This window comes from Rhinopithecus roxellana, chromosome 3, assembly GCF_007565055.1.
Source record: "Rhinopithecus roxellana isolate Shanxi Qingling chromosome 3, ASM756505v1, whole genome shotgun sequence".
Lineage (NCBI taxonomy): Eukaryota > Metazoa > Chordata > Mammalia > Primates > Cercopithecidae > Rhinopithecus > Rhinopithecus roxellana.
Window position 1 is genome coordinate 132,324,256 of NC_044551.1, and position 144,179 is coordinate 132,468,434.

The window sequence follows — 144,179 nt, forward strand, 5'->3', positions numbered from 1 at the left end:
ATTACTAGATTTAGCAATGTCAGTCTATCCTTGAATTCCTGGGATAAATCTTACTTGATTATGACACAGTTAAGTAGATATATGTATATAGACATAGACATTTAGATGATATAGATGGACACACTTTGCTTAACTAAATTGATTAAATTCATTAATTTATGTTGGACATTTTCATCTCTGTTAGTAAATGAGCCTGCCTATAGTCTTTTCTTATCCATTTTTGCCATTTTGGGCATTGAGATTATACTAGTTGATACGGTTTAGCTGTGTCCCCACCCAAATCTCAACATGAATTGTATTTCCCAGAATCCCTATGTGTTGTGGGAGGGACCCAGGGGGAGCTAATTGAAACATGGGGGTCGGTCCTTCCCATGCTATTATCATGATAGTGACTAAGTCTCATGAAATATGATGGGTTTATCAGGGTTTTCCATTTTTGCTTCCTCCTCATTTTGTCTTGCTACTGCCATGTAAGAAATGCCTTTCACCACCTGCTATGATTCTGAGAACTCCCCAGTCATGTGGAACTGTAAGTCCAATTAAACCTCTTTTTCTTCGTAGTCTCGGGTATGTGTTTATCAGCAGCATGAAAACAGACTAGTACAGTCAATTTGTACCAGTAGAGTGGGTGTTGCTGAAAAGATACCTGAAAATATGGAAGCAACTTTGGAAATGGGTAACAGGCAGAGATTGGAACAGTTTGGAGGGCTCAGAAGAAGACAGGTTTAAAATGTGGGAAAGTTTGGAACCTCCTAGAAATTTGTTGAATGGCTTTGACAAAAATGCTGATAGTGATATGAACAATAAGGTCCAAGCTGAGATGATCTCAGATGGAGATGAGGAACTTGTTGGGAACTGGAGCAAAGGTGACTCTTGTTATGTTTTAGCAAAGAGACTGGCAGCATTTCGCCCTTGCCCTAGAGAAATGTGGAACTCTGAACTTGAGAGAGATGATTTGTGGTGTCTGGAAGAAGAAACTTATAAGCAGCAAAGCATTTAAAAGGTGACTTGGGTGCTGTTGAAAGGGAAACAGAGCATAAACGTTCAGAAAATTTGTAGCCTGATGATGCAGTAGAAAAGAAAAACCCATTTTTCTGAGGAGAAATTCAAGCCAGCTGCAGAAACATGCAAATTTAGCAAGGAGCCTAATGTTACTCCCCAAGACTGTGGGGAAAATGTTTCTAGACCATGTCTCCAGGCCATGTCAGAGACCTTCACAGCAGGCCCTCCCATCACAAACCGGGAGGCCTGAAAGAAAAATGTGGTTTTGGGGCCAGGCCCAGGGTCTCCATGCTATGTGCATCCTAGGGACTTGGTGCCTTGTGTCCCAGCCACTCCAGTCATGGCTGAAAGGGGCTGATGTAAAGCTTGGGTTGTGGCTTCAGAGGATGGAAGCCCCAACCTTGGCAGATTCCTAGTGGTAATGAGCCCGCAAGGGCACAGAAGAATTGAGGTTTGGAAACCTCTGCCTAGATTTCAGAAGATGTATGGAAACGCCAGGATATACAGACAAAAGTTTGCTGCAGGGGCGGGGTCCTCATGGAGAACCTCTGCTAGGGCAGAGTGGAAGGGAAATGTGGGGTTGGAGTCTCCACAGAGAGTTCATACTGGGGCATTTCCTAGTGGAGCTGTGAGAAGAGGGGCACCGTCTTCCAGACCCCAGAATGGTAGACCAGTGACAGCTTGCACCATGCATCTGGAAAAGCTGCAGACATGCAATGTTAGCCTGTGAAAGCAGCTGGGAGGGAGGCTGTACCCTGCAAAGCCACAGGGGTGGAGCTGCCCAAGACCATGGGAACACATCTCTTGCATCAGCATGACCTGAATGTGAGACCTGGAGTCAAAGGAGATCATTTAATTTGACTGCCCTGCTGGATTTCAGACTTGCATGGACCCTGTAACTGCTTTGTTTTGGCCAATTTCTTTCATTTGGAACAGCTGTATTTACCCAATACCTGTACCCCCATTGTATTTAGGAAGTAACTAGATTGCTCTTAATTTTACAGGCTCATAGGCAGAAGGGACTTGCCTTGTCTCAGATGAGAATTTGGACTGTGGACTTTTAGGTTAATGCTGAAATGAGTTAAGACTTTGGGGGACTGTTGGGAAGGCATGATTGGTTTTGAGATATAAGAACATGAGATTTGGAGGAGCCAGGGGCAGAATGATATAGTTTGGCTGTGTCCCTACCGAAATATCAACTTGAATTGTATCTCCCAGAATTCCCGTGTGTTGTGGGAGGGACCTGGGGGAGGTAATTGAATCATGGGGGCTGGTCTTTCCTGTGCTATTCTCATGACAATGACTAAGTTTCACGAGATCTGATGGGTTTATCAGGAGTTTCCGCTTTTGCTTCTTCCTCATTTTCTCTTGCTGCTTCCATGTAAGAAGTGCCTTTTGCCTCCCACCATGATTCTGAGGCCTCCCTAGCCATTTGGAACTGTAAGTTCAATTAATCCTCTTCTTCTTCTCAGTCTTGGGTATGCTTTTATCAGCAGCATGAAAATGGACTAATACGCTAGTCCTATAAGATAAGCTGGATAGCTTTCCCTATTTTTTATTCTTGGAATATCTTGCTTAAAATAGGGGTTACCTGTTTCTTTAAGATTTGGTGATACTTGTCTATAAACAACTTTTGACTGATGTTTTCTTGTGGACATATTTTTGACTGCTGAATTAATTTCTTTGATATCATGAATATGTTCAGGTTTTCTATATTCTTCTTTAGTCAAATTTAGTTTGTTTATACAGAATATTCCAAAAGTCTTAGTGCAGTTTTAAGCTTAAATGACTTCAAGAGTATAAATGACATGGACTTATACAAAAATGATCTGCAATCAATTTAACTTTTTTTGAGTTTTATGACTTCTGAATAACAAATTTTAATTTTTTGTTCCAATCAGTATTTGCCATAGGGGAACTGAAACAAAAAATTAAAATTAAAAATTTATTATTAAATTTCTTTATAAGATTTTTTTCCTCCTTTTTGTCTTGTGCGATTTATTTGTTGAGGAAACCAGCTTATTAGTCTGTAAAGTTTCCCACTGTCTTAGGAATTCCTAGACAACACCCAGATTCAGTGACTCACTAGGAGGACTCACAGGACTCAGCATATAGTCATGCTCATGGCTGTGATTTATTATAGCGAAGGATACAAAGCAGTACCAGTAAAGGGAAAAGGCAAATGGAGCAAAGTCTGGAGGAAACCAGCCACAAGCCTTGAAAAGTCCTCTGCTCATGGAGTCACACAGGATGAACCTAATTCCCTCAGGAACAAGTTGTGACAACACATGTGAAATGTCTACCAGGGAAGCTCACTAGAGACTTTGTGCCCAGGGTGTTTATTAGAGGCTGCTTATCTAGGCATTCTCTGCATGGCATATACAAAATTCCAGACTCTCAAAAAGAGAGGAGGTGTTTAACTTAAACCACATTGTACAAACTGTTTAGGCACAGTGACCTGTCTTAGTAGTTCTGGGACTGGTGGCAACACTTCGAAATCCAAGTTCACAGGGTCAACCTTGCAAACAGTTTGTTCTAAAAAACTTTTCTATTTCAAATTTGGGATTATAGGAATTTTACTTAACATTTTTGGTTTTATGTTTGTGTTTTTTTCCCTCTTATGCTAAAACTGTTGGTTTCTAGTATAATAACATTAATAAAATTAATCTCTTTTAATATCAGTATAACAATACCAATGCTATTGCTAACAATATGGTTACTGGGAAAAAGTTTACAATTTTTTTTATAGTTCTTTTGGTTCTTGCCGTATATCTCACTTAGAATTTATAATCTAATTACTCTGTTTAATGTCACTTGAAATAATTGTTCTTTGTGTTTAAGCTAGCAAGTTGATACATAAGTTAGTTTATTTCATTTTACTTTCAAATTTTGGGAATAGTTTTTAACATTCTTGATTCAGCTTTGCTTTATAATTATGTTAGAAATTTATATAGTTTCAGAGTCAAAACTAGAAAATAAGGTAAATTTGACGAAGTCTAGTTTCTATCCTTCTCTCTTTGCCCTTTTCTTTGCTTTCCCATAGGTAAACAATGTAATTAGCTTTGATTTATCTTTCTTTTGTGTCTGCTTTTAAAATGGAATTAAATTTGTATTGTTTTCCTAGATAAACGCAGGCTTACTATTGACGCTGTCCAGCCCCTAGTTTTGTTCATTTAATAATATTTCTTATAATACACTATAATTTCTTATAATTACACTATAACATTATATATAATTCCTTACTAGCAGCTATTTCTTATCTGGCATGGGATTACCATCATACCATGGGCCCCAAACCTATCTTTAGGTTTTGATTGGTTATAGAAAACTTTTTCCTAACCAGAGCTTTTGGCAGAGAACTGGAAAAACAAAACAAAACAAAAAAAAAAAAAAACAAAACAAAACAAAACAAAAAAACTGCTCTCCTGAGCTAGTGAGTAAATATTTTGTTTTTGCTTTTAATATCCCTTTTAAATTGAATAAGCCATCTTTTGAATATCTGAACTTTTTATTCAGGTACCTCAGTTATTTCATTCTAACTTCACTACTTACATGGGCCCCAAACCACATATCCTGTCCTGACAGATGGACCTTAAAACCTTAGCTACTGACCCCTAGGTTCAGTTTCTACTTTGTATGTTCTTAAGTTGTTATGCTGTCTGCATATACTCTTGTAACTTTGGCTTTGGGTTACCTCTTTGTTTTTGAACTCTGGGTATTTCTAAGCTATATACCTTTTTTGGGGTTTATATGTTTTCTAGCATTTCTATGTGTTTGGAGAAAGATCAGTTCACTGTCATGTTGCAAGTAGATCAAATGTATTCACAGGTATACTTCAGAGATATTGCAAGTTCAGCTCCAGACCACTGTAATATTAAATAAAGTGAATATTGTAATAAAGTGAGTCTCACACATTTTTTGGTTTCCCAGTGCATATAAAAGTTTTGTTTACACTGTACTGCAGCCTATTTATATATGTGCAGTAGAATAACATTATGTCTAAAAAAAGCAGTATACATACTTTAATTTAAAAATACATTATTCCTAAAAAATGCTAACGATCATCTGAGCCTTCAGTGAGTTGTAGTCTTTTTGCTGGTAGAGAGTCTTGCCTCAATGTTGATGGCTGCTGACTGATGAAGGTTGTGATTGCTGAAGGTTGGGGTTACTGTGGCAATTTTGAAAAAATAAGACAACAATGAAGTTTACCCCATTGACTGACTCTCCCTTTCAAGAAAAATTTCTCTGTGGCATATGACGCTGTTTGAGAGCATTTTACCCACAAGAGAACTTCTTTCAAAATTGGAGTCAGTTCTCCCAAACCTTGCTGCTGCTTTATCAACTAAGTTTATGAAATATTTCAAATCCGTTGTTGCTCACAACAATGATGCAATGTATATATAATAGCATCTTCACCAGAAGTAGATTCTATTTCAGAAAACCACTTTTGGCAGGGTGGGTGGCTCATGCCTGTAATCTCAGCACTTTGGGAGGCAGAGTTAGGTGGATCACTTGAGGTCGGGAGTTTGAGACCAACCTGGACAACATGGTGAAACCCAGTCTCTACTAAAAATGCAAAAATTAGCTGGTCGTGGTGGTGGACACCTGTAATCCCAGCTACTCAGGCGGCTGAAGCAGGAGAATCACTTGAACCCAGGACACGGAGGTTGCAGTGAGCCCAGATTGCGCCACTGCACTCCAGCCTGGGTGACAGATTAGGACCCTGTCTAAAAACAAAAACCAAACAACAACAACAAAAAACCTTATTTTAAAAAAACTCAGTTTCTTTGCTCATTCATGAGAAGCAGCTCCTCATTTTTTAAAGTTTTATCATAAGATTGCAGCAATTCAGTCACATCTTTTAGACTCTACTTCTAATTATAATTCTTTTGCTATTTCTGTCATACATGCAGTTATTTCTTCCAATGACGTCTTGAACCCCTCAAAGTCATACACGAGGCTTGGAATCAACTTCTTCCAAACTCCTGCTCCTGTTGATATTTTGATCTCCTTTTATGAAACATGGATGTTCTTAATAGCATCTAGAATGGGAAATCCTTTCCAGAAGGCTTTCAATTGACTTTGCCCAGATCCATCAGAGGAATTGGTATCTATGACAGGTATGGCTTTACAAAATGTATTTTTTAATTAATAAGACTTGAGGTAGGGTGTGGGTGGCTCACACCTGTAATCCTAGCACTTTGGGAGGCTGAGGCAGGCAGATTGCCTGAGCTTAGGAGTTCAGGACCAGCCTGACCAACATGGTGAAACCCTGTCTCTACAAACAATACAAAAATTTTCTGGGCATGGTGGCACACACCTGTAGTCCCCGCTATTCAGGAGGCTTTGAGGTCCTCCAATCTCTTGAACCTGGGAGGCAGAGGTTGCAGTGAGCCAAGATTGTGCCAGTGTACTGCAGCCTGGGCAACAGAGCAAGACTCTGTTTACAGAAAAAAAAAATTAATAAGACTTGAAAGTCAAAATTACTCCTTGATCTATGGGCTGCAGAATGGATGTTGTATTAGCAGTCAAGAAAACAATGTGAATCTTTTTGTCATCTCCATCAGAGCTCTTGGATGATCAGGTGCATTGTTAATGAGCAGTACTATTTTGAGAGGAATCTTTTTTTTTTTTCTGAGCAATAAGTCTAATTGAAAGGCTTAAAATATTCAGTAAAACATGCAGTAAACAGATGTACTGTCATCTAAGTGTTGTTGTTCCATTTATAGAGCACAAGCACAAAAGATTTAGCATAATTCTTAAGGGCCCTAGGATTTTGGAATAGCAAATGAGCATTGGCTCCAACATAAAATCACCAGCTGCATTAGCCCCTAACAAGAGTCAGTCTGTCCTTTGAAGCTTTAAAGTCAGACATTGACGTCTCCTCTCTAGCTGTGAAAGACCCAGGTGTTATCTTCTTCCAATAGAAGACTGTTTCATCTACACTGAAAATAGGTTGTTTGGTGTAGCCATCTTTGTCAGTGATCTTAGCTAGATCTTCTGGATAACGTGCTGCAGCTTCTACATCAGCACTTGCTGCTTCACCTTGTGCTTTCCTGAAACCTCATGAACCAACCTCTGCTAGCTTCCAATCTTTCTTTCACAGCTTCTTCACCTCTCTTAACCTTCATAGAATTGAAGAAGATTGGGTTCTTGCTATAGATTAGATTTTGGCTTAATGGAATGCTGTAGCTGGTTTGATCTTCTATCCAGGCATCTAAAGCTTTCTCTGAATCAGCAATAAGGCTGTTTTGCTTTCTTATCATTCATGCGTTCACAGAAGTAGCACTTTTAATTTCCTTCAAAAACTTTTACTTTACATTTGTAACTTGGCTGTTTGGCACAAGAGGCCTAGCTTTTGGCCTGTCTCAGCTTTCGACGTATTTTCCTCACTAAGCTTAATCATTTCTTGCTTTTGATTGTAAGTGAGAGATGTGAGATTCTTCCTTTCATTGCAATATTTAGAGGCCGTTGTAGGGTTATTCATTGGCCCAATTTCAATATGTTGTGTCTGGGAATAGGGAGGCCCAAGGAGAGAAACAAAGGAACTGCTGGTTGTTGGAGCAGTCAGAATGTGTACATTTATTAAGTTTGCCTATGGGCATGGTTCATGATGCCTCAAAACAATGACAATAGTAACACCATAGATCACTGATCACAGATCACCATACCAGATACAATAACAGTGAAAAAGTTGGAAATATTGTGAGAATTACTAAATTGTGACCCAGAGACACAAAGTGAGCACATGCTATTGGAAAAATGGTGCTGATAGACTTGTTCGATGCAGGGTTGCCACAAATCTTCAGTTTGTAAAAGCGATATCTACGAAGCTCAGTAAAGTGAAGCACGGTAAAATGAGATATATCTATACTTCTATCACCCATGTGTCATCTGTTTTCTGTAATTGATTGGCTGAAGGAACACACACACATTCATATATTTGAAACAATTTTAAAGGATGTATCTTAAAATTATAACATTTCTTAACAAATCTTTTCCCTTTCTTTCACTTCAAGAGATGACTGATTTTCTGTAATAGTTATTTTAAGGTATATTTCAGCATATTCTCATCCTTTTTTTCTCCTCTCCGCCTTGCTTTTCCTTTTTATTTTTTCTCTAAATCAAAGAAAAATTTACGTAGAGGAACCTAGGTCAACTGATCTTAGTGCTTCTTTCATAAGGGTAATACATATAATCACAAGGCTTTTAGACAACATTATAGTGAATATAAATTCTTTTAAATAAAATAGAAAAAATTACCTAAGTACAATTTGTGGGTACTGGTACAGATTCGTGGGTCAGGGTAGTTTTTCAGCCCGTGAAGAGCCTTTTCCCAATTACATTTATTCCTATTTGATTTTGTGTGTTTCTTTTACTTGTGCTCTCTTCTAACTTGTCTCTTCCCTGTTGCTTTCCTTTATGCGCCTCCTCTATTTGCAGTGGAGATGTTTCATTGAAACTGCATCTAGTATTGGGATGCCATAGAGGAACCTTGGTATTTTGTAAATTTCAACTAGATTTTTTTCTTTGTGCTCTTCTGCGAGTTTGAATATAGAAGCAATATTGATATGAAGTAAATAGCTTGGAAGTGTATAAGTCGTAGTTTAATCTTCAGGTCTCTTGAAGAGATCTGTAGTTTTCACAAAAATTCTTCTTTGAGGAGGACACATTTACTTGCAACTTTGCGCCAGAATTAAGAATTTTGTAAAAGTGTAAGAAAAATTGGCCACTTTTAAGTTTCCTTAGGTAAAACTGATAGTAATTTTATTCCTATTTGTTTTTGCTAGCTTTATCATATAAGATGTTTTAGTTAGAGGAAAAAACAAGGCAAGAAAGACTATTAAATCTTTAGACTAAGTAGTTACAAGGAAAGTTAATTTTCAGAATCTCCCAAAATATATTATTGTTATTATTATCTTTTGGTTATAAGAGTTATTCTGTTTTAAAATTTATTTATTTATTTATTTATTTATTTATTTATTTATTTTCCTTTCTTTTTATTTTATTTTTTATTATACTTTAAGTTCTAGGGTACATGTACACAACATGCAGGTCTGTTACATATGTATACATGTGCCATGTTGGTGTGCTGCACCCATTAACTCATCATTTACATTAGATATATCTCCTGATGCTATCCCTCCCCCCTCCCCACACCACACAGCAGGTCCCAGTGTGTGATGTTCCCTACCCTACGTCCAGGTGTTCTCATTGTTCAGTTCCCACCTATGAGTGAGAACATGTGGTGTTTGGTTTTCTGTCCTTGCAATAGTTTGCTTGGAATGATGGTTTCTAGCTTCATCCATGTCCCTACAAAGGACATGAACGCATCCTTTTTTATGGCTGCATAATATTCCATGGTGTATATGTGCCACATTTTTTTAATCCAGTCTATCATTGATGGACATTTGGATTGGTTCCAAGTCTTTGCTATTGTGAATATTGCTGCAGTAAACATACGTGTGCGTGTGTCTTTATAGCAGCATGATTTATAATCCTTTGGGTATATACCCAGTAATGGGATGACTGGGTCAAATGGTATTTCTAGTTCTAGATCCTTGAGGAATCGCCACACTGTCTTCCACAATGGTTGAACTAGTTTACACCCCCACCAGCAGTGTGGGACTTATGAGACTTATTCTGTTTTAAAATTAATTAATTAATTGATTAATTTATTATTTCTTTTGTAGGGACTGAGTCTCACTGTGTTGCCCAGGCTGGTCTCAAATTCCTGGCTTCAAGTAATCCTCTTTCCTTGGCCTCTTAAAATGCTGGGATTACAGGCATGAGTCATTGTGCCTGGCCATAAGACTTATTCTCTAAGAAGCTTTGAGGCATAATACTTCTTCACTTATTTTATAAAAGAGCCTGGAGAAAACCCAGTGCCAAAACGGTATATGTGCTATTTAAAGGTGTGCATTGATTGGCAAACTTGAAAATGAGATGTTTTATAATTGACCTTCGATTCAGATGATGAGTTCATGCAGTTCTAGGCATTTGTGGACGTGTTTAATGAAAACATGAGGAATGCATGAAAGCTAGTGAGAATCTCAACTTTGACTTCTCCTGATATTTCAGACTATGGCATTTGCCATCATTTTTCTTTATGCCTTTATTATGTCATTTGTGTCAAAAGTTACATCAACCTGGATTTATGCATATTTATTACATTAAGTATACTTTGAGTATAGTATATAAACTTAAACATGAATTTATAGGTAGCAACAATAAAATATACATCAACTAATAAGAAAAAACAGGGTTTAACAAGATAATTCCAGGTCCTATAGTTGTCACTGTTCCATGATGGGTTGAAATTAAGAGAGAAAGCTCAATTTTCCATCTAATTGAATTTACCAAAGCAGGACCTTTCATCCACATGTTGAAAACAGGAGCATGTCTTTTCTCACAACCTGTAAACCAACCAATGGAAAGATTGACAGCTGGGTGAAGAGAATACAACCTTATATTTGGTTTCAGCCAGCCAGAGTTTTAATCACAGCTGTGGTGATGAGGGGAGTGGGAAGATTTGCCTTTCACACAGCAACTTAAACAAACACAGCATAATATCTCCATTGCTCTCCAAGTCATTTCCTGCTTCCGCATTCTTCATGCACGTCCTTCACGTTGCATTTATGGAAACTCAATCAGAAAGCTAGCTTTTGGGTTATTTTGTTTCTATCATAGTCTATGGGAATGACAAGATAAAGTTACTACTAATCACTGAAGCATGTGGGGAATTAACCGAAAAAAAGGCCTCTACTGAATATATTACAAAAATTTGAGAAAGGGTTATATTTTAGAAGTCCACTCATTTGGACAGTATTTGAGCCTTTGGGTTTCTTCTCATTCAGCTTTCTCTGTATGCAAGCTGCCTTATTGAAAATCGGAACCATTGAATGCAGATGTTTTCTGTATTCACAGTAAAAAGGAGGCTAAAGCTAATAAATAGAAAGTGACCTGTGTAGCTGCATGTATTCTTTCTTTTGCTGGCAAAGATGTGACTGTCTCTTTATTATACATCCAAGAATGCTGAATCCTATAAAATGATTAGATTCAGGAGAAAAGTTGTTAGGCTTTGAGATACCAAATATGAATATCAATTAACAAGAGCAACAAGAGAAAAAAAAATCACAAAAATCGTGGTATGTAAATTAAGAATGGCTGGGAGCAATTACTTTATATGGCAAAGCCAGGAAGACATTAGAAACACCTATATTTCTTTGTTTTCAACTCATGAACAAATGTAGAAAACATGTTATAATGCATAAATTAAAAAGGATACCTATTTCATAATATCCAAGGTAAGGAGACATGGTAGAGGGAGAAGGAAATGATGACGGAAGTCCTTGAATAAAAGCAATTCTGACAAAAAGAGGGTGTGTCCTTCTACAAGGGCCAAGCTATGCCATGTCTCACATGCTGATTTTTTGAGTAGACTTCTTGCAATATATATTTTCCCTGTACTCTAGAGTTTATAGGATGTGGTTCGCTAACATTAACAAAACAGCAGTTTCTTTCCCTCACAGAGAAGCCTGCTTAAGCAAAGCAAGACATAAGCAGCTAGAATACTTTGCTAATTATTTACATGCAGACAAAGATAGATGAAATGTGGGTTTTGTGTTTATTTTATATTACTGTCTGATCTATGAATGAATAAAGGAATAGAAAGTTTCTTACACATTTCACTTTGATTTTATTTACTTGTAGGACATCTAACAATGATACTTGAAAAACAGACACTAAGTCTTAGTTAATTCATTTTTTCCTTCTAATATTACATATAGTGGTATTGAGTTTTCTCTTTATGTTCAAATCATAGGTATGTATGGTAATAATGCCATCTATCTTCTATAACCCGGTCAAGGCTAAAACCTGGTTGTTTGTCTTTTGATGAAAAATCTGTAAACATTTAAGTTTCATTATGGAAACTGCACCCTTTTATGGCTTGCAGCTTAATTAGAATTTTGGAGAGGTTCTCTCTCTATTTGCATTTTCTCCATGCGCTTGGTCTTATTTTCTCAGTAAAAGAATTGTAATTTAATGCTAGATTTGGACATATAGTTCGACTTTCTTTTTCTTAATGAGAAAAGACAAAAATCAAGCATCAGACAAGAGACTAAAATATAACAGAATAAAGTACTGAAAAGAACAGCCACATGTATGTAAACCCTATGGAGATTTTAGCTTAAGTCCATGTAAGTATAATATCATTATTTGCAAAATGCATGATGTTTGAAAGAATCAAAGAAAACCACACCAAATTGTTTAAGTAGTTATTTATGTAATAAATGCTGATTCTATCTTGGATTTTTTGCCATGTAGAAGGAATTTTTCTTGTTTGTTATCTACTAATCTGCTGTCTATTGCTATGGATTTGCTTATTCTGGATATATCACGTAAATGGAACCATACAATATGTGACCTTTGTGTCTACCTTCTTTCACTGAGCATATTTTTGACACACACACACACACACACACACACACACACACACCCCATTACCACAATTTGTTTATCTGATTATCCACTGATGGGCGTTTGAGCTATTTTCACTTTTTTTGCTGTTATCAATAATATTGCTATAAACATTCATGTGCAAGTTTTTGTGTGGACATCTTTTCATTTCTGTTAGTCAGATGGTAATTCTGTGTTTAACTTTTTGAGGAACAGCCCAACTGTTTTCCACAGCAGCTGCACCATTTTACTTGCCTACCAGGAAGGTACCAGGGTTCTTATTTCTATACATCCTTGCCAACTTTTTCTTTTTTTGAGATGGAGTCTCGCTCTGGTGCCCAGGCTGAAGTGCAGTGGCATAATCTTGGCTCACTGCAGCCTTCACCTCCTGGGTTCAAGTGATTCTTGGGCCTCACATTACAGGCACACACCACCATTCCTGTCTAATTTTTGTATTTTTAGTAGATACAGTTTCCCATGTTGACCAGGCTGGTGGTCTTGAACTCCTGGGCTCAAGCGATCATCCACCTTGCCCTCCCAAAGTGCTCGGATTACAGGTATGAGCCACTATGCCTGGCTCTTGCCAACATTTTTAATTTGTTTGATTAAAGGTATCCTAATGGGTATGAAATTGCATTTCCTTAATGACCAGTGATGTTGAACATCTTTTCATGTGCTTATTGGAGATCTGTATATCTCTTTTGGAGAAATGCCTATTTTGCTCGTTTGCCCATTTAAAAATTTGGATTGCTTATCTATTTGTTGTTGAGTTGTAATGATTCTTTATGTATTCTGGATATTAATCCTTTATCAGATATAATTTAAGGGATACTAATTTCATATCAGAATAACTGCAAAATTTTTTTCCCATTCTGTAATATCCTTTGATACACAAATATTTTAATTTTTTATGAAGTCCAACCTATCTATTTTTACTTTTATTGTTCATGCTTTTGTGAAAGTTTAGGAATCCATTTCCAAATCTAAAGTCATGAAGATTTAAGTGTATGGTTTCTTTAGTAGTTCTATAATTGTAGCTTTCATATTTAGGTCATTGATCCATTTGGAGTTTTTTTTTTTTTTAATAAGGAGTGAGGTAGGAGTCCAACTTTATTGTTTGTGGTTATACATTTGTTCCTGCATCATTTATTGAAGAGACTCTTCTTTCTCTGTTGAATGGCCTTGGCACCCTTGTCAAAAATCAATTCATCATAGATGTTTGGGTTTATTTCTGGACTCTCAAGTTTTATTATGTTGTTCAGTATATCTATTATTATGCCAGTACTATACTGTTTGGGTTATTTTAGCTATGTAGTAAGTTTTGAAATTGGGAATTGTGAGTCTTGCAACCATATGTTACTTTTGAAGTATTGTTTTGGCTATTTGGGGGGTTCTGTGCAGTTCCATGTGAATTTGAGGAACTGTAGATTGATTTGGGTAATATTGTTAGATAACAATATTAAGTCTTACAATTCATGAACATGGGAAATAGTTTCACTTATTTAGGTCTTTTAAAGTTTCTTTCAGCAATGTTTTATAGTTTTCAGTTTATGTCCTTCACCTCCTTCATTAAATGTATTCCTGAGTATTTTGTTCTTTTGGGTGCTATTGTAAATGAAATTGTTTTAAATTTCCTTTTCAGTTTGTTAATTGCTGCTGTATAAAACACAACTGATTTTTGTATGTTGATCTTATACCCTGTAAGTTTGCTGAATTTGCTTATTAGCACTGGTAGGTTTTTTTTGTGGATTCTATGCGATTTTGTCATTTGCAAATAGAAGTAGTTTTACTTATTTGTACTTCTAAAGGTGTCGTAAATTTGGATGCCTTTTATTTCTTTTTCTTGAATCATTCCTTTGATTAGAACTTCCAGTACAGTGTCAAATAGCAGTGGTCAAAGCAGGCATCATGTTTTCTTCCTGATCTTAGGGGAAAGCTTTCATTCTTTCACCATTAGTGTGATGTTAGCTATGGGTTTTTCATAAATGCCCTTTATCATATTAAATAAATTCTTTTCTCTCCTAGTTTGTGAGTGCTTTTTTTTTTAATCATGAAAGGATATAGAATTTGGTCAAATACTCTTTCTGCATGTATTGAGATAATCATGTAATATATTACTCCATCCCTTTAATGTGGTGCATTATATTAATTGATTTTCATATCTTCAATCACACTTGGATTCCTGAGTTACACTTCATTTGGTTGTGGTGAATATGTTTTTAAAATGTGCTGTTGGATTTGGTTTGCCAGTATTTTGTTGCAGAATTTTACATCTGTATTAATAAGGGATATTAAGTTATAGTTTTCTTTTGATGTCTTTGTTTGGCTTTAGTATCAGAGTAATGCTGACCTCACAAAATGTGTTAGGAAGTGTTCCCTCTCCTGCTTTATTGGAAAAGTTTGAGAAGGAATGGTGTTAATTCTTATTTTAGTGTTTGGTAGAATTAACCAGTGAAGCCATGTAGCACAGACTTTTCTTTGTTGGGAGGTTTTTGAATACCGAGTCTGTTAAGGTTTTTTCTTTAGATCTGTTAAGATTTTTTACTTCTTAAATCAGTTTTGATAATTTATGTGTTTCTAGGAATTTGTCCATACATCTAGATTACCTAATTTGTTGCTGTACATAGTTCCAAGTAATCTCTTATAATTCTTTTAGTTTCTATAAAGGTCAATACTAATGTCTCTGCATTCTTGTCAGACTTTAGTTATTTTCATCTTTCTTTTTTTATAGTCAGTGTGGCTAAAAGTTTGTTGGTTTAGTTGATGTATTAGTCAGGGTTCTCCAGAGAAACAGAACCAATAGGATATATAGAGATGGATAAGAGGAGATTTATTATGGGAATTGGCTTATGTGATTATGGAAGCCAAGAGGTCCCATGATATACTGTCTGCATGCTGGATAACCAAGAAAGCCAATTGTATAATTCAGTCAAGAGTCTGAAGGCTGGAGAACCAGGGAACTGATGGTATAATTCCAAGTCTGAAACTGAAGTCCTAAGAACCGGGGAGGCTACTAGTGTAAGTCTCAGAGTTTGAAGGCCCCAAAACCAGGAGACTTGATGTCCAAGGGTAGGAGAAGATGAATGTCCTAGCTTGAGAAGAGAGAGGACATTTGCTCTCCCACCTTTTTCTTCAATTTGGGTCTTTAGTAGAATGGAAGATACCTGCCCACATTGAGTAGGGCAGATCTTCTTTACTTTGTTACCTGATTAAAATGCTAATGTCTTCTGGATACACAAAAGTTGACATAAAAAAATTAATCATTACAGTTCATTTAAAAAAAATATTTTGGTCTCTAGAACTTCGTTCTGTTATCACTTTAGCTAGGACCGTGGCTATCACCACCACCACCACCACCACCACCACCATCACTACTAACCCCATAACCACAACCTCCATCAACACCACCATTACCAGGACAACCACCACCACTGCCACTACCACCACCAACACCACCACTCTTATCACCACCATGACCACCACCAACACCACCACTACCACCCTAATCAAACCTCCATCAATACCACCATTACCAGGAACAACTACCACCACTGCCACCACCACTACCACTACCATAACCACAACCACCATAAACACCACCATTACTGGGACTATCACCACCACCACTGTCATCACCAGCATGACTACAACCACCATCAACGCCACCATTACCAGGAACTGCCACCACCACCACCACCACCACTGCTATCACTACCACCACCACCATTCCCATCACCACCATGACTACAACCACTGTCAATACCACCATTACCAGGAACCACCACCACCACCCCCACCACCACTCACCACCACCACCACCACTACCACCATAACCACAACCACCACCAACACCACCATTACCAAGACAACCACCACCACTGCCACCACCACCATCCCTATCACCGCTACTATCACCACCACTCCCATCACCACCATGACCACCACCACTACCATCATCACCACCTCCCTTTTCTTCTCATCCATATGGATTTCTGGCTTGTTTCTAAATGTTTTTGTGACAGTTTACACATAGTAGATAGCCCAAATATTTTTATACTGAACTTCTTGATGAAAACTATGAGTCTGTCTAATTAGGAAAAGCTCAAAAAACAAGAGAAGGAGAGATGGGGCATTTGACATTTAAAGGGAAGTAACTTATTTATACATGTACAGTTTACATTGTCTAGTTTTCTATAACCATTTGGTTCATTTTTTTTAGCAAACAAGAGTCATCTTTATGACAACAATTGCACAAAGTAACACATATGCTCAAATTGGATCTGAAGGGAGTGGTGGCAGGGCCAGTTCTGGGAAATCCAGTTTTCTCCATTTCATAGGTCCTCATCCAGAAGTCACATGGATTGACTGAGAGTCACCCATGGCCATCCTCTTTCATTTTCCTTTTTCAGAAAAGTACAGATTATATTTGCAGGAACATGAAATCATCAGCAACTGGGAAGATCTAGACCAAACATCTGACTGTCCCACCATTTTAAGAATTGTATGTTATTCTAACTGGTGTGAGATGGTATCCCATTGTGGTTTTGATTTGCATTTCTGTGATGTCAAGTGATGATGAGCATTTTTTCATGTGTCTGTTGGCTGTGTAAATGTCTTCTTTTGAGAATGTAACAAACCTGCGCGTTGTGCACATGTACCCTAGAACTTAAAGTATAATAATAATAAAAAAAAGAATTGTATGTTAATGAATACAAATTGGAATGCAAGAGGTAATCTCTTACTGTGGTTAAACTGCCCTTAGAGAACTTCAACACAAGCTCCAAACTTGTACTTGAGACAGGATTTGGTCTTTGTCAGAACTCACGCTAGCAAACAGATAGCTTTTCTGAGCAAAGGCATAATGCTTTTTAGAGTTTTTTTTCCTTTTTCTTTTAATTTTATTAAATTAGGCTGTCTCACTTCTAGTGTGGCTTTGTGTTTCTACGAAACTTTTCTCTAGTCAGCTCTTCAAATACAGGCTTTCCTCAGAGATACTGCAGATTCAGTACCGAACCTCCACGATAAAGGAAGTCACTTAAATCTTTAGACTTCCCAGTGCATATAAAAGTTATGTTTTCACTATATTGTAGTCTATTTTGTGCAATAGCGTTATGCCAAAAAAACAGTATATATATATACCTTAACTAAAAATACGTTACTCCTAAAAAATGCTAATGATCATCTGAGCCTTCAGCAAATTGTAATCTTTTTGCTGGTGGAGGGTCTTTCCTAGATTTTGATGGCTGCTGACTGATCAGGGTGATGGTGGTTGTAGGTTAAGTGTGGCTGTGGTAATTTCTTTTATTTTATTTTTTATTATATTTTAAGTTCTGGGATACATGTGCAGAGCGTGCAGGTTTGTTACATACACTTGCCATGGTGGTTTGGTGCACTCATTAACCCATCATATACATTAGGTATTTCTCCTAAAGCTATCCCTTCCCTAGTCCTCCAACCTCCGACAGGCCCCAGTGTGTGATGTTCCCCTCCCTGTGTCCATGTGTTGTCATTGTTCAACTCCCACTTATGAGTGAGAATATGTGGTGTTTGGTTTTCTGTTCCTGTGTTAGTTTGCTGAGGATGGTGGTTTCCGGCTTCATCCATGTCACTGCAAAGGACATGAACTCATTCTTTTTTATGGCTGCAGAGTATTCCATGGTGTATATGTACCACATTTTCTTTATGCAGTCTATCATTGATGGACATTTATGTTGGTTCTAAGTCTGCTATTGTGAACAATGCTGCAGTAAACATACGTATGCATGTGTCTTTGTAGTAGAATGATTTATAATCCTTTGGGTATATACCCAGTAATGGAATTGCTGGGTCAAATGATATTTCTGGTTCTAGATCCTTGAGGAACTGCCACACTGTCTTCCACAATGGTTGAACTAATTTACACTCCCACCAGCAGTGTAAAAGTGTTCCTATTTCTCCACATTCTCTCCAGCATGTTGTTTCCTGACTTTTCAATGATTGTCATTCTAACTGGCATGAGATGGTATCTCATTGTGGTTTTGATTTGCATTTCTCTGATGATCAGTGATAATGAGCTTTTCTTCACGTGTTTGTTGGCTGCATAAATGTCTTCTTTTGAGAAGTGTCTGTTCATATCCTTTGCCCACTTTTTGATGGGGTTGTTTTTTTCTTGTAAAATTGTTTAAGTTCCTTGTAGATTCTGGATATTAGCCCTTTATCAGATGGATAGATTGCAAAAATTTTCTCCCATTCTATAGGTTGTCTGTTCACTCTGATGATAGTTTCTTTTGCTATGCAGAAGCTCTTTAGTTTAATTAGACTCCATTTGTCAAATTTGGCTTTTGTTGTCATTGCTTTTGGTTTTAGTAATGAAGTCTTTGCCCATGCCTATGTCCTGAATGGTATTGCCTAGGTTTTCTTCTAGGGTTTTTATGGTTTTAGGTCTTAGTTTAAGTCTTTAATCCATGTTGAGTTAATTTTTGCATAAAGTGTAAGGAAGGGGTCCAGTTTCAGTTTTCTGCATTTGGCTAGCCAGTTTTCCCAACACCATTTATTCAATAGGGAATCCTTTCCCCATTGCTTATTTTTGTCAGGCTTGTCAAAGATCAGATGGTTATAGATGTGTGGTGTTATTTCTGAGGCCTCTGTTCTGTTCCATTGGTCTGTATATCTCTTTTGGCACCAGTACCATGCTGTTTTAGTTACTGTAGCCTTGTAGTATAGTTTGAAGTCAGGTAGCATGATGCTTCCAGCTTTTTTCTTTGTGCTTAGCATTGTTTTGGCTATACAGGCTCCTTTTTGGTTCCATATGAAGTTTGAAGTAGTTTTTTCTAGTTCTGTGAAGAAACTAGAACCTCCGCGATAAAATAAGTCACTTAAATCTTTAGACTTCCCAGTGCATATAAAAGTTATGTTTTCACTATATTGTAGTCTATTTTGTGCAATAGCGTTATGCATAAAAAACAATATATATATATACCTTAACTAAAAATACGTTACTCCTAAAAAATGCTAATGATCATCTGAGCCTTCAGCAAATTGTAATCTTTTTGCTGGTGGAGGGTCTTTCCTAGATTTTGATGGCTGCTGACTGATCAGCGTGGTGGTTGTTGAAGGTTTAGTGTGGCTGTGGTAATTTCTTTTTACCCCATCAATGGTAGCTTGATGGGGATAGCGTTGAATCTATAAATTACTTTGGGCATTATGACCATTTTCATGATATTGATTCTTCCTATCCATGAGCATGGAATGTTTTCCAATTTGTTTCTGTCCTCTCTTACTTCACTGAGCAGTGGTTTGTAGTTCTCCTTGAAGAGTTCTTTCACATCCCTTGTCAGTTGTATTCCTAGGTACTTTATTCTCTTAGTAGCAATTGTGAATAGGAGTTCACTCATGATTTGGCTGTTTGTCTATTGTTGGTGTATAGGAATGCTTGTGATTTTTGCACATTGATTTTGTATCCTGAGACTTTGCTGAAATTACTTGTCAGCTTAAGAAGATTTTGGGCTGAGACGATGGGGTTTTCTAAATATACAATCATCTGCAAACAGAGACAATTTGACTTCCTCTCTTCCTATTTCAATACGCTTTATTTCTTTCTCTTGCCAGATTGCCCTGGCCAGAACTTCTAATACTATGTTGAATAGGAGTGGTGAGAGAGGGCATCCTTGTCTTGCGCCGATTTTCCAAGGGAATATGATATTGGCTGTGGGTTTGTCATAAATAGCTCTTATTATTTTGAGATATGTTCCATCAGTACCTAGTTTATTGAGAGTTTTTAGTGTGAAGGGCTGTTGAATTTTTTTTTAATTTTTGTTATTATTATTATACTTTAAGTTCTAGGGTACATGTGCATAATGTGCAGGTTTGTTACATATGTATACTTGTGCCATATTGGTGTGCTGCACCCATCAACTCGTCAGCACCCATCAACTCGTCATTTACATCAGGTATAACTCCCAATGCAATCCCTCCCCCCTACCCCCTCCCCATGATAGGCCCCGGTGTGTGATGTTCCCCTTCCCGAGTCCAAGTGATGTCATTGTTCAGTTCCCACCTATGAGTGAGAACATGCGGTGTTTGGTTTTCTGTTCTTGCAATAGTTTGCTGAGAATGATGGTTTCCAGCTGCCTCCATGTCCCTACAAAGGGGGTGTTGAATTTTATCGAAGGCCTTTTTGGCATTTGTTGAGATAATCATGTGGTTTTTGCCATTGGTTCTGTTTATGTGGTGGATTACATTTACTGATTTGCATATGTTGAATGAGCCTTGCATCCCAGGGATGAAGCTGACTTGATTATGGTGGATAAGCTTTTTGATGTGCTGCTGGATTCGGTTTGCCAGCATTTTATTGAGGATTTTTACATGGATGTTCATCAGGGATATTGGCCTGAAAGTTTCTTTTATGTGTTGTGTCTCTGCCAGGTTTTGGTATCAGGATGATGCTGGCCTCATAAAATGAGTTAGGGCGGATACTCTCTTTTTCTATTGATTGGAATAGTTTCAGAAGGAATAGTACCAGCTCCTCTTCGTACCTCTGGTAGAATTCGGTTGTGAATCTGTTTTTGGTCCTGGGCTTATTTTTTTGGTTGGTAGGCTATTAATTATTGCTGTAATTTCAGAACTTGTTATTTGTCTGTTCGGGGATTCAACATCTTCTTGGTTTAGTCTTAGGAGGATGTATGTGTCCAGGAATTTATCCGTTTCTTCTAGATTTTCTAGTTTATTTGTGTAGAGGTGTTTATAGTATTCTCTGATGGTGGTTTGTATTTCTGTGGGACCAGTGGTGGTATCACCTTTATCATTTATTTATTGTGTTTATTTGATTCTTCTCTTTTCTTCTTTTATTAATCTGGCTAGCAGTCTATCTGTTTTGTTGATATTAAAAAAAAAACAGCTCCTGGATTCATTGATTTTTTGAAGGGTGTGTGTCTTATCTCCTTCACTTCTGCTCTGATCTTAGTTATTTATTGTCTTCTGCTAGCTTTTGAATGTGTTTGCTCTTGCTTCTCTAGTTCTTTGAACTGTGATGGTAAAGTGTCGATTTTAGATCTTTCCTGCTTTCTCCTGAGGGCATTAGTGCTATAAATTTCCCTCTAAACAGTGCTTTAGCTGTGTCCCAGAGATTTCGGTACATTGTATCTTTGTTCTCATTGGTTTCAAAGAATTTAATTATTTCTGCCTTAATTTCACTATTTACCCAATAGTCATTCAGGAGCAGGTTGTTCAGTTTTCATGTAGTTGAGCGGTTTTGAGTGAGTTTCTTAATCCTGAGTTCTAATTGATTGCACTGTGGTCTGGGGGACTGTTATGATTTCTGTTTTTTTGCATTTTGCTGTGGAGTGTTTTACTTCCAATTACGTGGTCAATTTTAGAATAAGTACAATGTGGTGTTGAGATGAATGTATATTCTGTTGATTTGGGATGGAGAGTTCTGTAGGTATCTGTTAGCTCTGCCTGGTCCAGAGCTGAGTTCAAGTCCTGAATATCCTTGTTAATTTTCTGTCTTGTTGATCTGTCTAATATTGACAGTGGGGTGTTAAAGTCTCCCAGTATTATTGTGTGGGATTCTAAGTCTCTTTGTAGCTCTCTAAGAACTTGCTTTATGAATCTGGGTGCCTATATGTTTAAGATCGTTAGCTCTTCTTGTTGCATTGATTCCTTTACCAATATGTAATGCCCTTCTTTGTCTCTTTTGATCTTTGTTGGTTTAACGTCTGTTTTATCAGCGACTAGGATTGCAACCCCTGCTTTTTTTTTTGCTTTCTGTTTGCTTGGTAAATGTTCCTCCATCCCTTTATTTTGAACCTATGTGTGTCTTTGCTTATGAGATGGGTCTCCTGAATACAGCACACTGATGGGTCTTGACTCTTTATTCAATTTGCCAGTCTGTGTCATTTAGCCTGCTTACATTTAAAATTAATATTGTTGTGTGTAAATTTGATCCTGTCATTATGATGCTAGTTGGTTATTTTGCTCGTTAGTTGATGCAGTTTCTTCGTAGTGTCAATGGTCTTTACCATTTGGTAAGTTTTTATAGTGGTTGGTACCAGTTTTTCCTTTCCATGTTTAGTGCTTCCTTCAGGAGCTCTTGTAAGGCAGGCCTGCTGATAACAGAATCTCTCAGCATTTGCTTGTCTGTAAAGGAGTTTATTTCTCCTTCACTTATGAAGCTTAGTTTGACTGGATGTGAAATTCTGAGTTGAAAATTCTTTTCTTTAAGAATGTTGAATCTTGGCCCCCACTCTCTTCTGGCTTGCAGGGTTTCTGCAGAGAGATCTGCTGTTAGTCTGATGGGTTTCCCTTTGTGGGTTACCTGACCTTTCTCTCTGGCTGCCCTTAACATTGTTTCCTTCATTTCAACCTTGGTGAATCTGAGGATTATGTGTCTTGGGGTTGCTCTTCTCGAGGAGTATCTTTGTGATATTCTCTGTATTTCTTGAATTTGAATGTTGGCCTGTCTTGCTAGGTTAGGGAAGTTCTCCTGGGTAATATCCTGAAGTGTGTTTTCTAACTTGGTTCCATTTTCCTCATCACTTTCAGGTAAACCAATCAAACATAGGTTTGGTCTTTTCACATAGTCCCATATTTCTGGGGGTTTTGTTCATTTCTTTTTATGCTTTTTTCTCGAATCATGTCTTCACACTTTATTTCAATGAGTTAATCTTCAATCTCTGATATCCTTTCTTCTGCTTAATTGACTCAGCTATTGATAATTGTGTAAGCATCATGAAGTTCTTACGCTGTGTTTTTTAGCTCCATCAGGTCATTTATTTTCTTCTCTAAACTGGTTATTCTAGTTAGCAATTTGTCTAACCTGAGATGCCCTGCCCAGAGATGGGGAATCTAGAGAGGCAGTCTGGCTACAGCAGCTTTGCCAAGCTGCAGTGGGCTCTGCCCAGCTGGAACTTCCCAGAGGCTTTGTTTACACTGTGAGGGGAAAAGTACCTACTTAAGCCTCAGTAATGGTGGACGCCTCTCCCTTTACCAAGCTAGAGCATCCCAGGTTGACTTCAGACTGCTGTGCTTGCAGTGAGAATTTCAAGCCAGTTGATCTTAGATTGCTTGGCTCTGTGGGGGTGGGATCTGCTGAGCTAGACCACTTGGTTTTCTGGCTTTAGCCCCCTTTACAAGGGAGCAAATGGTTCTGTCTTGCTGTGAAATTCCAGGCTCCTCTGGGGTATGAAAAAAAAACGCTTGCAGTTAGCTCAATGTCTGCCCAAATGGCCATCCAGTTTTGTGCTTGAAATCCAGGGCGCTGGTGATGTAGGCACTGGAGGGAATCTCCTGGTCTGTGGGTTGCAAAGACCATGGGAAAAGCGTAGTATCTGGGTTGGAGTGCACTGTTCCTCATGCCACAGTCCCTCATGGCTTCCCTTGGCTAGGTGAGGGAGTTCACTGACCCCTTGTGCTTCCTGGGTGAGGTGATGCCCCACCCTGCTTCGGCTCATCCTCTGTGGGCTGCACCCACCGTCTAACCTGTCCCAATGAGATGAGCCAGGTACCTCAGTTGAAAATGCAGAAATCACCTGCCTCCTGTGTTGATCTCGCTGGAAGCTGCAGACCAGAGCTGTTCCTATTTGGCCATCTTGACAGCCACCCCGGTAATTTCTACAGTTGATTTTTATCAACAAACCATTTTTTGTTCCTGTTGATTTTTCTCTATTGTTTTTCTGCTTTCTATTTTGTTTATCTTTTCTCTAATCTTTATTATTTCTTTGGCTTGCTTTGGGTTTAATTTGCACTTATTTTTCTAGTTTCTTAAGGTGTAAAGTTAGGTTGTTAATTTGAGATTTTTAAAAAAATGTAGATGTTTACAGCTATAAAAATTTCCCCTGAATACTACTTTTGCTGCCTCGTATACATTTTGGTATGTTGTGTTTTGATTTGCATTTTATCTGAAAATATTTTCCTGTTTTTCTAGTGATTTCTTTCTTAACCTGTTGTTTATGTTATTTAATTTCTGTGAACTTGAAAATTTTCTAGTTTTCCTTCTTTTATTGATTTCTAGCCTCATTTCATTGTTGTTTTAGAAGATACTTGGTGTGATTTATATATTTTAAAGTTGATTGAAAATTGTGTTATGACCTAAATTATGGTTTATTCTGGAGAATGTTTCATGTGAACTTGAGAAGAATACATATTCTTCCATTTTTGGTAGAGTGTTCTATATATGTCTGTTAGGCCTTGTTGCTTTATAGTGTTGTTCAAGTCATCTGTTTCTTTATTTATTTTCTACGTGTTCTATCCATTACTAAAAGTGGGCTATTGAAGTTTCCAACTATTATTCTAGAGTTTCCAATTATTATCCTAATTATATAATTGTCCTGTATTCTAACCTATTTTCTCTCTTCAGTTTTGTCACTGTTTGCTTTATACATTCTCAGGTTCTCTAGCTTGATGTGTATACATTTATAATTGTTATATCATATTGATGAATGGATCCTTTTATCCTTATAAAATGTATTTCTTTGTCTTTTGCAATAGTTTTTGATGTAAAATCCTTTTTTTTTCTGATATTAGTATAGCCAGCCTGGCTCTCTTTTGGTTGTTGTTTGCATGGAATATTTTTTTCTATCCTTTCATTGTTAACCTATTATATCTTTGGGTCTAAAATTGGTCTCTTATAAGCAGCAACTAACTGGATCATGTTTTTAAAAAATTTGTTCTACCATCTCTGTTTTTTAATTGGTTTAATTTGTTTACAGTTATAGTGCCAACTGATAATGAAGAACTTATTTTTGCCATTGTGCTATTTATTTTCTATATATCATGTCTTTTTTGTTTCTCAATTTCTCCAATATTGCCTCCCCTGTGTTTGATTGGATTTTTTAATATAATATTTTGATATCCTCTTCATTTCCTTTTCAATATATTTTAAATTATTTTCTTAGTGGTTACCATGGGGGATTACAGTTAATATTCTAAATTTATAACAATCTAGTTCTTAACTTCAGCAGCATACATTAATTCTGCTCCTACTCAGCTCCATTCTTCCCTTTATGTTGTTACTGTCACAAATTGTATCTTTATGCATATGTGCCCGTTAACATAGATTTATAATTATTGTTTTATGCATTTGTGTTTTAAATCATACAGGAAATAAAAAGAGAAATTACATGCCCAACATACATTAATACTAGGTTTTACATTTACCTATGTAGTTACCTTATCAGTGACTTTTATTTTGTTGTGTGGCTTTAAGTTACTGTTTAGTATCATTTGATTTCAGCCTGAAGAATTCCTTTAATATTTCTTGTAGGGCAAGTCTGTCAGTGAACTTTTATCTGTCAATGTCTTAATTTCTTCTTCATTTTTGAAGTATTTTGCTGTATATAAATTCCTGGTTGGCGTTTTTTTTCCCTTTCTGTATTTTAAATATTTTATTCCACTCCCTTTTGACCTCCATAGTTTCTCATAAAAATAGGTTGTCAATCTTACTGAGGATGCCTTGTATGTGATAAATCCCTTCTCTCTTGCTGATTTCAATATTTTTTTCTTTGTCTTTGTCTATCGGCAGTTTGATTATAATGTGTCTTTGTGTGGATCTCGTTGAGTTTGTCTTGCTTGGAGTTTGTTGAGATTCCTGGATGTGTAGCATCACATCTTTCATCAAATTTTGGAAGTTTTTGGATAATGTTTCTTCCTTTCTTTCTTTTCTGTTTCTGTAACCCATAACGTGTATGTTGGTGTACTTGATGATGTCCCATAGGTCCTGTAGACTCTGTTTATTTTGCTTCATTCATTTTTTTTTGTCTGTTCATAAGCCTGGATAAGTATAATTGTCCTGTCTTCAAGTTTGATAAATATTTCTTTTGCCTGAGCAAATTGGCTGTTGAACCCCTCTTGTGAATTTTTAATTTAATCTCTCATATTTTTCATCTCTTATTATTTCTATTGGGTTCTTTTTAAAAAATAATCTTTTTTTATTGATATTTCTTACTCTTTTATAAATAGTTTGCCTAATATCATTTAGTTATTTACTCATGGTTTCCTTTAATTCTTTGAGCACCTTTAAGCCAGTTAATTTTAAAGTCTTTGCTTAGTAAATTCAACATCTGGGCTTCCTCAGGAATGGTCTCTCTCATTTTTTTTCCCCACGAATGGGTCATACTTTTCTGTTTTTTGTGTGCTTCATAATTTTTTTGTTGAGAACTGGACATTTTGAATACTGTAATGTGGCAATTTTGGAAATCAAATTTTGCCTTCTACATGAATGGTTATTGTTGTTGCTTGATGAAGGCAGCAGTTGTTCATTTGTTTAGGGACTTTTCCAAATTTTTTTGAAAAAACTATATTCCTTGTTATGTGTGGTTTCTGAAGCCTATGTTTTGTTATCTTCATGGTCAGCCAACACACTGACAGAGATTTTCTTAAATGCCTGGATTTTGTAAGAGAAGAAAAGTAAAGTATATTCTTTTTAACTTCCTTCAGCTGATGCCTGGGAAGTTGCTTCAGCCCATCATGGTTGAACCACCTGTGTACTGGTCCCTCAGTGAACTTCCAAACAGATCAAAATACAGAAACCCAATTTTTTTCAAGAGAAGGTTCCTGTTGTTCACTCTGGCACCAGCAAATTGCACCAGACATACAGGCCATTCTCCCCATGCTGCTTTCCACAGGGCTTAAGGATAGTGGTTGCTATACATAACACTGACATTCACCAAAATTTACTAGTTTCTTTCTTCATCAAGCACTCCTCTAGACACTGCAAATGTTCAGCTAGACTTGAGTTCTGAAGTAGTTAGTTACGACAGTTTGTGTCAACTCAATCGTTTTGGTAAAGGGATTGATCCTACTCCACTGTCTTCCATGACATCACTTTCCTCCATGTTTATTCTTAAAAGCTTTCCAGTTTGAATGAGTTATATAGTCACTCATTGGTAATTGAATGGGAGGAGTAAGAGAAAGGAATGAAAATAAGTTTCTGTAAGAAAATATAAACCATGAAGATCATCAATAAATATTTATAAACTGTTCAAATAGTATAAATCCTCAGATGAATGCTACAGGGTTTTCCTATTTTCAGTTCAGTATATAAAACTGCCCTTTGGCTGGGCGCGGTGGCTCACACCTATACTTCCAGCACTTTGGGAGGCCGAGGTGAGCAGATCACAAGGTCAGGAGTTTGAGACCAGCCTGACCAACATGGTGAAACCCTATCTCTACTAAAAATACAAGAATTAACCAGGCGTGGTGGCACACACCTGTAATCTCAGCTACTCAGGTGGCTGAAGCAGGATAATTGCTTGAACCCGGGAGGTGGAAGTTGCAGTGAGCAGAGATCACACCACCGCACTCCAGCCTAGGCGACAGAGCAAGACTCCATCTCAAAAAAACAAAAAATAAAAAACAACCAAAACAACAACAACAAAGCCTGCCCTTTAGTAAGTTTTTATACAAGTGCAGCATTGGTAGAGTGGATGTCTTCCTTGGGAGGATTGACAGATCACGTTGACTGCCATCCTGAGATTAGCATTGTCATTGTAACGTGAACTGAGAGATGGAGTCTGTGGAACAGTCTTTTCTCTTATGGCTGACATATATGCCATATTGTATGTCTTTCTACTTAGTCCCCCTTCCCAAATCTGTGGGTGGGTCATGAACAATTGCTTCATGGCTGTGTGCAGTCTGCAGGCCTTATGTTGTGTAGGCCTGCTATAGACAATGCTCTTTAATTGGGCAGAAAAGTTGCTGCATTGGCTTCTTTCCCATTTAAAAAAGCTGAGTACATGCTGTTATTGCAGCATTTCCAGTCTATGGCAGCTTGAGGAGCAAGTCCCAGGATTGGAAATCAAACTAGGGGCTCCACATGGTAATACATAGCACTGCATTTTGACTGTTGAGTCTGATTATATTTATAATTATGAGAAGGCACTTTATTGAAAGTAGATTAATATGTGTTTACTCATTTAGAAATTCACTAGACTTCACATGCTTTTTGAGTTCCACTTAAGATGATTTTCGTTAAAGTTTTTGGTAACTACTCAGAAAGAATAATAGAGTACATTTGGGGAAAAATGCTTTCAATGAGAGATTGTGTTGGCTGACTGGCTACCTGCCTCTCTTATCGCTACTCAGAATACAGGTGAATGCTACAAATTTCATCTTTTAAAGATGTGAGTGGATGAAAGTGGCAAAGTGGAAGAGACTTGTTTACCTTTTTTCTTGGTCTAAATTAAACATGAATTTTGGTGAAAATAAGTAAAATAATTTCCTATTGATTTAAGTTGCTACATTTCATGTTGAATTCTAAACTCTGCAGAAAGGGGGTTTTGATGGAATGCTTATCAAAATATTAGCTGTATCAGGAAAAATTGCATATAATATCTTGATAGTGTAAAAACTTTCCTTAAAAAACCCTTTTATTGTAATTAAAATGTCTAAATTATAATCATCTACTAAGAAACAAATAGTTTTAATCTTTTTCATTGTTCTCCATGTAATGTTAATGTCGTGTACATTAGTATTGATGTTTCAGTTTAATATTATTTTCTCTGGAACTGAAATTGCTAACATCATAGCTTTGGTAATGTACATTTGAATATTTAATTATGTTGCTATAAACAACTTCTCTAATGCTACATTTTCATTGTATACATGGGCCTTCTGTTAGTGCAGGCGTTTAAGCAAACTTGCTTTCTATTTCCTGTTATATATACAATGCAGAGTATTCCCACCTGATATTTACCTGAAGTTTCACCTGGGAAACAACATGATTTGAAAAATGTTTTTGTTATATGTTGCTTAAATCAAGCTTTGGTTTGAATCAAACCAAATGATGAAAACTTAGTCCAGCCTTCTTTACAGCAGAATGCAATTACCTCTAAGGCCTATAGTAAAAAGACCAACTAATTGAGAACACTTGTCTTTGTTTTCATTTAGGAAAGATTCTTATTAAGAAATGTCCACTTTTTTTCAATTCAAAAAGGTGGTTTATAGTTAATGAACTAAGAGTTAGGAGTTCTGAAAAATCAAAGCATGTGCAGGTTATCTTCTTCCTCAAGGGGATATCTACTACTGCTGTGCTCGTGTGAAGTAATAATGAGATACCATAAGCAAACAGTAGATGATTCATGTCAGATGGTTCTCCAATAATGTTAGGAAGGAAAAGCAGCTGATGTATGGGATATTGAAGGCAGATTAAGTTGTTAATGTATATTAGTATATTCTTAATTTCCTTTTAATTGAAAAAGACATATTGACTTTAATTAGAACCATTTCACAGGAACTGTCAATTAGCACATGTCAAACTAGTTAATTCAGAACAGAATTCTTTTAATTAGGGTCTGCTTTCCTTTAACTATGGGGCCAATGAATTCAGCCTTTCCTTATCTAGATTTTAAATGTCTCTAAGACATATAATAAAAATGTAGACTCTTATCTATTATTAGAAGCCCATATGGATAACATTAAAATGATGATGCTGGCATTGTTCATGCAGCACAAATCAGAGTCCCTTTATGACTGTTACAAAAAAAAATGGCTTTGAACAAAGGCTACTTTAAGTACCAGATTTATCCTACTTTAAAGAGACTACAAAATTTATGACATGCATGTTCACATTTAAAGTATTATTTAATATGTCTGCTCAAATAAATGGGCCTATTCAAACGTTTTGTGTGTTCTATCAGCCGAAGACACATAAAACATTGTCAAACCATACATCAACATTTTTCCCTTAAATGAACTGTAATCAAAAAGAGAAAACAGACTGAATGATTTTTTGGCACAACATAAAAATAGCATTGTTAACTTTCATTGCATTCAAAGATTTAATACCAATAGTTGATACAGTGACTAAACTCTAGTAGTGAACTAATGTGATTTTAGTAATCAGACAGTGTAAAATCTGGAACTTGGCTGTTGCTTAATATAATGATGTGGAATTACAGCATTTTAGTTACTGGCATGAAGGACATACAGTGAACATGGGGAGTCAGGGCTGTATGGTGATCACCTACAAAACAGGTGTGCTCAAAATTAAAGGAAGACAATTAAGTGATACTGAAAGGGGCAATTAATATGAAATCTAGCTTTCTTTTATCATATGAGATTTAGCAACTGTTTTACTGAGTTGTAGCAAATGATGATTACAGAAATTAATGACAGGAATATTTAATAAGCTAAACTCTAGCTTCAAAAGGAATTATCTAGTAAGATACTTATTCATCCTGCTATAGGTACATTTAACTTAATGAAAGCAGTCGTGTTCCCTTCTAGGGTGTGCTGTCCTGTGATTGTATCAGTGGCTGCATTTGTTCCACTGAAATCAAGTGAAAAATTGTGGTAATCTGCTAATTCTGGTTAATTAGGCAGAATAACAAAGGCAACAAACAAACAGGTGAAAAAAAGCAACAGAATTCCTTTGATTTTCTTCTAGAATTGACTTTCCTTCCTCTTCTCAACTATTTCTAGAGGCGCTTTCTGTTGTGTGTTTAAAAGACATGGTCTGTGTTCAGCCATCCATATTTTGTGCAGGTCCATAGCTTTTAACTTTTTAGAGTCATATAGTCCTTTTAGTCCCTGATGACAGATATGGATCTTTGTCTCAGAAAAATCCACATAGGCATACACACACTAAAATTTTCAGGATGGGAAATTATCTTTGCTATGGACTGAATGTTTATGTTCTCCCCAAATTCATATGTTGAAACCTAATCTCCAATGTGTTGGCTTGGCCTTTAGTAGGTAATTAGGTCATGAGAGTCATGATTAGGGTAGAGAGATTAGGTCATAGGAGCTCTCATGAATGGTATTAGTGCCATTATAAAAAGATACCTCCAGAGAACTGCTTTGCCCCTTCTGCCATGTGAAGACAATGAATGACTAGACACCCATCTATGAGTTAGGAAGCAGGCTCTCACCAGCCACTGAATCTAGTTCCTTGATTTTAGACTTCCCAGCCTCCAGAGCTGTAAGAAGTAAGTTTCTGTTGCTTATAGCCATCTAGACTATGGTATTCTGTTATAGCAGCCTGAATGGACTAAGACATTCTTAAAAAATAATTTTAGTACAGCCTGCTGAAAGATGTAACTTCAGTTTAATATTACTGAGTACTTGTACTGTTATAGGCCGTATACTTGGTTCTGGGAATCTAACAGTGAGTAATACAAGGATCCTGAGCAAGTAACTGTGACAAGTTATTGACATGTTGTTAGAATTACTATACAATTCTTTTTCTTAAGCATGTTTTACTTTCTAAATCAATTAAAATTTGGTCTATCTTAACAAATCTTGTACAAGTGATACATGTGATAAGATTGACAATTTTATATACAAATTGCCTGAAAAATATAATTATTGAAATATTAGAGGAGATAAATTTGTATTATAAGTTTAACTCAGCTGATTTAGTTAACCTTTTCCACTTTATTTATAATTATGTTCTGGTTAATAATATCAAGTAATATTAATATTATAGTTTTAATTTATCTTTTAGCTCTGTTTATTAATCTAAATTCTATAATTTATAATTATTTACAAAGAAGACATAAAGGACACTGATATTTTCATAAGCTAGTTTCATTTGAACTCAAAGCTAATTATATAAATGATCTTGGAGAGTTGCTAATTAATTTCTCAAGTATCCATGAGTAGGTAATCTATGCTGTGCCAGGGTTTAAATTTGAATGGTGGCTAAGCAAGGTCTACTTTCCAGAATATCAACCAGAGTCTGTTGTTCTATGGGATAGTCTCAATTCCTTTGTATCTTAAAAAGTGATTTGAGTGTGTGTGTGTGTGTGTGTGTGTGTGTGTGTGTGTGTGTTTGGTGTTTAAGAATATACTATAGCATTCTTCAATATATATATTGAAGCTTACTTAAATATATATATATTTCAGGGTTTATTAAAACCTAAAATAAGCCTGGCAGATGGGAAAGGGGATACCAACTTCAGTTAACTTGATTGTTAATAATAATTGAAATCTTGGAGTAGGAAAAAGTGTGTGGGGAATGTAACTAATTATATACTTGTGAGGCAATGGGAGGCTTCCAAAGAAACCTCTGTATATTTAATATTTTCCCTTGGGCTGACAATACTGATTAAATAGGTAAGAATGAACTGTAAGTATTTTTAGATAAAATATTTTAGAATTAATTTATTCTATCTGCTAAAGATCAACAGAACATATTGGCAGAAAAGAATAATTCATCTCTTTATTTCTCAGAAAGAAACTGGTTTACTTTATATATGGCAAATTTTAGAACATTTATCTGACAGTATCCATATCTGTTCATTTTTATTGGTGCATCAGTAATGTATTGTTTTTATTCCCAATTTGTTCCTTGATTGTCTGTAGCAATTTAAACTTTAAACTAAGTAATGGCAAGGAAAAGCCACCCTTGGTGCATTTGGCAGCAATAAAAATATTTGAACTTTGGAAATTTATGTGACACATAGCCTTAACTTGGTTTAATCATCTTAATGGTATAGGTGGTGTATGTTTTATATATATTGGTAAAAATAGGCAAAAATTGTTCAGGTCATGTTTGAATCAAAGCTATAGGCATTTAATTTTGACTTAGCAGCATTTTAACAGGGTATTTAAATGATTAGGAGCTATTATTTCAAACATCCAAAATAGGAAATTTTTAGAAATTACTGGAATGCTTTGTTTAAAGGGAAGGTAATGTTCAGATTAAAAATTTTAATTATTAGATTTTCAGAGTTAAAATGGAAACATTCTTAATTATTTTATCCATTCTAGATTTTTATTCAGTTTACTGTTGGTTTGCTTAGCTACTAAATGCACCACTCTGTGTGTGTGATTTCTGTTTTTTTTTTTTTTTGTATATATGTGAATATCTTCCCGCTCCCCAAAACAAACCACAGATTTTTCTATCTAATGATCAGTTATCTGAAATGTCAATTAAATAGTTTACATATATGTATAATCATTTAGCAAATTTAATTTTTTATATCTAGAGTGAGTATATTCATGTAGCTTATGGAGAGTAGCTAAGAGATATTTACTTATTTGTTTCTATTTTTATTTTAGTTAGTATCAAGTTAATTGGGTTCAATAACACAAGTATTTATTGCACACCTACTATTTCCTGGCACAAGATATTAGGCATTGTCTTGTTGAACATTAGTTAAAACATTTGTCTTTTAACTTAATTATGTGGACTCTGTCAAAAACTATTAATGATCAGCAAATGCATGATTGTCTTTCTCAAAATTCTTTAGTGCTTTACAGTTGAAATATTTTCAAGTCCATTATCTTATGCAAGCCAAACAATCTCATCATTACAGTGTAATTTCCTTCATTGATATCATTAAGGATTCTGCATATGAAAAGGCTGGGTTCAAATTACAGCAACCCTATTTACCAGCTTTGTGAACTTAGATAAGTTATCTAACCTCTCTGAGCTTCAGTTCCTTCCTCTGAAAATGGGTAATAGTACATACTGTATAGTATTGTAAGGATTAAATGAAATAAATAAAGGGTTTAGATGGTACTTGTTACATACTCAATGAATGAATATTGGTTCTATACCTTTTTCTTTTCTTTTTCTTTTTTCTTTTTGTTATACTTTTAAGTTCTAGGGTACATATGCACAACGTGCAGGTTTGTTACATATGTATACATGTGCCATGTTGGTGTGCTGCACCCATTAACTCGTCATTTACATTAGGTATATCTCCTAATGCTATCCCTCCCCCTACCCCCTCCCCACAGTAGAACCTGGTGTGTGATGTTCCCCTTCCTGTGTCCAAGTGATCTCACTGTTCAATTCCCACCTATGAGTGAGAACTTGCAGTATTTAGTTTTCTGTTCTTGCGATAGTTTGCTGAGAATGATGGTTTCCAGCTGCATCCATGTCCCTACAAAGGACACGAACTCATCTTTTTATTGCCACATAGTATTCCATGGTGTATATGTGCCACATTTTCTTAATCCAATCTGTCACTGATGGACATTTGGGTTGATTCCAAGTCTTTGCTATTGTGAATAGTGCCGCAATAAACATACGTGTGCATGTGTCTTTATAGCAGCATGATTTATAATCCTTTGGGTATATACCCAGTAATGGGATGGCTGGGTCAAATGGTATTTCTAGTTCTAGGTCCTTGAGGAATCACCACACTGTTTTCCACAATGGTTGAACTAGTTTACAGTCCCACCAACAGTGTAAAAGTGTTCCTATTTCTCCACATCCTCTCCAGCACCTGTTGTTTCCTGACTTTTTAATGATCACCATTCTGACTGGTGGGAGATGGTATCTCATTGTGGTTTTGATTTGCATTTCTCTGATGGCCAGTGATGATGAGCATTTTTTCATGTGTCTGTTGGCTGTATGAATGTCTTCTTTTGAGAAATGTCTGTTCATATCCTTTGCCCACTTTTGGATGGGGTTGTTTGTTTTTTTCTTGTAAATTTGATTGAGTTCTTTATGGGTTCTGGATATTAGCTCTTTGTCAGATGAGTAGATTGCAAAAATTTTCTCCCATTCTGTAGGTTGCCTGTTCACTCTGATGGTAGTTTCTTTTGCTGTGCAGAAGCTCTTTAGTTTAATGAGATCCCATTGGTCAGTTTTGGCTTTTGTTGCCATTGCTTTTGGTGTTTTAGGCATGAAGTCCTTGCCCATGCCTATGTCCTGAATGGTATTCCCTAGGTTTTCTTCTAGGATTTTTATGGTTTTAGGTCTAACATTTAAGTCTCTAATCCATCCTGAATTAATTTTCGTATGAGTAAGGAAAGGATCCAGTTTCAACTTTCTACTTATGGCTAGCCAATTTTCCCAGCACCATTTATTAAATAGGGAATCCTTTCCCCATTTCTTGTTTTTGTCAGGTTTGTCAAAGATCAGATGGCTGTAGATGTGTGGTATTATTTCTGAGGGCTCTGTTCTGTCCCATTGGTCTATATCTCTGTTTTGGTACCAGTACCACGCTGTTTTGGTTACTGTGGCCTTGTAGTGTAGTTTGAAGTCAGGTAGCGTGATGCCTCCAGCTTTGTTCTTTTGGCTTAGGATTGTTTTGGCAATGTGGGGTCTTTTTGGTTCCATATGAACTTTAAAGTAGTTTTTGCCAATTCTGTGAAGAAAGTCATTGGTAGCTTAATGGGGATGGCATTGAATCTATAAATTACCTTGGGCAATATGGCCATTTTCACAATATTGTGAAATATTCCTGTCCATGAGCATGGTATATTCTTCCATTTGTTTGTGTCCTCTTTTATTTCACTGAGCGGTGGTTTGTAGTTCTCCTTGAAGAGGTCCTTTACATCCCTTGTAAGTTGGATTCCTAGGTATTTTATTCTCTTTGAAGCTGTTGTGAATGGGAGTTCATTCATGATTTGGCTCTCTGTTTGTCTGTTACTGGTGTATAAGAATGCTTGTGATTTTTGCACATTGATTTTGTATCCTGAGACTTTGCTGAAGTTGCTTATCAGCTTAAGGAGATTTTGGGCTGAGACAATGGGGTTTTCTAAATATACAATCATGTCATCTGCAAACAGGGACAATTTCACTTCTTCTTTTCCTAACTGAATACCCTTTATTTCTTTCTCTTGCCTGATTGCCCTAGCCAGAACTTCCAACACTGTGTTGAATAGGAGTGGTGAGAGAGAGCATCCCTGTCTTGTGCCAGTTTTCAAAGGGAATACTTCCAGTTTTTGCCCATTCAGTATGATATTGGCTGTGGGTTTGTCATAAAGAGCTCTTATGATTTTGAGATACGTTCCATCATACCTAGTTTATTGAGAGTTTTTAGCATGAAGGGCTGTTGAATTTTGTCAAAGGTCTTTTCTGCATCTATTGAGATACTCATGTGATTTTTGTCTTTGGTTCTGTTTATATGCTGGATTACGTTTATTGATTTGCGTATGTTGCACCAGCCTTGCATCCCAGGGATGAAGCCCACTTGATCATAGTGGATAAGCTTTTTGATGTGCTGCTGGATTTGGCTTGCCAGTATTTTATTGGGGATTTTTGCATCGATGTTCATCAGGGATATTGGTATAAAATTCTCTTTTTTTATTGTATCTCTGTCAGGCTTTGGTATCAGGATGATGTTGGCCTCATAATATGAGTTAGGGAGGATTCCCTCTTTTTTATCGATTGGAATAGTTTCAGAAGGAATGGTACCAGCTCCTCCTTGTACCTCTGGTAGAATTCAGCTGTGAATCTGTCTGGTCCTGGAATTTTTTTGGTTGGTAGGCTATTAATTATTGCCTCAATTTCAGAGTCTGCTATTGATCTATTCAGGGATTCAGCTTCTTCCTGGTTTAGTCTTGGGAGAGTGTAAGTGTCCAGGACATTATCCATTTCCTCTAGGTTTGCTAGTTTATTATTGTAGAGGTGTTTATAGTATTCTCTGATGGTAGTTTGTGTTTCTGTGGGGTCGGTGGTGATATCCCCTTTATCATTTTTTATTGCATCTATTTGATTCTTCTCTCTTTTCTTCTTTAGTACTCTTGCTAGCGGTCTGTCAATTTTGTTGATCTTTCAAAAAACCAGCTCCTTGATTCATTGATTTTTTGGAGGGTTTTTTGTGTCTCTATCTTCTTCAGTTCTGCTCTGATCTTAGTTTTTTCTTGCCTTCTGCTAGCTTTTGAATGTGTTTGCTCTTGCTTCTCTAGTTCTTTTAATTGTGATGTTAGGGTGTCGATTTTAGATCTTTCCTGCTTTCTCTTGTGGGCATTTAGTGCTATAAATTTCCCTCTACACACTACTTTAAATATGTCCCAGAGATTCTGGTATGTTGTGTCTTTGTTCTCATTGGTTTCAAAGAACATCTTCATTTCTGCCTTCATTTCGTTATGTACCCAGTAGTCGTTCAGGAGCAGGTTGTTCAGTTTCCATGTAGTTGAGCAGTTTTGATTGAGTTTCTTAGTCCTGAGTTCTAGTTTGATTGCACTGTGGTCTGAGAGGCAGTTTGTTATAATTTCTCTTCTTGTACATTTGCTGAGGAGTGCGTTACTTCCAACTATGTGGTCAATTTTGGAATAAGTGTGATGTGGTGCTGAGAAGAATGTATATTCTGTTGATTTGGGGTGGAGAGTTCTATAGATGTCTATTAGGTCCGCTTGGTGCAGAGTTGAGTTCAATTCCTGGATATCCTTGTTAACTTTCTGTCTCGTCGATCTGTCTAATGTTGACAGTGGGGGTTAAAGTCTCCCATTATTATTGTATGGGAGTCTAGGTCTGTTTGTAAGTCTCTAAGGACTTGCTTTGTGAAATTGGGTGCTCCTGTTTTGGGTGCATATATATTTAGGATTGTTAGCTCTTCCTGATGAATTGATCCCTTTACCATTATGTAATGGCCTTCTTTGTCTCTTTTGATCTTTGATGGTTTAAAGTCTATTTTGTCAGAGACTAGGATTGCACCCCCTGCTTTTTTTTGTTTTCCATTTACTTCGTATATCTTCCTCCATCCCTTTATTTTGAGCTTATGTGTGTCTCTGCATGTGAGATGGGTCTCCTGAATACAGCAGACTGGTGGGTCGTGACTCTTTATCCAATTTGCCAGTCTGTATCTTTTAATTGGACCATTTAGTCCATTTACATTTAAGGTTAATATTGTTATGTGTGAACTTGATCCTGTCATTATGATATTAACTGGTTATTTTGCTCGTTAGTTGATGCAGTTTCTTCCTAGCATTGATGGACTTTACATTTTGACATGTTTTTGCAATGGCTGCTACCTGTTGTTCCTTTCCATGTTTAGTGCTTCCTTCAGGATCTCTTGTAGGGCAGGCCTGGTAGTGACAAAATCTCTAAGCATTTGCTTGTCTGTAAAGGATTTTATTTCTCCTTCACTTATGAAACTTAGTTTGGCTGGATATGCAATTCTGGGTTGAAAATTCTTTTCTTTAAGAATGTTGAATACTGGCCCCCACTTTCTTCTGGCTGGAGAGTTTCTGCCAAGAGATCTGTTAGTCTGATGGGCTTCCCTTTGTGTGTAACCCGACTTTTCTCTCTGGCTGCCCTTAACATTTTTTCCTTCATTTCAACTTTGGTGAATCTGACAATTATGTGTCTTGGAGTTGCTCTTCTCGAGGAGTATCTTTGTGGCATCCTCTGTATTTCCTGAATTTGAATGTTGGCCTACCTTACTAGCTTGGGGAAGTTCTCCTGGATGATATCCTGCAGAGTGTTTTGCAACTTGGTTCCATTTTCCCCATCACTTTCAGGCACCCCAGTCAGATGTAGATTTAGTCTTTTCACATAATCCCATATTTCTTGGAGGTTTTGTTCATTTCTTTTTACTCTTTTTTGTCTACACTTCTCTTCTTGCTTCATTTCATTCATTTGATCTTCAGTCGGTGATACTCTTTCTTCCAGTTGATCGAGTCGGTTACTGAAGCTTGAGTATTTGTCACGTAGTTCTCGTGTTATGGTTTTCATCTCTATCAGTTCTTTTAAGGTCTTCTCTGCATTGATTATTCTAGTTATCCATTCATCCATTCTTTTTTCAAGGTTTTTAGTTTCTTTGAGCTGGTTACGTAGTTCCTCCTTTAGCTCTGAGAAGTTTGATCAACTGAAGCCTTCTTCTCTCAACTCATCAAAGTCATTCTCCATCCAGCTTTGTTCCGTTGCTGGCGATGAGCTGCGTTACTTTGGAGGGGAAGATGCGCTCTGATTTTTTGAATTTCCAACTTTTTTGCACTGCTTTTTCCCCGTCTTTGTGGTTTTATCTGCCTTTGGTCTTTGATGATGGTGACGTACTGATGGAGTTTTGGTGTGGGTGGCCTTTCTGTTTGTTAGTTTTCCTTCTAACAGTCAGGACCCGCAGCTGTAGGTCTGTTGGAGTTTGCTCGAGGTCCACTCCAGACCTTGTTTGCCTGGGTATCAGCAGCAGAGGCTGCAGAAGATAGAATATTGCTGAACAGCGAGTGTTGCTGTCTGATTCTTGCTCTGGAAGATTCATCTCAGGGGTGTACCCCACCGTGTGAGGTGTGAGGTTCAGTCTGCACTTGGTGAGGGATGTCTCCCAGTTAGGCTACTCAGGGGTCAGGGACCCACTTGAGCAGGCAGTCTGTCTGTTCTCAGATCTCAGCCTCCGTGTTGGGAGATCCACTGCTCTCTTCAAAGCTGTCGGACAGGGCCATTTACCTCTGCCAAGGTTTCTGCTGCTTTTTGTTTAGTTATGTCCTGTCCCCAGAGGAGGAGTCTACAGAGTCAGGCCGGCCTCCTTGAGCTGTGGTGGGCTCCACCCAATTCAAGCTTCCCCGTGGCTTTGTTAACCTACTTAAGCCTCAGCAATGGCGGGTGCCCCTCCCCCAGCCTCGCTGCTGCCTCGCAGTTAGATCTCAGACTGCTGTGCTAGGAATGAGGGAGGCTCCATGGGTGTGGGACCCTTTGGGCCAGGTGTGGGATATAATCTTTTGGTGTGCCATTTGCTAAGACCCTTGGTAAAGCACAGTATTAGGGTGGGAGTTACTGATTTTCCAGGTGTAGTGTGTCTCATTTTCCTTTGGCTAGGAAAAGGAATTCCCTTCCCCCATGCATTTCCCAGGTGAGGTGATGCCTCGCCCTGCTTTAGCTCTTGCTGGTTGGGCTGCACCTGCGGACTAGCGCCAACTGTCCGACATGCCCCAGTGAGATGAACCCGGTACCTCAGTTGAAAATGCAGAAATCACCCGTCTTCTATGTCGTTCACGCTAGGAGCTGGAGGCTGGAGCTGTTCCTATTCGGCCATCTTGGGGGCGCGCCTCTCTGGTTCTATACCTTTTTCAACAGTTTTGTTGTATTAACTGTCCCTAGTGAGATACGCAGCTATTTGTTAAATAAATTCACCTTTGGTGGAAATATAAATTTTCAACATAAATGCTCTACTAATTTGATTATTGATAGTTATTAACATGGGAACCATTACCGTTGTCCATGGTGCTTCAGAAGGAGCCAGCTGATTACAGTCATCAACTTATGACCAACAGTTCTTTCTTCACTGTGCATGTGAAATATAATATGACTATCACTCATTAAAATGGCTTCTAACAAACAATCTTTGTTTATAGTAGTTCAATGTAAAAAATTCAATTATTCTTGAATAGCAGTCTTATAAACTTCTAAAAATATGAAAAATATAAGTATCACCTGTAACCAAAGGTGTAATTATTATAGACATTTTTGGTATATTTTATATACATTTTCTGAAAATTTTATTAGATTATTCTATTCATAGTGTGATTTAAATAACTGCATTGCATTCATTTTTTTAAAATTAAGCTGTTTTTGATGTTTAGATTTTTTTCCTTCTCCAGTAAACGATGTTGGAATGCACGTTTTTATACATAAAACTTTATTGCATTTCTAAATATTTCCTTAGGATAATTCTTAGGAGTAGAATTACTGGTCAAAGAAAATGAGCGTTAACACAACATATCTTACCAAATTGCTTTCCAGAAAAGTGCCAATGTGTACTTCCACCCACCCCAAATGAGACTTTCGGACAGAAGAGTGGATGGCTTTTTGAATATACAGTTTGGCTAGTTGTTAAGTCGGTTGATCAGTATATAGTTTTTTGCTAATTGATTTTTGTCTGATTGATTCATTTTGGCACTAATTTAGAAAGAAGCCAGATAACATTCTAATGACTATGTGATCTAGCCTTGGATTTTGAAAAACATATCTTTAACTTTTAAAGTAATGTTTAAAAGTAAAATTTGGTGTAAATGGAAACTAGTATACCAGTTTGACATAGTCATATCTTGATTTTTGTGTATGTTGTGAGTTCTCTTCAGGGCTAATTTCTATGGCAATTTTTAGAGTAAAATGAGATTTTTCTAATGTGCAATTAAAGTATTTTGTATTATTGGCAATATACATTACAGAAAAACTTAAGGGTAAAAGTAAACTCATTTTATTTTGTAGTAAAATCAGAAATAGGAAAAATATGCTCACATGATAATATCTAATAAGGGAAATGTTCCATGCAGATGTCTGTTTTTCTATTAATCCCTAAAATGACTGTGTGCTTTCATCTGTATGAGTAGTATCAGACACAGACATATTAGTAGGAGTGATATATCCACTTACAGGAAAAGTAAACATGATAGGAAATTAGAATTTTCATAAATACTGTTTTAAAGGTGATTCAAATCTTTAGATAATATAAGATTTGAGATTTCAACAAAGATGTAATATATATGTATGCTACTTCTGAGAGTTGTTTAGATATTTTTCTCTTGGTTAGCTGCATTTAGCACAGCTTCCAACATAGAGAAATGAGAACTGGGTCCTGTGCAATGGGTCTTTTATTGGTCACAGAGAAATATAATTTTGTTTAGTTATTTTTAATGCTTCCATCTAGGCAATTCCAACACTAGCAACCAATTTGTTATTATAGTATGTAGATAACAAGGTCATATGCTCTCAAACTAACACAAAGCCATGTGAAGGGAAAAGTAAAAACATCATTTTTGTTTTTGCTGTCATTATTTGGGATTTCCATAATTTCTAAATATATTAGGCACCCTTTCATGTTTATGCTGATAGCAATGCCATATTTCATTAACGTCAAGTTGGTAAAAATAAACAGCAGAAAAATTTTCTGCTATTACTATTGTTCTAGATTTCTGTCCTGTAAATATTTACCTTTTGTGGCTATTAGTTATTTTCAGAATGTGAATGGAACAAATTGTATCTTCTTTTAAGTCAGATTAAACTGCTAACCAAAATTTGGACTGATTCCTTTACTTTTGATAAATATGTTGTGGTACTAATACAACTATAAACAGTTGTTATATTTTGCACTTGTCACATTTTCTATTAAATATATATCAGTGAAGGCATAGCTTTAATGAGGGTTAAGGAGAGTCAAATATCTATAGTCACCCTTTTGCACTGATATTAACAGCCTTCGGTCTTGGAACTGCTACTGTGCTAACTATATCCAGAATAACAGACAGGGAGTGTGGATGTAGGGAACAGGGAAAAGTCTAGAGATTTATGCATCAGATAGAGGTTCAAGTATCCATTGATTCAACATGTATTTCTTGAGTATTTACTGTGTGCAAGGAAGGCATGGTGCAAGGTGTTGTGGAAGATAAATAATCTGGTTTCTAGCCTAAGAAAACTTACAAACTAGATAAACTTCAAGGCCTTTTCCTACACAGAGGTTCTGTTAATACTGTGATTGTTTACTGAGCTTTAGTTGGTTTTTTCCTATGACCAGGTTCTCTGTATACACAGCATATAATTTGCTTTTGTGAAGTAAGGTCATGCATGATGTTTCAGTCAATGATGGACCACATAGAGGATGGTGGTCCCATAAGGTTATAATACCTTAGTTTTAATGAACCTTTTCTATGTTTAGATATATTTAGATACACAGATACCACTGTGTTACAATTTCTTACAGTATTAAGTACAGTTACATGTTCTATGGGTTTGTAGCCTAGGAGCAGTAGGCCATACCATATAGGTTTGTAGTAGGCTGTACCCTCTAGGTTCATGTAAGTACACTCCATGGTGGCCACACAATGACAAAATCACCTAATGATGCATTTCACAACACATATCCCCATCATTAAGCAACCCATGGCTGTAATTCAGAGAGTACCAAAAATAACCTTTTCCACAAATATCTTTACCAATGAGCCAAAATAGCCCTGTTAATCATTCCTTTGGGTTAAAGAATTATCTGTTGGTGATATAAACACCAGTGAAACAGAACAAAGGCCTCAGAAATAACACCATACATCTACAATCATCTGATCTTTGACAAACCTGACAAAAACAAGCAATGGGAAAAGGATTCCCTATTTAATAGATGGTGCTGGGAAAACTGACTAGCCGTATGTAGAAAGCTGAAACTGGATCCTTTCTTTACACCTTATACAAAAATTAACTCAAGATGGATTAAAGACTTAAATGTAAGACCTAACACCATAAAAACCCTAGAAGAAAACCTAGGCAATAACCATTCAGGCCATAGGCATGGGCAAAGACTTCCTGACTAAAACACCAAAAGCAATGGCAACAAAAGCCAGAATAGGCAAATGGGATCTGATTAAACTAAGGAGCTTCTGCACAGCAAAAGAAACTATCATCAGAGTGAACAGACAACCTACAGAATGGGAGAAAATTTTTGCAATCTACTCATCTGACAAAGAGCTAATATCCAGAATCTACAAAGAACTTAAACAACTTTACAAGAAAAAAAAAAAAAAAAAACCCTTCAAAAAGTGGGCAAAGGATGTGAACAGACATTTCTCAAAAGAAGACATTTATGCAGCCAACAGATACATGAAAAAATGCTCATCATCACTGGTCATCAGAGAAATGCAAATCAAAACCACAATGAGATACCATCTCACGTCAGTTAGAATGATGATCATTAAAAAGTCAGGAAACAACAGATGCTGGAGAGGATGTGGAGAAATAGGGGTGCTTTACACTGTTGGTGGGAGTGCAAATTAGTTCAGCCGTTGTGGAAGACAGTGTAGTGATTCCTCAAGGATCTAGAACTAGAAATACCATTTGACCCAGCCATCCCATTACTTGGTATATACCCAAAGGATTATAAATCATGCTGCTATAAAGACACATGCACACGAATGTTTATTGTGGCACTATTCACAATAGCCAAGACTTGGAACCAACCCACATGTCCATCAATGATAGACTGGATTAAGAAAATGTAACACATATACACCACGGAATACTATGCTGCCATAAAAAAGGATGAGTTCATGTCCTTTGCAGGGACATGGATGCAGCTGGATACATCATTCTCAGCAAACTACTGCAAGGACAGAAAACCGAACACTGCATGTTCTCACTCATAGGTGGGAACTGAACAATGAGAACACATGGACACAGGGTGGGGAACATCACATGCCGGGGCCTGTCGGGGGCTGGGGGTCTGGGTGAGGGTGAGGGATAGGATTAGGAGAAATACCTAATGTAAATGACGAGTTGATGGGTGCAGCAGACCAACATGGCACATGTATACCTATGTAACAAACCACGTTGTGCACATGTACCCTAGAACTTAAAAGTATAATAATAAAAAAGAATTAGCTGTTGGCTGATCCTTAAATTGTTATCTAACAAAGGATTCTAAGAATATTGAATTTGTTTAGCAGAATAGTTATTTGAGATGAGGAAACTGAAATAGTAGAACACAAAACAGATAACATTTTGATAGCAGTAGTTGGGACTTAGAGTCAAATCAACTGAATGGAGCACTTGCCTGATGAGGGCAAGGCTTAGAGAGACAAATTTAGGTGTGGGGTGGTTCCTGGGAAGCTAAGAAGTATGAGGGCCTTAGAAAAGGGTGCTAAAAATGAAGAGTGGATGGCATAGTTCAATGATGCAAGTCTTCTCTGGGATGAACTTGGCCATAAAAACCGGAAGGGGTGATGGGGAAAACCCCTGTGTTATATGAGCTGAACGATCCGCATGAGGGACCCCATTTGATTATCTGCCCTAGACTTTTGATTGTTAATTTGCAGTGTTAATTTCTGTTCTTCTTTTAAGGTTTGAATTTATGATTGTAATTGGAATTAATTTAAGTGTAGTTACCAAAATAATTGAATAAATTTAATAAATAATGGAATAAATTATTTAAGAATATTTAAACTGGCTTATAAATCATACAGTTTAATAAGTATTAATACATTGTCACTTGTAAATATGCCCGATATTTTTAAAAAACCCTATTTCTTCTTGCTTTAATTTTTCTTTGCTCTCTAGGACTAATGGGCAAAACCGTGAACTTTACTATGAATTTCTACTAACATCTTGTACTATAGTTTACTTTCCCAGAACTCATTTTGAATTAAAGAGATCATGTTCTACCTGTAACCTCATATGGAGTGCTTTAAAAATGAATAATTTGACTTTCTGGGTTGTGGGATTTTGAGAAGTACTTGACTGAAATTAACAGTCATTATGTTGGCTACCGCTAATATATTGCAAATTATTCTTGAAAGAACCCAGTTGAATGCCCAGCCCAGTGTCATTTGATGAGAGGTGGAGAGAGGAATATATATGTAAACAATAATTTATAAACCTGATGGGATTGCTTGCCAGTTTTCATTTATTTTAAATTGAGTAAGCACTGGGATCAACTTACTAAACAAAAAAAGGTAATATCAGGCTTAGGATTTTAGCAAATAGACTTTTGTAGATGTGTTAATTTTTTTTTAGTATATAGAAAGATGTTTAATGTCACTAAAAATTATGCAAATGCAAATTAAAACTATAATATGCCACTTTCATCCACTACAGTGACAAAGATTGTTAGTACGCTTTTGTTAGGAAGTGGAAAAAAAAAACCCTTTCATAAACTTTTATTTATTTATTTATTTGTTTTTTTTAAGTTCCAGGATACATGTGCAGGATGTTCAGGTTTGTTACAGAGGTAAATGTGTGCCATGGTGGTTTGCTGCACCTATCAACCCATCACCTAGGTATTAAGCCTAGCATGCATTAGCTATTTTTCCTAATGCTCTCCCTCCCCTGAAGTCACCCTTCAGGGTGTTGTTCCCTCCTGTGTCCAAGTGTTCTCATTGTTCAGCTACCACTTAAAAGTGAGAACATGTGGTGTTTGGTTTTCTGTTCCTGCATTAATTTGCTGAGGATAATGGCTTCCAGCTCCATCCATGTACCTGCAAATGACATGATCTCATTCATTTTTATGGCTGCATAGTATTCCATGGCATATATGTACCACATTTTCTTTATCTCATCTATCATTGATGGGCATTTGGGTTGATTCCAAGTCTTTGCTATTGTGAATAGTGCTGCAGTGGACATACACATGCATGTATCTTTGTAATAGAATGATTTATATTCCCTTGGGTTTATATTCACTAATGGAATTCCTGGGTTACATGGTATTTCTGGTTCTAGATCTTTTAGGAATCACCACACTGTCTTCCATAATGATTGAACAAATTTATGCTCCCACCAACAGTGTAAAAGCGCTCCTGTTTCTGTGCAACCATGCCAGCATCTGTTGTTTCTAGAATTTTTAACAATCACCATTCTGACTGGCATGAGATGATATTTCATTGTGGTTTTGATTTGCATTTCTCTAATGATCAGTGATGTTGAGCTTTTTTCATATGTTTGTTGGTCACATGAATGTCTTCTTTTGAGAAGTGTCTGTTCATGTCCTTTGCCCACTTTTTAATGGGATTTTTTTTTCCTGTAAATTTGTTAAGTTCCTTGTAGATTCTGGATATTAGACCTTTGTCAGATGAATAGATTGCAAACATTTTCTCCCACTCTGTAGGTTGCCTTGTTTGCTCTAATGATAACTTTTTTTGTGTGTGCAGAAACTCTTCAGTTTAATTAGATCCCATTTGTCAATTTTTGCTTTGGTTGCAATTTCTTTTGACAATTTCGTCATGAAATCTGCCCTTGCATATGTCCTGAATGGTATTGCCTAGATTTTCTTCTAGGGTTTTTGTAGTTTGGGGTTTTACATTTTAGTCATTAATCTATCTTAAGTTAATTTTTGTATAAGGTATAAGGAAGGGGTCCAGTTTCAATTTTCTGCATATGGCTAAACAGTTCTCCCAGAACCACTTATTAAATAGGGAATCATTTCCCCATTGCTTGTTTTTGTCAGGTTTGTTGAAGATTAGATGATTGTAGAGGTGTGGTCTTATTTCTGAGTTCCCTATTCTGTTCCACTGGTGTATGTGTCTGCTTTTTACCAGTACCATGCTGTTTTGGTTACTGTAGCCTTGTAGTATAGTTTGAAGTTAGGTAACGTGATGCCTCCAACTTTGTTCTTTTTGTTTAGGATTGTCTTTGGTATATGGGCTCTCTTTTGGTTCCATAGGAATTTTAAAATAGTTTTTTCTAATTCTGTGAAGAATGTCATTGGTAGTTTCATGGGAATAACATTGAATTTATAAATTACTTTGGGCAATATGGACATTTTCATGATATTGATATATTCTGGAGCACTTTGGGAGGCCAAGGTAGGTGGATCACTTGAGGTCAGGAGTTTGAGACCAGCCTGGCCAACGTGGTGAAACCCCATCTCTACTAAAACTACAGAAAATTGTCCAGGTGTGGTGGCAGGTGCCTGTAATCCCAGCTGCTTGGAAGACTGAGGCAGGAGAATCTCTTGAACCTGTAAGGTGGAGTTTGCAGAGAGCTGAGATTGTGCCACTACACTCTGGCCTGGGCGCCAGAGTGAGACTCCATCCCCCACTCCCCCCAAAAAAAGACATATTCTGGAAAAGGAAGAGAAGAAACTTTAATCAGATGAAGCCCCAAAGCATTCAGTATTCCTGATGTAGGAGGTGAAAGGGAATGGCTTTATGATTGTTTGTTTCATTCTGTTGCCTTCATGGTGAGTACTTGATACTGTGGATGGTGCCAGTGTTCTTTTTGACATATAAAGGAATATCAGATCTACTCTTAACAGTTTCTTAATAGAGAATTTGTCTTTTACTGAGGCTACTGATTAATAGCAAAAGAATTCTAGGTTGGGTGTGGTGAATCACACCTGTAATCCCAGCACTTTGGGAGGCTGAGGTGGGCAGGTCACTTCAGGTCAGGAGTTTGGGACCAGCCTGACCAACATGGTGAAACCCTGTCTCTACTAAAAATGTTAAAAACTAGCAAGGCATGGTGGTAGGTGCCTGTAATCCCAGTGATGTGGAAGGCTGAGGCAGGACAATCGCTTGAATCCAGGAGGTGGAGGTTGCAGTGAGACGAGATTGAGTGTGCCACTGCACTCCAGTGCCTGGGAAACAGAGTGAGACCCTGTCTGAAGAAAAAGGAAAGAAGAATTCTTTGAGGACAGTATGCAAGTAAAAAAAATGATGACAGTGGAAGCAAAAAGGAGGAGGAAAAGAGATGGCAAAAATGGGTGGATATTATTGGAGGAAACCTGAGAGGAAGGAAGATGAGAAAAAAGAATGGGTGGAATGAAAAAAGATTGGTCTTCATTCTGTTGCAAAGGCCTCAACCATCTGAGGGTTGACCTCGCTTTTGCTTCCATCCATCCTAGCTTCCTCCAGCTAGTTAAAATCTTTTTTTTTTTTTTTTTTTTTAATTATACTTTTAAGTTCTAGAGTACATGTGAACAACGTGCAGGTTTGTTACATAGGTATACCTGTGCCATATTGGTTTGCTGCACCCATCAACTCATCATTCACATTAGGTATTTCTCCTAATGCTATCCCTCACCCAGCCCCCACCCCCCAACAGACCCCAGTGTGTGATGTTCGCCACCCTGTGTCCAAGTGTTCTCATTGTTCAGTTCCCACCTATGAGTGAGAACATGCAGTGTTTGGTTTTCTGTCCTTGTGGTAGTTTGCTGAGAATAAATGGTTTCCAGCTTCATCCATGTCCCTACAAAGAACATGAACTCACCCTTTTTTATGGCTGCATAGTATTCTGTGGTGTATTCTGTGGTGTATATGTATTACATTTTCTTAATCCAGTCTATCATTGATGGACATGTGGGTTGGTTCCAAGTCTTGGCTATTGTGAATAGTGCCATGATAAACATTCGTGTGCATGTGTCTTTATAGCAGCATGATTTATAATCCTTTGGGTATATACCAAGTAATGGGATGGCTGGGTCAAATGGTATTTCTAGTTCTAGATCCTTGAGGAATCGCTACACTGTCTTCCACAACGGCTGAACTAATTTGCACTCCCACCAACAGTGTAAAGCACCCCTATTTCTCCACATCCTCTCCAGCATCTGTTGTTTCCTGACTTTTTAATGATCGCCATTCTAATTGGCGTGAGGTGGCATCTCATTGTGGTTTTGATTTGCATTTCTCTGATGGCCAGTGGTGATGAGAATTTTTTCATGTGTCTGTTGGCTGCATAAATGTCTTCTTTTGAGAAGTGTCTGTTCATATCCTTTGCCCACTTTTCGATGGGGTTGTTTGTTTTTTTTCTTGTAAAGTTGTTTAAGTTCTTTGTAGATTCTGGATATTAGCCCTTTGTCAGATTGCAGATTGTAAAAATTTTCTCCCATTCTGTAGGTTGTCTGTTCACTCTGATGATAATTTCCTTTGCTGTGCAGAAGTTCTTTAGTTTAATTATATCCCATTTGTCTTATTTTTGCTTTTGCAGCAAAGCTGCAAGGTATTAGGAGAATTCTTAGGCACTTATGCAGTTGCATTTATCAGTATAAATACCACAATAGGAATGGGAGATGGTTGTTCAGAAACAGCTTACACCGGATGATACTACTGAAGGTCTGTTTTACCTTTGGAAGAGTACTGCAGAACCATGATGGAATAGGTGACTCTTTTCCTAGCAATTTCTCATTGATTTGTTCTTTCAGAGGCCAACATCAGTGATGTTGAGTGGAAAGTAAATGGTGGCCAATTCAGTAAATATTGTTTTGTGGGCTTATGTATCAGAGTATGCTAGATGCTTTTCAAACGTTAGGCTGCATGAATATTTGCTTCCATTTTCAGCAGAAAAAACCTGAAGCTCAGAGGCCCTGTTGGGCTACAGCTACTTCAAGTATTTGGCTATTTAATGATTCATACTAAAATGGTTCTTTGCCTGAATTCTTAGGTAATTGCACCATTGTAGATACGGTTCTTAATCATATTTAATCAGGCCATGTACTGTGAAATTTCTAAGACTATATTAGAAGGGTAATTAAAAAACATCTATTTTAAAACACATTTTCTAATTTTCTAGTAAATGGCTTTGTGGTTTTATTAGTCCATTTTCATGTTGCCGGTAAAGACATACACAAGACGGGGCAATTTAGAAAAGAAAGACATTTGATGGACTCACAATTAATCATGGCCGAAGGTAAAAGGCACATCTTACATGGCAGCAGACAAGAGAAGAGAGCTTGTGCAGGGAAACTCCCCTTTTTAGAACCATCAGATCTCTTGAGACTTATTCACTACCATGAGAAAAGCATGGGAAAGACCTGCCCCCATGATTCAATCACCCGCTACCAGGTTCCTCTCACGACATGTCAGAATTGTGGGAGTTACAATTCAAGATGAGATATGATTGGGGACACAGTCAAACCATATCATTCCACCTCTGGCCCCTCTGAGATCTCATGTCTTCACTTTTCAAAACCAATCATGCCTTCCCAACGTTCACCCAAAGTCTTAACTCATTTCAATACTAACTCAGAAGTCCACCATTCAAAGTCTCATCTGAGACAAGGCAAGTCCCTTCTGTCTATGAGCCTGTAAAATCAAAAGCAAGTTAGTTACTCCCTAGATACAATGGAGATACCAGCACTGGGAAAATAGACCCATTCCAAATGGGAGAAATTGGCCAAAACAAAGGGGCTACAGGCCACATGCAAGTCTGAAATCCAGCAGGGCAGTCAAATCTTAAAGTTCCAAAATTATCTCCTTTGACTCCATGTCTTGCATTCAGGTAACGCTGATGGCAAGAGGTGTGTTCCCATGGTCTTGGGTAGTTCCACCCCTGTGGCTTTGCAGGGTACAGGCCCCCTCCTGGCTGCTTTGATGGGCTGGCATTCAGTGTCTGTGGCTTTTCCAGACACATGGTGCAAGCTCTTGGTGGATCTACCACTCTGGAGCCTGGAGGATGATGGCCTCTTCTCACAGCTCCTCTAGGCAGTGCCCCAGTGGGGACTCTCTGTGGGTGCTTCAACCCCATATTTCCCTTCCACACTGGCCTAGCAGAGGTCCTCCATGAGGGCCGCACCTCACAGCAAACTTCTGCCTGGACATCCAGGCATTTCCATACATCCTCTGAAATCTAGGTGAAGGTTTCCAAACCTCAATTCTGTATACCCACAGGTTAAACATCATGTGGAAGTTGCCAAGGCTTGGGGCTTTCACCCTCTGAAGCCATAGCCTGAGCTATACCATGGCCCCTTTTAACCATCGCTAGAGTGGCTGAGACACAGGGCACCAATTCCCTAGGTGGCATACAGTAGGGGGCCCCTGTGCATGGCCCAGGAAAACACGTTTTCCTCCCAGGTCTCTGGGTCTGTGATGGGTGGGGCTGCCACAAAGGTCTCTGACATGGCCTGGAGACATTTTCCCCATTGTCCTGGCAATTAACATTTGGCTCCTCATTATTTATTCTAATTTCTGCAGGTGGCTTGAATTTCTCCTCAGAAAATGGGGTTTTCTTTTCTATTGCATCATCAGGTTGCAAATTTTCTGAACTTTTGTGCTGTTTCCCTTTTAAAACTGAATGCTTTTAACAGCACCGAAGTCACCTTTTGAATGCTTTGCTGCTTAGAAATTTCTTCTGCCAGATACCCTAAATCATCCCCCTCAAGTTCAAAGTTCTACACATCTCTGGGACAGGGACTAAATGCCACCCGTCTCTTTGTAAAATATAGCAAGAGTCACCTTTACTCCAGTTCCCAACAAGTTCCTCATCTCCATCTGTGACCATGTCTGGATTTCATTGTCCATATCATTATCAGCATTTTTTGTCAAAGCCATTCAACAAATCTCTAGGAAGTTTCAAACTTTTCCACATTTTTTTGTCTTCTCTTGAACCCTCCAAAGTATCTCAACCTCTGCCTATTACCCAGTTCCAAAGTTGCCTTCACATTTTAGGGTATCTTTACAGCAGCACGCCACTCTACTGGTACCAGTTTACTGTGTTATTCTATTTTCATGCTGATGATAAAGACATAGATAAGACTGCATGATTTATAAAGAAAAACAGGTTTAATGGACTCACCATTCCACGTGGCTGTGGAGGCCTCACAATCATGGTGGAAGGTAAAAGGCACATCTCACATGGTGGTGGACAAGAGAAGAGATCTTGTGCAGGGAAACTCTCCTTTTTAAAAACCATCAGATCTCATGAGACTTACTATCACAAGAACAGCTTGGGAAAGACCTGCCCCCATAACTCAGTCACTTCCCACCAGGTTTGGAAATTGTGGGAGTTACAATTCAAGATGAGATTTGGGCAGGGACACAGCCAAACCATATCACTGGTCATTTTAGAAAAATTAGAAAATATAATTTTTCACATATACATATACATACATATTTCATGCTAATCTCTTTGCTTTCTCTATTAATGCCTCAGACCAACACTTTCCCCAATGCAAACCAGTGGATTTTGTTGGTATTGTGATTGAACTTGTTTAAATAGTTGCAGAATGAGTAAGTTTTACTCATTTTGGCCAGTGTTGCCAATCATCTAGACTTGTCATAGATAATTTATTACCTACAGATGTGTTTGGGAAACTGAAAAACTGTGTTTAATAACTCAGCTTGTCTAGTAAAATTATTATAGATGTCATCAGAAGAACCTACTTGTATAGTCCATATAGTAGTAATTGTTCAAAGTATTGTACTTTGATGGCCCATCTGTAGGGCATATTTAAAAATCCAGTATTTATTTGGCACAATTGATCTAAAAAATAAATAAAATAAAATGCTTCCACGTTCCTTTGAAAACCTCTTTGCTTTGAGGGTAATACAGCAGTCTGTAGAACTACATCTCAGTGTACAACGTCCGATGTTCAATGATTATACTTTTTCTTATTTTTTTTGTAACTCAGTCTCTATTTTGAGCCCCTATTCTGCCCAGGTGACTTAAGTTTTTTATATTTCCCACTTTTGTTTTAAGTTCAGGGGTATATGTGCAAAATATGTAGGTTTGTTACATGGGTAAACATGTGCTATGGTGGTTTGCTGCACAGATCATCCCATCATCTAGGTATTAATCCCAGTATCGATTAGCTGATGCTCTCCCTCCTCCCATATCCCACCCTCTGACAATCCCCAGTGTGTGTTGTTCTCGTCAATGTGTCCACGTGTTCTCATCATTCAGCTCCCACTTATAAGTGAGAACATGTGGTATTTGTATTTGTGTTCCTGTGTTAGTTTGTGGAGGATTATGGCTTCCATCTCCATCTGTGTCCTGCAAAGGTCATGATCTCGTTCCTTTTTATGGCTACTTAGTATTCCATGGTATATATGTACCACATTTTGTTTATCCAGTCTATCATTGATGGGCATTTCGGTTGATTCCATTTCTTTGCTGTTGTGAATACTGCTGTAATGAACATATGCATACATGAATCTTTATAATAGAGTGAGTTATATTCTTTTGGGTATATACCCAGTAATGGGACTGCTGGGTCAAATGGTAGTTCTGCCTCTGGGTCTTTGAGGAATTGCCACACTGTCTTCCACAGTGGTCAAACTAATTTACACTCCTACCAATAGTGTAAAAGTGTTCCTTTTCCTCCACAACCTTGCCAGCATCTGTTGTTTTCGACTTTTTAATACTAGTTATTCTGACTGGTGTGAGATGGTATCTCACTGCGGTTTTGATTTGCATTTCTCTAATGATCAGTGATGTTGAACATTTTTTTCCATATGTTTGTTGGCTGCATGTATGTCTCCTGAGAAGTGTCTGTTCATGTCCTTTGGGTGGCTGAAATTTTAATGTCAATTAGGTGCCCCACTTTCCTGGTGCTCTGATAATTCTTGGGTGAGGGTAGTGGGTTGTACTAGTTGTCTTCATCTTTTCATAGTGGTGAGTGGTGGCATCTGTAGAAATGTTTGTCCTTCATTTTATTTCTGTAGTTAGTTGATCATCACAGGTTGCCGCTGACTCATCATTCTCATTCACAAGTTTATCTGGTACAAGTTTATCTGGTATCTCATTTATCTGGTAAAGCAACTCTTTCTGTAACGTTCATGCTATTAATTGCATTATATTCTTTCTGTGGTCCCCAGACTACTCTAAAATGTAGAGAACTCCCTGAGACTGCCATTTGTTTAAGCCTTTCTGGTACTGTGTGGGGTCTGGGAAACTCTATAAGGCTAATGCTTTGCCCCATATATTATCCATCCATTTCTTCTGTGGTGTCTTTCTGCCTTCCTGAGTCTATACCTAAGAAATGGGACACAGATTGCTCTCTTCTCTTGCAAGAATAATGTCTATATCTGTTATTTCTTTGCATCTTCTTATCCTCATTCCAGGGTATTTTCATCAAGTCTGGAGGGTGAGAAATTTTTTTAAAAAGATATTTGCCAAAATCTGTCTTCCATGCCAGATATTGTAAATCGATGGACTGAATTTGACCCACAGAAGTGATTTTGTTTGGACAGAATTTTAAAATTTGGGACAATTCACATAAAAATTTGAATTTTCAGGATACTTTTTGGGTGAAAAACAATCTTGCAGCATTTCCATATGGTGGAATCAGCTGGAGCTTCATAGTGGCTCCTCATAGGGTTTGCTCACTCTAGTTCCCACATTCCCTTTTCACCTGCCTGGCTGTTATAAGTGTAGTTCTGAGTCCTTTCCACTCAGAAAATAGGCCCAGGATTTTGAAATTCATAGGTCAAGAAAAAGACTCCTTACTTCTGCTTTCTGCTGTCACTCCTTTTCTGAGACAGTGTGAACCTATCTGCTGGTGGAATGGATGATGAATCTAAGGACAATTAGGGGAAAAGACTGGCTAGTATTTAAAAAATGTTAAACTATTACAAGATATTATCAGGATTTTATTTTAGTAATTTAGAAATGTTTTGTCAAGTCAACTTCTAAAACTCAGCTTTACCGAGGTATAAATTACATAAAATAAAGTTCATCAATTTTAAATAAACAATTCAAACTATTTTCTAAGTGATTGTATATGCCACATTTCTACCAGCGATGTATGAAAGTTCAGTTGCCCCAAAGTCTCATCATTTGGTATTGTTAATGTTTTAATTGGATTCTCTTTAGTGGATATATTATAACTAGTTATATCTCATTGTCGTTTTAATTGACATTTTTCTAATGAATAATGATATTGAGCTTGTTTTCATGTGCTTGTTTTCTTGTATATCTCTTTTTTGGAGAAATATCTGTTTAAAGCTTGTCTATTTTAAAAACCGAGTTATTGTCTTATTTTTGAGTTGTAAGCACTCATATATTATGGATACAAGTCCCAAGTCGTTTATCAGATACATCTTTTGCAAATATTTTCTCCCACTCTGTGATGTGCCTTTTTGTTTTCTTTTTTTTCTTTTTTGAGATGAAGTCTCACTCTGTCGGTCAGGCTGGAGTGCAATGGCATGATCTCGACTCACTGCAACCTTTGCTTCCTGGATTCAAGCGATTCTCCTGTCTCAGCCTCCCAAGTAGCTGGGATTACAGGCATGCGCCACCATGCCCAGTTATTCTTTTTGTATTTTTAGTAGAGATGGGGTTTCACTCTGTTGGCCGGGCTGGTCTTGAACTCCTGACCTCAAATGATCCACTTGCCTTGGCCTCCCAAAATGTTGGGATTACAGGCATGAGCCACCGCACCCGGCCTGCCCCTTTGTTTTCTTAACAGTTTTTTGAAAAGCAAAAGTTTTTACTTTAGTGGAAGGCAGTTTTCTTATTTTTGGTTCTTTGTTTTATGGCTTTTGTGTCTTATCATTAGAATTTAACTCTAGGTCACAAATATTTTCTCATATATTTTTTTCTGGGAGTTTTATACTTTCTACTCTTATATTTAAATCTATGATACATATTGAGTGAATTTTTATATATAATTTCATTATACGCTTATCTTACACTATAAAAGGTGGATATCTAGTTCTTGTTCTCTTTGTTAAAGACACCACTCTTTCCCTACTAAATTAATTTGTGCATTTGTACATTTGTTGAAAATCAGTTGATCATAAGTGTATTTTCAATTCTATTCTGTATCATTAATTTAGGTATTTCCTTAAGCCAGTATTACACCATATTGGTTATGATAGTTTAAGTACTGAAATCAGATAGCTTAAGTCCTCCAATTTTTTTCTCAAAATTTATTTTGAAATTTTGAAAATTCCTTTAAAAATTAAAAATGTAAAAAATTATTTGAGTTGTACTAGTTATTTTGAATTTTCATATAAATTTTAGAATAAACATGCCAGTTTCTATAAAAAGACTTACTAGGATTTTTACTGGAATGGTATCACATCTATAGATTAATTTGAGGATAATTAACATCTTTAAAAAGTATTGGATCTTCTGATCCATAAACATGGTACATCTCTTCATGTATGTAGGATATCTTTAACGTTTATCAGCAGTGTTTTATAGTTTTCATTGTACAGATCTTGCACATAGTTTGCTAAATTTATTCCCAATTATTTCCAGTCTTTTTGTTGCTATTGTAAATTGCATTGAGTTTTGAATTATAATTTCCAACTATTTGTACTTAGAACATACAAATACAATTGATTTTTGTAAATTGACTTTGAATCATATGACCTTGCCAAACTCATTTATTAGTTTGGTAGGTGGTGGTTGTTTTCTCTTTTACTTTTTTGTATATTCCTTACGTTGAAATAATTATAATCGTGCCAGCTATCAAAAAGACAGTTTTATTATTTCATTTCCAATCTGTGTGCCTGCTATTATTTTTTTCTCTAGGATTTCCAGTGCAATGTTGAATAGAAGTAGTTAGAGGATATGTCCTTGCTTTGTTCCTAGTCTTAGGGCAATAGCGTGCAGTCTTTTCTCCATATGTAGGACATCTGCTCCTCAATATTAGTTTGAGGAAGTTCCTTTATATTCCTAGTTTGTTGAGGGTTTATTATGAATAGGTGTTGGATTTTGTCAAATACTTTCTCTGCATCTTTTCAGGTGTGTGTGTGTGTCTGTGTGTGTGTGTGTATAGTTAACATGGTAAATTACATTGATATTTTTTCAAAAGTTAAACTACATTTCTGGAAAAAATGCTTTTTCTATGTCTTTTGGGATGATCCTTTGTGTTTGTGTATGTGTATGTTACTTAATATGATCCCTAGTACTATTCTTTGATCTGAAGTCTACCTCACCTGATATTAATATATTCTCTCCAACTTTCTTCTAATTTGTGTTTATATGGTGTATCTATTTGCACTTTTTACTTTTAACCTATTTGTGTCTCTGTGTTTAAAGTAAGTTTCTCAATTCCCTTTTGTTTTTCCTTCATTTTAAATCCAATCTGTCAGTCTCTAATGTTGTTATTGATATGGTTGAGTTTAAATTTATTATCTTGCTTTGTTTTCCTTTTTGTCCCATCTTCTCTTCTGTTGACTTATTAACCATATACCTCTTTGTTCTAATTTACTAGTGATTGTTCGGGGGATTAAAACACACGTCTTTAACTTATCACAGTCTATCTTTACATAATATCATACAACTGTACATATGGGGAAGAACCTTACAATAGTGCTAGTATCATACATTTTACTTCTTCATATTTTGTGAACCTGTAAAAGAAAAAGATAAACTTTTTTTTCTCCTCTCATATATTTAACAGAATACTGGATACTTCACTTGTGGTCATCAAACTGTGTGTGGGGATTGTCACAGGTTAAGGGTTCAGAACCACAAGACCTCACTTCACTTGAGATGCCAGCCCCAAGTCCAGGTTGTTACTTGCACTTTTGACTAACCAGCTGTAAATCAGTGGTTCTCATGACCCCATCCTTGGGTTCATTAATTTGTTGAAGTGCCTTACAAAACTCAGGGAGACACTGTACTTTAGTAAATGGGCACATTTGTTATAGAGAATAATACAAAGGATATAGATAAACAGCCAGTTGGAAGAGATGTGTGTGGGAAGAGGTGTGAAAGAGATGTGTGTGGGAAGAGGCATAGAGCTTCCATGGCCTCTCAGGGTGCACCACCCTCCAGGCACTTCCGTGTTCAGCAGTGCAGAAGCTCTCTGAACCCTGTAGTTGAGGGATTGTTATGGAGGTTTCATCATGTAGGCATGATTGATTAAGTCACTGGCCATTGGTGATCAACTCAACTTTTAACCCCTTTCCCCATCCCCGGAGGTCTGAGGGTAGGGCTAAAAGTTCCAACCTTCTACTCACATGGTTGATTCCCCCTGGCAACCAGTCCCTGAATAGTTCTGAGGCTATTCAGGAGTCCACCAAGAGTTACCTCGTTAGAGCAAAAGATACTACTAACACTTAGGAAATTACAAAGGTTTTAGGAGGTCTGTGGCAGAAACTGGGGTAAAAGACCAAATATTAGAACAAAAGATTCTTCTAGTACTCCTAACTACAAAGGTTTTAGGAGTTCTGTCTCAGAAACTGAGGGCAGAGACTAAATGTATTTTTATTATATCACAAAAGCTTACTAAATATATTTTCATTAAATCGCAAAAGCTTACAATACATTGTAATTGCTTTTGCCTTGGGTAATCTCCTTTATCTTTTTCTTTTATCTTCTTTTTATGAGACAGGGTTTGCCTCTGTTGCCAGGCTGGAGTGGAGTGGAGTGCAGTGGTGCAGTCATGTCTCACTACAACCTCCACCTCCTGGGTTTAAGGGATCCTCCTACCTCAGGCTCCTGAGTAGCTGGAACTACAGTCACGGGCCACAATGCCTAGCTAATTTTTTAAATACTGATTTTCATTAGGGATGCGGTCTTGTCATGTTGCCCAGGCTTGTCTCAAACTCCTGGGCTCAAGCAATCCTGCCTCGACCTCTCAAAGTGCTGAGATTACAGGTATAAGCCACTGCACCCAGCTCCTTTATCTTTTAAAAAGATTAAAATATGAGGAAGACATTTATTATTTTTACTCACATATTTACCATTTATGGTACTTTTTTCTTTTTTGTGTAGAGTTATATTTCTTTCTGGTTTAATTTTTACCCTTTCTGATGAAGAACTTTAACATTTCTTGTAGTGCCAGTCTGATAGCATCAATTTCTCTCAGTATTTGTCTGTCTGGAAAAGGTCTGTATTTTGCCCTCATTTTTAAAAATATATATATTTTTCCAGTATAGGACGTGTGTTTTTTTCATTTGATTTTTGTTTCAGTACTTTAAAGATGTCACTCCATTGTCTTTTGACTTACCTAGTTTTTGATGAGAATTTTTCTATCATTCTTGGTTTTATTCTTCTGCACAAAATGTATCTTTTTTTCCTGCTGTCTGGCTGCTTTTAAGATATTCTCTTTATTTCTCATTTCCAGCAGTTTGATTATGTTGTGGTTTGGTATGATGTTATGATATTATTATGTTATGATGTTATTATGTGTGGATTTTTTTCAGGTTTATTCTGCTTAGAATTTCTTGAGCTGATTTGCATCTGTTATTTTTTTTTACAGAATTAAGAAAATCCATGGTAATTTTTTTCAAATTTTTTTTCTTTGTCCTTTTCTTTCTGGGACTCCAGTTACATATATATTAGTCTGCATGATATGGTCGTACAGGTACCCGAAACTCTATTTTGGGGGGTCTTTTTCTACTTGTGTTTTGTTCTGGGTAGCTTCTTTTGTGATGTATTCCAAGTTCACTGATCTCGTCTTCTGCCACTTTTATTCTGTTGTTTATATGATGCAATGTAATTTTCATTTTATATTCTGTAATTCAGACTTCTAGTGGATCTTTTAAAATATCTTCATTATTTCTTCAACATGTTCATGTTTTCTACTGCATTCTTGAACATATTTATGATAGTTGTTTTAGTGTCCTTTTCTGCCAATTCTACTTCTCCTGTCATTCTATTTATTTCTTTTTCTCCGGGTTTCTATTGATTGTGTTTTCTTTGGATTATGGGTAACCTTTCTTGCTTTGTAATATTTTTTTGAACAGATGCTGGATATTATGAATTTTATGTTTGTTGGGTACTGGGTTTTGTTTTATTCCTTTAAGGTGGTTGGACTTTGTTTTGGCATGCATTTAAATTACTTGGGATCAGTTTTATCCTTTCATTGTTTGCCTTGTTAAAGGGTTCCAGAAGAGCCTTTAGCCTATGGCTAAGTTAGCTTTACTGCTAACTCTACAATACCTCCTGTACTATATGGCCTCTCCACTCTGGCAAATGAGAATTAATTCTTAGCTCTGCATGAACTGTGGAAATTATTTAGTATACTGCTTCCTGATGTTTCTTTCCTCAGCCTTGAGGAGTTTCACTTCATGCATATGCAGATGAATAGTCAGCCATAGATTACAGAAGACCTTCTGTAAGATCTTTAGAGTTCTCTTTCCATTTAGCTACCTCCTGTCTGATAATCTCCACAAATTCTAGTTGTATCAACTTACCCAGATTCCTGTCTCTGTCTCCTGAGCTCACTGTGACTGCTGGGCTCTGTGTGGATTCTGCTCTACAGCCTGGAAAATGCTTCTGGGTGATAAGCTGGGGCAATCAGAGGGCTCAGCTAGTTTGTTTTCCTTCTGTTATCCAGTGTCTGAAAACTCTTGTTTCATATATATTATTCCGTTTTCTGGTATTTATGATTGGAAGGCAGTTCTCATAGTTAATCCTTTACAGGTGAAAATGAAAGTTCTTGTCAAATTGTTTAAGATTTTTTGTTAATATTCCATAAGAGTAACAGCGTTATTATGTATTTTTGTACTTCTGCTAAAAATATGAATTTTAAGACCAGGTGCGGTGGCTCACGCCTGTAATCCCAGCACTTTGGGAGGCCAAGGCGGGTGGATCACCTGAGGTCAGGAGTTCGAGACCAGCCTCAATGTGGAGAAACACTGTCTGTACTAAAAATACAAAATTAGCCAGGCGTGGTGCTGCATGCCTGTAATCCCAGCTACTTGGGAGGCTGAGGCAGGAGAATTGCTTGAACCTGGGAGGCAGAGGTTGTGGTGAGCCGTGATCATGCCATTGCACCCCAGCCTAGGCAACAAGAGCGAAACTCTGTCTCAAAAAAATATATATATATGTATATATATATATATGAATTTTAACAAAATTACAGTATTTCACATTATAGTATAATTTATTGTTTTGAAACATAGTATATTTCTTAATAGAGACTGTTCTCAGTTATCTTTGTAATTGAAGGCAGGAAATAGTATGCATTGTATGAAACAGTAGATAATTCTAAATTAATTTCCAGTGGTCTTTGGAATGTATTGTGTGACTTTACAATACAGTAGAATGACCTTATAATTATGTAGATGTGTGGTATTATTTCTGAGGGCTCTGTTCTGTTCCATTGGTCTATATCTCTGTTTTGGTACCAGTACCATGCTGTTTTGGTTACTGTAGCCTTGTAGTGTAGTTTGAAGTCAGGTAGCGTGATGCCCCCAGCTTTGTTCTTTTGGCTTAGGATTGTCTTGGCAATGAGGGTTCTTTTTTGGTTCCATATGAACTTTAAAGTAGTTTTTGCCAATTCTGTGAAGAAAGTCATTGGTAGCTTGATGGGGATGGTATTGAATCTATAAATTACCTTGGGCAGTATGGCCATTTTCATGATATTGATTCTTCCTATCTATGAGCATGGAATGTTCTTCCATTTGTTTGTGTCCTCTTTTATTTTATTGAGTAGTGGTTTGTAGTCAAACCTTAAAGAGGTCCTTCACATCCCTTATAAGCTGGATTCCTAGGTATTTTATTCTCTTTGAAGCAATTGTGAATGGAAGTTCACTCATGATTTGGCTCTCTGTTTCTCTGTTATTGGTGTATAGGAATGCTTGTGATTTTTGCACATTGATTTTGTATCCTGAGACTTTGCTGAAGTTGCTTATCAGCCTCAGGAGATTTTGGGCTGAAACGATGGGGTTTTCTAAATATACAAGCATGTCATCTGCAAACAGGGATGATTTGTTTTCCTCTTTTCCTAATCGAATACCCTTTATTTCTTTCTCTTCCCTGATTGCCCTGGCTAGAACTTCCAACACTATGTTGAATAGGAGTGGTGAGAGAGGGCATCCCTGTCTTGTGCCAGTTTTCAAAGGGAATACTTCCAGCTTTTGCCTATTCAGTATGATACTGGCTGTGGGTTTGTCATAAATAGCTCTTACTATTTTGATGTATGTCCCATCAATACCTAGTTTATTGAGAGTTTTTAGCATGAAGGGCTGTTGAATTTTGTCAAAGGCCTTTTCTGCATCTACTGAGATAATCATGTGGTTTTCGTCTTTGGTTCCATTTATATGATAGATTACATTTATTGATTTGCATATGTTGAACCAGCCTTGCATCCCAGGGATGAAGCGAACTTGATTGTGGTGGATAAGCTTTTTAATGTGCTGCCGGATCCAGTTGCCAGTATTTTATTGAGGATTTTTGCATCAATGTTCATCAGGGATACTGGTCTGAAATTTTCTTTTTTGTGTGTGTCTCTGCCAGGCTTTGGTATCAGAATGATGCTGGCCTCATAAAATGAGTTAGGAAGGATTCCCTCTTTTTCTATTGATTGGAATAATTTCAGAAGGAATGGTACCAGCTCCTCTTTGTACCTCTGGTAGAATTTGACTGCGAATCTGTCTGGTCCTGGACTCCTTTTGGTTGGTAGGCTGTTAATTATTGCCTCAATTTCAGAGCCTGTTATAGGTCTGAATAGACATTCAACTTTTTCCTGGTTTAGTCTTGGGAGGGTGTATGTGTCCAGGAATTTATCCATTTCTTCTAGATTTTCTAGTTGATTTGCATAGAGGTGTTTATAGTATTCTCTGATGGTAGTTTGTATTTCTGTGGGATCAGTGGTGATACCCCCTTTATCATTTTTATTGCGTTTGTTTGATTCTTCTCTCTTTTCTTCTTTATTAGTCTTGCTAGCAGTCTATCAATTTTGTTGATCTTTTCAAAAAACCAACTCCTGGAGTCATTGATTTTTTGAAGGGTTTTTTGTGTCTTTATCTCCTTCAATTCTGCTCTGATCTTAGTTATTTCTTACCTTCTGCTAGCTTTTGAATGTATTTGCTCTTGCTTCTCTAGTTCTTTTAATTGTAATGTTAGGGTGTCGATTTTAGATCGTTTCTGCTTTCTCTTGTGGGCATTTAGTGCTATAAATTTCCCTCTAAACACTGCTTTAAATGTGTCCCACAGATTCTGGTATGTTGTGTCTTTGTTCTCATTGGTTTCAAAGAACATCTTTATTTCTGCCCTCATTTCGTTATGTACCCAGCAGTCATTCAGGAGCAGGTTGTTCACTTTCCAGTAGTTGAGTGGTTTTGAGTGAGTTTCTTAATCTGGAGTTCTAGTTTGATTGCACTGTGGTCTGAGAGACAATTTGTTATAATTTCTGTTCTTGTACATTTGCTGAGGAGTGCTTCACTTCCAGCTATGTGGCCAATTTTGGAATAAGTGTGATGTGGTGCTGGGAAGGATGTATATTCTGTTGATCTGGGGTGGGGAGTTCTGTAGATGTCTATTAGGTCCACTTGGTGCAAAGCTGTGTTCAATTCCTGGATATCCTTGTTAACTTTCTGTCTCATTGATCTGTCTAATGTTGACAGTGGGGTGTTAAAGTCTCCCATTATTAATGTCTGGGAGTCTAAGTCTCTTTCTAGGTTTCTAAGGACTTGCTTTGTGAATCTGAGTTTTCCTGTATTAGGTGCATATATATTTAGGGTAGTTAGCACTTCTTGTTGAATTGATCCCTTTACCATTATGTAATGGCCTTGTTTGTCACTTTTGATCTTTGTTGGTTTAAAGTCTGTTTTATCAGAGACTAGGATTGCACCCCCTGCTTTTTTTTGTTTTCCATTTACTTGGTAGGTCTTCTTCCATCCCTTTATTTTGGGCCTATGTGTGTTTCTGCACGTGAGATGGGTCTCCTGAGTACAGGACACTGATGGGTCTTGACTCTTTATCCAATTTGCCAGTCTGTGTCTTTTAATTGGAGAATTTAGTCCATTTACATTTAGGTTAATATTGTTATGTGTGAATTTGATCCTCTCATTATGATGTTAGCTGGTTATTTTGCTCGCTAGTTGATGCAGTTTCTTCCTAGCATCAATGGTCTTTACAATTTGGCATGTTTTTGCAGTGGCTGCTTCCGGTTGTTCCTTTCCATGTTAAACAGTGCTTCCTTCAGGAGCTCTTGTAAAGCAGGCCTGGTGGTGACATAATCTCTCAGCATTTGCTTGTCTGTAAATGATTTTATTTCCCTTTCACTTATGAAACTTAGTTTGGCTGATATGAAATTCTGGGTGGAAAATTCTTTTCTTTAAGAATGTTGAATATTGGTCCCCATTCTCTTCTGGCTTGTAGAGTTTCTGCTGAGAGATCTGCTGTTAGTCTGATGGGCTTCCCTTTGTGTGTAACCCGACCTTTTTCTCTGGCTGCCCTTAATATTTTTTCCTTCATTTCAACGTTGGTGAATCTGACAATTATGTGTCTTGGGGTTGCTCTTCTCGAGGAGTATCTTTGTGGTGTTCTCTGTGTTTCCTGAATTTGAATGTTGGCCTGTCTTGCTAGGTTGGGGAAGTTCTCCTGGATAATATCCTGAAGAATGTTTTCCAACTTGGTTCCATTCTCCCCGTCACTTTCAGGTATACCAATTGGATGTAGATTTGGTCTCTTCACTTAGTCCCATATTTCTTGGAGGCTTTGTTCATTTCTTTTTACTCTTTTTCCTCTAAACTTCTCTTCTTGCTTCATTTCATTCATTTGATCTTCAATCACTGATACTCTTTCTTCCACTTGATCAAATCGGCTACTGAAGCTTGTGCATTTGTCACATAGTTCTCATGCCATGGGTTTCAGCTCCATCAGGTCATTTATGGTCTTCTCTACACTGTTTATAGCCATCTGTCTAATCTTTTCTCAAGGTTTTTTGCTTCTTTGCAATGGGTTCGAACATCCTACTTTAACTTGGGGAAGTTTGTTATTACCGATCTTCTGAAGCCTTCTTCTCTCAACTCGTCAAAGTCATTCTCCATCCAGCTTTGTTCTGTTGCTAACGAGGAGCTGCATTCCTCTAGAGGAGAAGACGTGCTCTGATTTTTAGAATTTTCAGCTCTTCCTCTCTGGTTTCTCCCCATCTTTGTGGTTTTATCTACCTTTGATCTTTGATGATGGTGATGTACAGATGGGGTTTTGGTGTGGATGTCCTTTCTGTTTGTTAGTTTTCCTTCTAACAGTCAGGACCCTTAGCTGCAGGTCTGTTGGAGTTTGCTGGAGGTCCACTCCAGACCCTGTTTTCCTGGGTATCACCAGCAGAGGCTGCAGAAGAGCAAATATTGCAGAACTGTAAATGTTGCTGCCTGACGCTTCCTCTGGAAGCTTTGTCTCAGAGGGGCATCTGGCTGCATGAAGTGTCAATTGGCCCCTACTTGGAGGTGTCTCCCAGTTAGGCTACTTGGGGGTCAGGGACCCACTTGAGGAGGCAGTCTGTCCATTCTCAGATCTCAAACTCCATGCTGGGAGAACCACTACTCTCTTCAAAGCTGTCAGACAGGGACAGTTTAAGTCTGCAGAAATTTCTGCTGCCTTTTGTTCAGCTGTGCCCTGCCCCGAGAGGTGGAGTCTACAGAAGCAGGCAGGCCTCCTTGAGCTGCGGTGGGCTCCACCCAGCTTGAGCTTCCCAGCCGCTTTGTTTATCTACTCAAGCCTCAACAATGGTGGACACCCCTCCCCCAGCCTTGCTGCCACCTTGCAGTTTGATCTCAGATTGCTGTGCTCGCAGTGTACGAGGCTCTGTGGGCATGGGACTATCCAAGCTAGGCACAGGATATAATCTCCTGGTGTGCCGTTTGCTAAGACCATTGGAAATGCGCATATTAGGGTGGAGGTATCCCGATTTTCCAGGTACTATCTGTCATGGCTTCCCTTGGCTAGGAAAGGGGATTCCCTGACCCCTTGTGCTTCCCCGGTGAGACAATGCCCCGCCCTGCTTCAGCTCACACTCCGTGGGCTGCACCCACTGTCTGACAAGCCCCAGTGAGATGAACCCGGTACCTCAGTTGGAAATGCGGAAATCACCCATCTGCATTGCTCATGCTGGGAGCTGTAGATTGGAGCTGTTCTTATTCGGCCATCTTGGCACCCCCAGCTAGCAAGCATTTTCTATAAAGGGCCAGATAGTAAATATTTTTTGTTTTATTGGTCATATGGTCTCTGTTACAACTGTCATTACTCTTTCTACTACTCACCTCTGTCATTGTAGCCCAGAAGTAGTCATAAGTGTGCTGTATTCCAATGAAACTTTATTTACAAAAACAGGCATTGGGTAGTTTGCCCTGCAGGCTGTACTTTGCTAACTTCTTATGGAGAATCTTACAAAATTATAACTGCCTTCTGTTGAGCATCTACACATGTTATGTAATGTTATAGGCACATTGGATTGTTTTTTAGCTAATTCTTATGACAAAGAGGAAGCCAAGGCTCAGGAGACTTTAAAGTTGCAGAGTCATTCCTAGAACATAAATTTATCTCCACAGTGATGTTATACTTATTCTTACTCTGAAGTAGAATGGTCTACAAGTTTAAGAACTTTGCTTTCTATATTCTAAAAGAACTTGGTTATAAAGTTGAGCTACCTTGATCTTTCTGAAATCATTTCATTTCAGATAGTGGCCAAAGAAAACTCTGACAATTTAAATTGGGGGCAACTGACTAATGACCTCCAGGCCACCAGAATTTCCCTCAGCTGTTTGCACTGTTGAGATCACAGACATCTTTGAAACCTGCCATAGTACATCAGTTGACTGGAAGATCTCTCTTCTTTGACTTTTTTGAGGGGCTATGTTGGTCACTCTAGGTAAGATCTTGGAAGAAACCTTAGCGGCATTCTAAACTTCTCTTTCCAAAATTCAGAACCAGAGGCCAGCAGTACCTCAGGTCTTTGGAAAGGATAGTGGGCAAAGATAAAGATCTTTGATGCTAAAACGTTAATGAGCAAGTTGTCCAGTTTAGCTGTCATCCTATCTTCACCATCTTAGTCGCTGGAAACAAACTTAATTTATGTAGAGATTACATTCAACTCTGCCTTACATGAACAAGATGACTGATTTCTATAATCACAATATTTTATGTTATCTCTAAAGTTTTCAAAGGTGAAGAAATATTAGGTTTAGTAAAAATGTAAGAAAGTGAATATTAGGAGCATATAGTTAATAAATGGTCTAGTATTTGTATTTTAGAAAGTTAAAACACATTTTCCTGTTGGGTTTTTGGAGTAAAGTAAGATGATCTACATTGTTGCTGTATCCAGGCCTTTACAGTTGTAAGAAATGTTTGGAGGCTTAGTTGAGAGAAAAAGAATATATTTGAAAAAATGCATTTATCCTTCCTCATGAAAGTTGGTAGTGCCGAAACTGCAAACCTAGGACTGGGAAGGCTGTTGAAATTAGGGAGAACATTAATCACATGGCATGTCAGTGTGTGTACGAAAGTGCTTCAGAAAAACAGAACCAGTAAGATGTAGGTATCTTCAGAGACAGAGTGAGTGAGTGAGAGATTTACTATAAAAAACTGGCTTACTTGATTGTGGAGTCTGAGAAACCCAGACCAGGGAGAGCTCATGGTATAGTTCCAGCTGGAGTCTGAAGGCCTGAGAACCAAGAGAGCCAATAGTGTAAGTTCCAGTCTGTGTACAAGTCTGAAGGCAGGAGAAACCAGTGTCCTAGTTTGAAGATAGGTAGAGAGAAAGAATTCCTTCTTACTCAGTCTTTTTATTCTATTCAGGCCTTCAATGGGTTGCCCGATGCCCATCCACATTGGAGAGACCAATCTGCTTTACTCTACTGATTCAAAAGTTAATCTCATCTAGAAATATCCTTGGAGACATACCCAGAAACAATGTTTAATCAAGTATCTGGGTCCCCATGGCCCAGTCAAGTTGATACATAAAATTAACTTTCTGTGTGTGTGTATGTGTGTGTGTGTATGTGTGTGTGTGTGTGTGTGTGTGAGAGAGAGAGAAAGAGAGAGAGAGAGAGGATTGAGGGAAGAAGAGAGAGAATGTGGGTAGAGATAAGAAAAACTCCACAGCCTAACCCCTCCTTCTCCTCCTTTTTAAAAAGATTTTAATTCCCTTTTTTATTTTCCAAAGACTTATCTGATTATCTATTTATAATGAATAATTACTGATTGGGTGTCTATTATGTGCTAGGCATGATGCTACCACTGGGGATAAAATAATGAGTTAGACACATTGTCTTCAAGGAGGTTACTGTCTAGTAGGGGAGATAAGCAAATATATCATTTAAATACTGTGTACTAAATGCTGAAACATGAGCAAGTATTAAATGCTAAGAGAATTCATAGGAAAGACATCTAATGCTACTTTGAGAGTCAGAAAAGACTTCCTGGAGGAGATAAAATTTAAGCTAAGTAATGAAGAAGAGGGGCTTAATCAGACAAAAAGCCAGGAAAATCTATTCAAGGCAGAGGAAACATCATGGATGAGAGATGAGGATGGAGGCTTGTTCCGAACTTTCCCCATTCCATCTACACGATTCAACTGATTTCAGCATTTTTTAACATCAGGCATTTTAAAAGAAAAGCCTTTATATTGGGTGCCATGAACTAAAAGGAAAAGATGTGGCCTTAATGGTCCATTCAAAAATTTAATAACAAGAAAGTAATATTGCTTACAGATGGCACATTCTCTTCATCAGAATAAATGTGGCTGGCAGTGAGTAAAGTAATAATGGTCCTTCTTGGCTATGTTGGGTCAATTTTTGGTTACCAGTTCTAACAGAGGAAGTCATTGAGTTTAGTCGGATTCAAATCTTTTTTCCCTGCTTTACTGAGGTATAATTGACAAATAAAAATTGTATATATTTTAGATATACAACATGATGCTTTGATATATGTTTACATTGTGGAATGATTATTACAATCAAGGTAGTTTACATATTCATTACCTTACATAGTAACCATCAAATCTTTATATGAATAAGGAAGAAAGGAACTCTGGCAGTTCCACTAAGGTTCAGCTCTCTTAAAGTGCTCCTTCTAGGCCATAGCACCCAGTTTATCCTTTGCTCCCAAGTCCTTTATGTTAGAAGTGGGACTAATCTCTTGTTTTCTCCTTCTCTTCCACCCTCTTTCCCCCTCAGGTGAAACAGTCACAAATGGAATTTCAAGAAACATTCTATGTAAGTCCTGACTTTGAAATACTTTGTCATCCTAAGAAGCTTGGACTTTATCCTGAGGTCAAAGAAATGACAAATCAGATCATTCCAGCTGCAGTATGGAGAATAGAGTGAAGTGGGGTAACACTGGTGTAGTGGCACAACTTAAGCATATACGTAAGAGAGGATAATGACCTGAACTAGGGTTAAAGTAGTGGGAATGGAGATAAATAGATAGTTGGAGAGAAATTAAGAGGATAGAATGACTAGGACTTGGCAATTGACTGGATATGGTGGGCCTGGTGAATGAGAGGCAGGAGTCAAGATTGATGGTCAGGTTTCTGACTTGGGCAGTGGGTACATAGTGATGTTTGTATAAAGATTGAGAAAGTGAAAGGAAAGTGAGTGTCAAGCAGTTTGAAGCAGCAGTCAGCTGCTAGGCTGGCTCACCACACTTCTGTAGATTCGGTTGAGAAGGAAGCAATGGGCTTAGATAGATTTAGACAGTTTATTACTCAAAGCAAAATAGGCAGCATGATCTTCATGCTTTTATGAATTCCCCAAGTCCCATGATACAGAGTGAGGCCCAGATAGATGCTGTGTACACAGTGGACCTGTGTCCTCCCAATCTTGTAAGAGGCTACTTGCAAACTTGCCCAAAATCATTATCCTGGAAGATGACACTATCTTTGTTATGCTGGCCAGGAAACAAATGTACTCTCTAACCCAGAAGCATATCCTGTCTTTACTCAGAGACAAATAAAAACACCATGGACAATTACCTCTCAACAGTAAGAGAATGCTTTCCGTTTTGGACATAATGAATTTGAAATGCCCATGATATCTAAATAAAGATATTCAATAGATAATAATCTATTTTTAAGGAATATTTGGTATAGTGTTTATAGAAATGAGATAATAAAACAATAAAATATATAAACTTTGGATATGTTAATAACATGATAGTTGCTTGTAAGATAGTTACAACAGGTGGTTACTGTGTTGCCTAATTAAACATCATGATAGCATCTTAATATGTGTAAGATTTATAATTTTATTCATCACAAACTGAATTCACCTAGGCTTAGTCCTCTGCTGCTTATGAGGTTTGATGATCTGCTAATAATCTCAGAAAATGAGAGAGTTGTGTGGTGGCAGTATATTTATAACACACTATGGAACTGGCCTTATAACTGTGACTTTTTGCCTGCTTTTAGTCTAGACCAGCCCTCTTCAATAGAAATAAGATAAATGCAAGCCTCAAATATGAGCCACATACATAATTTAAAAATTTCCTAGTAGCCACATTAAAAAACCTTAAAAGAAGCAGTGAAATTAATTTTTGTAATATACTTTTTAACCCAGTTTATCAAAATGCTGTTTCAACATGTAATCAACATAAAATTATTAGTCAGATATTTTACATTTTTTTTCACACTAAATCTTTGAAATCCAGTGTGTATCTTACATTTACGGCTTATCTCAATTTGGACTTGACAGATTGCAAGTGCTCAATAGCTATGTGTAGCTATCGACCACTATATTGGACAGTGCAGTTCTAGACCTCAAGAACAAGAAGTTATATTTTATCACGTATGATGAATATAGTTTTTCTTTGTATGTTAGAGGACTAAATACTGTAGTATGCTTTTTATCTTAAACAGTTGAATACCAAGAATAGCTAACATTATAATGAAGAAATAAATGGCCAGTGAATTTACATGGTATTTAATTTTTTTTTGGAGATCATGAGTTTCACTTAAAATCAACTAGATATTACTGTCTCTAAAATAGGCGTCTTGGAAGGTAAATTAGGCCTGTAGGTTGTATCATTAGGTCCTTGAGTGTAAACCACTCCAGGATTTCACTAAGTGGACCAGGTAACCATGAAATTTAAAGTATAGTTAATGTTCATCCTTTACGTTTGGGAATACATTACATGTTGGTAGAATTTGTTCCATTATTTTATACAGTGAGGTGCCTCATCATTTTGTGGTTTGTGAACATTTACTTATTTACTATGTTGACAAGTGTATTGGCTTTGCAATACAGAAGCATGAAGCATCTCAAAAACCTAAAAGATTTCTGTTAAGTAATTTAATGAAAAACAGACATTGAGGGCAAAAGTCAGCTATCCTATGTGCCCTCAATACAGCAGTTGGAAATAATATACTTTTGAATGTCTGAAATATGTTAGTGGTTTTAGAAAAAGACTAGGTAAGTCATTTGAGAAACTTAAGAAGACCTACTAAGACACTGGCAATACATGGTAATAACTTGCTGAGTTTGCTTTGGGTAAACTCGGTAAGTCATGGAACTTGCTATGCATTTTAGTGAGGATACCTTTAATCCTAATTGATGAAATGCAGTCACTTTGAATTGTATGTTGAGGGAATGTTCTCAGGGAAAAGTGAGTTTCTGTGCTGAATGACTGAGTTAAAGCACTTGACTAGTTGTAAAGGCTGTGGGTATCTCTTTGATGTTGATTATTATCTGTGATTGTTGAGGGTTTTCTGTTTGTTTTTTAAAACACTTTGGAAAAGCAAATGGTGAGTGTTAAAATTTAAACAGATTTTCTTTTAGAGAATGTTCCATAGGAAAAGACAAATAGTTCTGCTTTATCCTTGTTCGTTGATGCTTTTATTTGATTTCATATTTATTGATACTAACAGCTTTAAACATTAGATTAATTCTATAACAAAGTGATACAGAATTGGGTGTGCTGTGAGGTATAGTATTGAATAAGGAAGACAGAAGCAGTAGGGTAGGTAGCATCTACTTTGTTTTCATGACCCAGAAGGACTATGTGTATACCATTTGGCATTTTATGGAGTTTGTCAATCCACTATGGTAAAACAATCCAACAAGGGCTAATGCCATGTTTGTGACTTAACCATTGATGGGTTAAACCAATTATCTTACTTTAGAATGAAACCTTGGGAATGAAGGGGTTATCATCAAAGGAGCTTTACTATAATAAAGTAGTCAGAGAAGGCCTCCCTGAGAAGAGGATTATAGTACTATGACTTGAAGGAAATGGGGGAGCAAGCCCTGATGGGGCCTCAGGAGGGACATTCCAGGTAGAGGGTATGGTGGGTGCCAAGCCCTACTGCAGGAGCATACCCAGTAGTTTGCAGGAACAGTATGATGACCAAGTGGTCATAGAAACAAAGGGGCTACTATCATTTATTGTCTTCTCTATTTTCTAGGTACTATTTATACAAACTTGACTTGAAATGAGGCAAATAGGGGGAAAAGTGTTATAGTGGAGCAATCTATTTTAAACTTTTAAAAACATTGCTTGGAAATAAATCAGGAAACACATAAAGTGATAGTACAGCTCCAATTATGATGGAACATGTCAGAAAACCATGGGGGTCAGATCCAAGGGCTTCTCACTGGCCAAACTCAGACAATTTGAGTTTCAAAATAATGAGAATAATAGATTTCAATCCATCAAATAAAAGTCAAAAAATCATGAATTCACACTTAAACAAATAAGGGAGTAGGATACTAACTGATAAAGGTAGGAGGAATGATAATGTTAGAAAATCACCATTTTGCAACCACTATAACCATTAAACAGATTATCAGTGGATGCTAAACCAGTGGATGAGAATCTGATGAAGACCAGCATATTTACAAGGTTTTAAAAAGCATCTACCTATAAATTTCTTTTTTAATTGCAAAGCATAAAATAGGTTTTAATTACAAAGAACTTTATAGTGGAGTAACCAGGTAGATACCACCTTGACAACTTAAGTAATCAGAGTTAACATTGCCAATAATTGGACAAACCAACATCACATACTTCCTGATGTGATTCACTGAGAAGAACACAACATCATTTATATAATATTGCTGTCAAAATTATGTAACCTAAATCTAATTATAAAAAAAATTAGACAAGCCCAAATTGAGGGATTTTTACAAAGGAAATTGCATGTACTATTTACAAAGGTCAATGTTGTGAAAGACAACGAAAGGATGATTCTGGACCAGAAAAACAAAAATTGCCATACAGCACATTTTGGGGACAATTGGAAAAATTCAAATAAGTTCTACATATTACATTAGATAATAGCATTATATCAATATTAAATTTCCTGATTTTGATTATTGTATTTGACCCTGTAAGTGAGTATCTTTTTTCTTGGGAAAGGCACACAGAACTGCTTACAGGTAATGAAACATGGTATCTGCAATTTACTCTCAAACAATTTAGAGAAAAAAGTTATAAGAGAGAAGAGAAGGGGAAAGGGAAGGGCAAGAAAGAATGATATAGCAGTTGTGTCAAAATGTTAACAATGTGGGTCAAACACATACAGGAGTTCTTTATATGATGCCTGAAACTTTTCTGTAAGTTTAAAATTATTTGAAAATAGAAAGTTGGAAACAATGTGATAGTGGGCTGGATGAATTGGGCCAGGAACTCTCCTTCTGTTTGGTGCCCCTCTTCGTCCGTTTTCTTTTAAGAAGGACGCTGGGGCACCCCTGAAAATAATTTGAAGATCATTGCACTAAACTGATCATCCCTTCCAGCAACAAAAAAAGGCAAAAGCCAATAGTTTTATAGGTAATAAGAAAGGACACGCTAATATTTCATTAGCTGTAAGACGAGACTACTTGTCCTTTTAATTTTAAATATTGCTAATGTGCAGATATTATTGGTAAATATTGATAGACACTAAAAAAAGAGCATATGAGAAAAAAAGAGCATATGGAAAAAAATAAGGCAAAGTCTATACTTGGCCTGAGGGCTCTGGGAATTGTGAGGGAGTCTGCGTGTGGGTCATTAGGAAGATTTTTAAGTAGCGGCAATAAATTTTACTTTTGGTAAAAGTAAATCCATGCAACTGAAATGAGGCATAGGAAGGAGTGAAGTGTGGAAACTCTGATCAACATAATTTAAGTTTATAATCATAGTAAGGATGGCTCCTCTCACTAAATGACAAGGTCATAGTGACCTTTAAAAGCTAGAGAACAAATGAGAAATGATTCAGAGTAGACAAGGAAGCAGTCAAAAGTATTGAGCAATGTCAAAAGCATCCTACTTCAGGCCACTTGAACACTTGTACTGAGTCAGTACCATCTATTTACAGTCATGTGCTACATAATGTCATAGGTTTGTATATAAGTCCATCCTATGATGTTCACATAATGATGAAATCGCCTAACAATGCATTTCTCAGAACATATCCCTGTTGTTAAGCAATGTATGACTGTACTTGGAGATAGCATTCATTACGTCAAAAGAGAGGAACCCTGCCTGAGCCAGGTATCATTCCTTTGTTTCTTAGAGTTAACAATATAATCCCCAGTCAGTATAGTACTTTGAGAAGAACATAATTTGAAGGTCTAGAAAACAATGTGTAACTACTGGAATTATGGAATTATCATAGGCATGTAATTAGCATATAGATTGTTTTAGGTTGACTATAAGGGAATTCTAATTTCCTTAAAGGAAAAAACCCAACAAAGGAGAAGAAAATAAATTATCTTTTGACCTAATTCATGTGCTAAATACTAAAACTTTATATCTCACTAAGAGATAAGATACAACAAAAGTGGGGAAATTAGTCTATAAGATATGAGGGAACTTTGTTTTCAAAACTGCTACAATATATCAGAAATTATAAGGGGTGGTCATGGCATAGGTGAAACATGAAAATACACTTTATTAAAAGTCGAATAATGCATATATCAAAATGAACAAGAAAAGCAGTAATGCTCACAATGTACCAGTGATCTCATGTACAAAACCTGTGGTTTCTTGGCTATTTGGAAAATAATAAAATGAAAAATGACTTTTAATGGACAAATGTGATATACTATTATAAAATGAGCCTTTCTTTTCTTTTCTTTTTTTTTTTTGAGACGGAGTCTCGCTCTGTCGCCCAGGCTGGAGTGCAGTGGCCGGATCTCAGCTCACTGCAAGCTCCGCCTCCCGGGTTTACGCCATTCTCCTGCCTCAGCCTCCCGAGTAGCTAGGACTACAGGCGCCCGCCACCTCGCCCGGCTAGCTTTTTGTATTTTTTTAGTAGAGACGGGGTTTCACCGTGTTAGCCAGGATGGTCTCGATCTCCTGACCTCGTGATCGGCCCGTCTCGGCCTCCCAAAGTGCTGGGATTACAGGCTTGAGCCACCGCGCCCGGCCGAGCCTTTCTTAAAGATTAGGAAAAAATAGAAATTACACAAAAAGATACGAGAAAATCTGTAATTTAAACCTTTGTGGGCATGGTATGAGAGCAGGTAGTACCAAATTAAGGAGGAAAACAATGCTGACAAAAGAAGCTGTAATTGTAGGCAGCATACAGGCAGGGTGCTTTGTGAAGTTCTGCCAGGGAACAGCTATGAAGCATCAGCAGTAGTTGGAATGAAGAATTAGGGGAATGGATAGTTTAATGACCATTTAAAATAGTTACTTTACTTTCTAAGATACGATAAGAAGGGTAACCAAACCCAATGCTCCAGAACACAAGTGGTTGGCTAAAGGAATCAGGAAGAAGCGTTTGTTGTTCTAGTTGGTGTAGCCTTGCTCAGCTACTTAGGTACCGTCTGTGTGTTCCTTTCCTAGCACCAGGTATTATCTACTGCTGTCTGCAGAATTCAGATATGGAGGGCTCAGTGGTGTCCCCTGGTCTTTGGACCATTCTGTATTTTAATGATCATGGTAAGTGCTTGGAAAATATGCAGCAAATACAGAGATGTTGGTGTTTCAGTAGAATTAATGACCATGTCTGTTTTTTGACTGGAGGGCTCAGTGGTGTCCCCTGGTCTTTGGACCACTCTGTATTTTAATGATCGTAGTAAGTACTTGGAAAATATGCAGCAAATACAGAGATGTTGGTGTTTCAGTAGAATTAATGACCATGTCTGTTTTTTGACTGGTGTTTTCATTGAAATCATCAGGTCTAGTTATGATTTCCTAGTCAAATTTTACTAAAAGAATTGACTATAACATCTGACATTTTTTATTCTTATAATGGACTAGGTCTTAAACACTGAACCACAGTTCTGCCCAATGAAAAGCACAGGTGTTCTAACAAGAAATAATAATAAATAAGATGTGGTATTTTTATTTTGTCAAGTAGTATACTCGCATATAGTGCATGCAGGGATTCAGAATACGAGATTGCTTTAACAGCAATCAAATTTTGGTAGAATTTACTTGATTTTAACATCTTCCTTTTAGGCTGGTAATTTAAAGAAGATCAGAAAAATTACTCATTCTGGGAACAAAGACTTTTGAAAGCTGTCAGCTTACTGACAGTTATGATGAGCGTTTATTTCAGGCTTATAAAACATATTAATCAAACTCATTTACAGTGTGAGGTCCAAAGAGGGTTATTTTATTTTTGAGAGATACTTTAAGTAAGTGAAGAGCACTGATAACATATACTTCATTGATACAAAGAAAAATGTGTTTTTCATCTTCAAAATGAGTAAATACTTTTCTTGGGTTTACAGAATGAAGCATACTGCAGGATTCTGTTTATTACAAGACTATTTGCAAAAGACCTATGCACACCATTCATTGCACCTTGAAAAACACTTGATAATATGGGTTGCATTTGCAAACTTCAATGTATGACATGGAAATCTGGCAAGCTGCCTGGCATCTACTTAAAGGATTGTCATTCTGGGAAAAATAAATTTCTCTAACTAGACAAAAGTCAATGTTTTCATGTTTTACTGCAATCAAACTGATAGAGCTGACAATTTAATGTCTCAACACTTAAAATATCTGTGGATAATCAGTTACCTCAATCAATCATAAACACAAATCCGTCTATTTTCAAAGCTTGTGTCTGTGACTAAGATATAAAACAGTTTGGTGAGACCCATCCCCCACAACACCTCATCATCTCCCCCCACCATCATCTCAGTAGTCCTGATTTGTCTTTAGCTATGCAGATATTTATACACATTATGCATCTGAAAATAACTTTTAACAACTCAAGTGTGATCAAATTTAGAAAGTTTTCTTTCACTGTCCTGTTTTATTTAATTTTTATGGGTAGTTTATAGCCTGTATGCCTGTCAGAAAAATGTGTAACTGTGCTGGCATTCCAGCTGAAGACATCATTACAAGTGAAAAAATGCTCAAGGCTTTTTCAAAGTGGGTGCTGAAACATACATTTCCCTTCTCTGACTCCAGGGGATGCTGGTAGCTACCCCAAACAGAGGTATTTTGCGGTCAAATGGTATAGTGCTGGCCCTTTAGGATTTCCTGGCAGGCACACTGGATGGCTCATTTCTGGACACTCGATGATGATGATGATGATGATGATGTTGATGATGATGGTGATGATGATGATAAAGCAAGGGAGACAGTGACAACACAAAAAGGTGCCTGAGGAATTGGATTCCAGGTAGGTCTAGATTTGGCAGAACTGACAGGTTCAGTTCACTAAGCTTTGGTATTGATAATGATGGGAAACTTCAGACAGTTTTAGAAATCTGTTTCTATTAAGATATGCCATGGCATTTCTGCAACATGAGAACAAGTTTACTGGGGCACACCATCCTTTCAGCATAATAAGAATTGATGTCAGAATTTTACATTCCTAACAGATAATTACTCTGAATACTGAATAAGCCAAATTTCTTGTTTGGAGTATTTTTTGATATATTTTTAATGTAATGGTGTATATGTGTGTATATGTATATATCGACACACACATTCACCACCAATGCCTCCTTTTTGTTTCTTTGATTATTTGGAGCTTTGCAATCAAACTAAGCAGTTTTAGAACCCTTGGGGCAGCATCTTTTAGTTCCCCGTCAGGCAGCGTTGCAAAACAATCAATCTTGCTCTCACTCTCACTTGGCGGAAGTGCCACGACACGAAGAGTGCAGTGCTTTGCTCTTGCCATGAAGCCTGGGTGACAAAAGTTTTTACAAGAAGCTGACTGTATTTGGGGTTATGAATATGCAATGACTCTCATTAGTATTGAAGCACCAGAGCAGGGGCTGACATCCCCCGCCACTCTGAGTTGCTGCAGAATCGGCTAATGAATTGTCTCGCTCCCTCACTCACACAGTCTGCTGTTGTGGCTCCTGAGTTCCAAGGGGAGTTGCCCATTTTAAGAAGACCATTGACTGCAAAAATTAATTGTCAAGGACTCTCTTGATTTCGTGAAACAATGTTTAGACAGTGCTTAGATTGTCAAAACAGAAAAGCACTAAACTCTGTATAAGATAATATCATGAATAGAAAAATTTAGAGAGAGACACAAGAAGGTATATATTATGTACTTGTATTCATCAGTGTGTACAGATATGCTTCCATCCTGGATCATTGTACAATATGTGTGACTGTATATAGATGAAACCAAGTCACAGAAACCTGACATTCTGTTGGTTTTTCTATTATCCTTCTAAATGGAACAAAAAGAGATGATAGAAAATTCCCAGAATGAATAGGGTTGAAACACAAAGATATTCCATCAATTCTTTACCATATTCTTTCTTTTGTATTCTTGGGTCTCTGCCAAACATTTTGCAGCTCATACACATACCATCTTTCATGAATATGTTACTGATAAGGATATGTTTATAGCCACTGATTAAGATATCTGAGCTGATTTGCAGTGTGTAAGAAGATGCAAAAGAGCTCAGAAACCATTTAGAATGTCCCCTTTCAATAGAATAAATTAAATGTGTTTTTCCACATCCCTCCTCCCTTGAAATTTCCTTTCAACTAGAAGAGCACTTCTGTGACTTGCTGCAGATTGTAAAGGATGGATTGAATTGAAATTGATAATATATGCTAAAAGGTAAGGGATATTTTGTAAGCTGTGCAAATATGGCAGTGAACAAAGAGTTAAACTCTTATATTAGGATGCTTGTTTCGGTGGTCATTTGTTTAATCTGCAATGGAAACCCATCCCTTGCAAGGAAGTAGATATTTGTTATTTTATAGAGTTTTAGAGGTTACTGTTATTATAATTGCTGTATCTGTTTGACCCATCACTGGAAACAAGAAAAAAATAAAGTAAAAGAACCATGTAAATATAAGAGTACCAAGAATGAGTATAGCATAAAAATAACTGCAGCTCTGACAAAAGTGGCTCAAGTATCATACATCAAACACTTGTTACCTCTGCCGCCTTTAGTGACTGCACATGACTAAGAACAAATCAGTGATAAAATCTTAAGAAAGATGAAACCAGTCTGGGCCGTTGCAAAGACCATTAGTCATTCTACAAAGCCATAATATTATTTGTTCAAGTAATCTTTGGCTTCCTATTTAATGGACATAATATGTACTCCATTCCTAGTTCAAAGCCACAAAAGGAATTTTAAAAAATTGGATACGTCTTAGAGAGGACCAGTCAGACCTGATCACAAAACAAGCTACTAAATTATTCAGTTTTATTACTAAATTTGCATTCTAGCTGTACTTCAATGCAAGTATAGGGTTTAACATTTTTACTGTTTTATTTTATTTTTATTTTTATTTTTATTTATTTATTTTTTTTTTTGAGACGGAGTCTTGCTCTGTCGCCCAGGCTGGAGTGCAGTGGCCGGATCTCAGCTCACTGCAAGCTCTGCCTCCCGGGTTTATGCCATTCTCCTGCCTCAGCCTCCCGAGTAGCTGGGACTACAGGCGCCCGCCACCTCGCCCGGCTTGTTTTTTGTATTTTTTAGTAGAGACGGGGTTTCACCATGTTAGCCAGGATGGTCTCGATCTCCTGACCTCGTGATCCGCCCGTCTCGGCCTCCCAAAGTGCTGGGATTACAGGCTTGAGCCACCGCACCCAGCCTACTGTTTTAAAAGTAATCAGAAATAATCAGAAATGAAGTACCTATACAGAAATGAAGTACCTATACAATCACAAGCATTTCCTGATTTTTCTGATGCCATTTCCCTACATATCCAAACATTTTCTATTACAAGACAAAAGTCTACCTGGGTACATCAGGATAAACTAACTCTTATGGAGCACACTTGCATTTTAAAATACAAGAGTGGAAACAGATCCATTGGAACAATTATGGCTAAGCACAACCCATTCAGGTTTGATAGAAATATTAATATCTGTTACTATGAATAAGATAATCACATTACAAGTGAAAATAGTTTTAATTGAAATATGGTAGTTTTGATTTGGCACTGTAATTAGCATCTGTATTTAAAACTTTGTGACTGCTGTGAACATTATTTATGGAAGGTTTATATTAATATAATTTGGTGCTTGTTGCTTTTATCAAATATTGGTGTCTAATGAAATAAAATGCAAAGAACTTGGGCTTCTCAGATTTTTATGAGTGATTTCTGACAATCATTTGCTGTACCTCCTTTTCTACACACAACCATAATACAATTGTAAGAGCAGGTGAAACAATATATTACATTGCTTCTATTTATATTATCTTAAGCTGTCTTACTACAAACCTGAAATAGAATTTGGATACTTAACAAGAGAAAAGCAAATATGCATATGGATTTAGGCAATTATTTGATTTCTCATTCTATACTGTATAGCATCCATAACCATATTTAGTATTTTGATGTAGTTTATGAAGTGGACCCAGAATTGGAGTACCCTATAGCAGACAAAGTGCTGGAAGTCACAGACACATTCATCCTCCCTCGCTCCCTCTCCCCCGACCTCTCTCTCTCTTTTTCTCTGTCTTTCACATACACATGTATGCTCTCACAATGGGGAGGGAAAAGAATGAAGAAGAGTTCAGCCTTTGATGAACTTACCTAGAATTTTGCCATTAGAAACTATTTTAATTTAAAAACATACATGTAAATTTTGTCCTTTATAGTTTAGTATTTTTTTTTTTTTTTTTTTTTTTTTTTTTTTTTTTTTTTTTTTTTTTTTTGAGGCGGAGTCTCGCTCTGTCGCCCGGACTGGAGTGCAGTGGCCAGATCTCAGCTCACTGCAAGCTCCGCCTCCCGGGTTTACGCCATTCTCCTGCCTCAGCCTCCCGAGTAGCGGCGCCCGCCACCTCGCCCGGCTAGTTTTTGTATTTTTAGTAGAGACGGGGTTTCACCGTGTTAGCCAGGATGGTCTCGATCTCCTGACCTCGTGATCCGCCCGTCTCGGCCTCCCAAAGTGCTGGGATTACAGGCTTGAGCCACCGCGCCCGGCCTAGTTTAGTATTTTTTAAATTTACATGTGAATGTGGGGCACCATAGTCATTTCAGTCTTTAGGATCTTTAGAGGTCTTGGTCTGAACTTGGACAGACCAAAGAATTTACTGTCAGCAAGTGCTATTTATACATTTCCTTGTCAGCCATGAATTAACAATTATTGAGTACAAATCTGGGTGCTGAGGGTAGGGAGAGGTGGACTAGGAAAATACAGAAAACAGAATCTTGGATACCAGGAAGTTTACAATGTAGCTGGGGTGAAAGATCATGGGTAACAGTGGAGTCTCATTTACAGGGCTAGATGTGAACAGTAGATTGATTTAGTGCTCCCAAAATGCAGAAGTGTTTCAGGGTTGTCACTGAGATGTGAGAACAGCCTCAGGAGGGACAAGTATAGGGACTTCTCATAGGAGTTCCTGCTTGGATTTTGGAAAATTAAACATTTTAGTAAAACTTGGCTTTACTTTGAAACGATATAAGTGTGTCTAAAACTCATTTTATTTTGATTTCAGTGGCAACATTTCCTTTAGAAGTGATATAATTTACAGTTTATAATTGTGTGTTTTGTAGTGTTCTTTAAATTTTTCTCATTTAAAAAAATTGTATCCTTAGGTAGGGAGGAAAAAATTTGTTTACTACAATTACAGCTGCCCCTTTTAAATGAAGGACAAGGGCAAAGGATTATACATGAAAAAGATCAGAGTAACATTTAAATAACTCCGTTTCTTCCTTAACTAACTCTTCAGTAGTCTTGCCTAGGTATACTTATAAATGGTGATTCCATATCAATGCCCAGAAAAATTATGCAAGTATGGGCATATTGATGCCCAGCAAAAATTATGCAAGTCCCAGAGTCCTAAATTATGCAGTTCCCAAGTCCTGTATTACCAGAAATGGTCATTATATGCCCTAGGTGGGGAGCTGTTTATTACTTGGTAGGGTCTCTGAAAACTGATGTAACTGTTTAATTACTAGCCACAAGTCCAGCTCTCAGTAAAACTGCGAAGTTGTTTATCTGCCACTCTTTACTTTGACACTCTTCTTCCTTTTACCTTTTTCCCACTCTCCTCAGATGGCAATAAAAAGGGCTTGCGGTTACCCCCTGCCAGAGGCATTTGCTTTTTAAACAGGAGACTTTGTGATTTGATATAAGTGTTGGGTGTATGGCAGGTACTGTGCTAGCTGCTTTACATGGGTTACTGCAACACAGATAATTGTATGGATGAAAAAAGTAGTGCAGAGACATGCACAAGATGAATTGTCAGTATCACACAGGTAGTTAGGTTTTGAGTCCTAGTAGTATTTTTGACTCCAGAACCTATGTTGTTTATATTACATCAAAACATGTTCAGACCTTGAATAAATTATGCTGGAAGTTCAGGCTTTGTGCCAGTCCCACAGGAAAAAATGCTTTTGGCTAGGAGCATTGCCCTGCCTGGTGCTCTTCAAATGAGATGAGGTGGGCCGGGTGTGGTGGCTGACGCCTGTAATTCCAGCACTTCCGGAGGTCAAGGTGGAAGGGTCACTTGAGATCAGGAGTTTGAGACCAGCCTGGCTAACATGGTGAAACCCCGTGTCTACTAAAAATACAAAAATTAGCCAGGCATGGTGATATGTGCGTGTAATCCCAGCTACTTGGGAGGCTGAGGCACAAGCATACCTTGAACCCGGGAGGCAGAGGTTGCAGTGAACCAAGATGGCACCACTGCATTCCAGCCTGGATGACAGAGTGAGATTCTATCAAAAAAAAAAAAAAAAAAAAAAATAGGTGAGATGGATCTAATTAGTTCTGCTAACTCATGAGGCCAATTTTGTATTTGCACCTGAAATCTGTTTTAATGTAGGCATATTCCAGGGAGACTTTAATCTTTGTTTTAAATTAATTTAATTTAATTTCTTGAACGTATATTGAATGCCTATTCTTTGCCAGACATTGTGCTAGATGCTGGTGGTACAAAGACAGTCTATTTAAGGAGAAAGACTGTATAAGATGTTATAAATAACTATAATACAATTCACTAAATGATATAATAGAGGCAATGCAAGGGATCATGGGAACATATGAGGGAATAATTAATTATGCCTTGAGGGAAGGTGTCAGGGAATGCTATATTTGATCAGAGCCTTGAAGGACAAGCAATAAGGATTTTCCAGAAGGACAGGAGGAAGTTGAGAGTTCATTTTAAGTGATGGGAACAGCAGGAGCGTGTGTGTGAATATGCCTGGCATATTTGGTGGATGGGAAGGGTTGTTTGATTTTAAAAACAGTCACCAATTTCCCTTTCCTGCTTCTAACTCCTGGCAAAGTGACATTGCAGATCCATCCATTAAGGGGTGGAGTCTCTTTCTCCATACTGAATCTGGGTTGATCATATGACTTGCTTTGACCAGTGGATTATTAGCAAACAGCGCAGAGACTCATGCACTGGGGCTTCTGCACTTGGAACCCTGTGACCGTATTGTCAGTGAGCCCAGGTTACTGTGCTGCAGGATGAGTGGTCACCCAGAAAAGAACTGAGGCTCTTGCCAACAGTCATCGAACTGCTAAACATGCGCGTGAGATCATCTAGTTACCAGCTGATCCACCATTTGATCACAAACACATGGGAGAGTCCAGGGGAAATCAGTTGTCAGCCCAGATTTCCCCTGATCTCTCTGGGGTGTCAGCTCATACAGAATTAACTGCCCAGCCCATTCACAGACTTATGAACTAAATAAAATGTTGTTTTAGCTAGTAAATTTGGGGTGTTTTGTTTTTCAGCAAAGCTGATACACAGAACTTACATGTAGAGTACAGGAAATGTAGGAGAGGGAGAAGGTAAAAATGAAGAGAATGTTAAGGAGTTTAAGATATCTGATACCATATTAAGGAGTTTAGACCTACTTTCTAGTACCAAGCTTCCCAACGTCGTTGATTCATGTACTGCTTTTATCTTTTTTAAAACATCTCACACTACCTGAATAGATTAATTTTTCTTTAAATTGCCTGAGTTTTATACTGAAATTTATTTTTAAAGCAAACTTAAGTTGGCACCCAGTTTGATGTGTTAATTCTGTTTTTTGAAACATATTAAAATATGAATATTTAAGAAGTTGGTCTGTTTGCTGTCAGAAATCATCTTGTATATTATGAGGAGTGCATTTAAGGATTTCCTGCTTTAATCAGTACGAATCAGAAGCACGTGGAGAATAATTTGAAGTGCAGAGGCTGCTGGTAGAGGGGAGTGAGGAGGCTAATGCAGAGGTCCAAGCGGAATATAGTAAATGGTAGGTAGATACACTTGAAATTTGTTCTTGAGGAAGAAGAGAAAGGACCTGGTGACAGATTTAATCTATGTGGGGTGAGAATGGGAAGTGTGAAGGAGAAGGAGTGTAAATATGACTAGTTACCTTGGATCATATAGTAAATACTAATACTATTAAGAAAAAGGAGAGAAAAATATAAATTATATAATTTATGATTTAATTTGATATAAATTATAAAATATATATTAGAAAATATAATGTACTTGTAGAGTTTGCGATGGTAGGTCATTTGAAAACAGGTGTGCTAGGCATTTGGACATGTGGGTCTGGGCTTAAAATACTATTTTTGAAATCATCAGTGTGTAGTTGGCACATAGTTGAAGTCATGAGAGTAGATGATATCATCTAGAGAAAGTATTTGGTACAAAGATCTCCAGCTTTTTTTTTTTTCATCCCCAGACTCTTAAGAGAAATAACTTACTCCAGCTAGAAATAGTGAGGGGTTCACATATGTAATGATTCTCAAATGGGAGTGGAGGGGATCTGTGCAGTGTGAAAAATATGTCCCCCAGGTGATTTTGCTATACTGCTGCTCTCTCCTTGTGGGTTTAATGAAATGAAGACCGTGGAAGAGGAATTAGTAAAGATGTGAGCCACAGTGCTAAATTTTGCAGAGAAATCTAGTAGTATTAAGATTATTATTTAACCAATGCTGACTCATGAAAGTATAGTACTTGGCATATAATAGGAGAACAGTAAAGGTTTGAGTGAATGATTTATGTAGAACTGTTTTGTATTTGAAACACTCCACAAGCCTTCAGTATTAAAATTAGACAAGATTTGTAATTGTACTACTTTGGACTTGGAAATCAGTGTGGATTTTTAAAATTTTCTCTGTCCATGGTCAGTAGCTTACAACAGTGCCTACTTGGGCATCATAATCCTGATCTCAGTGCAAAGCAATGTTTGAGCCTGTATTCAGGAAATAATGCTGGGGTAAGGCTGTTGACTGATGTCTGTTTTATGGCCACTCCACGTGTGGGCCTCCTGCCTCTGCCACCTATGGTTCCCAGAGGCAAGTTACTTGCCTTATGCTGATTTGAATTGAGAGAATGAATAGACTTTACTGGCAGAACTGGAATGCCATCAGCCCATCTAGTTGTTGGGTAATTTTATGCTCACACTAGCAGCTTCTTTTTTATTATTATTATTATTATTATTAAAATGAAAGGATTTCTACCTGATTTTGCCAGCAGCTAAGGAGAAGCCCCAGATCAGGACAGCAGAGTTTTCTCAGATGTGATGTGGTGCCCCTTGCATCCTGCTCAGAGAATTCTCAGCACCACAGGTTTGTTTGACATCTGGCATTCACAATTCCTGTGAGAGTGGCTTCCCCCTAAATGTGCCCTGAAAGCATTCCTGCTGTGCCCCTTCTGTCCAAGTATAAACACATCATAAGAAATGAACAAGTAAAGACCCAGCTTTTCCGGAAGGAATGAAGGAACCCCTCACCCAGCTGGCCCGGGTTTTGATGTCCAGCTTCAGGAAATTTTGCCAGCCGCTGGGGTAGGGGCTGTTGTCTTGACCACTTGGCACCTTAGTCCCTTTCCCATTCTAAACTCCCCAGGTGCTGTCCACAGCCTCTGTTCTAAGTCATCCAGCTGAGGAAAATTGTTCCATGACTTTTGAAATGTGAAAGAAGGGTTGTCTTTCATTATAGATTAACCAAAGTGCAACTGAATTAGTTATTTACAGTTGTAAATGTGGTGCTGTGTTTACTGAGGTAGGGGACATGTTTAAAAATAGTTGAAGCAGTCTAAAGCTAGACCTATAGAGAAAAAGATTCCTTTCCATTTGTTTTAATATGAAGAAACAAATATTAAAAATGATAAAATGGATATATAACAAGGAAGTTGACACCAAAATAAAAGGAAAAGCAAAGCCTTTTCCCTTTCCCCTGGCTACTGTCTTTCCAATTCCATTTTTTGCTCCAGCCTAATGAATGTATTGTAAGTAAAACCTGCATGCTGTCTTTGCTCTCTGCCTTCCTACTACTGCAAATATCAGCTCAGCCACTCTTTCAGATCCACTTCAAGGAAACACCGACTTGAAAACTCTCCCCCATGGTTTTGTCTGAACTGGCTGCCATTCTGCAGCACACACCAGATCCAATTGCTGGAGTCGGGAACCGAGAGGTGAGCAAGAGCAAGCACTTAGCTGAGTGAGTCAGGCGGGCCTGCGTGAAAGGATGTAGGTGAGCCAGAAGCTAATGGGAAAAATAGGGGGTCGTTGCTAATTTTGATGTGGGGAAATCTGAAAGGCTCTTCTGCATGTCAGAGCATTTGAATATTTGGCAAACAGCTGGCTGGGCTCTGGGAGAGCGCCTCTTGATTCGCCTTGTCAGATGTTCAAAGATAAAATGAGGCAGCATGCACGCCAGCACATAGCTCATAGCCTTGCAGTCAGTTTTGAATTTAGATTTGAATTGTGATATCAATGTCATGGTGGCACATGCTTTGAGAAAGTACTTACAGAGAATAATTGAAAGATTCAGTGTGAAGCTTCTGAAAGCCATAATTTAAAGTTCCAGAAGCCTCCATATTACTCTCACCATTAAAATTTAAAGTGACAGAAGCCCAATTATGTATGGTTATTTTCTTAAATAAAATCATATTTCTAGCCCAAGTGAAAGATTCATTGCTGCCCACTAATCTATGTCAGGAGAACTAATCTCTGCGGCGTCCAGTGTCAGCCAAGATGGTTAGCTTTATGCTGGGGACAATGGAGCGGCCCTGGGGGAAGCAGAGCTGGAAGGCCTCCGCGGAGGAGCTTGACTTGCAGGAGGCTGATTTGCATGATAATCACCATCATGGATCCTCCCTGGTGCCAGCCTCCACACTTAACCAAATGCAGTATAACTTTCATAGCAGCTGAGAAGCCTGAGTAGGGGCTGTAGCACACATTTTGCAAAGCCTGGATGACGTCAAAAACTGCTAGTGAAGAGGGGGCAGCTGGTTGTAAAGCTAAACCACACCGAAGAATGCAGACTTGGAACATAACCTTAAAACCTGATAAAGGATATAACTTTGGGGACTGTTGAAAAATACGAAGCTTTTCCCTCTTTTTTTTTTTTTTTTTTTTTTTAACTTAGAGGAAAGAGGAATCTGTTTACCAGAAGAAGCCTTTTCTTACTGGAACTTCTGAAGCCGTTGAAACCATGGCATGAAAATAGATCAGTAGAAATACAGAAACATTTCCAGTGCAGACATTTCAGTCTCTATCAGTTAGAAGTATGGAGCCAGACTTGTAGACTAGGAATCTTCCCACCAATACTTGGTCTGTTTGATTTTACTTTATACTGCATTGTGATTTGGGGCATATGGTAGAATGGTAGCCAGAATTGCAATGAAAAATTGCACAGAGCCAGTCAAGTTTAAATCACTCAAAGTTTCTTACGAAAAACTTTATTCCTTAGGGCTCCCAGGGACAAAGGAGTATGTAAATCAACTGATGTTATGAAGCATGATTTTGGATAATATGGAGAGTATGTACATATCAATACTAATCTAAGCAGTCTTAGAAATAATAAATCACATATTTCTTGTAATTTTCCCAGTTTGATAAAACATTTACAAGTAGGTCTTGGTTCTGCCGAGTTTTGTCATGACTGTAGCACAGCCAGCTCTTTGGCAGTCTGCAAGTTTATTTTTTGTTTTCTGGATTTAGCTTTGGATCTATCCTTCTTTTTACAGAATTGGTCCTGCGATAAGAACTCAACTTCTCTTCCTTCCCTTTTGTTCATGTCTCAGTAAGATGTGGCCACATTCACTTATGTCCATGATTCCATCACTATGTTTAGACTCTCCCTGTAAATTATTTTCTCTCTTCCATTTTCCACCTTTGACATTTTGTTGGCCTCTTCCTTTAAAAAAATCATTTTTTAAATTCCCTGCTCCCAGCCTCCGTTCTTTCAATTCTTCTTGTCTTGTCTACTCTGTAGTCTCTGCCTTTTCACCATTCACTCTTTAACCCTTTGCAGTCTGGATTCAGCCACCCCAGATGTGCTGAAACTACCTTCTCAGACAAAGACAATACTCCTACTTGACAGACCCTCTTTCTCACTCTACTCTGTAGGGGAGTGACTTACCTAATTGGTAAATGTGGGTTGAATAAGTAGGCTAGCTCAGCTTACTGCCATGCTCATTCTATCTGGAGAAGGGCCTGCCTATCAAGAGCACACATTTTCCCAAAGGCTGGGGGCTCACCCCAGCTTTTGCTGTCCTGGCCTGCCAAGATGACATAATTATTATTATTATTTTTTAGGTAGTCTCATTCTGTTGCCCAGGCTGGAGTGCAGTGGTGCAATCTCGGCTCACTACAACCTCCACCTCTTTGGTTCAAGTGATCCGTGCCTCTGCCTTCGGAATAGCAGGGATTATGGGTGTGCACCACCATGCCTGGCTAATTTTCATATTTTTGGTAGAGACGGGGTTTCACCTGTTGGTCAGGCTGGTCTGGAACTCATGATCTCAAGTGATCCACTCACTTCTGCCTCCCAAATTGCTGGGATTACAGGCATGAGCCACCATGCCCAGCCCCAAGATGATATAATTCTATAGCTTAGCCATGTATGTTTTGGATTTCAGACTAAGCTACCTCCTCAACCTTGGCTTCAATCAGTAATAAAGGTTATATTCTGGTCCCTCATCTGTTTTTATTTTTGTATTATTTCTTTATTTGCTCAGAATCTAGGAAAGGAAAGGGGTGTCAATTTTGCAGAATCCTTTAGAAACCTCAGCACATATATGCACAAGTAAAAACTTAAAGTTCTATCTTTCCAAACTCACTTTCCAGAAGTGACCACTATTAATGTATATCCTTTCTGATTTTTCTATGCATATGCACATATATATTTATATAAGTATATAATAGAAACCTTTTTAAAGGTAGAGTCTAGCTGTGTTCCCTAGGCTGGAGTGCAGTGGTTATTCACAGGCACTGTCTTCACACACTATAGCTTCAAACTCCTGGGCTCAAGCGATTCTCTTGACTTAGCCTCCTAAGTAACTGGGACTGCAGGTGCATGCCACTGTGCCCAGCAATAGAAATGTTTTTACCTGAATATCACATAGCAGAAATATACATAACTACATATTTATACTTACAACTCTCTAAGATATATTTTTTCATATAATTTCTCTTTGTACACATATGTTTCTGTATATACACAGTTGTATTTTTTCCAAATATGGTATCACTCTATACATTTTGTCCATCATCCTTTTTTCACTGAACATAGCTTCATTCCAGTAAATAGAGGCATACTATGTTATTTTTAATGGCTGTGCAGTGTTCCCAAGTGTGGATGGTCCGTAATTAATCATCCTTCAACTGTTGGCCATTTAGATCACTTCACACTTTTGCTATTGCAAATAACACTGTAGTAAACATGGTAATGTTTTTGTTTTTGTGAACTTGTGCGGCTATTACTGTAAGATAGATTCGGAGAAGTAGTATTTCTAGGTATTTGATTAATAATGAGGAACTCATAGGTTGGGAAGGATTCTGAGAGTGCTCAGTTTATCCAGCACATCCAGGAAGATTTTTTTCTTGCTATGACATTGAATAGTCCAGAGAGTGAAACTCCATATTATTTTTCAGTAATGCTTTCCAGTGACTTGAAATCAAAATTGATTATAAAAGAAATGGTAGCAATTATGATGCTGTGGCCAAGGGAGTTGGAAGTGAAAGTGAAAGGCTGAATCCTAACGTAATACTGTGCTGAGCCTGGTGGACAAACCAATCAGGTAACACAGATAAGGGGTTAGCAAATTATGGGAGTCCCAGATATTTGGATAAATTTACATTCATATAGTAGGGAAGTTTTTATTTATTTATTTATTTATTTATTTATTTATTTATTTATTTATTTATTTTTATGAGACGGAGTCTCACTCTTTTGCCAGGCTGGACTGCAGTGGTGCAATCTCGGCTCACTGCAACCTCTGCTTCCTGGGTTCAAGCGATTCTCTGCTTCAGCCTCCCAAGTAGCTGAGACTACAGGTGTGTGCCACCACATCCAGCTAATTTTTGTATTTTTAGTAGAGACGGGTTTTCACCATGTTGGCCAGCATGGTTTCGATCTCCTGACCTTGTGATCTGCCTGCCTCGGCCTCCCAAAGTGCTGGGATTACAGATGGGAAGTTTATTCTTTTGTACTTTATAGAGAATAGCTACGAGAGATTAGTTCACTCTGGGTGACCAAGACTGCAAACCTCAAGATAGTCCTTGGCAAGCTGGCCCCCTTTAGGCCTTGGCTGTCAGTCACCAGTAAGTAGGTGACCTATTGAGAGTCTGGCCAGACTACAAGGGACCTGAAATCTGCTTCTGCCACCGATTCCACAGTGCATCAGGCCTAAAGAATAGTTGGTTATCCTTTACCTGGATTGTTTTGCTTATGTCCCAAGGCTGTTTCCCTTGCAGAGAGGCATGTGGCAGTTCTTTCACAAGCTGGCCTAAAGAAAAGAAAATAAAAGGAAAAAAACGTGATACAACTTGACAGAGTTGTGGGATTCTAAGTGCTTCAGGTGGCCCCCTCTGAAGCCTATAGGATTTATTTAGAATATTTTCAGTATGGTGATGACCTACAAGGGGGAAAAAAAAAAATCCCCTGTATATTATGGAACTGGCTGTAGGTGTGGTGGGAGCAGTGCTGCAGACATGTGCTTTATTCACTGTCTTATCTTGTACATGTTTCTCACTCAGTGTGTACACAGAAGCATATCTGCATCAGAAACAAGTGCAGCATGAGTAGCAAAGATGAACATGTTCAACAGCTAGGAATGACCACATACTGTGCACATTTACACAACACCGTGAAAAGAACCAGGCAGCCTCACTGTTAGATCATTTCACTGCACACCAAAGAGATTTGAAATGAACTTTTAATTATGATTGCTGAATTGCTATGGCTATATTCCTTAATATGAGCATCTGATGAAGTTAGTTTTCTTTAATTGATGAATGAGCATTTAAATTTGTAAGATTGAATTTGTTATGTATTGCCAGTTTTATATTCTGACTTTTTTTTGCTGGAGTACAAATTATAGGTGCTCTTTATCTGTTTTAGTTTTGAGGTCACTGTTCTTCCTTCACCTTTGTGTGGCTTTTTAGATTTATTAATGGATAGAGCAGTGCTAAGTGACTATTAAACTCTTTTCCATATACAGTAAAACCCATTAACATGGACCTCACTAAATTTGGAATTTATGAAAATGAAGTCAAGGCCTGGGTTAAAGTTTACCTTTGCATTGTCTCTGAACTAAAACTTTGCTGAGCTAATAAATAGTATAAATAAAATTGCAGGGGATGGCACTATTCCTTTAAAAAGCAGACTTCTTCAGCACTTTAAAGAAAGACCTTATAAGACAGATAACGAAGTAGTGTGGCATAGTGCAAAGACTAGGCCACTTACTAGCTATGTGACCTTAGCTTCACTGAGTATTTTCCTCCATCTGTAAAATGGAGATAGTTATCTACTTTAGGAGGTTGTTGTAAGGGTCAGTTTTAATGTATAGAAATGCCTTGTGTGAAGTAGTTACTTCATAAATGGCAGGTAAATATTACCTAAAATAAGTGGTGAGCTAATTTTAAATACTTTTTTTTTTTTTTTTTTTTTTTTTTTTTTTTACTAAACCAGGGTTCCTTGGCACTTTAGAGTTTTGTTACCCTCCTCTGAGATATTACTTTTATTAATATTATTATTATTGATTGAAGAAAAAATCCTAGCAGTTTGGTGTGGTTGTAAAGAGCACCAGCTTTGGAGTCAGACAACTGCAACTTTGGAAGGAGTTCTACCACTTAGTAGCTGTGTGGTCCTAGGAAAGTTAACATCTCTTAAAGTCTGTTTTCCAATTTGTAAAAATGGTATGATAATACCTGCTCCAGGACTGTTTTGAGGACTAAATGAGATAATGTAAGGTAAAAAGCCCAGTGATTTTCACGTAATAAACTCTCAAATGTCAGCTGTTGCTGTTATCATGCTGTTTTTGATAACTGTCCATACTTTGGACTTTTCATTCATTCAGGCTTGTCTTTTTCAGTTCACCCAAATTAATGAATTTTACTCTAGATATAATCTCTGTACTATATGAGAATTTTAAGCAGGTAAGTTAAAATTATAGAGAAGCAAAATGGTTGTATAAATAGGGTGGAAAAAGAAAGAGTACTATTTTAAAAGTAGAGGCACAAAGGCAAGTTAGACTTAAATTACTGTGTAATGAATTTTGTGCATAGTCTGTGTCCTTTATCAAAGCTTTTTATATTAACTAGAAGGAAATGGAACTTTATATATAAGTAGTAAAAAGTGTGGACTAGTGACCAGCTCATTCCATTCATTGGGAGAGAAAGGCATTAAGTCCATGTTTAACTTTATTTTCATCTTCTTATTTCCCCTGTGTTTCATAAGCTATGTGGGTGAGAAATGTAAGTACTGTAATGTCCTGCATAGAGACGATAATCTATCCTCTCCTTAATGACAGCCTTACACAGTTTGTAGAATCCATCACTTCAACAGAGCAGACTGAATTACTTTGATGACTGGCAAATGGGCACCACTTGTGGTGAAATGAAAGCAGTCAGGTGTGTGTTTATTAAGTGCTCTTCAATAAGAGAAATGTGTTTTCCTGAAAACTCTCATCCATGCTATTTTTGTAGAAGCAAAAAAAGGGGCCCATCTTCCTTTGAGAAAACAGAAGAATTATTCTTTTTGAGATTCTGTACTATTACAAGTTCACAATCATAAACGTGTTATAAAAATCAGGCTTTTCTGCAGTATATGCATGAACAGTGGAAGCTTGCAATAATAACTGGCAGGGACAGAACCAGTACTCTTGGGGCAATGTGCCTTTGACTTTCCAGGACTGCCCAATTCAAGTGGATCCATTTAAAAAAGTTAAGTCAGTTCATTAATTTGATGATCAGCGGTTCTACATATAAGAGTTTTCATAAAAATAAATTCACAAGTCAGAAAATATCTTTTGTCAAACCATGTTTTCTAAGATTTGGGTCAGAAAGTGATCATTCTAATGCACACCATGTTGATTATTTGTATTATATCAGATCTTTATTGGAAATACTGAATGGTGAGTTGTTAAGGTCTGGCATTATTTGTTTAGATCTGGCGTATGAGTAAGATCAGCAATAATAGCGTAGTATTTATTGAATACTTACTATATTCAGGTACTGTGCTAGAAGCCAGGGATATGAGACCCCCAGTCCACATCCCCCCAAAAAGACATAGTCTAATGTTGCTGACAACAACTCTGTGAAGTAGATACAGATAAAATAATATAGAGTTTAAGTAATTTGTCTAAGATAGGTCAGCTATAAAGTGGCAGAGCTGTATTTGTTACAGCAACCTAACCTATATTCTTGTTGAGAGGTACCAAAGTATAGTGGCTTAAACAAGAAAGAAGGAGCTCCTTGACACAGCAAGGCTGGTGTAGCAGTGCTGGATCGCTTATGTTTAGACTGCTGGGTCAGGGAGATGTACACTTCTATCTGATACCTCTGCTACCCCTGGATATTGGCCTCATTAATATGTCTGAAGATGCATAAGTGTTCTCTTTAAGGGCACTCCTTGGAGGTGGTACTCTTAAGTTTTTTTCTGTTGTTTTAACTGCAACAGTTTATTTTTCCTTACACAGTAGCATGTTGCTGGGGCCTAATGTTCTCACATAGCAAAAGAAAACCAAAATTTGTTGTCATTGCTTAAATAATTGAGAAATGTGTATAAAAAATCCTTATATAAGTTAAAAGGATGAATAAATTTACAAGGGTACATGCAAACTGCTTCCAACTCAAGGCAAGTTACAGCCCATGGTATTCTGGCAGGAAAACACCAGGTAGAAAGGAAACTGGGTCCTAAGGCTTGGACTTCTCCAACCCTGATATACTGGCAAGACAGAAATGATAACTGGTTCAGGAGCCCGTGACAGCCTCTAGAGAAATCCTGGAACACTCAGCCCTGACACATTAATACCTACACAGATCGGAGACTGCTGGCCATGCACACTCACCAAGCCACAGACTTCTCTTCTACAAGCATGTTCTCACCTCAGCCACAGAAGTGACTGAGCCACATATATTAGTACTAAGGGTTTAAATCAAAGATATTCCTAGTTTCTACTCACATCACATCCACCATACCTAGCTACCAGGAGGGCCTGAAAATACAGTTTTTGTGGCCATTCATCCCTTAAAATTCAAGGATTCTATCAATAAAAAGAAGTGGACAGTGGGTATTAGGGGACAGTTGTCATTCTGAGTCACATACTAACAAAAACATTGTTTCAAAGTGGAGTTTTCACCACAGACTTTTCCAAGTGATGAAAGATCATAGGACTTTGGGATATGCCTAAATTCATTATGCAATTCTTTTCAAGTAAGTAATTCTTTTATGTGTATATGTATATAGTGTGCATATGATGTATTTAAATATTCAAAATATGTGAAGTGTCATGAATATTAAATGATTCTATGGCAGACTGTGGTCATCTGCAAGAGCCAGTGAAACATTTTATAGTAAAAGTCCACTGGCTTTTACTTCTTTGGCAGGAAGGCTTACAAAACCCCTAGGATTTGTCGTGCCTGCATCCTAACTCAAAAAGATCTCAGACTCAGAGATCTATGTTGTAAGAAGTGTGTTCTTAGAGAAATGCCTTTATAAAAATACAATTAAAGTTTTGAATGAGAGATGTACTCTATTATATGAATCATAAATAACACTGACTCAGAACTTCAAAGTTTCTCAGAATTCTTGGTCTCTTCTGATGCAGTTTAGACATTTACTTTAGAAAAATCAGTAAGTTTTTATTAAAAAGACACTTAGATTCTAATTGCATTCAGATCCTTGCTCAAGTGTTTCTTGTGGCCACAGGTACTTGGAGGAGATGAGCACAGGCTGCACCTCAAGTATTTAATACATACACATATATTCTTAGCCTACTTGGGCCCTGGCCGCCCTACCCCAAACCTAATGCAGTCTCTGACGAGCTCAGCTCAGAGGCAGTTTCAGTCCAGTTTTATCACACCAGCAATGTGGAAGTAGAAAGAAGCAATCCAAAGAGAGTGAGAACCTTAAAGAGATGAACCCCGGAGAGATGAGAGAGCCAACAGAAGTTAAAGCTTTAACTTTTTCTCCCAGTACACTGAAAACTTCTCCCACTTACAAAAGTTTAACTGAGTTGGGTAACTTGATTCAGTCACTTTGTGTCTTTTCCTCCTTGGGGATGGGCTTGGGTAGGGGTAAGGAGAAGATGGGATGGAACTTTCCTCCTTTTCCTTCTAGAGATCAGCACCAGGCACTTTGGAGAAAGCATAACAAGTACAAGACATGACCTTTATCCCAGTTCCCAAAGGACTAGCAGTCTTTTGGGGAAGGTAATGTATTCCAAACATTTAATGAAAATCAAGTACTAAACTGTATGATATTGATTATTCTGAAGGAGTACAGATAAGGGATAAATTCATGTAGATTTGTTTCTTGGGGAAGACTTTTTAGATTGTGTCATAAGTGCCAGGCCAAGGGATGAAAAGGAGCCAATTAAGAAGGCAGAAAAGCAGATGTGAACAAAGATTCAGAATGAGCTTAGAGGTCAGTAGACCTGTGTGCTTGAAGCAGAAACTTCATGTTGGAGACTAGGAAATAAAGTGAAATAAGAAAGTGGAAGATGTCAAAAATCAGGCAGGGGTTAGGCCATAGGAGAGGCCATTTTTAATGGAGTGAGGTAAGAATACATTAATAAATGACTGAATGATGATATGTATGTGTGTGTGTATATATAAGTGTGTGTATATATATACATATATATAAATATAAATATATACATCTATATATACATATACACATATACACATATATACACACATACATATGATCATTCATACACACACACACACACACACACACACACACACACACACACACACACACACCCCATACTGCTATAATTTGTCTAGGCTGGGCGAGGAAGTTCCTATGAAGGGTCTCAGCAGCATAGGTTTCCAGGGAACAGGAGGAAGCCAAGATTAGGTGTATTAGGGACTGGGAACCTGGTTTCACTGGGATGAGCCAGCAGTCCAATCCTTAGTGACCAAGTGGATGTGGTGATTTGGGGATTGGTTCAGGGAAGGTGTTGGTACCTGAGGAGATTTAATTTAGCAGGAGGTTTGGGCCACTAGAATTGTAGATAACAGGTGAGATTTAGAGTCACGAGTGGTGGTATCATGGAAGGAGGCAATCTAATCACAGCTGGATCCCAGCCCACAGCTGGGGGCCTAGAATGGAATCTAGAGAAGGGTTTTATCAGGGCCCTAGTCAAGTAGATTTAGGTTCAGGGCAAGGCATAAAGCATTGTAGGAAACAGAAAATCCAGTCAGGGCAGACACCAGCTCTGAGGATTGAGCCAACATATTTGGAGCTAGGAAAACAGGGAGAAATGAAGAAGCAATGTAGAGTAAAGTCAGTGCAACTGAATGCATTCATGATCAAATATAGAATTCCAGTCTCACTATCTTCTGGGCTGAAGTTTTTCTCTATGGCCTGCTCTGATGAGGATGGGTTGAAGGTCATAGTAGTGCTGAGCCTTTTAAGTGGAGACGTCAGGGGCCCAAGCTCAGAGGGAGCCTGGAATGAACGGCTGAGGTGGAGGACCAGAGGAGATAGCATTGCTTGGAAGGAGTTGAGACTATGGCAGAGGAGACCTAGGCCTAGCTAGGAGGCTATCTTATTCCAGGCTGAGGAGAAGAGGACCTGAGTAAGGAGGGGTGGTGGAGGCAGGGTCTGCAGTAAGACAGTTCAGAGAGACAGCAGCCCTTGAGCATGTGAATGAATGGAAATGTTTCTTGTAAAGATGCCTGTCTTTTCTGGTCCATGATGGTGTAACAAATACACAAGGTGTGACTGGATCCTTCCATGCTGCCCTCATGGGGTCTTTGCTACCTAGCTGATATTTGAAGTGTTCGTGTGTGCCTCTGTCTTTGACTCACCTGGCTAGTTCAGAGCCTTTGCTGAAGAAAATGTGCTTCTGCCTGTCCGATTGCTTCACAGCACACTTCTCTATCTGCAACTGTTATTTCCCAGCCATCCATATGGTGCCACAGGATGGGACACAGGCAAGGACTTTACTATTCACAAAGGGACCTCGAATGGGGCTTTTCCTGCTTATAAGGGCAAGGAATGAAAATGCAGAATCCTTTCCTGGTAGGGAAACTTTCTTTTCCAAATATGCAGGTATGTGATATTTCTGATTTCCTTAGGCTTGGATCTGTGCCTGGGGGTGAGATGGATTTCAAAGTCATTATTTAAAGTAGGGAGATAAAGCTTTAGACAACCACCGTAAGAGATCCTGGTTGTATTTTTGAAATGTTGAGTGAAATAACATTTTAGTCATCAGTGAAAGGCTAGCGTTTGTACTTCTGAAAAGTGTTCTTAGAAAGGCCTGGATTAATAATTGGTTTCAATTTGTCCACAGATACACTGCCTCTAGGACTGGGACAGATAGCCACTGAGTACCAGCTTCAAATCACCCTGCATGTTTTCTTGTTGGAAAGATAACCACTGGAGAACCATCTCATTACCTTCAGCAAAAATGGAAACAAATCAAGACATTAAGAATGCCACAGTGGACAGCAGTTACGCAAGGTTCAGCAGAGGAAGTTTTCAAGATGGTGTGCCTCGCTAGCCAGAAATCAGAAAAGATTGAAGCTAGCTTTTTCATCTCAGCTGCTCCTTAAATCAGTCCAACCCCTCCAAATTAATGTGAATTGAAACATGCATTACTTTTCAACTTAATTGAGTACTTACTATGTGTGAACCACTGCACAAAATAGGGGAAGAAAATGAGGGAGACAAAGCCTGCCTTCAGTAAATTTACAGTTAGTTTCAGGGTACATTGTTTTTCTTCTGCTGTTAATTAGGTGTATCCCCAAGAAAATAAATAAATAAATGGAAAAGTATATCCTGTGTTTTATAAATTTAATAAAAAACAAAACAAAACTCAAAAAACTCCTAACATGGCAACTCAGTACATTTTATTTTATTTATTTATTTATTTATTTATTATTATTATTATACTTTAAGTTCTAGGATACATGTGCATAACGTGCAGGTTTGTTACATATGTGTACTTGTGCCATGTTGGTGTGCTGCACCCATCAACTCGTCAGCACCCATCAACTCGTCATTTACATCAGGTATAACTCCCAGTGCAATCCCTCCCCCTTCCCCCCTCCCCATGATAGGCCCCAGTGTGTGATGTTCCCCTTCCCGAGTCCAAGTGATCTCATTGTTCAGTTCCCACCTATGAGTGAGAACATGCGGTGTTTGGTTTTCTGTTCTTGCGATAGTTTGCTGAGAATGATGGTTTCCAGCTGCATCCATGTCCCTACAAAGGACACAAACTCATCCTTTTCTATGGCTGCATAGTAGTCCATGGTGTATATGTGCCACATTTTCTTAATCCAGTCTGTCACTGATGGACATTTGGGTTGATTCCAAGTCTTTGCTATTGTGAATAGTGCCGCAATAAACATATATGTGCATGTGTCTTTATAGCAGCATGATTTATAATCCTTTGGGTATATACCCAGTAATGGGATGGCTGGGTCATATGGTACTTCTAGTTCTAGATCCTTGAGGAATTGCCATACTGTTTTCTGAAATGGTTGAACTAGTTTACAATCCCACCAACAATGTAAAAGTGTTCCTATTTCTCCACATCCTCTCCAACACCTGTTGTTTCCTGACTTTTTAATGATTGCCATTCTAACTGGTGTGAGATGGTATCTCGTTGTGGTTTTGATTTGCATTTCTCTGATGGTGAGTGATGATGAGCATTTTTTCATGTGTCTGTTGGCTGTATGAATGTCTTCTTTTGAGAAATGTCTGTTCATATACTTTGCCCACTTTTGGATGGGGTTGTTTGTCTTTTTCTTGTAAATTTGTTTGAGTTCTTTGTAGGTTCTGGATATTAGCCCTTTGCCAGATGAGTAGATTGCAAAAATTTTCTCCCATTCTATAGGTTGCCTGTTCACTCTGATGGTAGTTTCTTTTGCTGTGCAGAAGCTCTTTAGTTTAATTAGATCCCATTGGTCAATTTTGGCTTTTGTCACCATTGCTTTTGGTGTGTTAGACATGAAGTCCTTGCCCATGCCTATGTCCTGAATGGTATTCCCTAGGTTTTCTTCTAGGGTTTTTATGGTATTAGGTGTAACATTTAAGTCTCTAATCCATCTTGAATGGATTTTCGTATAAGGAGTAAGGAAAGGATCCAGTTTCAGCTTTCTACTTATGGCTAGCCAATTTTCCCAGCACATTTATTAAATAGGGAATCCTTTCCCCATTTCTTGTTTTTGTCAGGTTTGTCAAAGATCAGATGGCTGTAGATGTGTGGTATTATTTCTGAGGACTCTGTTGTGTTCCATTGGTCTATATCTCTGTTTTGGTACCAGTACCATGCTGTTTTGGTTACTGTAGCCTTGTAGTATAGTTTGAAGTCAGGTAGTGTGATGCCTCCAGCTTTGTCCTTTTGACTTAGGATTGTCTTGGCAATGCGGGCTCTTTTTTGGTTCCATATGAACTTTAAAGCAGTTTTTTCCAATTCTGTGAAGAAACTCATTGGTAGCTTGATGGGGATGGCATCGAATCTATAAATTACCTTGGGCAGTATGGCCATTTACATGATATTGATTCTTCCTATCCATGAGCATGGTATGTTCTTCCATTTGTTTGTGTCCTCTTTTATTTCACTGAGCAGTGGCTTGTAGTTCTCCTTGAAGAGGTCCTTTACATCCCTTGTAAGTTGGATTCCTAGGTATTTTATTCTCTTTGAAGCAATTGTGAATGGAAGTTCATTCCTGATTTGGCTCTCTGTCTGTTACTGGTGTGTAAGAATACTTGTGATTTTTGCACATTAATTTTGTATCCTGAGACTTTGCTGAAGTTGCTTATCAGCTTAAGGAGATTTTGGGCTGAGACAATGGGGTTTTCTAAATATACAATCATGTCATCTGCAAACAAGGACAATTTGACTTCTTGTTTCCCTAACTGAGTACCTTTTATTTCTTTCTCTTACCTGATTGCCCTAGCCAGAACTTCCAACACTATGTTGAATAGGAGTGGTGAGAGAGGGCATCCCTGTCTTGTGCCAGTTTTCAAAGGGAATTTTTCCAGTTTTTGCCTATTCCGTATGATATTGGCTGTGGGTTTTTCATAAAGAGCTCTTATTATTTTGAGATACGTTCCATCAATACCGAATTTATTGAGTGTTTTTAGCATGAAGGGCTGTTGAATTTTGTCAAAAGCCTTTTCTGCATCTATTGAGATAATCATGTGGTTCTTGTATTTGGTTCTGTTTATATGCTGGATTATGTTTATTGATATGTATATGTTGAACCAGCCTTGATTTCCAGGGATGAAGCCCATTTGATCATGGTGGATAAGCTTTTTGATGTGCTGCTGGATCCGGTTTGCCAGTATTTTATTGAGGATTTTTGCATCGATGTTCATCAGGGATATTGTTCTAAAATTCTCTTTTTTTGTTGTGTCTCTGTCAGGCTTTGGTATCAGGATGATGTTGGCCTCATAAAATGAGTTAGGGAGGATTCCCTCTTTTTCTATAGATTGGAATAGTTTCAGAAGGAATGGTACCAGCTCCTCTTTGTACCTCTGCTAGAATTCAGCTGTGACTCCATCTGGTCCTGGACTTTTTTTGGTTGGTAGGCTATTAATTATTGCCTCAATTTCAGAGCCTGCTATTGGTCTATTCAGGGATTCAGCTTCTTCCTGGTTTAGTCTTGGGAGAGTGTAAGTGTCCAGGACATTATCCATTTCTTCTAGGTTTTCTAGTTTATTTGCATAGAGGTGCTTATAGTATTCTCTGATGGTAGTTTGTATTTCTGTGGGGTCGGTGGTGATATCCCCTTCATCATTTTTTATTGCATCTATTTGATTCTTCTCTCTTTTCTTCTTTATTAGTCTTGCTAGTGGTCTATCAGTGTTGTTGATCTTTTCCAAAAACCAACTCCTGGATTCATTGATTTTTTGGAGGTTCATTGATTTTTTGGAGGGATTTTTGTGTCTCTGTCTCCTTCAGTTTTGCTCTGATCTTAGTTATTTCTTGCCTTCCGCTAGCTTTTGAATGTGTTTGCTCTTGCTTCTCTAGTTCTTTTAATTGTGATGTTAGAGTGTCAATTTTAGATCTTTCCAGCTTTCTCTTGTGGGCATTTAGTGCTATAAATTTCCCTCTACACACTGCTTTAAATGTGTCCCAGAGATTCTGGTATGTTGTGTCTTTGTTCTCATTGGTTTCAAAGATCATCTTTATTTCTGCCTTCATTTCGTTATGTACCCAGTAGTCATTCAGGAGCAGGTTTTTCAATTTCCATGTAGTTGAGTGTTTTTGATTGAGTTTCTTAATCCTGAGTTCTAGTCTGATTGCACTGTGGTCTGAGAGACAGTTTGTTGTAATTTCTGTTCTTGTACATTTGCTGAGGAGTGCATTACTTCCAATTATGTGGTCAATTTTGGAATAAGTGTGATGTGGTGCTGAGAAGAATGTATATTCTGTTGATTTGGGGTGGAGAGTTCTGTAGATGTCTATTAGGTCTGCTTGCTGCAGAGATGAGTTCAATTCCTGGATATCCTTGCTAACTTTCTGTCTCATTGATCTGTCTAATGTTGACAGTGGGGTGTTGAAGTCTCCCATTATTATTGTATGGGAGTCTGAGTCTCTTTGTAAGTCTCTAAGGACTTGCTTTATGAATCTGGGTGCTCCTGTATTGGGTGCATATATATTTAGGATCGTTAGCTCTTGCTGTTGAGTTGATCCCTTTACCATTATGTAATGGCCCTCTTTGTCTCTTTTGATCTTTGATGGTTTAAAGTCTGTTTTATCAGAGACTAGTATTGCAACCCCTGCTTTTTTTTATTCTCCATTTGCTTGGTAGATCTTCCTCCATCCCTTTATTTTGAGCCTGTGTATGTCTCTGCATGTGAGATGGGTCTCCTGAATACAGCAGACTGATGGGTCTTGACTCTTTATCCAGTTTGCCAGTCTGTGTCTTTTAATTGGAGCATTTAGTCCATTTACATTTAAGGTTAATATTGTTATGTGTGAACTTGATCCTGCCATTATGATATTAACTGGTTATTTTGCTCGTTAGTTGATGCAGTTTCTTCCTAGCCTCGATGGTCTTTACATTTTGGCATGTTTTTGCAATGGCTGGTACCGGTTGTTCCTTTCCATGTTTAGGGCTTCCTTCAGGGTCTCTTGTAAGGCAGGCCTGGTGGTGACAAAATCTCTCAGCATTTGCTTATCTGTAAAGGATTTTATTTCTCCTTCACTTATGAAACTTAGTTTGGCTGGATATGAAATTCTGGGTTTAAAATTCTTTTCTTTAAGAATGTTGAATATTGGCCCCCACTCTCTTCTGGCTTGTAGAGCTTCTGCTGAGAGATCTGCTGTTAGTCTAATGGGCTTCCCTTTGTGGGTAACCCGACCTTTCTCTCTGGCTGCCCTTAAGATTTTTTCTTTCATTTCAACTTTGGTGAATCTGGCAATTATGTGTCTTGTAGTTGCTCTTCTCGAGGAGTATCTTTGTGGCATTCTCTATGTTTCCTGAATTTGAATGTTGGCCTGCCCTACTAGGTTGGGGAAGTTCTCCTGGATGATATCCTGCAGAGTGTTTTCCAACTTGGTTCCATTTTCCCCCTCACTTTCAGGCACCCCAATCAGATGTAGATTTGGTTTTTTTACATAATCCCATACTTCTTGGAGACTTTGCTCATTTCTTTTTCTTCTTTTTTCTTTAGATTTCTCTTCTCACTTCATTTCATTCATTTGATCCTCAGTCGCTGATGCTCTTTGTTCCAGTTGATCGAGTCAGTTACTGAAGCTTGTGCATTTGTCACGTATTTCTCGCGTCATAGTTTTCATCTCTGTCTGTTCGTTTATGGCCTTCTCTGCATTAGTTATTCTAGTTGTCAATTCTTCCACTCTTTTTTCAAGATTTTTAGTTTCTTTGCACTGGGTACGCAATTCCTCCTTTAGCTCTGAGAAGTTTGATGGACTGAAGCCTTCTTCTCTCATCTCGTCAAAGTCTTTCTCCATCCAGCTTTGATCCATTGCTGGCGATGAGCTGCGTTCCTCAGTTGAAAATGCAGAAATCACCTGTCTTCTGTGTCACTCGCGCTGGGAGCTGGAGACTGAAGCTGTTCCTATTCGGCCATCTTGCTCCCTGAAGCAACTCAGTACATTTTAATCCTTTTTGTTGTTGTTGTTGGACTTCTGATAGGATCCATTTTATTGATTCCATAAATATTTAGTAGACTTTAGATATATTAATACATTGTAGTTTGAGTTAATATGCACTAAATTCTGTTTTTTTTCCCCTTAGTTATAGATTGTCTGTTGTAAAAGTATATTGTTTGTGGATTTCTTGGGGAGTGGGAAGGTGAATTATACCTGTTGTCTCTATAGTTCACTACCTTCCATGCCCTAGGGCAGCGGTCCCCAACCTTCTTGGCACCAGGGACCAGTTTCCTGGAAGACAATGTTTCCGTGGACAGTGTGGGGATGGTTTCAGGATGAAGCTGTTCCACCTCAGATCATCAGACATTAGTTAGGCTCTCATAAGGAGTGTGCAACCTAGATCCCTCACATGCGCAGTTCACAGTAGGGTTTGCACTGCTATGAGAATCTAAGGCTGCCGCTGATCTGACAGGAGGCAGAGCTCAGGTGGCAATGCTTACTGGCCCATTGCTTGCCTCTTGCTGTGTGGCCCGGTTCCTAATAGGCCATGGACCCCCACAGACTGGTACCAGTCTGCAGCTTGTGGACCCCTGCCCTAGGGACCTGCCATTCTGAGTGAGTTACTAGCGTGAAGAAGAAGAAGGTTTGGATCAAATGTGGGTGGTGGTACTCAGAGAGCCAAGATAGGATAGGGATGGAACAAAACCCATCTGGGCAATGGCTGTATGAAAATTTGGCTAAGTAATTATTTCAGTATTCATTGTCCTTTGTGTTCCATAAGTTAAATGACTGTCTAATTTTTCCAAAAATTTATTTCTGACGAGAATAAGTGTGTCATGATTTTCCCAGTGTAAAGACACTGATATAACTGTAGACACCAGACATTTTATGTAGTGTCTGTGACACATTTTAGTATGTATGAGCCAACAATAGACATGTCTTTGTCTTCAGGAGTGTCCATCTGAATTGAAAATGTGTCAGTTTTTTTTTAAACATCATTAACAGACTTCTTAATTAAGCTGCCAATACATACAGCCAATAGCACTGTGTGCTGTCTGAGAAATGCATTGTGTAAGTGCTATTTCCATCTTATTAAATAAACAATGTTGCTCTGTATAAACTGGATTTAAAGTGTCCTTTGAATGAGGCATTATATTGCTCCATAAATAATGTGATGAGAATTCTCATATGATCCCTTTTAATTTAATTTCTAAAAAAAATTATTTGTTCCTCAGTAAGGAATAGCTCTAATTGGATGGGTAACTTTAGTGATATGATTTGTCCGTAACAGACTGAAGAGCCCCACTCCCAAACTCGTGGTCGTGATACTGGGTATTTGTTATGCCACTTTTAGTTTGCGTGAAGTATCTTCCAGGAAGTCTTAGTTATTCACTTGTGTTATACTAAACTGTAGATATTTATTTCCTGTTCTGAAAGATTTCTTGGAGGGTACATCTCTGTATTCCTGGTGCTAGTATAGTCTTGCTAATGGAATAGCACCTTTATTGGTGCTACTTAGGGGTTGGTAGCTTACAATCAATCTACTTAGAATTAATCCAAATAAACTGGATATTTTTATACAGTCTAGTCCCCTGGGTCTCTTACTTGGTATCTTGGATTTGCCAGTTCAGGCCTGTTATTTGTACCAACATCCACTCTGCTGCCCTGGGCCCTGCCCCACTCTCTGTGCATGGACAGGGCTTTCAGAGGGGCTGCTCCACTTGTCATGTGCTGCCCCATCTGTCGGTAGGATAGCAATCTCTCTATTCACAGGGTACTCATGGTGTGTCAGGCACTGAGCTACTTTACACATATTCTCTTAATTATCTCCTTTAAACCTCACAATAACCATTTGAAGTAGGCACTATGCGCTGTAGAGGTATGTTATCTTGCTTAAGTTGTGGGACTCCAAATCCAGACCTCTTAGACTCCAAAGCCTGAACTATTCATCCCTACACTATGCCATATCCTAGGAGAATGTCCCAGTGCCTGGTGTGTGTGTGTGCAGGGTAGATCGAATCTGGACATAGTCCAGATTTACTGCATTTAATATTCCCGAGCAGCAAACTGTCTAACAGCTAAAACCCAGCAAATCACAGTTGTTTTAAGAATGGAGGAAGGGCAGAGCAATTGGGAGAAAGCAAAGTTGGAAACAAACCAATTTGAGTCAAACCACTGTCCTTTACTTCATACAGCTTTTTTTTTTTTTTCAACTTCCTTTTTTTAACATGGTCTGACACCATGTGATAAATCAAAGCCTGATGTAATTGACCCAGAATTGATCCCCAAATGTCTTTTGGGGGAACATGCTTTAACTCTGGTTGTTGATTCTGAGGAATAATTGCCACCCTAGAAAGGTAATTACATATGCCATTGTTTATACACATAATAGGCTCAGAATGCATATTCTGCACAGAGCGGGAGAGAATCCTGCTTGCACATTTGGGGTGTGGGCTATGTATTATGTTAGGATGCCACAAATAGCATTTGAACTGCTCCCTGTTACTGCTGCTTTTCCCAGCGTGTGTGTGTGTGTATAAGGGAGAGGTTAGGAGTGAGGTAGGTTATGGGCCGTGGAAGGCTGTTTGTTGAGCTGAATGGTAGTGATTTGCTTTTCCTTAACTTTTTTCATTTACCAAAACATTTTTTGGATCTAATTCATTTAGCTTGGTCTGGTAAAAAGACTGTTTTCTCTGTGCTTGACATACACTTATTAATGAGTTATCATATTTCTTTCCAATCAAGGGCTGTTTACTTTGTGGAAATATATAGTGAGAATCCTTCTCCACAACACCCTCCTAAATGCCCTGGTTTTGAACACCACTTTAAGTATTAAGGTGGTAGCTAGTGCCTTTCTTCTGCTGTGCTTTCTGGTCAAACATAAATGGAATTAAGCCACAAATGACCAATTAAAGCACTTCATGCCTTTTTCCTTTAGCCGTAAGACAGTAGTTATCTTAAGCAAATACAACAAACAGGCTATTCTGGGGTAGTCTAACACAAGGAACCTACTTTTTTTAAAAAAAATCAAAGCCTTAAAAAAAAACAAAATGTCATGACTTTTTGTAGTGCTGCACAATGAAAGAAATATGTATGTACTCCAACATGAAACTGAGCATTGTCTGAGGCCGAAGCAATCCATCGTGGGCTATTCTCTGCCACAGTGTCCAGCAAATTGCATGACCTGCTTGTTAGGCTTGACAACAGTGTTTTACCTAACAAAGGCGTCTGTAGCGCCGAGCAGCAGTGGAATGTCAGAATGAGCACATTTCACACACAGATGTGCAGCCATAATGGCCCATAAGAAGATGCATGTGGCAGAGGGCTGAGGGTGGGGGGTGGGGTGAAGAGGGGTGCTTGCAGTGGTGTGGTGTGTGAGTGTGTAGGTTGGGGGCCGAAAGGAGGGGGAGGCTAACAGTTAGCAGTAGAGACGTGGCCCCACTGACCACATTTAATCAGCCCTCTGTAAACAATTCCACATTTTCATTGTTCTCTAAAAACTAATAAAGAGAAACAAGCACTTTTCATTCATCTTGAAGTAATTTTCTGTCAGGTTGGAGCCCCTCGTGGCCTCCAGCTTGTGCAGTGCTAGCTGTGTGATACAACAACTATTGCAATTTATTTTACAAACTCTGGTCATTCACATGTCAGTTAGTGTTCACCAAGCCGGCATCTGAAATTGTGCAGTTAACGAGTTTTACAACATTTCTATCAAGAGAAACTGTTTAGCATAACTGACTCTTAAGGAGTTATTATACCTCTAAAAATCCATTTTAAGGGGCATTATTTAAATAAAATAGAAAAACGGTTCACTGCCTTTTAAAGGGGCTACAAAAAAAGTCCATCAGCTCCAGCGCAGTAATCCTCAGCTTAAAGCACTCTTGAGAGTACTTCTGGGAATTGTCAGCATAATGAAATGTTTTGTGAAATGTCCAGATAGATTCCTCTACTCAACAATTTTACTGCACCATATTTATTTTCCTTCTAGTTTTTAAAGAAGTGAATTACTTTTGGAGAGGATGACTCTACATTGTGTAGATTAACTGAGCACATTATTATCGAGGTTGTAGCAGGAGCGATGGTTTCGTTTGTGGTGTCATCTATATGCATCTGCAGAGTGGAGGAAAGAAGAGAAAGGCAGCTTTTTCCTCTGTTAGTGCTTTGGCTCCAAAAGAGTTAAATCACATTGAGGCTCAGAGTTTTGCGTTTTCCTTGTGCCACATTTTTCTCAAACTTTTCAAAAACTTTGGTACATGATGGCACCTGTAAATACTTTCTTTAAACTTTACAAAATGAACTGTTTTCTTACCCTAAATGAATGAATGCAGGAAAACCCATACACGTGTACATTGACACATGCATAATGATGCCTATCATTTGAAACTGGCCCATTTCAATAGGAGATGCCATTGTACATTTTACTTAAAGAAGAATAGATTCCTCACATTAACTGAGATGGCCAACGACCCCAAACCAATTAATGACTAGAGTCCGTAATGGTGGTGCTATATAGCATAGCAGCAAGTTCATTTAGCATATTCTATTACCTAACAGGAGTAGAAGCCACCACTTACTTAATGGTTCTTTCTACAATGAGGACCAGGAGAAAATTTATGTTCTGCTGTAACAAGAGATATTCCTTTTCCTTAGGAGGTATATCTAAAACACTGCACATTTTCATTTTGCCACAAACAGTCCTCTGATTTCTCAGATGGATGTTTGTGCACACGACTTTAATTTTCTGAGGGAGATGGGCAGGTGTTCTTGTGCCTGTTAGCTGTATCTGCCCATAAGAAGCATAGTAACATCTATGAACCAAATACAATTTGACATAATTCATACCTTTATTACCTCCTACGGAATGATATTATTTCATGCTGGCACAGTAATGTTTCCAGCACGATACTGTCATTCCTGGAAATTTTACCTTCTGAAGTTCGGGTGTTGAGGAATGAGTTTTAAAATTCTCTAAGTGCCTTAGATTTGAGGCAAATGCAACATATCCCAAGTTCAGATTTTTTACTGTTTTTAAAAATATTTGCTGGCATTGCAAATAATGTTCAGGTAATGGGTAGAGATCATGTCTGTAAACTCTCACCTCTTCTTGAACAAAGAGCTTGTTCCTATTCTATTTCCAATTTTGTAAATACAATATAGTCAACTTATGTCATATATTTGCTGCTGTTTGTTCCTCTAATGATGTGAAATCAGGAGGTGTTGATCAAAAATGTTTCAATGATTGCAACTTGAGTCTCTTTGGTATTGTACTTAAATTTTTCCTAATACTCCAGCACTCAGAATTCGGGTAGATGGAATGTATTCATTTCCTATGGCTTCCATAGCAAATTACCACAAATTTAGTGGCTTAAAACAACACAAATTTATTTTCCTACAGTTCTGTAGGTCAGAGTTCTCACTGGGCTAGATCACTTGTCAACAGAGCTGCATTCCTTCTGGAGGCTCCAGGGCAGAACCCGTTTCCTTGTCTTTCCTAGCTTCTAGAGGCCGCCTGCCTTCCTTGGCTTGTGGCCCCTTCCTCCATCTTCAAAACTAACAATGGCAGGTCAAATTCTTCTCACATGGCATGTGTCTGACCCTCTTCTATTATCACATCTGTCACTCTCTGAGTCCAACTGGAAAATGTTTTTTGCTTTTAAGGACTCATGTAGTTAGATTGAGACCAACTGAAAAAAATCAGGATAATCACCCCATCTCAAGGCCCATGCCCTAAATTACATCTGCAAAGTCCCTTTTGCTGTGCCAGATATCATATTCACTGGAGAATAGGACGTGAACATTTTTTGGGGCCCATTAGTCTGTTTACCACTCAGAGTCTCTGAAAATTCTCTTCTATACCAACATTTGGAGGGTTAATAGCAGTCACCAAGCCAATTGTCTTCAAACTATAAAAATTATGCACAAAATTGCTTAAAAAATTTAGAGTATGCACCTCCAAATATGTACATTTTCTTCTAAGTTATACTACCATTAAGCTCTATATTTTACCGCTAGTAAAGCTTCCTTTCTTTTTAGTGTATAAATGAATAAAAGATCTTATCTAATGGTTTTTACCACTCAGTTTAGCCCAGTGAGAACTCTGACCCACAGACCTGTAGGAAAATAAATTTGTGTTGTTTTAAGCCACTAAATTTGTGGTAATTTGCTATGGAAGTCATAGGAAATGAATACATTCCATCTGCCCGAATTCTGAGTGCTGGAGTATTAGGAAAAATTTAAGTACAATACCAAAGAGATTCAAGTTGCAATCATTGAAACATTTTTGATCAACACCTCCTGATTTTACCCCAATGCATCATCTTGGGCACCCCTCTGTGCTCCTCGTTTTTGATTAAATGTGTAAATGTGGCTCCTGATTCTTCTTCGAGACCCATAAGGCTTCCAGGTGAGGAAGGGACTACAGGAACTTTCTGACAGTCCCTGACAGTTTTTGGAAGTGAGGAGGAAACTTACTTATTTTCTTTGCGTGCACTATTACTGCCATTTGTAGTTACAGAATGTAAAAGACAGAGTGTAACATGCCTAGAACTTTCCTGAAAGTCGAGAGCTGCAAGTTATGGAGTTATAAGACAAATGCCATTTTATGAAAGACTAGAAAGAGATTGTTTATCAGAGAGCCCCAAAACGTGAGTTAGTTTCTTGTCTAGAAAAGGGCCATGTCTCATCAGAATGACTACTCATGTCAGTGCACTTGGAAATTCCAAGAAACAAATTGCTCAATGACCATTTTAAACACTAGTAGCAAGGTCCTTGTGAAACTGGGCTGAGAGCAAAAGTGATTTTGCTAAGTTCGCTTTAAATCATATGTTTCAATTGTTAAAAACATCTGTATTTTACCAGCCATTCTTCATTGCCGTGGCCTGTAGGCTTATTACAGCATAGGAAAACCAGAAATTGTAACACAAGCCTACTGTAAAGTCCCCTTGTGTTAAAATTTGAGATGTTTTCAGAGCAGTCACCCTCAAAAATGGGTACTTGCTAAGCCACGCTGACACACCTCTGAAATAAAAAAGCTTCTGCTGGGCAAATGAAAATAGGTTGCCACAAAAATGTGTATCAATTATGAAACAAGTCAATCAGTGTTTGCCAACTGCCATAAGTGTCCTGGAGGCAGTCTGGGCAGTATATTTTTATTTGATTTGCCCCAGGGCACTTCCGTTTTCCTCCTGAAAGGTGGACAGGTAGTCTAAATTCTTTGTTGAGAGTTTCCATCAATGATCTCAAAATGCAACTGATAACATGTCAATGATTGCTGTACAAAGAAGTTAAACATTACAGCTAAATTTCCCCACTGAAACCCAAGCCAGGGATTAGCAACAATAGGGAATCTGTTTTATTTGCATTTAATTTGTACCTTCACACTATTATCTCCCATGTTTTAGTTTCAGGAAATGTGATCCCAGGCTATTATAACCACATTTCATGCTGCTGTTGCACTGTTATTTGATCTCTATGGTTGGAAATGACTTACTGAAAAAATAAAGCCAGCATACTTTATTTTAATTATACCAGTGCAGTGTCTAAATAAAAAATGTACTTTATATTTAATGTGGAGCACAGATTAACAGTTTTATGGGACATAAAATCTATCTATATCATTTTCTATTTACACATCAGTTATATATCTTTCTCTCAGCAAAACAAATGCCTATGGTGTGAAAACGAGGAAGGAGAGCATCGAAGTTACAATCACATGGGCAGTAAATAACATCTTAATTGGTCTGGAATGCCGGAGTTTGATTTTTTTTTCTGCCTGGCTTTTATTTATTGATCTCTATAGCTTATTTATCTTTCCAGTGATTTGTACAAGTCTATCTCCTTTCCTCAATAAGCCAATCTATGATGGTTTTATATTGCAAATCCCATCTGGGGAAATGGTCTAGTGAGAGAAGTGCAGTTGCTCCTGGAAAAAACCATTATTTAAAAGCTTTTGTAGAAGTAAGGGTAACTTCTCAGTTTTTATACTTTGTCTTCTGGAGAAAAGAAGGAAAGAAGAAATGCCGCTATTATGATGTTGCCACCCAACCTATATTTCAACAATTCTTTACTCTCCACTTGTTTGGCAGCAATAAGAAAACAAACAAGGATTTAGTGTACACTGGGAAATGTCTCTTAAATGTTCCTGTACATGATTTAGTTCCTAGCGAGAGAAGCAGACAGGAATGGATTGTGTATATCTAATACATCATATGTAAACCCTGGCTTTTCTTCTTCTATATGCATTTCTACAGCTCCATTCCTAATATCTTTTTAAAATAGCACTTTAGGATAAACTACTCTTCAAATGACACATTATACTCCATAGTGCAGTTGAGAACCAGCAATTGTAACCATTCTCAGGAAAGCTGCTTGGCAGAAAATACCACACTTTTTCTAGTATGTAGATATCCATAACTGAGGTCAATCCTGGGAAATTAGTGACTTTTTTCCCCTTTGAATGAATGATCCCCTTGTTATTTGTCAAATTGGCAGTTCCAGTATTTGTCATGATTCTATTTGATCTCACAGAATATTAGAGGAGTGTTCCAAAGGATTTCCTCTGGTGATAGCTGAGGGAAAAACAAGTTTACAGATGGCATCGCTATACCTATGTAAGTGATGTTTTGCAAAGTGATTCTATAAACATGTTCCAAAGAAGAGATTCTGATATTCCATCATCACCCTAATGTAACCTTAACCACCTTGAAATGAGCTCACGAAAATTTTGGGCAGGGCTTTTAGAGAATGCATTTATCTTTGACATAATTAGTGGTACACAGATCTCACTACATCCAGGCGGAATCTCAAGACAACTGCTTTGTCGACTATTAGTGCCTAATTTCTGAATGTCAAACCCTGCACATCTTAATTTCTAGAGAATAAGCTCAATTGAACTTGTTCCCCAGTTATGCAAAAACTGCTCAGATAAAACCAAGTGGACACCAATGTAATGAATGTGGTTATTAAATTGTTTCAATTGAAAGAACCCTATTCTTACACCATCATAATGGGAACAATTTATCCCCACTGATCGGCCTGTCTCTCTCTTTCTCTCTCTCTCTCTCTTTTTCTGAGCTCTCTTTGATCTTGAAGCATATTGCGGTGGTGTGTCCTATTGAAAAGCGAAACTGGGGCAATTTTAATGCTTTTGTACCTTACCAGTGCTCTATTTTTTCACTGTTTAAAAATAGCTGTTAATTATAAGTGCAGTTTAAATGTCTCAAGTGACCCAGAAATGCAGGTTGGAATGAGACAGATTGTGTGTCTCATATAAAACAGATGTACTTTCACAGAGCATTCTGAATTCAGCCTTCACTCTGTATCCTCCTCTTGGGTTATTTCAATCAGGTATTGAGCGGGTCTAGCACTGTGCTATAAAATCCCACACATTTGAACAAGGGAAAAAAAGCAGATTTTTTTTCCCCAACACAAAGAAAAGCCTCTTTTGTATATCAGTCACTACTATGTGGTGAATATGGTGCCGTTGATGTTAGATGATGGGACAAAGATTAATTTCCTGGCCAGGAAGACCATATGATTTTCTAGAGCTCCATCCTGCCGGTCTCTTGGGTCAGGGGGCTCCGTGTTAAAAGAGCACTGTAATAGTAATAAACATATCCCCTGGGGTCCTTCTTCAGCTTCATTCAATAGTGCCCAAGGACAAATTTACCTCCTGCTAGATCTCAAAGATCTTTGACTCTTGATTGGTTTCAGAAACTTGTGGTTTTAGCTCCTTGATCACACTAGGCCCCAGAGATGGTGACATTGCTGGTTATGTGTCAGGAACCAGACTTTAGTAAGCTATGTGCTAACTCAGTAAAATCACTCTACCAATCTATTCTGCTATTGTCTGGACAAAACTAGTACTTACTCAATTATATGTGTTTGTATACAGTAGGTTTGAAGGCATACCTATTTAATGTAGTTCCAAGAACTTTGATTTCAAAGTTGAGTTTAGAATAGAGTGCATTCCAGTGATTTGATGATCTTATCCAAGCCCCTTAAGATCTTTGGTACACATCCCAAAGCCTCCTGAATCCGAAAAGTTGAACAGTCAGAGAATTCGAGACTCATCCCCCTTCCTCCACTTGGATTCAGATCTTGTGGTTTGATCTCCTTGCTAGCAAAATGGAAACATGTCTTAGAAGTGGGAGGGCAGTATATGTGCACTGGCTTCCTATCTGCTTCTAGCTAGTAATGCCCAACAGGAGTTCTTCATTGCACAGCAATGACATTGAACACAGAAAGGTGTGGGCTTAGGAAAATAATTTTCAAGTTCTTCCTAGAAAACCTTGACATTTTAGTCAAGTTCTAAGGGCAGACACTGATTTGAATACTTTTTAAAGCTCTTTATTTTTCCATTTAAATCAATATTTTAATGTAATTAATTGATTTTATTTAACCATTTGAATTTGTCCAATAAGATTTATTCCATTTAGTGCTTGTAATCTTGTAAGTAACAGTCCAAGGCAGTTGGATTATGGTCTCATTCCAAGTTGATGGTTTATTTTTAGGAAGAGGAACAAGTATGGCATCAGAAAATTTTAATGGAATAGATATCATAGTTGAAAACAAATTTAAAAACAATTCTTTAAATTAATACCTTGTAAATCTATTCATGGAGATACGTTTCTATTGTTATCAGAGAAGTGATGATAAACACACTAATTGACAAGATATAAATAATACTAAGCAGAGTAACTATGAAAGTAGAACAAATTACTGTATAAGACATATGGGGTTGGAAATGTCTTAGAACCTTGTTGACTAATCAGACTATTGGTAGAAGTGGAAAAGACTAATGTCACCCTGCAGACACAGATGGCCACTGGTTGTGCATGTTGTGTGGGCACTGGGCCTGTGAAATCCAGGCCTGGATAAGAGTCTGGATAGATGTTAGGTGTGAGGATGGGCTAGACTCTGGGTAAAATGTGGCTTTAAGCAGGTCAGCATACTAGAGCAGGAATGGCCTTGTTCTGAAAGCCAGGTGATAGAATTATCTGTGGAAGCAACAAAAGAATGAAGATCTGAGAAAGCAGTGAGCTGGAAGCCAGGTAGACATTTAAGAAAGAGGGAACCTCAAATTCCAGATGTATAAATGAGGAAGTCATTCAAAACCAGGCAACTGCCAGTAACCAGGTGCTCTGGAAACTGAAAAGGAATGACCAAACAAGAAAAAGCATAGGTATGAGACCTTGGAAACAAGAAAGGACTGTGATGGATGAGGCAGCTTTCCTGCTTTGGGTGCCAGAGGAAGGGAGGGACTTCAGTCAGAAACCCAGGAGGAGGGAACAGGTGAGGGAATTGGATGCGGGCATTGCTGAGATGAGAGCTGGCAGGCAGATGTTGAAGACTGCTGGGCCTCAGGAGTTTGCAGAAACTACTTCTTAGCTCCATTTTCTGGGCCCCGGGCCCTGTCTCTATGATGCTCCTTGTCCTGCAACCCCCTCAGAAATTTCCCAGTCATAATCTACTTTGAGCTTTTTCTCAGACAGGCTATCTAACATAAAAGAGGAAGGCTCTATATCAAGATAAACACAAAGGCTATGGGTAGTTCTAGGCATTCTCAGTTCTCTTTTCTAATTTGTACTTTCTACAGTGATCCTTTGTTATTTTGGTAAGAATTTAAAAAATTGATAAGTTAACTTAAGTGACATGGTGGAAAGAATTAGGACTTCTGGGTCAGACTGACCTGAATTCGAATCCCAAACTCTCTTTTATCTCATAGGTCTATGACTTGGTCAAGTTACTTACACTTCAGAACTATAGTTGACTTGTCTGTGAAAATGGATATAAGATCAAAATTGTTATTTATCTCAATTCTTCCATATACTCTTTCACACAAAGAGGGGAATTTGCCCTCTGCTTCTTAAGGAGAAAGTGACAGAGGAACTTTTCCATCTTTTCCGTTTTTTTTTTTTTACTCATTAGAACAAGAAGTCACTTACTGATTGGGTAGTTTGCTTGTTTGGTCTCTCTTCCTTTCCCTCGCTATCTCTCCTGAAGAATGTGAACTTTTTTTTTTTTTTTTTTTTTTTTTTTTCCTTGCTGTAAACTAAGCTTATAGGAGTAGGTCTTATTATTGTGGGGAAAGTTTTCCTTTTTGGAGAGGTACATTAGGAAGCCCATTTGACAACAAATCCAAGTCACATTTTCTAGTTCTGTTTTTCAGGCTTAAAACTGACATTTTAATTTAAACTGGTGTGATCATTGGGACTTATTTTTCAACTGGGTCTGCACTCAGGGTAAACAGTAAACAATAGCAATAAAGAACACCACCCACCAGCCCTTCTCCTGTCCCCATGGGTATCAGACTGGGAAATCAAGTGAAGTGCCTAGCTCTGTGCCTGGAAAATAAGGGTAATTCAATAAATGGAAGTTAATAGTAATGGTCATTATAATGGTAGGTTTCTTACGATCATTACTAGCAATGATCCCGGGGGCATCATTATTCCTCTGGGCTGGCAAGCCTTTTCCTTTCCTTAGCTTTCATCTATTATGGACCAGCAGAACTCTTTTTAAGGATCCATCTGTCCTGCTATATTCACTATTGCAGCTGTTTCCTTCCTGTAGTGTCAAATATTATTTTTCATTAGTGGATGCAGAGCACTTTTTCTGTTTTTCCTAGGGCCCCATGACTGTTTTAGGGCTATTTAGCTACACAGAAGAGCAAAATATTAAGCAACTTAAACTTAGAAACAGGAAGAGAGTTTTATGATAATCCCCAAATTCCCAACCTCCCCACAGTTACCTTCTGCTCCAGCTAGGGGGACTGATTCCAGCTTTAGTTAGAAGGAAATTAAGTATTTAGTTAACTTAGAATGAATTTCTCCCAGGGTGCCAGACCTGTTCTGTCCCAAAGCTCACCTCTGGACAAACCGATTCTCCCTGTCCTACAGCCAACACTTCACCTCATTTCACAGTCCCACAATGCTATGTCTATTTGCTCTTTCTCTGCTATGTCCTTCTCAGGACAGCAGTTTTGCCCTCTGTGGCCTGTGCTGCTCCTGCCCTCCTAGATCGCTCCACTGTACTTGTTTTGAGACTCCACCAGGCCTTCCTGTCAGCATGGTGGCCCCTTGCGACCTGAGTCTACTCCTCGCCTGACTCGTACCTCTCAGCCATCATTGTCTGGCTGTCTTCCTCCTATCACTCACAGCCAACAATGGCTTCGGTTACCTGGTGCATTCTATCGCGGTGAGATTTTAAGAGCCATGCTTAAATTCCATACCTTTCTTCTGACCTCTCTTCCCCTATCTCTTCTGATTCCTTAGAGTCCTCCACCACACTGGCTTCCTCAAGCAGCACTCCTGCCCCAACATTGCACTTGCTGTTCCCTCAGAAATGCAAGCAGGGGAAATGCCAGACCCTTATAAAACCATCAGATTTCCTGAGACTCACTTATTATTACAAGAGCTGTGTGGGGGAAACTGCCTTCATGATTCAATTGCATCCACCTGGTCTTGCCCTTGACCTGTGGGGATTATGGGCATTACAATTCAAGGTGAGATTTGGGTGGGGACACAGAGCCAAACCATATCACCTTCTGAAGAGAGTAATGAAGGGGATAGAGAAGTAAAGAGGTAAAGAGAATTAGTATGGGGTGCAATTAGGAGGTAGCATGGAAGAATTTATGGAGAGAAAGGAGGGGAGAGGACAATTGCCTTTATCAATGACTTTGAGATATGTTAAGATTTTTAAGGAAGTGAGCCTGGCTGCATGTTATGCAATGCAATTGCCCTATACTACTAACTCCAGAGACCTTCAGTAAAAACTAACATTATTTTTTAATAGTTCACATACTTAGATTTTTATTTTGGATGCAGCACTGTGCTGATGTTACCAGAGCAGCCCTGATGAAATAACTGAGAAAGTTCTCTTTCTTACTGTTTTTCTTTAGTCCTTTTATTTATAGGCATAGCTGCTTAAAGAAGCCAGATGGCCTGGGATGGTGCCAGAGTTTCTTGACTCCTGATCAGATACCAGAGGAGATAAGACCCCCAAACTGGCACAAACTGGAACAGATGACCCCTAGTAGCCTTTAGATCATTAACATATCATTATAACATGAAAATTCCCTTACCTTAAAGAAAATTTCTGCCATTTTGTGTACCGGGGTTGTATGAAGACATACATTTATGAATTGAGCCTGCATGTCTGGAGTCCCATCCTGCACATGCTAACATTCCTCTTCCTCATGGTACTCAATCCTTAAAAACCCCAAACCCTCTATTGTTCAGGGAGAAGGGCTATTTAGAGCAAGAGTCTCTCCTTTTCCATTCCAGGCCAGTGAATAAAACCTGATTGTCTTTTTTCTTTGTGACCGACAGAGTGGGGAATGAAGTCAGTTTGCTGGTGACACTGAGATTGAGTTTAATGCACCCAGTACATTTCTGGCTTCATGAACATTCATAAGAAATAGCATATCTGTTACTGGTTTATATCGAAATGTGAAAAGTTCAATGTATTCCTGCTCTGAGAGTTCTTTTCTTTTCAGAGTAAAAGAATATGGAATTTCAGCTCCAGATCAATTTCAGAACAAACTAGGAATCCCGAGAGGATCCACAGACCCTCTGAAGGAAGCAGACTGCTCCTGTAGAACCCAGGATACACCTCAAATACTGGGAGTGCACCAACTACAGAATTGGGAAAGGCAGAGCCTTCTGTCCTGAACACACAGCCTTGTTGGAGAAACTGAAGGTCTGTTTGTGGGAGAAGTGTCTGACTTTACCTGAAGTTGAGTCAATTTAGAGAGCTGAGCAAAATACAGGGGTAGAGGAAGCAGCGGAAAGGCCTTGGGAGCTCACTCGGTCCCCTAGCAGGCCATTTCTGCCTGGCACCACAGGGGTCCATTGGGAGGGTGGCCAGAAGAGTGGGAGGTGGTGGGAAACACCACAGGAAAAAAGCAATCTTGTAACAATTTGAACAGGGTGAGAAGCTTCCTGGCCGGAACTCAGGGAAGGGCACGGATCTATTGTGCAGACTCCACTGGCAGAGGAAGAACCAAGTCCTTTTCTTTTGCAGCTGGGAGGCGAGTAGCGTGGGGCAAGTTCTCAAGCCTGCCTCACCCACTGCCTGGAAACAGACTCAGGGTCTGTTGTGAGGGGCATGGTGGGAGTGAGACCAACCCTTCAGTTTGCATGGAAGTTGAGTGAGGGCTGTGACTGCCAGCTTTCCCTCACTTCTCTGACAACCTGCATGACTCAGCAGAGGCAGCCATTATCCTCTTAGGTACACACCTTCAGTGACCTGTGACTCTCACCCCCATTCCCCTCAGCAACTGCAGCAAGACCCAACCAAGGATATTCTGAGCTCAGCCATACCTAACCCTGTCCCCACATGATGGCCCTTCTCTACCCACTCTGGTAGTTGAAGACAAAGGGCATATATCTTGGGAGTTCTAGGGCCCTGCCCACTGCTGGTTCCTCTCCATACTACTACAGCTGATGCTCTCTGGAAAGCGCTACCTCACAGCAGGAGGCCAACCAGCACAAAAATAAAACATTAAATCTAAGAACACTCATAGAGTCCATTGCACACCCCTGCCACCTCCACTGGAACAGGTGCTGGTATCCATGGCTGAGAGGCCCACAGATGGTTCACACCACAGGGCTCTGTGCAGACAACCCTCAGTAGCAGCCTGGAGCTGGGTAGACTTGCTGGGTGGCTAGACCCAGAAGAGAGACAACAGTCACTGCAGTTTGGCTCACAGGAAACCACATCTATAGGAAAAGGGGGAGAGTACTACATCAAGGGAACACCCCGTGGGACAAAAGAACCTGAACAACAGTCTTCAGTCCTAGACCTTCCCTCTGAGAGAGCCTACCCAAATGAGAAGGAATCAGAAAACCAACTCTGGTAATATGACAAAACAAGACTCCTTAACACTCCCAAAAAATCACACTAGTTCACCAGCAGTGGACCCAAACCAAGAAGAAATCCCTGATTTACCTGAAAAAGAATTCAGGAGGTTAGTTACGAAGCTAATCAGAGAGGCACCAGAGAAAGGCGAAGCCCAGTGCAAGGAAATCCAAAAAATGATACCAGAAGTGAAGGAAGAAATATTCAAGGAAATTGAAATTAAAGAAAAAAAACAATAAAACATTCAGGAAACATTGGACATACTTATAGAAATGCAAACTGCTCTGGAAAGTCTCAGCAATAGAATTAACAAGCAGAAGAAAGAAATTCAGAGCTCAAAGACAAAGTCTTCAAATTAACGCAATCTAACAAAGACAAAGAAAAAAGAATAAGAAAATATGAACAAAGCCTCCAAGAAGTCTGGGGTTATGTTAAACAATCAAACTGAAGAATTATCAGTGTTCCTGAGGAATACGAGAATTCTAAATTTAAGAATAATCGAGGAAAACTTCCCCAGCCTCACTAGAGACCTACACATCCAAATACAAGAAGCACAAAGAATACCTGGGAAATTCATCCCATAAAGATCATTGTCTAGGCACATTGTCATCAAGTTATCCAAAGTTAAGATGAAGGAAAGAATCTTAAGAGCTGTGAGACAAAAGCACCAGGTAACCTATAAAAGAAAACCTATCAGATTAACAGCAGTTTTCTCAACAGAAACGCTACAAGCTAGAAGGGATCAGGGCACTATCTTCAGACGCCTCAAACAATACAATTATCAGCTAACAATTTTATATCCAGTGAAACTAAGCATCATATGTGAAGGAAAGATACAGTCTTTTTCAGACCAATACTGAAAGAATTCACCACTACCAAGCCACTACTACAAGAACTGCTAAAAGGAGGTCTAAATCTTGAAACAAATCCTGGAAAAACATCAAAACAGAACCTTTTTAAAGCATAAATCACACAGGACCTTTAAAACAAAATACAAGTTAAAAAACAAAAACAAAAAACAAAAAACAAAACAAAGTACACAGGCAACAAAGAGCACAATGAATGCAATGGTACCTCACATTTCAATGCTAATAGCATTGAATGTAAATGGCCTAAACACTCCACTTAAAAGATACAGAACTGCAGAATGGATAAGAACTTACCAACCTATTATCTGCTGCCTTCAGGAGACCCACCAAACACATAGTGACTCACATAAACTTAAAATAAAGGGGTGGAAAAAGGCATTTCCAAAATGCAAAAGCAAGCAGAGGTAGCTATTCTTATATCAGACAAAACAAACTTGAAAGCAACAGCAGTTAAAATAGACAAAGAGAGACATTATATAATGGTAAAAGACCTTGTCCAACAGGAAAATATCACAATCCTAAGCATATATACACCTAACACTGGAGCTCTCAGATTTAGAAAACAATTACTAATAGACCTAGGAAATGAGATAGACAGCAACACAATAATAGTGGGGAACTTCAATACTCCACTGACAGTACTAGATAGGTTATCAAGACAGAAGTCAGCAAAGAAACAATGGATTTAAACTATACCTTGGCACAAATGGACTTAACAGATATATACAGAACATTTCATTCAACAACTGCAGAATACACATTCTATTAAACAGTGCATGGAATTTTCTCCAAGACAGACCATATAATAGGCCATAAAATGAGCCTCAATAAATTTAAGAAAATTGAAATTATATCAAGCACTCCCTCAGACCACAGTGGAATAAGACTGGAAATCAACTCCAAAAGAAACCTTCAAAACCATGCAAACACATGGAAATTAAATAACCTGCTCCTGAATGAGCATTGGGTCAAAAACGAAATCAAGATGGAAATTTAAAAATTCTTTGAACTGAATGACAATAAAGACAAAATCTATCAAAACCTCTGGGATACGGCAAATGTGGTGCTAAGAGCAAAGTTCATAGCCCTAAATGCCTACATCAAAAAGACTGAAAGAGCACAAACTGACACTTTAAGGTCACACCTCGAGGAACTAGAGAAACAAGAAGAAACCAAACCCAAACCCAGTAGAAGAAAGGAAACAACCAAGATCAGAGCAGAACTAAATGAAATTGAAACAAAAAAATTACAAAAGAGAAAGGAAACAAAAATCTGGTTCTTTGAAAAGATAAATAAAATTGATAGACCATTAGCAAGATTAATCAAGAGAAGAAGAGAGAAAAATCCAAATAACCTCATAAGAAACAAAACAGGAGATATTCCAACTGACACAACTGAAATACAAATGATCATTCAAGGCTACTGTGAATAACTTCACACACATAAACTAGAAAACCTGGAAGAGATGGACAAATTCCTGGAAAAATATGACCCTCTTAGCTTAAATCAGGAAGAATTAGATACCCTGAACAGATCAGCAACAAGGAGTGAGATTTAAATGGTAATTTAAAAAAATTACAAACAAGAAAACTCCAGGACCAGATGGATTTATAGCAGAATTCTACCAGACATTCAAAGAAGAATTGATATCAATCCTTTTGACACTATTCCACAAGATAAAGAAGGAATCCTCCCTACTTCATTCTATAAAGCCGCCATCACCCTAATACCAAAACCAGGAAAAGACATAATCAAAAAAGAAAACTACAGACTGATATCTTTGATGAACATAGATGCTAAAATCCTTAACAAAATACTAGCTAACTGAATCCAGCAACATATCAAAAAGAGAATCCACCATGATCAGCTGGGGTTCATACCAGGGATGCAGGGATGGTTTAACATACACAAGCCAATAAATGTGATATACCACATAAACAGAATTAAAAACAAAAATCACATGATCATCTCAATAGATACAGAAATAGCATTTGACATTTGACAAAATCCAGCATTGCTTTATGATTAAAACGCTCAGCAAAATCAGCATACAAGGGACATACCTCAATGTAATAAAAAACATCTATGACAAACTCACTGCCAACATAATACTGAATAGGGAAAAGTGGAAAGCATTTCCTCTGAGAACTGGAACAAGATAAGGATGCCCACTCTCACCACTCCTCTTCACCATAGTACTGGAAGTCCTAGCCAGAGCAATCAGATAAGAGAAAGAAATAAAGGGCATTCAAATTGGTAAAAAGGAAGTCAAACTGTCACTGTTTGCTGATGATATGATTGTTTACCTTGAAAACCCTGAATACTACTCCAGAAAGCTCTTAGAACTGATAAAAGAATTCAGCAAAGTTTCTGGATACAAGATTAATGTGCACAAATTGGTAGCTCTTCTATACACCAACAGTGACCGAGAGGAGAATCAAATCAAGAACTCAACCCCTTTTACAATAGCTGCAATAAATAAATAAATAAATAAAATACTTAGGAATATATCTAGCCAACGAGTCGAAAGACCTCTACAAGGAAAACTACAAACTACTGCTGAAAGGAATCAGATGACACAAACAAACAGAAACACATCCCATGCTCATGGATGGGTCGAATCAATATTGTGAAAATGACCATACTGCCAAAAGCGATCTACAAATTCAATGCAATCGCCATCAAAATACCACCATCATTATTCACAGAATTAGAAAAGAACAGTTCTAAAATTCATGTGAAACCAAAAAAGAGCCTGCCTAGACAAAGCGAGATTAAGCAAAAAGAACAAATCTGGAGGCATCATGCTACCTGATTTCAAACTATACTATAAGGCCATACTCACCAAAAATGTATGGTACTGGTATAAAAATAGGCACATAGACCAATGGAACAGAATAGAGAACACAGAACTAAACCCAAATACTTACAGCCAACTGATCTTCGACAAAGCAAAAAAATAAAAATAAAAAAATAAAGTGGGGAAAGGACACCCTTTTCAACAAAAGGTGCTGGGATAATTGGCTAGCCACATGTAGGAGAATGAAACTGGATCCTCATCTCTCACCTTATACAAAAATCAACTCAAGATGGATTAAGGACTTAAACCTAAGACCTGAAACTGTAAAAATTCTAGAAGATAACATTGGAAAAACCCTTCCAGACATTGGCTTAGGCAAGGATTTCATCACCAAGAACCCAAAAGCAAATGCAATAAAAACAAAGATAAACAGTTGGGATTTAATTAAACTAAAGAGCTTTTGCACAGCAAAAGCAACAGTCAGAAGAGTAAACAGACAACCCGGAGAGTGGGAGAAAATCTTCACAATCTATACATTTGACAAGGGACTAATATCCAGAATCTATAACAAACTCAAATCAGTAAGAAAAAAACAAACAATCCCATCAAAAAGGGGGCTAAGGACACGAATAGACAATTCTCAAAAGAAGATATACAAATGGCCAATAAACATATGAAAAAATGCTCAACATCACTAATGATCAGGGGAATGCAAATCCAAACCACAAGGCGATACCACCTTACTCCTGCAAGAATAGCCATAATCAAAAAATCAAAAAATAGTAGATGTTGGTGTGGATGCAGTGATAAGGGAAGCACTTCTACACTGCCGGTGAGAATGTACAGCCGCTATGGAAAATAGTGTGGAGGTTCCTTAAAAAACTAAAAATAGACCTACCATTTGATCCAGCAATCCCAGCTCCTGGGTATCTACCCAGAGGAAAAGAAGTCACTCTTTGAAAAAAGATACTTGCACATGCATGTTTAAGTAGCACAATTCACAATTGCAAATTGTGGAACCAACCCAAATGCCCATCAATCAACGAGTGGATAAAGAAACTGTATATACATATGATGGAATACTACTCAGCCGTAAAAAGGAATGAATTAAGAGCATTTGCAGTGACCTGGATGAGACTGGAGACTATTATTCTAAGTGAAGTAACTCAGGAATGGAAAACCAAACATCATATGTTCTCACTGATATGTGTGAGCTAAGCTATGAGGATGGAAGGGCGTAAGAATGATACAAGGGACTTTGGGGACTTGGGGGAAGAGTGAGCGGGGTAAGGTATAAAATACTGCAAATGGGGTGCAGCATATACTGCTCAGGTGATGGGTGCACCAAAATCTCACAAATCATCACTAAAGAACTTACTCATGTAACCAAATACCACGTGTACCCCGATAACTTATGGAAAAAAAACTATTAAAAAATAAAAGAATATACATAGATGCTTACCAGAATATTAACTATTTAGATAGCTATGAGATCAATCAATCAAATAAATGAATACATTGAATATAGGATAACAAGTTGAAGATAAATTTAGGTTGGTATTCAAATATTACCTATTAAGCAATTATTTGAGTAGGCATTGTGCTTGGAACTTTCATGTACATAATATTTGGATACTTTAATTAATTTATTGTTATTATTATTATTATTTTTTGAGACAGAGCCTCGTTCTGCTGCCCAGGCTAGAGTGGAGTGGTGTGATCACAGCTCACTGCAGCCTCATCCTCCTAGGCTCAGTTGATCCTTTCACTTCAGCCTCCTGAGCAGCTGGTACTACAAGAATGTGCCACCACACCTGGATAATTTTTAGTGGAGGCGGAGTTTTGCCACGTTGTCCAGCCTAGTCTTGAACTCCTGGGCCCAAGTGATCCACCCCCACTTGGCCTCCCAAAGTGCTGAAATTTCAGGTGTGAGCCACTGCACCCAGCCTATTCTGAATTATAAGGGAAATTGGGTTGATTTTTATTTCTCTGTAATGTTTTTTGTCTTCAATTAAAAAAGTTATGATAAAATGCTTATAACACAAAATTTACTATTTCAATCCTTTTAAGTGTAGTTTGGTGGTAGTTAATTATGCTCATATTGTTATGCAACCATCACCACTATTTGTCTCCCAAACTCTTTTTCATCTTGCAGCATTGAAACTCTATATTAAACAAATACCTCCCCTTTCCTTTCTTCCCCTAACCTCTGGCAACCACCTCCTTTCTGTTTCTATGGTTTTAACTAAGTACCTCATAGAAGTGGACACATCAAGTGTCTTTTTGTGGCTGGCTTATTTCACTTTGCATAATGTCCCCAAGGTTCATCCCTGTTGTTCAGCATATGTCTGAATTTTCCCATAGTGTTTTAATCAAATGTTAGCATATTTTCCCATCCCTCACATGGTTTTATCTCTTGGCATGCAATAGAATAAAAATATTTTTTGGTTTTTGTAATACAATCGTTTTCCTATAGTAAAATATCGAGATGATTGAAGGTGTCATTTTTCTTCTGGACATTTTGGTTATATGTTAACATGGGCTTAATAGCAGTTTATCTTGGTTGATGGGAACATGTTTCAACATTATCACTAAAATTTTTCTCACTGGTTAAAATGATTGGATCCCACATTTGTAATGCTTCGTGTGTCTCTAGTACTTTATGGAGTGGTGAGAGGGAATTCCAGAGCCTTGCTCCCTCAGGGGGTGTTTCCTTGCTCTAGAGCAGGATGTGACTGCCTGTGGGTGACAGGATGAAAAAAAGAATTCACGCTGAATTAGGCTCCACCACTCCCAACAAGAGACCAAACCATGTGTGTAGAGGAGCTAAAATGGAAAAAATCAGACTTCCTGAAGCTGGTGGTGTCGTGATAATGTTAGATAACTGTTCTAAATTAACTTTAGTTGATATATTGGAAAATGCAAAGATTCGATACACCAGTGGCAGGCATAGTATCATTAATTTATATAATGTGACAAGAAAACTAGCATTTGGAAACAAATTGGTAATTATCAAAGTAATTTTTGCATCTCCTTTCACTCCGTCTTGGGGGATTAGCTTTTGGGTATTGCCTAGGTAACAATATTTCAATTTCATTCAAAATGATCACTATTATGATAGTAGAGATCAAATTTCATTAAATCTAGACACATAGTGCTTTTCATTTTAAAAACTCAAAATCTCTTCTCTTTCTTAAAGGAATACCCAATATTGTGTGTACTAAAAACTGTAACGTTAATAACAAAATATTTCCCACTCTTGGTATGTATATAAGAATTTCACTAAGTACCTACTACGTGCCAGGCCTTGTGTAAGGGGCTGTAATTGCATTCTTTTAATTCTCACAACAGTGTCAAAGGAGGGAATTGTGAAGCTAATTTTACAGATGGGGAAATTGAAGTTCAGAAAAGGTAAGGACGTGATCAAGGTCACCTAGATAGCAGCAGATTAAGGATTTGAACATGGGTTTATCTGACTGCCAAAACCTTTGGAACCTTCCACAATACCATGTTGATTTCTCACCTCAAGCAAACAAATGATGATAGCTCAAAAGAGGCATAAATGTGTTGAGTGTGTTCCAGGGGAAAAAAGTTTAAATCCAGATGATGACAGAAAATGACAACCTATAAAATGTTCCAACAGCTTGTAAAACATGAGTGATGTTAGAAAAGCTTCACAAGAGTTAAAATGACTAGCAGACATCTTGTAAAATTTGCAGATGCAAATCCTAAGATTTAATTATTTTTGAGCTAAAAGAGTTACATATTTCTCTTTGTACCTTCATTTGCCTTCTTTTAAAGATCCTAGGTATTCTGTGAGAGCAAATGGGATTGGAACTCTGAAGTGTAGTCAGAGAGTATTTCTTTCATGTGAAAACCAGAGTATTTCAGAATAAGTACTTGAGCAGGGATTCTTTAAGTGGAAGTTAGCAGAGGTGTTACCCCTGCCCCCTGCCCTTTATTGTCGCTACCCATGTCGTAATGGGGGCAGAGACTGTGCAGTGTGAAAACCAAGCACCACTTTGTTCCATTGCTCTGATTCAATGTTAAGAACAATATTTAGTTTGTTCTAAGTTTTAATATTAAAAGAAGGCATAAGCTTTTGATACATATGAAAGGAGGACATGAATTTCACATTGAAAACACTTCACTAGAGAGAACTCATTCCTTATAGATTTCTGCCTTCTACTGATTTACTAGTGCACTGAAACATCAATGTTAGACTTGCTTCTTGAATGGATAGCTGAGAAAAACAAGGCATCTCACTTATTCCAGGAACACTCTATAAGAGAATATAATTAAGAAATAATTCATAAATTAATTAATAATTTCTCCCATAATCAAAGAATCCCCTTTGAAACTTCTAAATGCAAGTAATATATCTTTCAACTAGATAAAATGTTTTACAAATCTGCTTTAATCAGTTTCACTTTAATTGTTTTAACCTTCCTGTGAACAGTTCTGGGTCATTATCATGGCTTTTGGTCAGTTTGGTATTTTCTGTTTATAATAATTTACTGGTTATAGTCTGGCCAAGCCCAGGCATTAAGTGTCTTCCAGTGGTTCATGTGTCTTCCAGCAAAAGGCAGTTTCATAATAGGTATCAAATTTCTGTGCTAGCTCTCAGATCTTTTCTGTAATCTTGTGGTAAGTATTACTGTGTACTCACTTTCCTTTTCTCTTGTGGAATTGAGCTGCCTTTTATAAAGTGAAGACGCTTTATAAATATCTCCATTGTTGTCCTGTCATTCCCAGTTCCAATGTCTCCTTCACAATGGGATACATCCTGGACCAAGCCTTTTAACTTTCCAAAGTAAAATAAATTATGTGAGGATTATGTGATTAAGGAGGGGGCAAAGGAAAGAACCAGTATTTGCCCGGTATTTCTGGGGTACTGCACACTGGCCAGGCCTTCCATATGTTGTCCTGTTTTATCTAGGTGGATACCAGAAACATTCAATCCACTGCATTTATGTTATAGTAATCCTAGCATCAGCTCAGTTCCAGGCTCTTCTATTGATACTTTCTGATGAACAATTTTGTGATCTGGTTTGTGCGTAATTGGGAGAGGGAGGATATGTTTGTTGTTCCAGTCATGCTACATGTTGACAGATCACAGTTGGTTAGTGCAACAGAAAGTGAGGGTCAGAATGTCTCCAGAATGAAATTGTTGCTGGTGTTGCTATGGCTGGGGCCATGTGGATGGCATATGGAAGCCCCAAGGCAGCCTACATTGGCTCTCAAGTTGGTGGGCTGTGCCTGGTGACTGATGACACATTGAGCAGACAAGGAGCAAATTAGATGTTTCAACTACCTGGCTAACTGGATGTTATCTTCATACTCTTTAATGCCTTTCCCAATATTTACTACAGTCTCCCTTTAAGTCTGTTTGCCACAGCAAGCCAAGCTAACCCAATGTTGGGATCCCAGTCTGGTTTGTCATGATGTACATCTACCAAGAGGCAGTAGAGTATGGCATAGTTCAGTGTGCTGATTCTGGAGGGAAGTTGCCTGTGTATAAATTCCTGGTCCAACTACAGTCTGCCTTTGTGACCTTGGGTAGGTCACTTAACCTCTCAGAGACTCAGTTCTTTCTGACTATAAAATGAGTATAATAATAGCGCCCTGAATGCAGGTAAAGGGCAAAGCACAGAGCCTGCTACACTCTTATTGTTCAACTGTCATTACTGATATAACAACAACAACAACAACAACAACAATTATTACTATTGTGAAAACAAGCTCCCCAACAAGAATTTAACTCCATGACTGCAAGGACGCAAGCTCTATCAACATTATGTCATCTTAATTTACCATATAATGCTAATTTATGCATTTAATAATCTTAATTGCCAGGAAACTTTTCCTCATTTTTAACCTAAATCCAGAATGCTATAGATAGGTTCTCATTCCTCTTGAACTACCCATAGAAATTGTTTTCCTCAGAGTCCTCATTTTCTTTAAAATGTTCTGTATTCTTCTTAGAAGGCCCAAATTTCATTAGATTTTTGGAGAACATGAAATATAAATTTAACCCTTACAATAGCCCCATTTTAACCTATTTTGTCACCTCCAATAAGTTCTGTAGAATAAATCTGTTTGCTCTTTCCCCTTATTTTTCATAGTCATTTCATAATAAGGATGAGCCACTGGATTCCAGCATATCACAAAACCATTCTTTAGCAAGGGCAGCTTGCCTGAAAGACAAAATTAAATCTTTTTAATGAAATATTTTGGAAAAGAGAAAAAAGAATGTCACATTGGCCCAAGATTTTGTTTTGGGCACAGCTGGGGGACACAGTCATTTTATAGGGGCTGGTTTTATTTTTCTTATTCTTTCCTTAATGTGGTTGCATACTTTATGTTCACATTGAGTGTTTGTTGTTAAAGTAAGTGTAACTATTTAAAATTTGATAAACATATAAATTATTTTCTTTCAGTGGATGCACATATGGTGTGAAAATTTTACTGTTGGACAATTTGTATCAGTAGAGACAGATCTCATAAGATGTCTTCTTATTTCAGTCACAAATCAGAAAAGCTCCGTGCTGCACTGCAGGCAAGACACGTCCATGCATTATCAATTCTCCCTTTCACTGGTCTCAAAATTACAACTAGGACCTCAGGTAGCTTTGAAAGTTCTTTTAAATGATCAAATACTATAGACCAGAACTTTTCAAGCTTTAATGTATGGAGAACATGGCCCAGTGCATTTTGTTAGAATGCAGATTCTGATTTGGTAGGTCTGAGATGGGGCCTGGTGTTCTGCATTTCTGACAGGTCTCAGGTGATGCTGATGTACTGGCTTGGGACCACACTTTGAGTACCAAAACTGTAGACTTCCTCTCCTCTTTGTGATGTTCACCCATCTCAGAAACTCCGTAGGGTTTTCTGTATCCAAAAAGCAGAGAGTAACAGAGGTTAGTTAAAAGGAGTGGTGAAATAAAAGACCTCATAGGTAAATGTGAGTATCAGAGTAAACAGTGGGGGAAATATGATTCCTGGTTTCTGCAGACAGCAAGTGGGTTTGAGTCAGCTGTTCTGCACTGTGGTTCCTTTCTCCCATGGCTCATTATTCACCATTATTATTACTGTTATTTTGTCCTTGCCATTTCTATATCTTGTTTCTTTTACAAAGGATGGGAAGATAATGCAGTCTGCCAAAGCTGGTGATCCAAAGAGGTTCTGTGCACAGAGAAAGAAGAAGAGGTGGTCTGTATAGGGAAAATAAATGTCATCCTGAAATGTGGTAGGATCACTGTAATGTTTACAAGCAAAAATTACTTTCTACTCTTTTTATATGTATCAGGATGTCCAAAGTAGTGTCAAACATCCAGGAGGTGTTTACTGTGGAATTTGCTGAATTTCAAATTGGTGTAAGAATGATTGTTTGCACTAGGGAATAATTCTGAATGAGTGTCTGAGGTCTGTTCATTAAGATGGATAGCATTTACACCTGTCAATAAAGAAGTAGATTAACATGGCTCCCCACTTCTTTCTACCCAGCATGGTGTGGGGTTTGTTGTTGTTGTTTAAAAATTAAGTTAAATACTGGCCCACACTGCCGTTGATGTTGAAGAGAGAAATCAAGCTGAGGGTTATTAAATATCAGAATTTGTTACCAAAGGCAGTAACCTTGGGAAATGTGAGAAAACCACTGAATAACCTTCTTAAAAACAGCAACAACTTTTGCTCGGTTCAATGTTGTTTAAAGTTCAGAAGAAAGGTGTAGCCCCTTTAAAAGGTTTAAAAGAAGTTTCTAGAAAAGTTAGTCATCTTTGTTATTACGGAAATAATATGACTTTTACAGCTTCCAAGGGAGCTGGAATGAATGATTAAAAACGTATTGTGGAGGAAGCCTCTTGCTGTTTGAAGGAGAGGCTGCTCTGGTGTTTCACAGCACACCGAGCTGCTCACAGACGGCTGGTGGACGAAGATCATCTTGCTGTGTTCTTGCATCAATAGAAAGGCAGCTGCTGGCAAAATCAAGTTACGTGAAAGAAATAAAGAAGCGTGTCTGTGTAAAAGGAGGCACAGAGGGACATCTGTCCAGAAAGTGAAGACCAGAGTCAGGGGACCTTCAGAGCCTGTCTTTCCTTCACATGAGTTAATACAAGTTAAAAAACTGTGTGGCAATTCCGCAGCTCAGGATGGTTGGCCAAGGTGCTGCAAACCACAAATCTCTGGACAAGTGGTGTTTTCTGTTGTTGCCATTATTTTTTATTCGTTTGTTTCAATGTGGAGAGAGCTGCAAGTGGTTTTTTAAATGAAGCATAATGTTAAATTATGAAATATTTGGTAGCATTTAAGGACCAGAAAGTGACAAACTTACTTTTAAGCATTGATTTTAAATAATATCATAATTTAAATTTATTAAACAAAAGTTAGCATTTGTGTTATATTTTCTTTTATATGTATTTATGACCCTAGGGATTCACTTCCTGTTTCTAATTTCCATGCCTGGCTGGCCTCTGAAGTGGATGCTTAATGAACTTTTCTTGGTGATGCTGCTCCTAATTGAGACCATGAACTCAGGAAGAAGTAGTCACAAAAGGACTATCCCATCACCTCAGACAGTTTTATGTAGGGTGTAGGCTGAAAGCAGGGTGAGGTGGCGTGTGAGCTAAGGTTCTTTGGTTGCACCAGAACAGACTCTAGCTGATTCGAGTAATTATACATAAAATGTGGGAAATTTATACATAAAATGTGGGAGAGTGCACACGCCCAACAAGAAACCTGGAAATCAAAGACTGGAAAAGATCAGGCACAGGGGAGCTCCAGGGGTTAGGGCAGCAGTGCCATGGCATCACTGCTGGAACCAGTGGGACCAGCTGACTTCTTTCCTTGTACCACCCTGCTGAAGATTAAATTCCTACAAATAAGAGCATCTGAGGGTGCTTAGCTAAAGATGGGGGGAGGTGGTTTGTTCACTAATGGCTTCATGACTTGGGGGAGCAGTAGTTCCCCAAGGCAAAATTGAGGTGTTCCCATCAAAAGATGGGGAGAGAGTTCAAGCCGGCAAGAAATATGGATGTACAAAGTTGGGAAGAATAAGCAGAGACTGAGAATATGATTTTTCCTAAATTCCTTCCATCACAGAATAGATTTGCATGTGTGATTCCACTGCTGGGCTTGTGCTGACTCGGCACTTCCTTACCTGTGTCACTCCTGTGTGCATTTTAACAGTGTTACTTTTCCCAGCGGGTGGCTTAGTCAGTTCCAGCTGTGATAACTGAATACCATAGACCGGATGGCTTTAACCAGTAGACATTTATTTCTCACAGTGCTAGAGTCTGGGAAGTCTGAGATCAAGGCACCAGCAGACCAGGTTTCTGGTGAGGGCCCTCTCCTGGCTTGCAGATAGCTGTCTTCTTGCTGTATCCTCCATGGTCTAGAGCAGAGGGAGGAAGCAAGCTCTTTAGTCTCTTCTAATAAGTGCACTAATCTCATGTATGAGGGCCCCATTCTCATGACCTAATCACCTCCTAAGGATACCTTCTCCTAATTCCGTCATACTGAGGGGTAGGATTTCATCATAAATATTGGGGGGACATGAACTATAGCTCATAAAAGTGAGTCCATTTGCCAAGGAGATGCTAATTGTTTATTTGACTTTGTTTTGTTTTGTACCTGGAAGATTCACTGCACTTGCACTGGAAACTAAGAAAAACTGTCAATATCCTGTTCAATGCTTCTATAAGTAATATGCTATTCATTCATTTCAAAACCATTTGTTTCTCCTTGGCCCCATCCTTTGTATACACAGATAGATGTACACACACACACACACACACACACACACACACACACACACCACACGCTTCTGGGACTGGTTCCAGATACACAATGGAAATGATGGAAGGTGATAAGATATGATGTCTTCCTGGGTGCCACGGGCATACTAATCATCAAAAGGTAAGAGGGAAAAATTAGACTTTTTGTGATTCTTGACCCCTCACTTTCAATCCATTAGTTCACATGGAGGTAGCAAGATTGGCCCTGCTGGCAGGCTTCTAAATATTTTACTCTATTGTTAACACTTTCTAAAATCCATGTGCTTCATTACCCCTGTCCTAGACCACAGGATGCATGCAGTGTGAAATCACATAGAGTCCTTTTGAAAAAGCAGCAAATCCTCTTCCTTTCATTTTGTGTGAAGAGAATTCTAAGCAAGGTTTGGTTCTTTAACTTAAAACAAAATTATAGGACAATTGTCCCCTGCAAACCTTGTGGCAATCACAACACTGACTGAGAATAAATGGCATAATTCTAAGGTATTTTGGGGATATGTAACCTCAAAATTATGAGTTTCCATCATCCACTGGTGGCTGTTTCTCTTAATAACAAGGGTTAACATTTATTGAGCAGTTACTATTTGCTGGGCTCTATGCTAAATGCTTTCTTTTTCATGAAAAAGTTTATTTAATCTCCACAAAAACTGTAGGAGGTTTGTACCATTATTATCTCAGTGTTACAGGTGATGACACTGAGACTCAAAGACATGAAATAGTATTTTCAAGGCCAAGTAGCTATTTAGAGGTGGAGCCTGAATTAAAATTTAAGAAGCAGATAGATTCATAGTCACCACACCACACTGTGTTTCTTTTTCTCTTCCTGTGGAATGAAATATAGAAAACACATTAGTTTTGTGTTTTCTTTTACTTCTTTTTGGAACTTCTTCCATTCACCTTGGGGTCTTGCAGCATCTGCTGTTTGGGAAGGGGTCATTGTAGTAGAACCTCTTTTGTAGCCATGGGAAATGAGTCAAATTCTTGGCTTTTGAGTTTCAGAAAGATCCAGGTATAAGGTGATTTGGAAGAGTGCTAAGGATGCTTCATTATCAGAACCAGTATCCCCCGACCCCTACTCTCATAGGATTTGCTGGAAAGGGAGGGACACTGTATAAGAAAGGAAGGAATCAGGCTGAAGCTGGAGGGTTGCTGGTGTGTCCTGAGAAGGTGCGTCTCAGATTGCATCCTAGCATAGGGGTAGGGGACAATGATAGACTACTCAGATTGGTTTAGAAAATCAAGAAGAAACTTATGCCCCTTCCCAAGAAAAGTTCGGAAAGACTAGGTAAACTTTGGAAGACAAAGGCAGGAAGACTGCTTGAGCCCATGAGTTTGAGACCAGCCTGAGCAACATGGCCAGACCCTCGTCTTTAAAAGGTATATATTAGCAGGGTATGGTGGTGTGTGCTCGTAGTCCCAGATGCTCAGGAGCCTGAGGCGGGAGATTGCTTGAGCCTAGGAAATCGAGGATGCAGTGAGTTATGTTTGTGCCACTGCACTCAAACCTGGGCAACAGAGTGAGACCTGTCTCAAAAAGAGAAAAGTTCAGAAAAGTCACAAGATGTTGCTTGTTTCTTTCATGATACAGGGAGAGACTTTTTCCATGCTAGGGAGAAAGTGGAAAGACTTCTTGAATGGGATGCCTGAACCTGATACTCCTGTAGAGACCCTGAACCTTCCTTCCTGACTTGGAGATCCACAAAATGTTTTTCTAGGGTCAGAGAAAGTTGCTAGATCTGCCCAAAGAATCAGGGCACCTGAAGAACCATGCAGTCAAGACGAGGAGTAAAAGACACGATTTCCCTGACCAGCAAAGTCCAGGTAAGCAGACTATAGCTCATCGTATGCTGGCTGAGAGATGATGACTGAAGATCAGAAATCCCACTTACCCTGACCATGTTACACATGTCCTGGCATTAGATAGCCTCTTGAATTCAGACACAAGCCCCAGGCAGGTGTACTTTAAGGGGAATACTGAACTGACTGATACTAAATTTGCCACTTGGTAGAACAGGGTTTGAAGTAGAAATTAAGTTCTGTAAAAAGTGGAACAGTTCTATCTCGTCTACACCTGAGTTTTACCTGAGATTTGTACTCTCTAGATTCCAAATAGCCCATCAAATCCTTAGCTTAGAAATTTTATAAAATCCAATAAAGCAGAAAGAAAATACCTAATTATTAAATTTAGGCCAAATCAAGTCAATGGGATAACCAATTCTCTAAACACAGGCAGTCCTCCCTTTGCATGGTTCCCATTTGCAGGAATGTCAGTTACCACGGTTTAATTAAATAACCCAGTCCCCCAGCAACAGGGTTCACATTTCAGCTACCAGGGTGTACTAACCATGAGTAATTGTCTAGAGTACACACGTCACTGTTCTTCATTATGTAAAGAACAGATGCACATCACAATCAGTGACCAGTCTTATCACTTTATTCAAACTCCATCAGTGATTGGTCACTCACACCTACTCTTCAGTCCATCCCCAGACAGCAAAGTGCATCCCTGTGTTGTTTCTGTGTCTCCCAGTGATCAGCCCACATGACATTTTACAAAAATACATAATTAAAGTGGGAATGGTGAATAAAGATTGAAAGTAGAGAAAATAAACACAAAATGATGACTCTGGAAATGAAATTCAAATGTGATTGTGGTAAAAAGATGAAGCTGTCCCAGAGGAAGCAATAGTGGGGAAAAAAAATCCCAAAACCCCAAACACAAAAAACCTCTACATATTAATGGAATGCTTAGAGACATTACATGACATTTAGATCATAAAAGATAAAATGTTGGAAGTTCAACCAAACTTACAACAGAGTATAATAAATCAGAAGACATGAAAAGACATTTGCTTCACATCCTGTTATACAATGATAAAAAGGCAAACATTGTTTAAATTACTCTTGATAATATTTTTACAAAACGAAACCCTTTCATTTTCCATGTTTCTAATGTTTCAAATCATACAGAACAAAATGAATCTTAATTTTTCTATTGTTTTCTTTTCTTAAAATAATTCAACTTTTATTTTAGATTCAGGGGTACATGTGTAGGTTTGCCACATATTGCATGATGGTGAGATTTGGGGTATGAATGATCCCATCACCTGGGTAGTGAGCATAGTACCCAGTGGGTTTTTCAGTCCTTTCCCCCTCAATCTCTCCCCTGTCTAGTAGTCTCCAGTCTATTGCTCCCATCTTTTTCTTGATTATTTTCATTTTCATTTTTAATTTTTGTGGGTACATAATAGATGTATATATTTACAGTGTAAATGAGATATCTTGATACAGCTGTACAATGTGTAATACCCACATCAGGGTAAATGGGATATCCATAATCTCAAGCATTTATCTTTTCTTTGTGTTACAAACAATCCAAGTATACTCTTTTAGTTATTTTTAAATGTACAATAAAGTATTGTTGACTGTAGTTATCCCGTTGAGCTACCAATTACTAGATCTTATTCATTCTATCAAACTCTATTTTTATATACATCAACCATTTCCACTCCCCCCCACTCCCCATCCACTACCCTTTCCAGCCTCCAGTAACTACTTTTTATTTCCATGAGTTCAATTGTTTTAATTTTTAGCTCCCACCAATAAGTGAGAATATGTGATGTTTGTCTTTCTGTGCCTGGTTGATTCCACTTAACATAATGACCTCCAGTTCCATCTACGTCATTGTGAATGATAGGATCTCATTCTTTTTTATGACTGAATAGTAATCCATTGTGTATACATATCACATTTTCTTTATCCATTCATCTGTTGACGGACACTTAGGTTGCTTTCAAATCTTGGCTATTGTGAATAGTGCTACAACCAACATGGGAGTGCAGATATCTCTTTGATATACTGATTTCCTTTCTTTTGGGTATATATCTAGCAGTGGGATTGCTGATTCATATGGTAGTTCTATTTTTAATTTCTGAGGAACCTCCAAACCACTCTCCATAGTGGTGTCCTAATTTACATTTCCACCAAGAGTGTACAAGGGTTCACTTTTCTTTACATCCTTACCAGTATTTGTTATTGCCTGTCTTTTGCATAAAAGCCATTTTAACTGGGATGAGATATCTCACTGTAGTTTCGATGTGCGTTTCTCTAATGATCAGTGATGTTGAGAACCTTTTCATATACCTGTTTGCCATTTGTGTGTCTTCTTTTGAAAAACGTCTGTTCAGATCTTTTGCCAATTTTTTTGGTGCAGATTATTATATTTGTCCTATTGAGTTATTTGAGCTCCTTATATATTCTGGTTATCAATCCCGTATCATATGAATAGTTTGTAAGTATTTTCTCTGATTCTGTGAGTTGCATCTTCATTTTGTTGACTGTTTCCCTTGCTACACAAAAGCTTTTTATCTTAATGTAATCCCATTTGTTCATTTTTGCCTTGCTTGTGGTGTGTTACTCAAGAAATCTTTGCCTGGTCCAATGTCCTGAAGGGTTTTCCCAATATTTTCTTTTCTTTTTTTATGTTTTTGAAACAGAATCTTACTCTGTTGCCCAGGCAGGAGTGCTGTGGTGCAATCTCAGCTCACTGCAAACTCCGCCTCCTGGGTTCAAGTGATTCTCGTGCCTCAGCCTCCTGAGTAACTGGAATTATAGGTGTGTGCCCCCATGCCTAGCTAATTTTTGTATTTATAGTAGAGACAGCCATGTTGGCCAGGCTGGTCTCAAACTCTTGGCCTCAAGTGATCCACCTGCCTCAGCCTCCCAAAATGCTGGGCCAATGTTTTCTTTTAGTAGTTTCATTGTTTGATGTTTTAGATTTAAGTTTTTAATCTATTTTGATTTGATTTTTGTGTACAGTGAGAGGTAAGGGTCTGGTTTCATTCTTCTGCATATGGATATCCAATTTTTCCAGCACCATTTATTGAAGAGACTGTCTTTTCCTCAGTGTATGTTCTTGGTGCTTTTGTTGAAAGTAAGTTCACTGTAGATGTAACGATTTGTTTCTGGATTCTCTATTCTGTTCCATTGGTCTACTTGTCTGTTTCTATGCCACTACCATGCTGTTTTGGTTACTATAGGTCTGTAGTATAATTTGAAGTCAGGTAATGTGATTCCACTAGTTTGGTTCTTTTTGGTCAGGATACCTTTGGCTATTCTGGGTCTTTTGTGGTTCCACACACATTTTAGGATTGTTCTTTCTATTTCTGTGAAGAATGTCATTGGTATTTTTATAGGAGTTACATTAAGTCTGTAAATTACTTTGGGTACTATGGACACTTTAACAATATTGAGTCTTCCAATTCAAAAACATGGAATATCTTTCCTTTTTGTGTGTGTTCTCTTCAATTTCTTTCATCAATGTTTTTATCGTTTTCATTGTAGAGATCTTTCATGTCTTGGTTAAGTTAATTTCTAGGTATTTTATTTTATTTGTAGCTATTGTAAATGGGAGTACTTTCTTAATTTCTTTTTCAAATTGTTCACTGTTGGCATATAGAAATGCTACTGATTTTTGTATGTTGATTTTGTATCCTGAAACTTTACTGAATTTGCTTATTAGTTCTAACAGCTTTTTGGTGAAGTCTTTAGGTTTTTCCCAATAAAAGATCATACCATCTGCAAACAAGGATAATTTGAATTCTTCCTTTCCAATTTGGACGCCCTTTATTTCTTTCTCTTGTCTGATTGCTCTAGCTAAGACTTCCTATTGTGAGCATCTTTATGTCCATGTGTACTCAATGTTTAGCCCCCACTTAAAAGTGAGAACATGCAGTATTTGGTTTTCTGTTCCTGTGTTAATTCACTTAGGATAATGGCCTCCAGCGACATTCATGTTTTGCCAAGGACATGATTTCATTCTTTTTTATGGCTGCATGGTATTCAATAGTGTGTATATACCATATTTTCTTTATACAATCCACTGTTGATGGCCATCTAGGTTGATTTCATGCCTTGCTACTGTGAATAATACTTTGATGAACATGGGAGTGGATGTGTCTTTTTGATAAAACAATTTATTTTCTTTAGGGCATATTCCCATGTGTTAGTCAATTTTTGTGTTGCTATAAAGAAAGCTTGGTAATTTATAAATAAAAGAGGTTTCATTGGCTTACAATTCTACAGGCTACACAGAAAGTATGGCACTAGCATCTGCTCAGCTTCTGGCAAGGCCTCAGGAAGTTTTACTCATGGTGGAAGGCAAAGAGGGAGCAGCCATGTCAACATTGAAAAAGAGGGAGTAAGAGAGAGAAGGAGGAGGTTCCAAACTCTTTTAAACAATCGTATTTCATGTGAATGAACTGAATAAGAACTCATTCATTATTGCAAGGAGAACACCACACATCATTCATGACCCAAACACTTCCCACCAGGCCCCACTTCCAACATTGGGGATTATATTTAAACATGAGATTTTGAGGGTATTAATATCCAAAGTATATGAATCCAGTAATGGGACTGTGGGGTCTAATGGTAGTTCTGCTTTAAGTTCCTCAAGACATCTCCAAACTGCTTTCCACAGTGGCCAAACCAATTTGCATTCCCACCAACGGCGTGTAAACATTCCCTTTTCTATGCAGTCTCACCAGCATCTGTTATTTTTTGACTTTTTCATAATAGCCATTCTGACTGGTATGCAATGGCATCTCATGGTTTTGATTTGCATTTCTCTGATGATTTTTTTTCATATGTTTGTTTTCTTCTTTTGAGAAGTGTCTATTCATGTCCTTTGCCCACTTTTTAATGGGGTTGTTTTTTGCTTGTTGAATTGTTTAAGCACCTTATAGATTGTGGATATTAGACATTTATCAAATGCATAGTTTGTAAATATTTTCTCCCATTCTGTAGGTTGTCTGTTTAGTTCGTTGAAAGTTTCTTTTACTGTGAAGAAGCTCTTTAGTTTAATTAGGTCCTTTGTCATTTTTGTTTTGGTTACAATTGCTTTTGAGGATTTAGTCATAAATTATTTGCCAAGGCTGATGTCTGAAATGATATTTCCAAGGTTTTCTTCTAGGATTTTTGTAGTTTGAGGTCTTATATTTAAGTCTTTAATTACTCGCGAGTTAATTTTTGAATATGGTGAAAACTAGGGGTCTAGTTTCATTCTTCTGCATGTGGCTAACCAGTTATCCCAGCACCATGTATTGAATAGGAAGTCCTTTCCCCATTCCTTATTTTTGTTGACTTTGTCAAAGATCAGATGGTTGTAGGTGTGATTTGATTTGAGGTGTTATATAGGATTGTGATGTAGGTGTGATTTAGGATTGTGGGTGTGATGGTTGTAGGTGTGATTTGTAGGTGTGCAGCTTTATTTCTGGGTTCTCTATTCTGTCTCAGTGCTCTATGCATCTGTTTTTGTATAAGTATCATGCTGTTTTGGTTACTGTAGCCTTATAATATAACTTGAACTCAGGCAATGTGATGCGTCTGCCTTATTCTTTTTGCTTAGGATTGCTTTGGCTATTTCAGCTCTTTTTTGGTTCCATACGCATTTTAGAATTTTTTTCTAATTTCGTGAAAAATGATGTTGGTAATTTGATAGGAATACTGTTGAATCTATCGATTGATTTGGGTAGTATAGACATTTCAGTGATACTGAGTTTTCCAAGCTGTGAGCATGGAAAGTGTTTCCATCTGTTTGTGTTATCTATGATTCCTTTTAGTAGTTCTTCTTATAGAGATCCCTCACCTGCTTGGTTGGAAGGACAGGTTCTTTTTATTATTTTCATTTCTCTCTGTATTTACACTTGACAGTAAGAGACAGCTTTTTCATTTTGACAAAAATCTTAAAGGTCACAGAACAATAATAATTTTCCCCATTAGTTATTAACATGACATGTGTAATTTCAGCTTGCATGGTCATTTTTATGGTTCCACACCATCGAGCAGTGCAAGCACTGCCTGTATACAGAGATGTTCCTTTACTTGCATATTTATAAGCAACCTCAAAACATCTCCATCTCAAAAACATGCACACCTAAAAATTCTCATGCTTCTCTCAAGGTCAAAAGTTGCCCTGAAACTGGTTTTCTCACCCTACAGAGAAAGAAACATAAAAAGTGTTGTGAACTGTGCCCTGAGGCCTTGCAAGTCCTAGGAGCAGGGTTGGTAAATTCCTTCTCTCCATCAAGCCTTCAGTGTCTAATGCCCATCTCTGTGGTTTAATAGTCCTGTGTGGTTGTCACTGCTCATTTGTGGTATTGTTAGCAGATCATCTCATAAGTGGACCGATGGTCATTGTGTGGGATGTTCACAAACCCAGACATTGCACTCCAGTCATCACTACTCATTTTCCCTGTCATGTTTTATGTGGAAATATGCCTTGAGGGATGTGAAACAATCAGACACTTATATTAACAGAGAGGATAACAGATGTGCTCTTCTTTTATTGTCTCTGGGGTTCTTTTAGATCATCTGAAATGACTACATGAAGTTTAAAAATATTTCACCAAAAATGCTTAATGCAAGAAAAAGTTGTGTTTTCCACACATGATGCTTATCAAGACAACCTTCAACTGCTCTTAGACAAAAGAAAGGTTAAAGCTTTTAAGTAAAGGATTTTATAAGGTGCAAAAGCTTTCTTGCCCCCAAGCCCTTTATATAGACATTTATATTTGAGTCTATAAGGGAAGGAAGAAAAGACAAAAAGGTAAATAAGGGAAATGGGTATTTGTTAAGTAGCTGATCAATCCTAGTCTTTTGCAAGACTGGCACGTTTATTTTATCATTTTGTGAAAGGCATGCACAGTAATTGGTATTTGTGTGTGTGTGTGTGTGTGCGTGTGCATGTGCACGTGTGTGTGTGTTCCCGGCATATTTTAATGTATACCAGGTGATTAACTGTTTTTTTTTTTTTCATTCTACCTCACAACACATGTACACAGTATTATAATATTTGCGTATGGAAAATTATCTTTTACCTTTATGGGAAGGACCTTCTCATTCAAGAAACTTCAGGTGCATTGCCAATATTCTAGTCATTAACCTAGGCAACCCTCGATTAAATTGGTGCTAACCTTTCCATTTAAATGAGAAGAATTGGGGTGATTTTTATTTCTACCCCAGTGCAATGATGTAGTAGATTTGTAAGAATGTTATTACATATGATGCCTTTAAGGAACCCCAGAATATTCATTTGTTTATTTTTTTCAAAAATCATACCACACCTGTGCTGACTAGGAAAGGTCAAAGTGTCACAGCAAATACTGGCACTTAATAAATCCATGTATGCATTTAAAGGAAATGAGACTGTGACCCCAGACACCCTTAAACCTCTGTGGCAAAGGATTACCGAATCTTGGGATCTTAGAGGAGGTAAACCCCTTACAGAAAATCTGTCATTTTGATAAAATGGAGAAACTGAAGAAGAAGGAGCGAACTCTGGCACAAGAACATAAAGTGATCAGTTATCAGTTGATTGAATATCTATTTCTAGACATATTAGAGTCACTGGTGTTAGAGTTAACTTCCTGCTGCAAATAATTATAAAACTAGACAAACTATATGAGTATACGTTTTTTTTAGGCACTGTAAATAGGCAGCAGAAGGCTGTGATCCTTGGAAGCAAAGACATGAGCTGAACTTCATTTTCACCCCAGCTTTCTAACTGGTGACCCTTTCCAGACTGTGGTTTAGGGAGGTGAGGCCCACAAGGAGAGTTTCAGTCTTGCTAACAAGGCAGAGAGGTCAGAATTTAAGTCTGCTAAGGTGGCTGGAATATGTAGACCAGGGTTCTAGAGAGGAGAACACTGCAAGGGTTGAGTCCCAGCGTCCTCTGAGGTCTTTGGCCAAGGGTTGAGCTATGCATGTGTAGGGTAATATACTGAAAGACCTAGCAGAGTGGAACTCTGGGTACAAAAACCAAATGAAACTCCCTCATAGGTCATGAAGTGCTTGGAGACATTGAAGTTCTATTCCAACCAAAGTGGATGAACTACATTGTACATCTGAGCATTTAGCTGAGACCCCCCAAAAGACCATATTTAGGAGCAAGGACCACATTTTAGAGCAAAGGCCACACTCTCAATTAGAGAATACACTGAGATAGAACCATGCTAAAAAAAAAAACAAAATCATCTGACTAGATCAAGAGGATCTGTCAATAAATTATCTGACTGCCAGAACTACACTCACATCCACCATTTAAAAGAAGACCATATAATCCAAACTCCCTACAATGTATTATTGATAATATCTAACATATAAAAATATGATTAAATATGTGAAGAAACATTACATTATAACCATAACCAAAAGAAAAGCCATCAACTGAAACGAATTCTGAACTGGCCAAGATTTTGGAATTAGCAGACAAGGATTTTATAACAGCTATTGTAAATGTGTTCAAGGACTTAAAGGAAATGATGGTCAAAATGAATGAACATATGGGGAATCTCAGCACGAAATGGAAAACATGCAAAAGAACCAATGGAAATTCTTGCACTGCAAAACACAATATCTGAATTAAAACTGCACTGAGTAGTCCTAACAGCATATTGAACAGTACAGTAGAGTCTGTGAACTTCAAGAAAAGTGAACAGAATTTACCCAAATTGAAGAACAGAGAGACAAAATGATGGGAGAACAGAGCCTCAGTGATCTCTGGAAAAGTGGCAGGTAGTCTCAGATATATGGAAGTAAACTTCCTGAAGGAAAGGAGAAAAAGAGTGGGACAGGAAAAACATTATTTGAAGAAATATTGGCTCCAAATTTCTTTCTTTCTTTCTTCTTATCTTTCTTTAGGGGAGGGAGCGGATCTTTCTTTTTTCATGTTTTTCTTTCTTTCTTTGAGTTATTTCTTTCTCTCCTTCCTTCCTTCCTTCCTCCTCCTGGCTCCTCTCTAGCGTTTCCTTTCTGTACTATCTGTCTCTCTCATTTCTCCCCTTTCCTTTCTTTCTTCTTTCTTGCTTTCTTTCTTTCTTCTTTTCTTTCTTCTGTCTTCTTTTACATGCCGTTCTTTCTTTCTTTCTTTCCTCTCTCTCTTCTTTTTCTCTCTTCTCTCTTTCTCTCTTTCTTTCTCTCTCTCTCTTTCTTTCTTTCTTTGAGATGGAGTCTTGCTCTGTCACCCAGGCTGCGATCTCAGCTCACTGCAAGCTCCACCTCCCAGGTTCACGCTGTTCTCCTGCCTCAGCCTCCTGAGTAGCTGGGACTACAGGTGCCCGC

General features: G+C 38.0%; 1 long non-coding RNA gene across 1 annotated transcript; it reads left to right on the plus strand.

Annotated features, from left to right (window-relative positions):
* Nucleotides 1–5,963: 5,963 nt before the first annotated feature.
* On the plus strand, nucleotides 5,964–98,446 carry LOC115896453. Its single transcript, XR_004056340.1, has 3 exons — nucleotides 5,964–6,122; nucleotides 69,055–69,093; nucleotides 97,963–98,446. It is a non-coding gene; the product is annotated as an uncharacterized LOC115896453 (long non-coding RNA).
* Nucleotides 98,447–144,179: the final 45,733 nt, after the last annotated feature.